The 112,530-nt window shown below is 40.1% G+C and overlaps 3 protein-coding genes, 1 long non-coding RNA gene and 1 pseudogene across 6 annotated transcripts in view; 4 read left to right on the top strand and 1 right to left on the bottom strand.

The window, feature by feature from the left end:
- Positions 1–6,036: 6,036 nt before the first annotated feature.
- On the bottom strand, positions 6,037–20,916 carry LOC137487187 (winged helix repair factor 1). The gene is made up of 6 exons (XM_087245323.1): positions 17,937–20,916; positions 14,941–15,086; positions 14,439–14,674; positions 9,388–9,485; positions 6,298–6,445; positions 6,037–6,208 (listed from the first exon to the last, which is right to left on the bottom strand). The coding sequence occupies exons 1-6, from the start codon at positions 18,022–18,024 to the stop codon at positions 6,157–6,159; spliced, it is 768 nt and encodes a 255-aa protein (XP_087101449.1). The 5' UTR covers positions 18,025–20,916; the 3' UTR covers positions 6,037–6,156.
- A 3,339-nt stretch (positions 20,917–24,255) lies between these two features.
- Positions 24,256–48,969, top strand: LOC101885631 (5-hydroxytryptamine receptor 3A-like; annotated as a pseudogene). The gene is made up of 10 exons (XR_015481368.1): positions 24,256–24,305; positions 24,393–24,455; positions 24,600–24,736; positions 26,865–26,909; positions 27,751–27,857; positions 30,441–30,610; positions 30,739–30,866; positions 38,529–38,739; positions 46,842–46,991; positions 47,096–48,969. The product of XR_015481368.1 is annotated as a 5-hydroxytryptamine receptor 3A-like (transcript).
- Positions 48,970–49,214: 245 nt separating this feature from the next.
- Positions 49,215–85,874, top strand: LOC101885757 (5-hydroxytryptamine receptor 3A). Of its 2 annotated transcripts, XR_015481365.1 has the most exons (11): positions 49,215–49,277; positions 49,515–49,577; positions 51,703–51,854; positions 51,942–51,986; positions 52,631–52,737; positions 57,366–57,405; positions 57,497–57,535; positions 57,657–57,775; positions 81,169–81,379; positions 82,192–82,362; positions 85,111–85,874. XR_015481365.1 is itself a non-coding variant. In XM_087245300.1 (10 exons), the coding sequence occupies exons 2-10, from the start codon at positions 49,523–49,525 to the stop codon at positions 85,407–85,409; spliced, it is 1,329 nt and encodes a 442-aa protein (XP_087101426.1). In that variant the 5' UTR covers positions 49,215–49,277; positions 49,515–49,522; the 3' UTR covers positions 85,410–85,874. The 2 variants fall into 2 exon arrangements, 1 of the variants encoding a protein (XP_087101426.1); XM_087245300.1 differs by having other exon boundaries at positions 57,366–57,535.
- On the top strand, positions 60,913–72,601 carry LOC141381320 (uncharacterized). The gene is made up of 2 exons (XR_015481405.2): positions 60,913–61,170; positions 64,989–72,601. It is a non-coding gene; the product is annotated as an uncharacterized LOC141381320 (long non-coding RNA).
- Positions 85,875–103,001: 17,127 nt separating the features above from the next.
- Positions 103,002–112,530, top strand: part of rnf213a (ring finger protein 213a) — a 194,609-nt gene continuing 185,080 nt past the window's right edge. The window contains exons 1-3 of the mRNA NM_001353835.3: positions 103,002–103,166; positions 108,946–109,049; positions 111,065–111,225. Coding sequence (NP_001340764.1) covers positions 108,947–109,049; positions 111,065–111,225 — 264 coding nt within the window. The 5' untranslated portion in view covers positions 103,002–103,166; position 108,946. The remainder of the gene's footprint in view (positions 103,167–108,945; positions 109,050–111,064; positions 111,226–112,530) is intronic.

The following is a 112,530-nucleotide window of genomic DNA, read 5'->3' as shown; positions in this document are numbered from 1 at the left end:
CAGAAGACAATCCTGACACGCAGTGAACGCGATTTAAGGCGTAAGACGCAAAACACAGACGCTCTTGATTCTGGAAGTAATTAATAATATAATAATACTGAAACAGTTAAGGCATTTTAGAATGACCAAAACAAGATTTCAGATGTTTTACAAAGTACTCAGCCTGCTGGTTTATCCATTAACAAATTTTTATCATCACATATTCTCTTATATCAAAATCACATGACCGTTTTTAATGCACATACTGGAATTTGTGTGATTTAAAAGTGTTTCCATCGTAGGTTATGTGCATGTTCTCTTATCGAATAAAAAGTTTATCCTACTCAGTTACGCACATGTTTTTGTATGCGCATTTTCAAAATTTATGCCACTTTGGCGTTTCTATCAACCGTTTTTTTATGCACATCTCCAAAATGAGCATAAATAGGTGGATGGAAATGTAGCCAATGACTGAAGCCACAAAAATTAGAGGGTCCATTAAATGGCACAACATATTTTCGATTTGCAGAAAATCCAATCTCTGATATGATACTGAGCCTGTATTTGTCACAACACTGTTACATGCAGTGAAACTGGACCCCTCTGACCCTATTACATGCAGTGAAACTGGACCCCTCCGAACATATTGCTACAATCGCTACGAAAAAAGCCAAAGCAAACACTAGCAGATTACTATGGTATAAATGCAGCACTACAACATACAAGAAAGATCAATTTAGAATATCACCAATTTTATAATGATTTGTTCAGCTGTAGTTGGAAATTTACGCTGAGCTTTTCTCCATTAAGGACTTATTATGGGATCTCTGCCGCCATCTTGTGGCAGAACGTCAACCATCAATTTCGTTACTCTGCTAATGGCGTGCTAAATCTCCGAAAACAAAACGTTTAAAAAAGGCATTTATATTTATCAATAAACTACATCCTCGCCTAAAAAGCCTCAAAAGAGTTTTGTTGTCCAACAGCTGCAATATTTGTCAAACATAAAACATTTCAGGGGAAGATGGGTCTGTCGAGAGGTAGCATAGAAAAATAGGAAAAAAGATACATTGGGGAAAAAAGACCCCCCCCCCAACTATCCTTAAAGTAGGGCAATATCAACACACTTTAGATTCCCATTGTTTCACATTTCTGTTGTGTGATTGGCTCTTTAATATATCAATATAGAGTAAAAAGTCCAGAGCTTATGAATGTTATTGAAAAATGTTATCGCAATTCGATATATTATCATTTATCGGCCCAGCCCTAGTGCCTTAGTGTCCCACCACTGACGATATACACCCATATCGCACCGCTACAAGGGTGATATTGTGTTTATACAACAGTTCGACGGCATAATCATGTGTATAAAGAAGAAAATCAAACACAGAGAGTCTAAAAACCCTTTTGTATGAGGAACTACTTTCTTCCGCCGTTCATTCACATCTGCAGCTGACGTCAGAACAGCAGAAACAGTTGCCACTTCACCAACTTCACTTTAGAGCTAGTCTTTCTCTAGTGTAATGTCTAAAGTCATGACAAAACAGCTGAACAGCATGAAATGCCATCAGTCTAGAGATTTCCTAGAATTTCTCTGTTGTAATTGGGAGATAATAATATTAATCCCTGAAAGAAGCCAAAGCAAACACTAGCAGATTACTATAGTATAAATACAGCACTACAACATACAAGAGAGATCAATTTAGAATATCGCTCACCAATTTTATAATGTTTTAATCCGCTGTAGTTTGCAGTTTACGCTAAGGACTTATTATGGGGTCTCTGTCGCCATTATGTGGCTGAACGTCAACCATCAATTTCTTTGCTCTGCTGATGGCCGCCAACGTGCTGAATCTTCGAAATTATAAACATAAAAAAAAGGCATTTATATTTATAAATAAACTACACCGTTGCGATCCAAACAACTACATCCTTGCCTAAAAAAAAACAACTTAAAAGTACATTATGTTGTCCAACAGCTGCAATATTTGTCAAACTGTAGAGTTTATTCCTCTGCTTGTCATGCGGGTGGAGTTATGCACAAGGATGAAGAGGCTGTGCGAGTGCTTATATTGCAGAATATCACACGGCTATCAGATTCGAGAACTAGACAAGACATATATATATATATATATATATATATATATATATATATATACACACACACACACACACACACACACACATACATACATATATATATATATATATATATATATATATATATATATATATATATATATATATATATATATATATAGCTTTTACCTATTGAAACGTAGGTTGGAAAAATGGGCTTAATTGTCATTTATATTGTCAAAACCAAAAATACGACATGATTCAAGGTTTGGTTTTAATTTTGTTTTCATAAAAATGTTCATATTTTCTGATTTCAGGTGTGCAACAAGGCCAGGACGTTCTTGTTTTGTTGGTTCAATAAGTCCTCAAATATTAGCATCCTCCTCTGATATATGCTCAAGAAAGGCTGTCTGAAATATACGAAAAAAAATTAAAAATATATATATAAACAGAAAGAAATGGCATTATATGAACACTACGATGCTCTTAGGGCATTTTTAATACTCCCTCTACAGCCATATATTTTTTAACACATTTGTAGAAACGTTTATTTCCTTTTTTAACACTTTTTATACTTGCTTATGTTACAAAAAGCACCAGACTACTGTCAGAACATACACTACAGGACTTAGTTCATGTGAAGTAGATCTTTTTTTCGGATGTGGTTCATTCTAATTATAGCTTACCGTATTTTAACTAGTATTTTATTCTTACTTTACTAAAAACATGGAACTGTCAAAGTAATTGGCAGCAAATCTGATTCAAACAGCACATCATGTGGAGCGTTTTCTGACCTTAAACACTTTGCAGACATACTTGAACTGTCCGGGGCACAAGTACAGGATGTGCTTTATATTGCTGGTCACCCAATGGAGCGATTTCAAATCTGCACACTAATAGCCGGATTGTAACCCTGTTTTTAGGGACGTTCATCATGTCACTTCTTTCACAGAGGAAATAAACTACAATAAATTTAGATCAAACTCTACGGTTTTGTTTTGTTTGTTATTGCTTGGGTATGAAGGTTTTAAAATGACAGAAACACACTGCAAAACCAAGTTATTGACAGTAGCTGTTTCCATCCACACTTTTACCAACAGATTTTAAGGTGTCCTTTAACATAAAGCCAGATGGAAATGTTTCACAAGAAATCTTAAAATGGACATTAAAGTGTATTAACTCAATAATAGCCCCTTTCACACATTTTTACCGGCAATTTTCCGGAAAGGTTGTATGTGTGAACAGGCCCTTTTTGAAAATACCGGTAAATTCGTTCTGGCTATTTTCCGGAAAGAGAAGTTGTAACATTACCGGTAATTTGCCGAAATGCTGCGCTGTGTGAATGCAGAAGGAAGATTGCCAGATAATGTGCGTGCACGTCTAGAACGTGCTGACGTGAGATGTCTGCTTTAGCCAATCAGAACAGTCAGACGCATTCACGTCCGCGCGGTTTATGACAATAAAAGCCTTTGAATATTTTTCCAGACACAATTAGCTGCTAGAAATTAGCCAGATAACGTTTATATGTTCATTTTAATGCCAACCGTGTAATTAATTATCGATAAGATGCTTATGATAAGCCGTTGTTTGTTTACCTTCAAGCTTTGCGTGTGCCCATTAAACAGGCCACGAGCGCCAACACACACACATATCATGAACATGACGACAGGCGAAAGTGTTTCTCTATATGTTTTCATCGAAGTTGTTCACAATACTGATCCATCCACAGAGTTTGTGATGTAGTCAAATGTTTACAAATACAAGCGCCGCCGTTTAGAGGTCATTTCTGGTTAATGATATCAGAATTTAAGTGTACCTGTATTTTGGAATGGATGTGTGAATGCTCTTTTCCGGAAAAATTCCGTAACGTCCTCGCCAGTGTGAACAGCGCTTTTTTTTATTTACCGGTAAAGTCGTTCCAGAAATTTTACATATAATTACCGGTATCACTGGGTGAAAGGGTCTATTGAGTTAAAACAAATATGCACAAATTATCTTATGAATGTTATTATATCAAAGAAATGACCGAATTTTGACTCAACAGATTGTGATTGGATAATTGGATTAACCAGTGGACCAGTCACATAGATTTAATTAAACCACTACAGAATCCAGTTTTCCATTTTTTTTATAGCTCGTGTATTTATTTATTTTTTGCACTGAAGTCAAACTGGTTTATTAGAGCTACAGTGGTTTCCATGTTAGTGCTGATAATGTCCACCAGTTTTCTGGGAAGAGATTTTCTTCTCCTGAAAGCATAGAATAGAAATAATCTGTTTCTTTGGATTTAAACATATTGACTGCACAAGGTTTCACACTTCCTAAAAGACATACGAAATTCAAGGCCTGGAAAGTACTTAGGCCGTACTCACACTAGGTACAGTTGCCTCGAACTGAGCCAAAGCACGCTTGTCCCCCCTCCCGTCTCCCCCGACGGCCCGCACTCACACCACAATCGGGCCTGGGCATGCTTACGTCATCGCTGCTGCGCTCTTCAGTGAGAAGCGCTCTCTCACTCAGCAGCACAGTGGAGTTTTCTCGTTATATTGTTTCAGTCGTTTGATATGCAGTCAAATATTTCGCCAAACAGTCCTTAAGGATGCGGTGACACACAGTCAGATATTTCGCCGAACAGATCCGCCACTTTTGGCGCTCATAAACAATCATAAAGCTCTCGTGCTGCAGGAATAAGGAGGTCTGCTGAGGCCGCACAGCTGTTATGCAGTGAGGGGTTTGCGTCTTTAATAAACTACGGCAGTTTGCTTTCACTGAACAGTAAGAATGATTAATAAATCCATATGAAACGGTCCCTTAAAAGTCACGTCTCGCTTTCAGTTTCGGGCGAACCGCGCTCAGGCCCACCTCCTCCAACCGGGCCAGGGCCGGCCAAGTGAACCGTGCTTGAGCCCGATTCAGCTCACTAATACTTCTCAAATGATCCAGGAAACGGGCCTGGGCACGGTACGGATGGCATAGTGTGAGTAGGCCCTTAAAAACAAGCACAGGTCCTTGAAAGTGCTTGAATTTTAAATGTATAGTGTTATTCAGCATTTGACATTTCATGTTTGTACTTTGCTGAATGAAAAAAACTGAAATTCTCAATTTAAAAATTTACACATACGTACACACGCACGCACACACACACTCGCTAGCCACTTTATTAGGTAGACCTGTTCAAGTGCTCATTGATGCGATTTTTCTAATCAGCCAATCACATGGCAGCAACTCAATGCATTTAGACATGGTTAAGACAATCTGTTGCAGTTTAAACTGAGCATCAGCATGGGGACGTAAGGTGCTTTAAGTGACTTTGAACGTGGCGTGGTTGTTGGTGCCAGATGGGCTGCTCTGAGTATTTCAGAAACTGCTGATCTACTGGGATTTTCATACACAACCGTCTCTAGGGTTTACAGAGAATGGTCCGAAAAGGAGAAAAATATCCAGTGAGTGGTTTTGTGTGCCTTGTTGATGTCAGAGGAGAATGGCCAGACTGGTTCCAACAGATAGAAAGGCAACAGTAACTCAAATAACCACTCGTTACAATAGAGGTTTGCAGATGAGCATCGGAATGCACAACACATCGAACATTAAGGCAGATGAGCTACAGCAGCAGAAGACCACACCAGGTGCCACTCTTGTCAGCTAAGAACAGGAAACTTGACGCTACAATTCACACAGACTCACCAAAATTGGACAATAGAAGATTGGAAAAACGTTGCCTGGTCTGATGACTCTCGATTTCTGCTGCAACATTTGGACGGTAGGGTCAGAATTTGGCGTCAACACCATGAAAGCATGGATCCATCACACATTCAAGTGTGTTTGATTAGAATGAGAGCTAAAAATCTGCAGGACACCAGCCCTCAAGGAACAAGTTTGGTGACCCCTGCTCTAGAGAAATAAAGATGAGTTGAATTGAAAGCATCACTAGTCTGAAACTCTTCACTAAAGACATTCCAGAGCTTTGAAAACACAAAGAGTGTTTGGCAAACTTTTATTACAGCATTGTGCACAGCTTCTTCTGTTTTACAAACAAAAATATAGCAATAAATACATCTACAATCCATTTTGTACAATAGGAAAATCATAAAAAAAGTGTTAGTTGTTTCCGTCCACGTATCGTAATACTGTCCCTGATGTGGTCTGTATACTGCAAACACACAAAAGATGATATTTTAGGCATCACACGCTGTCCACATAATTACAGCTCAAAGCTACATTACCATGTGGTTGTCTTACCATTCTACTAAGTCTGCTCCAATGATATCATGAACGTGATACTTCATCTGGAACTTAACCTGTGCAGTTGTGCGACGCTCCTCCAGCTCAGTCCTTAAGATTTCACTGTATTTGGATTTCTTCACCATGTTAAGTACAGCTTTACGCCCTGTTAGAAAAAGCAGCCTTATAGTTCAACACTAATCTGATTGAACTTTAGACGACACCTTGAAAAAAAAGCCTTATACAAAAGAAGAAATGGATTCTGAATTGGGATTAGATCCCGAAATCCAATCTTGTCTTAATATCTTTAATATGAGTTATTCAAAATTGTATCTAAAATTTCTTTTTTTTAAGTTTTTAATGATTCAAATGGCATGATCTGAAAGTAATTTTGTGCACTATATATACTCCAGAATCCTAAATTTAGCTTCAATTATCATGTAATAAGTCCATTTTCTTTTAACTGCATGGGTCTCAAACTCAATTCCTGGAGGGCTGCGGCTCTGCACAATTCTGCTCCAACCCTAATCAAACAGCTGATGCAACTAATCAAGGTGTTCGAGACTCTTTTGAACACCTCCACTGTTGCCAAATATTTTCAACGAAAAGGCGCTAAATTCTCCCTGAAAAATCGCTAAAGTCGTTAGATTACATAATACGTTAATTTGCATATTACTGACGTCATCACGTTCTACCATTTCTGTTTGTTTAACAGCCTTTGGTAAATAAAGGAGTATTTATATTTGCACTATGCTTTATGTAAGCATGTCAATTTAAGTAAATTTATTGCTGTTTGAATACTGTATATCAATATAGACGTTAGAGCTGCACAATTAATCGTTAAAAGATCGCGATCTCGATTCGACCCCCTAGACCCCCTTAATCCAGCATTTCTACGATTCTGCCAATCATATTTTCAAGTTCAGGAGAGAAGAAAAGGCGGCTGCGCGAGTCTTTTTATTGTTTCACACACGTTGCTCAGCGACATTAACACCTCCAAATGATGTTGAATGAGTCACATACTTTATTTATAAAATATAATTCACCTAAAAATGTAATTTTTGTCTTCATGTAATGATGTTTTCGCGATCTGGAAATCAAACATGACGTGAGCTGCTGACCATGAGCTGTTATCACAGAGAGGGCGCGCGCTCTCTACTTAATGATAGACGCATGCGCGTCTACTTTAGTGAACAGAACCTGCATGTTGCGACTAACAGGTAAGAAAGTTGTAAATAATATTCAGTTTGTGGCACAGAGTGATCTCTTGGGAGTGGCGCGCGAAGTATGAACAGCACTTAGCAGTCAAAATGAAACCGAAAGCGTGCACTTCATTAAAATTTCTTATATCGCATTTTAGAGTTATGATTACGACAAGCATTTGATATGTTTTTCTTTCATAGCGAACCCACAGTTGTGCATGAAAATAAATGTTTGCAATGTCAGTATAACTACTCCAGCCTATATAATGTTGAATATAATCTGATAATGGCAAATGTCTGATTTTACCAGTGAATAAAATTGTCTAATATGACAGATTGCAAGCATATATCTCAAACATAATAATTCAACATCAGAATTATTATAAGTAGAATAGAATTATTTATAGAAACCAGTAGACCTACACACAATATTATCGATGTTGTGCCATATGTTTGTTTTTACCCTACCTGTTTTTACATCTACAGAATCGTGAGAAAATCGTGATCTTTATTTTAAGCAAAAAAATCACGATTCTCATTTAGCCAGAATCGTGCAGCTCTAATAGACGTGTAGTGAATTTGCAGTAATCTCTCAGACGTAATAAACTCAGACAAGTTCTGAAACTCTCACTAAAATATCTGTGATTGTAAACAAGAAAAGAATAAACGGTCAAATTAAAGTGTTAAAATAAAGGAGAAGCATATCGGTTTGACTGTATAAGAGAAATAGGAGAGATCTGCTCTCGGGCTGCAGGTGGGAAAGAGACTGCTGTACGAGGACTGAGCCACCTGTCAGTGCTCTGAGGCGGGGGAGGGGCCGGCGGCATCACCCGCAGCTCGTTGAGAAGGTAGAGATGGTACAGTATGGACAACAAATGACAGCCTATAAAAAATCTCCAGTAACACACAAAAAAGTCACTAGATTTGTCGCTAGTCGCTTTTTTGAAAATTTGTTACTAGGGGGGTCTTAAAAGTCGCTAAATCTAGCGACAAAAATGCTAAGTTGGCAACACTGAACACCTCGATTATTTGGATCAGCTGTTTTATTAGGGTTGTTGTTGTTTTTTTTAATAATCTAGATTTGGAAATCTCAAAATGTGTTTATTTTGCCTTTAAAAATGGCACAAATGTTAGATGAGTTACTCGATCCTGGATAGCAAAACATGGGATTTTAAATTGCAGATTAAGGGTGCTTTCACACCTACACTTTTGTTTCGGAACGTGTCTCGTTTGCCCAGTTAGCGCGGTTCGATTGGCATATGTGAACAGGGCAATCGCGCTCTGTTCCGCACCAAAGTAATCACTCCGAGATCGCTTGAATGAGGTGGTCTCGGCTCGATTGAAACGAACCCTGGAGCGGTTCGATTCCAGTGAGAAAGCGATCCGATCCGAGCGCGGTTATATCACAGTGTTTTATGGATATGTAATAGGCTTATGGCTATATGAAGAGAGAATTATAGGTAGGGCGGGAAGTTTCGCGAGTCTCCGGATGCCCGCAATCGAGTGATGATCTCCCGGTAATCTCGCGTCTCCCTCCTGGTCCTCAAATAGGCATCGTCGCGCACCCTTCTCACCCCTCCCAACCGCGTCTTTCCTCAGACACGTCACTCGCGCGCACCCTGTCAATCACCACCAAACCTCTCCTGACAGCTGAGCGGGACGCTGCAAAATAAACCCTGACACTCTGACCAATGTAAGGAGAGTTTACTCACACGTGACTTGTTTTAGCTCTTTTGGTTCGATTAGAAACTTTACAGTGTGAAAGCGAACCGCTCCAAGAGCAAAGAGCAACAATGTAACAATTTTAATCTCTGTTTCGGAACAACTGAATCGATCCACAGGTGTGAAAGCACCCTAAAATGTAGTGATTAAAGGAAAACCACACACACACAAAAAAAAGACCTACCTTTAATGAAGTACTTAATGAATCTGCCAGAGTTTGGGATTGAGAGCCACCAGCTGCCTGCATCTCTCACAGTGAGGAGACCAGACTTCACCAGCTGCCTGAAGGCACAAAAACTTCTTCAAATAAAGCACCAGACACCATCAACATGCAAACACTTAGGGCTGTGCAATAAGACAATGTATATCATACAGATAAATTAAAACGTTTAGCATTTAATACTGTGCTCTAGTCCAGGGGTGTCCAACCCTGTTCCTGCAGAGCCACCTTCCTGCAGATTTCAGTTGCAATCAATATCAAACACACCTGCCTGTAATTATCACGTGGTGTTCAGGTCCTAATTAATCGGTTCAGGTGTGTTTGATATGGGTAGCAACTAGGGATGTAACGGTATTGTAAATACCGTCATACCGCAATATTAATTTTTTTCGATATTACCAAAGTCGCATGACTCGGTAAAACTATAGGTCTTCTGAGAAAATTTGCTTAGGCGAATGAAGCGAACGGGAGGTAGCGAAAACTACAATACCCATCAGCCCATGCTTGACCATCATCCCTTGCGGTCTGTTGTCGCTACAGATCCAGTAATGCGGAAATGGAGTGTGCTGCTAGAAGCGGGGATGAAAAGAGCTGGAAAATTCTAAGGCCCCGTTTACACTAATGCGTTTTAGTTTGAAAACGCATAAGTTTTGCTACGGTTACGCCAACCGTCCACACTACGCCGGAGTTCTCGAGCGCCGAAAACGGAGCGTTTCGAAATGTGTGGATAATGTCTCAGTGTGGATGATGGAAAACGAAGACATCTGAAAACGGAGGCGGGGCTGCAGACGTTCGCCTCTCTGATTGGGGCTTTTCCTGAATATTAAGTAGCCTAGCACGCACAGTTCAGTCCTGCATCTTCTCCGTGTAAGTTCAGACTTCGCAAGTTTGATCAAGGCTGCATCTCTTCTTCTCAGTTTGATATGGAAAAGCAGACTATACCGAGGACACGGGTAAATCTTCAAAGGGAACAGTGTACTTTATAACTTCATTCACATCACCCTGGCTACGTTGTTTCACTTTATCAACAATAAAATGTAAACATGATTTAAGGAACTGCCTATTTTCATTTTAATATTAGCAACTTAGACAGCAGACATGTTGAGGCGTCGTGCTGCATATATGAGCGTCATCTTCACTGTGTGGATATTTATAACAAAACGGAGCCGATTACAACTGCCTCCTTTCAATTCCAGTGAAAATACGAAACACAGCCTCTCTTTTGCTGAGTATCAGTTTTAATAATCGATAATGGCCATTTTAAAAGTATAAAATACAATAAGTTTATACATTATAGGAAATAAAGGCAAGCGATCAGTCAATATACAGAATGTACGTGGTTACATTAATCATTAACTTATCTTTGCGCTCAGCCAAAACACGTTACCTGAGAACAAGTAATAGATTCCAATGACCAAAGTCAGGGAATATGTCGTTAGATAAAGACAACAAGATAAATGAAATATCCCGTTTAATAAATATAGTGAGATTAGATCCAGCGGGAGATGCTTGATGAGAAGTCCGACTAGCAGAGCTCTCATCTGGGTAGATGGGCTGAGTGTGATTAAATGTTGAATGTGATGAGTTTTCAACAATACTAAATTGAAACTTTATTGTTTTTACATGGTTTAATAATTTTTGGTTATTAAAATTGAAGTTCCTGTTTCAAAGCTTACAGATAGATGGCTAATTTTTATGTCATTGACACTTTTGGCACTTTTTTGGAGTATTTTCATAAGTTTTGTTTTTTCCTGTAAATGATTCAATAAATACCGTACCGTGACATTCATACCGAGGTATTACCGTACCGTGAAAGTTCAGTTCCAATACTCAAGACCGCAAGTACGGAGGACGCGTGAAACTTCCCGGATGTGATCTTGATATCGAGGACGCACTGATGCGGACTTGAGCACCGAATTCGCTCTGGAAGTCCCAGAAGTCATTGCGACTGGAGGTGGGAAGCGCTGCATTTTATTTAGATTTATTTTTAAAGTTCAGAGATGTCACTTATTTACCTCAGGAGTTTCCGTAAAGGAAAAGGTGAAAGTAAACATGACCATGAACATCTTAATAAAGGAATAAACACATTAAGGGTGTTTGTTTGCTGAAATTCGTATTAAAATGTGTTTTATTTATATTGTGTGTTGTATATTTATAATGTTTTTATGCAAAGTATATATTTTGAAGAGGGGGGAAACAATAAATCATTGTACGAGTGCTGTAATGTTTAAATAATTTACTATTTAAAACGCGTGAAGGTCACGTGACCATCAGGAAGAACGCAGCATCCCATTTCTCAAAGGACGTGTTCTCTGCCCTCGCGGTCTCCTGAGTTCGTTCTTCCGACCACACCTGGCAAGACCGTCTCCACAAGAACACAAGTCCGTTCTTTGTGTTCTTGGAATTGAGAAACAGCCCCAGTCTCTAGTGTTATATCCTTTGGAAGAGTCCAATCTTACACTCCACCATGAAGATGCTAACATGAATACGAATAATAGTAAGACCACCTTGTTGATACTGTGTATAATAATAGCATTTAGCAATTTATTTAGCAATATTTTATGTTGGGCCTGTAATTATTAATTTTTAAAAAAACATTTTAGATTTCACTGGTATATATATTAGACTTTACATCAAACATCTGCCCCGAAGTTCTGAATAACCTGAGATAAATATGCACATATGAATGAGTAAATTTTTGAGTATATACTGTCAAATGTAACAATTGTCCTTTCCATGTGGTCAATATATAGAATATTAAAAGATACTATACAGTTGAAGTCAGAATGATTAGACCCCCCCCCCCTTCAATTTTTTCTTCTTTTTTAAATATTTCCCAAATGATGTTTAACAGAGCAAGAAAATTTTCACAGTATGTCTGATAATATTTTTTCTTATGGAAAAAAACGGATTTGTTTTATTTCGGCTAGAATAAAAGCAGTTTTTAATTTTTTAAAAAACATTTTAAGGTCAGTTATTAGCCCCTAAAGCTATATTTTTCCTGATAGTCTACAGAACAACCCATCGTTATACAATAACTTGCCTAATTACTCTAACCTGCCTAGTTAACCTTATTAACCTAGTTAAGCCTTTAAATGTCACTTTAAGCTGTATAGAAGTGTCTTAAAAAATATTTAGTCAAATATTACTTACTGTTATCATGGCAAAGATAAAATAAATCAGTTATTAGAAATGAGTTATTACAACTATTATGATTAGAAATGTGTTGAAAAAAATATTTTCTCCGTTAACAGAAATTGGGGAAAAAATAAACAGGGGTGCTAATAATTCAGGGGGCTAAAAATTCTGACTTCAACTGTATCTTAGTGATTAAGAAACAACGCTTTTTCCAATTTTCAAGGCTTAAATCATTTGTTCCATAGTGGGCTACGCTAAGCAGGACAACAAGAAACTATTAACTAATATTAATTCTTTTAATTTTGCAAATGTCTCATTAAAACACCTAAAGACGTGTAAAATGAATCTTGGGTTAAGATAATTCAATCATTCACCACTGGGGGCAATCTGAGTGAACTTGCATGGTTCATGTGGATTATATGGTATCCGCTTAAGTGTGACGTCAAGCGAAGTGGCTTAAAAGCACTATATGAAACTGTATGGAGACACTCAGCAAATGGTAATAATAAGCGTTTACAAATGCAGTGCAGTACTTTTGAAAATCACTATATATATATATGTATATATATATTAAGGGTGTCACGATCCTCCAAATCCTCGATTCGATTACATTTTCGATTCTAAAGTCACGATTCGATTCGATTATGAATAAATAATTAATTAATAACGAATTAATTATAAGTAGCCTACCGTTTAAACTACCTGACCTGCATGGTCTTTGTTTTACCCATAAACAAATCATACAGTAAATGAAAAAAGGCAAGATACACACATAATTACCACCTCTCAATCACTTTTTTCTGCAGGACTCGTGAAAAGGCAGTGATCTGTGTCGTTAGAATGGCGTCGATAAAAAAGGTGCACAACCAACAGGAACCAGCCAACAGTATCTGAGGTGTTCGCTAAAATGACTAAGTACTTGTGTGAAAGTAAAAGATGGAAGCAGTCTACTGACCCGCTGACTGCCTTGACTTGCTGTCTCGAGCGCATGACAATGTGTGTGCGTCTGTGTCTGTGTGTGAATGAGTGTGTGTGGTCACGTGATGTGCGTTTTCAGCGGTAGAGAGGAAGGAGGGCTGCTCAGAAACGCTACACGCCAGTGTGGATGTGGATCGTTGTCGTTCTAAAATGCCATTTAAAAACAAAGACAGTGTAAACAGGGCCTGAGTGTGTACTTTTCACGAGCGGATTTGCAACGGGTGCGGGGCGGAGGATCGCGATGCGCCCATCGTCTATCATCCCAACCATAATACGTACATAGCAGAGCTTGCAAACTGTGTTTTTTTCGTCGACAACACGAACGTTGTCAACATAACTCACTGGAAATCCAAAATACTTCCACACTGGCGACTTCATTGAAAGAGGAGAGGGTTTAAGCTCTGTCGACGGGTCTCCTGCTTCTGCAGTTCAACAAGCACTTCAACAAGCCTGTTTGTTTCCCGCTTGGCAAGCCAAGCTAACGTGACATGGGGGCGTGGCAGCATCGACGATTCTATTTTTTGATTCGATAATCAAAGTTAAGCATAAATTTCGATCGATTTCGATTAAAAATCGAAATCGTGACACCCTTACTATATATATATATATATATATATATATATATATATATATATATATATATGGACTTCAGTCGAATTATGGTACTCAAAAATCGCTGTTTACATGGTAGACTCTTAATCAGAGTATTGTCTTAATGATATTAAAATCTGAGTATTGGTGTCCATGTATTGCATGCATTCATTGCTTGAGTAAACGGCGCTTCAAAAACACTATTATTTTGTGATACATAACATCTTTATCAGGATATGAGAATACTTGTAAGTCATTAATAAGCTGTCATATTGGTCAGCCCCCCAAAAATGTGTCATTTCCCTTACGTGATCTCAGAGTCGGAGAAGAGGAACTCTTTCAGCATTTTGTCTTTGTTGAAACTTAAATCGGAGCAGCCGGGAATGAGCTTATCCAGAAACTTCTCAGCGGTTCCCAGGGTTTTTCTTCCAGCTTCCTCTTGAAGGACTTTGGCTCTGTAATCCTCAGCAAACACCAAAGCGAAGGCCTCCGAGTCGAAGCCCAGCTGGAACATCAGCAGCTCGCCGTTTTCACGCAAATCATTCTGAGCATATGGAGAAATCGACACAGTCAAGCTTTCCACAATTTGCTTAGATCAGGGTTCCCCAAACTTTGTGCTGGAAGGCCAGTATCCTGCAAAGTTTAGCTACAACCCCAATCAGACACACCTGGGCTAGCTAATCAAGCTCTGACTGGGCTTTCTGGAAACATCCGTGCAGGACTTCTGATGCAAGTTAGAGCTAAAATCTGCAGGACACCAGCACCCCTGGCTTAAATCAATATGTTTTATAGGTAACACTATGGTCTTACCACATGCTTGTCCACTGAGGTTTTGTCAGTGTGTAAACTGTACAGCTGGTGTTTCAGGACCACTGGAGGAAGTGTGTCGTTGAAAAGTTTGCGTGAAAACAGCGTCATCAAATACTGTATGCTTGAGCGAATATCAGTGGCTCCGTCTGAAGAATAAACATCAGACACAAGTGCATCGTTTCTCTTTTCTGGGGAAAAAAGTCTTATTTCTTTTCATTTGGGTAGATTAAAAAAACCTGCCAAGGTCAACAGTATTAAGGCTTTTCCCCCTATCAGCTTGTTAAGTGGTGACGTGTTTGTGACATATGTAATACTGTTTGCAGGTCCAAGCCGCCACTCATTTGAGTTGAGAAATTATTTGTTTATGATCACTTTTTATTTATATCACACATTAAAGTAAATTTAACAAATTTTAACAATTTATAAAAAAATTAATCACTTTCTGGCCATTGGATATTAGGCATGGACATATATACTGCGATCGTGATTATCGAGAGTATTAAATCGCTTTGTAAATGTTTATTATTACCATTTCATGAGTCTCCCCATACAGCTGAATAGAGCGTTTGGACCCGGAAGCCGATTCGCGTGACGTCACACTTAACAAGCGGATTGGCTACAAAACGAACTACTGTTGTCCAATGACATGCCTAATCAATAGAGTCGGAAGTCTTAACCAATTTTTTCCCATTTTGCATTTATCTCTTTACATTCTAACTAGAATTAGTGTTACTACTTGTGTTTAATGATTAGAATGTTTCAAATTATTTATTTTGTCAAAGGATCATGAACAAATGAACAAGCTCTGAAAGAAAAATTAAAACACCAGATTAGAAAAAGCAATAATAAAAAACAAAGTAATATATATATATATATATATATATATATATATATATATATATATATATATATATATATATATATAAATAATATTTGACTAGATATTTTTCAAGACACTTCTATACAGCTTACTTTGACATTTAAAGGCTTAATTGGGTCAATTAGGTTAACTAGGCAAGATATTGACCTTATTCTAAAATGCGGAAGTGCGCCTGTTTTCGCGATTGTCTTAGAACTTCCGATTCAGTCGCCTATGGGAGAAATGACTAGGAATAATAAACGGCAGAAAATGGCCAAACTACTTGCTCAACAAACAAATGTTTGCATGACTACACAGACCAAGTAGCATAATATAATAAGAAAATATTAAATTGCAACATCAAGCAGCGTAACGAGCAGTTGTTAACGTCAAAAAATGAATGAAAGTGAATGTGACCGGAAGTCGCGAGACAAAAAGATTCAAATGTCAGCGCCCGCTCAACAGCTGAGAATAAGGTGAATAGAGTAATTAGGCAAGTTATTGTATAATGATGGGCTGTTCTGTAGACTATCAGAAAAAAAATGCTGAAAGAGGCTAATAATTTTGACCTTAAAATAGGTTTTAAAAGATTAAAAAGTACATTATAGTTTTTTTTGGTGGCAACACCCAAAGCTCTAAATATATCAAAATTCATCTATTTAAAATAGCAAACTGCATGTAACATTTCAAGCACACCGGCTTACAATTATTTTTTAAACAATAATTGAAACTATTTTAAAGAATTTAACTATTATAATTTTTCAATTTAGAGCTTGTGTCTGCGCAAGCTTGCCTCATTGTCATCTAATTTGAAAACAAAATCGATTCTTAACTTTTGAGAATCGTTACACAAAGAATCACCATTTTTTTGTCCCACCAATTCATACAGTACATCGGGAAAGTATTCATAGTGCTTCACTTTCCACATTTTTCAAATGCTACAGCTTTATTCCGAAATGGGTTAAATTCATTTATTTCCTCAAAATTCTACACACATTACCCCATAATGACAATGTAATTTTCATTTTTTTTTTGATTCTTTGAAATTGTTGCAAATTTATTAAAATTAAAAAACCCTGAAAAATCACACGTTGTATTTAATACTGCGCCCCGCTCTTCACTTTGCACTTCACTTATTCTTTAAACATGGGTCTGTGAGTGGACGGTACAAGATTTCTTTCTGTGGGAGTGGGATGGGACAGGAGTGAAAATCCACTCCAGTGTCATCCTCTAGCCCAGGGATGTCAAACGTAATTCCAGGAGGGCCGCAGCCCTGCGCAGTTTAGTTCCAACCCTGCTCCGACACACTTACCTGTAGGTTTCAAACAAGCCTGAAGGACTCAATTAGTTTGATCGGGTGCGTTTAATTAGAGTTGGAACTAAACTGTGCAGGGCTGCGGCCCTCCAGGAATAAAGTTTGACATCCCTGCTCTAGCGCCCACCTGCCTCCATTAAGGCGATGTCATCACCTGGATACACAGTATCAACAAGGTGGTCTTACAGCCCACTAGGTCTGGGCCCAAGTCTCCTTGTAACGTTTGGTTTTGTATAGGCGATGCTATAAAATGTTTTGCAAATATAGAAAGTTTTTTTTATTATTAATTGCAAATATTTTAGTTTTTATTACTGCTTGATTTTATTTGCAAGTTTTTTTTTTTTGTTAGCAAATTTAATTTTTATTTCTCTAAACTTAATTTTCCCTTTGCAGTTCTTTATTTTTGTTAGATTTTTTCCCCCAGGAATTAATTTTCTCTTTGCGATTATTGGAGATTTGCATTGCTTTTTCTTTATTAATCAATAATTTACTTTTGTTTGCAAAACTTCCTTTTATTTTGCAAGTATATATGGCCCTTGATTGACTGCATAAACCATGTTTTTTTATGTTGTAAATCCATGGTTCATTTTTATACCAATAGAGAAACTCGTTTTTAACAAGGTGTATTAACTACATTATTTATTATTTGTCATAACATTGATATTTTGAGTTTATTTGATTAGTAAAGATATTTCAGTTTCAAGATTTAGTTTGATGTTAGTTGAAGCAAGATTATCACAAAAACATATTGAAAACAATGCATTAATTTATGTCCTTTCAGTCCCCAAATGTATGAGGATAAATGTGAATTACGAGTCTTACCGTGAGTCTCTCCCGTTAAACTGTCAGCTGCACATCTGCGTCTCTTCAAACAGAAAGTGTCCGCAATCAGAGCTCTTTTTCGGCTCATTTTGCTCTGATTTTAAACACTGCTGCTATTATTACAGAGTTCACTTATCCGTTTTCCTCATCTAGCCAATATATGATTTTTTTATAGTTATCAAAAATTCATTTTCTTCTGCTTTTGAGTTTGAAATGTTTGCTCACAAGTAATCAAAACACACCAGCAGTTTTCCAGGGGTTTCAGTACAGCGTAACCGCTATTACGTCATCCAGTGGGCGTGGCCTATATGTGAATTTGCATAGGTCACGGATCATGCGCAGATTGTGAAAACAGCCGTTTGATTCAAATACCTGTACGTATTCGCAGGGGTTTTGTGTCCAATGCCTTTTATATGCAGTACTTTAAAATAGCTGTCCTGATCAGGTGTTTCATGTGAAATCAGTGTATGTTATATTAAACAAATTAACTTAAGTTACCTCTCAGATTACATTAATACTGTTATAACTTAAGATACCTGTCCCGATCCCAGGGCTTTTGTGTCAAATACTTTATATATCATAAACAGTAACATCAGATACCTGTCCTGATCTCAGGGGTTTCATGTATGATCACTTTTATATTAGTTAACATCAGATACCTGTCCTGATCCCAGGGGTCTCATGTATGATCACTTTTATATACAGTAACATCAGATACCTGTCCTGATCTCAGGGGTCTCATGTATGATCACTTTTATATACAGTAACATCAGATACCTGTCCTGATCTCAGGGGTTTCATGTATGATCACTTTTATATACAGTAACATCAGATACCTGTCCTGATCCCAGGGGTCTCATGTATGATCACTTTTATATACAGTAACATCAGATACCTGTCCTGATCCCAGGTGTTTCATGTATGATCACTTTTATATTATATACATTAACATCAGATACCTGTCCTGATCCCAGGGGTTTCATGTATGATCACTTTTATATTATATACAGTAACATCAGATACCTGTCCTGATCCCAGGTGTTTCATGTATGATCACTTTTATATTATATACATTAACATCAGATACCTGTCCTGATCCCAGGGGTTTCATGTATGATCACTTTTATATACAGTAACATCAGATACCTGTCCTGATCCCAGGTGTTTCATGTATGATCACTTTTATATACATTAACATCAGATACCTGTCCTGATCCCAGGGGTTTCATGTATGATCACTTTTATATTATATACAGTAACATCAGATACCTGTCCTGATCCCAGGGGTTTCATGTATGATCACTTTTATATTATATACATTAACATCAGATACCTGTCCTGATCTCAGGGGTTTCATGTATGATCACTTTTATATTATATACAGTAACATCAGATACCTGTCCTGATCTCAGGGGTTTCATGTATGATCACTTTTATATACAGTAACATCAGATACCTGTCCTGATCCCAGGGGTTTCATGTATGATCACTTTTATATTATATACAGTAACATCAGATACCTGTCCTGATCCCAGGGGTTTCATGTATGATCACTTTTATATTATATACATTAACATCAGATACCTGTCCTGATCCCAGGGGTTTCATGCATGATCACTTTTATATTATATACATTAACATCAGATACCTGTCCTGATCCCAGGGGTTTCATGTATGATCACTTTTATATACAGTAACATCAGATACCTGTCCTGATCTCAGGGGTTTCATGTATGATCACTTTTATATACAGTAACATCAGATACCTGTCCTGATCCCAGGGGTTTCATGTATGATCACTTTTATATACAGTAACATCAGATACCTGTCCTGATCTCAGGGGTTTCATGTATGATCACTTTTATATACAGTAACATCAGATACCTGTCCTGATCTCAGGGGTTTCATGTATGATCACTTTTATATTAGTTAACATCAGATACCTGTCCTGATTCCAGGGGTTTCATGTATGATCACTTTTATATTATATACATTAACATCAGATACCTGTCCTGATCTCAGGTGTTTCATGTATGATCACTTTTATATTATATACAGTAACATCAGATACCTGTCCTGATCTCAGGTGTTTCATGTATGATCACTTTTATATACAGTAACATCAGATACCTGTCCTGATCTCAGGGGTTTCATGTATGATCACTTTTATATACAGTAACATCAGATACCTGTCCTGATCTCAGGGGTTTCATGTATGATCACTTTTATATTATATACAGTAACATCAGATACCTGTCCTGATCTCAGGGGTTTCATGTATGATCACTTTTATATTATATACAGTAACATCAGATACCTGTCCTGATCCCAGGGGTTTCATGCATGATCACTTTTATATACAGTAACATCAGATACCTGTCCTGATCTCAGGGGTTTCATGTATGATCACTTTTATATACAGTAACATCAGATACCTGTCCTGATCTCAGGGGTTTCATGTATGATCACTTTTATATTAGTTAACATCAGATACCTGTCCTGATCCCAGGTGTTTCATGTATGATCATTTTTATATTAGTTGACATCAGATACCTGTCCTGATCCCAGTTGTTTTGTGTATGATGACTTTAAATAAAAATAGAAAATAAATATGAGTTATGTTAATTAACTAAGATTGAGAAAGAAAAATTATCCACGGTTTATTACAGAAAAATGTGGTATTTATTTGTTTAAACATGACTGAATACCATATTTTAAACTACAAAAACACGGTTAATCTTACCACAACCATTATTACTTGGTTTACGTTACCATGGAAGTACAAAAGCCCAGAGACAGTAAAACGGAGTAAAACGAGGTCATCTGTTTTTGCTAATGAAATCTTTAAAATATAACATTATAAAAACAAAAACAAAAAATAACCTGTATGATTGTTTTTTTCCTTCGTTATCCACCGCGGTAGGTTCTTTATCCATAATCATCCGGTTTGAAATGACCGCGCTAAAAAAGAACATGTACTGCGCATGATCGGTGACCTCTCAGTATTGTTTTTTTCTTTAAGGGGGCGTTTCCCAAACGCCGACCAAGCCACGCCCATTTTACGTCGTGGTAATGAAACCCCTGGAATTTAGTGCATGCCTATGGCTGTTTCTCAATTCCAAGAACGCAGAGAATGGACTTGCGTTCTTGTAGAGTGCGGTCTTGCCAGGTGTCCTCGGAAGAACGAACTCAGGAGACCGCGAGGGCAGAGAACGCGTCCTTTGAGAAATGGGATGCTGCGTTCTTCCTGATGGTCACATGACCTTCACGCGTTTTAAATGGAAATTATTTAAAAATTACAGCCTTCATACAACGATTTATTGTTTCCCCCCTCTTCAAAATATATACTTAGCATAAAAGCATTATAAATATACTCTGCACAATATAAATAAAACAAATTTTAATACAAATTTCATCAAACAAACACAATTAATGTGTTTATTCCTTTATTAAGATGTTCATGTTAATGTTTACCCATACCGTTTCATTTAGGGAAACTCCTGAGGTAAATAAGTAATATCTCTGAACTTTAATAATAAATCTAAATAAAATGCTGCGCTTCCCACCTCCAGTCGCAATGACTTCTGGGACTTCCAGAGCGAGCTCGCTGTTGAAGTCTGCATCGGTGCGTCCTCGATATCAAGAACACATCCGGGAAGTTTCACGCGTCCTCCGTACTTGCGGTCTTGAGTATTGGAACTGAACTTAGGCAGCTGATGATGACGTTTCACGAGAACACGAGGACGCAAGACCGCTGAAGAACGCATATTGAGAAACAGCCAGTGTCTGACTGTGAGTCTTCTTCTTCTCTGGTGATTAGAGAGAGTGGTAAATCTTCTGCTGCCCTCTGCTGGCTGTGTTAAAACACGGTAAGAGAGAAAGAGAGCTAATTCCATCCAAGGAAAAATTAATACATTTTTTAACATAGAATTTGTCGATTATATTTCGTTGAAAGTTGTAATCTATATCTTTAAATACCAGTTAAAAAAGTTGGTAAGTTGTTTGCTGTCACAGAATGACATCTCGAAGCTCAGAGTTCAACTTTTACCTAAATGTAAGGATTTTTCTATAGGCTACCACTGTAATATCTTTATTTACAAATGATGTATAAATAAATAAATAAATAAGAGGTCTAAATGGTGGCCAAAAGAGCTTAACATGCTGCAATTTAAGAAAACACATGCGATTTCACGCGGCTGCCATTTTAATCAGTGAAATCGAGACGAAACCAGGAAGTATCGCCTGAGTCACAGAGGAATGTTGTGTACCTGGCTGTATATCTTATCAGTGAAGAGACAGAAATGTATAATGTCACCGCCTTCCGAGTCCGAGGTCCGTTCTGAATGAAAAGTAAAAATAAAAAGGGATATTGGACTTAAGGGAAGTTAAGGGAAATGACATTAGTTAGCTAACATTATTTTTCCCCCAAACACACGGTTTAGATGCCTTTTATCAAACTTAAGTTAATGAACTGATTCTTTCACTACATTAGAGTTGTCACTATACAAAATTTGGGTGCTGAAATTTAAAAACATCCATTTCTCGTTAACATTTAAGGCACTGTTGATGGCGTTCTTAAAAAGCGCTGATTTGCCATTGTGTTCACGTGCTCAACAGAAATGACTGTGATTGGCCGCGAAGGTCATCAGAATTCACTGAACTTCACCGATATTTACCGAGTGCAAACACGGACGAGCGATCCACTGATAAATACACTGATCTTCACAGCTTTAAAACGCTACAATGTTCTTCTATCTGTAAAGAGCGGTATACTGATTGCCTTCACAGCCAATCACAGTCATTTCTGTTGAGCATATATCGGCGTTTATGAACGCGCTCAACGGCGTTTAATTGTTAGCGGGAAATGGACGTTTTTAAAAGTTCAGTATCGGGACAACACTATTACAGACAGCACGAGGATGTGCTACAAAGGACTGTATTGTTTTATCGCTCACCAGGTTGCATTGGCTGAAGCAGAGAAGCGTCCCCACGGTGTTTACATGCTGTCATGATCTGAAGCCTCGGAGGACACTTAAGCATAAAGACATTAAAGAGATTGTAATGTTGTTTGATGCCTAATATGCTTTTAAATGTTAAAATAAACTGAACTGAAATATATTAAAGTTATGTTTACACATGAATTCACGGCAACAGCTGGAGGTTTGTAGTACACAGCATGTCGTTGCAATGTTTACAATGCTGATTATATACTTCCGGGGTTCTTTCCACCGCAGCCTCGCTTTCGTGTTTTAAAATGATCACAACACAAACTGAAGAAATGCGTATCTGTATTGTACATGGAGGTTCAATGCTAAAATTTGTCATAAAAAAAGAGGCGGCGGCATGATCCAGCACTGCTCCAGAGGCACCAGCAGCTGCACAGGTACGGACACAGGACCGTCCTGCTTTACAGGTGCAGAGAGGGTTTTATACCTTCCCTTTTGTAAATGTTTAAAATTAGAAATGCTTCTGCAAAAGACCAGTGACCTTCTTGCGCCACCCTGCTGAAAAATCCAGCTTAAACCAGCCTAGGCTGGTTGGCTGGTTTTAGCTGGTTGACCAGCCTGGTTTTAGAGGGGTTTTGGCCATTTCCAGGCTCGTTTCCTGCCATTTCCAGCCTGGTCTTAGCTGGTCAGGCTGAAAAATGACCATCTAAATCCAGCTAAAACCAGCTTGACCAGCCTGGTTTAAGCTGGACATAGCTGGTTTTGGCTGGACTCACAGTCTGGCTAGACTGGTCAAGCTGGTTTTAGCTGGTCATCTCCAGAAAACCAGCCTGGAAATGACCAAAACCCCTCTAAAACCAGGCTGGTCAACCAGCTAAAACCAGCCAACCAGCCTAGGCTGGTTTAAGCCGGATTTTTCTGTAGGGCACCATGCTGCCCCATGAATATTTAAGCATAAATAAATTGTGTGCTTTTGTTCCCCTGTGGGGACACCACAGTAAAATTTCGCATAGGGCAACTTTTTGGCCATCAAAAGTGTCATCACCATCAGAGTTTGTACAGCTGTCTTGAGGCAACTGTACGATGTTATCATATCAATATATAATAATTTGAATGTTCCGTACGTCCTTTATCATGCTATTTGGTTTGGTTGTGAGGCAAACGAACGCCTGAAGGTTGTTGACACTGGACTGGAAACTGCTTTTGTTCTTATTGTCTTGAAGCCCGTATGGAAGCTCATTAAAATCTCCAAAAGTAAATTAAATAATATGAACTGGATCTGTTTTGTTTGTAGTAATACCGTAAATATGACGTAAAATTCAAAGAGCTCACAGCATTTAAAAAGCCCACTGATTCTTGATCTTATTAACTACAAAGGTGACAGCTGAAATTCACTTTTTGTTTTTCGAGTTGACTAGTAAAGGTAAAGTTGTTGAATTTCTTTAATGTTTATGGAGATATGCTACTTTTACATGTATTTTAAGAACAGCTTTTGTGTGTGTATTTGTAGATACTGAAATGTTTCTTCAACACATGATCTCTTTGTTGCTCCTCATGCGTTCAAGTCCGATTGGTAAACTATTTCTCCAGCTTTACTGAATGTTCTCTAATGTAATTTTACGTAGTTATGTGGTGTTATGTAGTGTGTTAGAATGTTACCGTTCACATAATAGTAATTAAGATTACAATGTGTTTGTCATTTTTTCTGGTCAAACAGTGTTGACAGACCGGTGTGAAGGTAGCTATCGATGTCTGGCTAATGACTTACTTGCTAAGAATATGAAAATTGCACCGCAGGACACATGTTCTGTTCTAGTAACAGTTGCTTCAATGGAATATGAGACATTGTCTTTTGTAAGTACAATATATATATATATTTTTTGTCTCTCTTTGTCTTTGTAGTTAAAAATAACAAAACAAATCTTAAAGCTGCAATTAAGGAGAAAAGTCCTTTAAGCAATTAATAACTCTAAATAAATCTGCAAAGTGTGACCTAAAATTCTAACGTTTTTAGGCTGCAAATTTTAACATTATATTATATATTATTATATAATATAGTAGAAGTAGAGTGTAGTTCTATAAATGCAAATGGTGTAAAAAATTACTGTGTATTTTTGTTCCAGTTTGCCAAACAAAAAAGGTTTTACTTATCATTGTTATTATATTAAAGAGCCCATATTATACATTAAAAAGGGTCATATTTTGGTCTCCAACAACAGACTGATATGCATGCAAGGTCAAAAAACACTTTCAGTTTCTTATAATATGCATTTATTTTTACCTAATTATCCCAGCAACTCCCATAAGATTCGTACAGCGATTAATTTGTTCCCAAACCCCTCCTTAGTGCGAAGATTATCTGCGCCGATTGAAGCGATGGCAGCCTGTTGCGATTGGTAGACAGCGTTCATCGTGAGACAGAGTGAAATGGCTACCAAGGCTTATCAACAATATTGAAGTAGTCAGAGTGCATGGTGTATGTGTCAGCATACCTGCCAACACTCATGTTTTTACGGGGAGTCCTTCGTATTTCAGACCCATCTCCCGACACCCTCCCGTTTTGTTATTTATCCTGAAAAACTCTCGTAATTTCAACCACCACCCCGGTCCTCAGCATTTTGGTATTGTCTGTAAATTCCCTGGGTCGTCAGTATTGGTATAGGATCCGATTGCAGCGGCCGCCCGAAACACGATTCATAGTAGTTACTAACACCACAGTACACAGTACCCGGTTCTCAACAGTGTTATTCAGGAAACTCACCCCTAAACCTAACACCCCTGGTCTCCCAGATTTTCAGGGACAAATGTGTGGTAGGTATGTGTTTGAGCCCAATGCAGGAGTGCATTAAAGCAGTGCAGTTAAACACCAGCATACTGCTCTATTCTTAACCATGACAAACATTCAGTATTATTCCACACTTTTGCAAAAGCTGAACTATTTTGAACCTTGACCGCCGCACATGTGTATGAACAGCTGACGGGGGCCATAGCAACGACAAACGGCAGCGGAATGCGAGCTCACAAATGCATTTAAATCCATAAACAAAGCAGCACGTGTCACGTTTTCAACGTGGCTTTAGACAGGATATGGGAATATAAGAGTTACCAGATAAAGTACAAGCGGTTACAAGTAACAAAACACAAATAAATACATAATGTGCATGCTAAAACCTCAACCACTGACCCTCTCACAGTTTCATGTTTGGGTAGAGAAAATAACACAAACTTTCCCCTCACACTTCCAATAATATCCAGCTGAGCATAGCAGCTTCATGACTTGATTTAACCTGGGTCTGCTACAGTGTTTGTGGGTGGGGCTGCAGGTTTCAATTTTCCTGGTTTTGTGTGCGCAACAATTGGACGGGGCTTAAAGCTGCGGGCACACTAGAGTTTATGTGTGCGAAATTCTGTTGTACGGCGCTGCGAAAAGGGGCGGGATTAAACAAGCTTATTAGACATTTAAAAAAGCAAGCGATTTGCTCCATGTTTTAAATTTCTGTCCTGAGAGGTCATGTTATGATCCTCGATTGGTCTCACGGAGTCAAGTGATGCGATTTCGCAGGTCAGAGTTCACCAAGCTTGAACTTTGCACTGCAGCAACCTGCGAAATTTGACGCATGACCCCACGTTTTTGGTCTGACGCATTCACGTGCGTATGAATAAAAGTATATGGGAGGAAAAGCCCAGTGTGACCGCAGCTTCAGTTTCATATCGACGTCATGCCGAAACGGCTAAAAACTCGTTATCAAGATGATTCATTTGAAGCACTATGAGTGGACTCTTTTATAGATGAATCAATAGTTTTAAACACTGTGCACTTTCAGATTTAAGCCTTAGCTGGATATTTCACTTCACTTAGAGCTGTGTTACAAACTACATGGAAGGTCATTCTCAAAAACCAATAATAGGGGCTCTTTAATACGGATTTGACCTAAATCTTACCTCGAATCTTAATTCTTATTCCATTTGTCACTGTGTTAAGGATACAAAAGAACAGCAGATGAGTTGCCGTGTCAAGGTAAACATGGTGAGTAGATCAACTTTTTTTATTTGACTATTTTTGTGTTTGTTGGCTCAGCTTCAGCAATCCTGACCTTCTAAAGCAGGGGTGTTCAAAAGCACCTCCAAATCACATTCTGTTCAAAGTTTCTCTTTTTGCTTGCTTTTGCCATTGTTTTTTCGTTGGGTTTTGCCAAAGTAGAGTCATTAGCATATTCATACGGGGGAGGAGGCAGGGAGGGGTTTTGCGCTCGTGCATGTTGCGCTCAGTTTCACGTTCATTCGGATGTACAAAGAGATTATGCGTGGGATTCGGCGTACGCAGTGTTTCATACATCTGAATTTTTTACCGCGTACGCAATGTTTTAGTATGATTTCAACGCAAGTCTTCGTACATGAGGCCCCAGCCCTCCAGGGCCGAGTTTGGACAGCCCTGTTCTAAAGGCAGGCATACATGGTCACATTGGGAAAAGTGAAGTAGAAATCATTGATGCTGCTATGATCATGACTCATACCATGTGAGAGGAATTCACAAGCCAAGTAGGTTAATTCCTGTCGATTACTGTAAAGGGTATGTTTATGGTTGGTGAAGATGTTGACCTTGGTATAGGTAATGAAAGCAATGTTTCTCTGTCCAGGTTTTTGGCACAGTATTTAACCTGATTGTTTTGGATTTAGGGTTACAAAACCATGTCAAATGTCACTGCATCCAAATGATCTTCACATAAACCTGACATGTGCAGAGAAATTCGATATTCCAAATATCAGAATTCACAATGAATGATTTCCTAAATGAATGCTCAAAGGGATTGATTTTACAGCAGGAAGGATGTACTATTTATTTATAACAGTCTATTTACTGTCTATAGGGGTGGTCTGACTTCAGTCTAATGTGGACAAAAAAAACATCATATGCTGAAGCAATTATGTTACCAGCTGACAAAATCTGGACTCCTGGGCTAGCTTTGGATAATGCGTAAGTGAATTCAGAATTTTAGTAGGCTATTGTAGTTTTATTGTAGGCTATGAATGGGTAAAGTGGTCTAATGTGGTAAGATTATTTCTTCACCATAATGTTTTTTTTTTCTTTACTCTTGACCCTAGACAACACCTTGTTACCTTTTTAATTTAATTGGTGGGCTGTTCTTAATTTTTTCATTTCACATAACATTTAAGCAACCGAAAACATTTAACCACAATAAATTTGTGTTTTTGTATCTAGTCATTATTAAGAGTGAGCAAAATAATGTTTTTAGATTTGTGGAGGGAAAAATTCATCCCATTCTATAAAGTAAATGAACATTCAGACAACTCATAAGCCAATGCTTCCATTTGAATCAACATGGTTGCCTTGCTAATATGCCATTTCAGTAAAACATGGTATGATAATATTCGAGTCTTCATTTGCATGTTTTTAAATGACAAAAATTAAAATGGATGAATTCTCTAGAAATCTGCTTTGTCTGTTGTCATTAGTTATTATGTTATTCATAACTAGACTAAGTTTAAAGAGTTAGTTTAGTATTTCCTATTACTGGTGTTTTAAAAAAATGTATAGCACATGATAAACATATCAGAAGAAAATGACATTTTCTGCAAATCTGTAACAATAATGTTTACTATTTTTCAGTAAATGTGTAAGGACTTTTGTAGACTGAAATTAGTTCAAACATTTTAGTAACAAGTGAAGCTGCTGCTGCTATTTGTGGCTTCTGAGATTTTAAGAGACTAAGGGCACTATTTTGACGGTCCATGCGCAGAGCGCAAAACGCAGGGCGCAAACGCTTTCAGGGCGTGTCAGAACGCATTTTTGCTAATTTACGGACGGGATAATCCGCTTTGCGCTGCGGCGCATGGTCTAAAAGGGTTGAGTTTATTTTCTTAATGAGTTATGGGTGTGTTTTGAGAATAAACCAATTAGAGTCTCATCTCCCATTCCCTTTAAGACCCAGCTGCGTCGCGCCAAGAGCGCATTCGCTATTTACAGGACACAAAGTAAGTCTAAGTGGAAAAAATGAGCATTTCACAAGCAAACAGTTAACAGTTTTTAACAGAAAACTGTTTAACAGAGCATCTACTGCGTGAGAATGAGAGATAATGGAACTACTTTCACATTCACTCTTGGGAAACCTTTACGCACAGACATCAATTAGCCTATAAATAATTAATCTCGTTTTTTAAGCGCAAAGATTTGTTTTAAAACTATTTCTAAATTCAGTTCTAATTTCTAGCAAACAAATAAATGAACAATAATGACCAAGTGTGGTCAAAATACTGAGTTATTTCCAAATACACCTGCCATGCCCCATATGGTCTAAAACCTGACAGGTGGGCAAATCTAAGCTTTTTAAAAAAAAACAAATATAAATATGGGTATAATAAATAATACTGCTAATAATAATAACATTATACTAAAGCAAATTGTTATGAATGAACTGAAAAAGCCTCCCGAGATGAAGATGACAGAAAAGCAGTGATTTTTCATATTTATGTAGGCTAGAAAATAATATGTTTTGTAATATTTTAATCCTTTTTTAATCCATATTTATATTCTATATTTATTCTTATTATATCATATATATCCTTAATATTAAATTTTTTTCATATGTAAAGATATTTGCCTATTGCTCTCTTGTGCGTATTAAGCAGTGCGTAAGCGAGGCGCAACTCTGCGCCGGAGTTTAGACCGGGTTAGTTTTGGTGGTCTAATGAAAAATCTATTATAGTTTCTCAAAATAGCAACGCGCCAGCGGTCCGCCTCAGAACGCCTTCCTTTTTAGACCAGAACGCCTATGAGCGCACAAATGAGCGCTAATGCATTTGCTATTTAAACAGCGTAGCGCAACGCCTCAAAACTGACTCTTGCCCCAAGCTGAAACTAGCATAAGACTATTGCGCCGCATCTTGCGCCACACTGCGCCGGGTGTATGATAGGGCCCTAAGGGTGCTTTCACTCTAGCACTTCTGGTCCGCACCCGGGTTCGTTTGACGTCATAGTACGGTATGTTTAGCTAGTGTGAACGTGTTTTCTGAACTCAGGTGCGCACCCATGAATCATACCTGAGTCCGCCTGAAAGAGGTGGTCTGGGATACGGTTCATGCCAACTGGTTCACAAACTATCCTTTTGAAAACATTATTCGTGTTTGTGTGTCTGTGTGTGTGTCACGTTTCGTACCTTGGTGACACGCGCTTCCCCAGTTTCCTTTCACCATCCAAAAACATGCAACTTAGGTTAATTGACTAATCCAAATCGGCACCCTAGACATGCTCCTAGTAAGTAGTTATCTCTTAAGAGCAATCACTATCTGTTTATTAGCTACTACAACAGGGGAGTTCTCGAGATCTACCTGAGCTCCAACTCCCCTCTTACCCTGCAAATGCGAGGGAGCCCCGGGCTCGAGGTTCTTATGAGCTCAGGGCTCTCTCCCAGGACAGCACGCCATACAAGCTTTATAATCAATCATCAGCTAAGTGTGAACTCTTGAAACTCTAAAACTGCATTTGTAGTTCTGAGAGGGAATTAAAAGTTTAGCATATGCGCTCTCTTTCTGTAAACAGGATAGATGCAACCTCAAAGCCATACACTGATGATGTAGTTGTGACTTCTTTTGGAAGTGTATCCCATGCTGTTATTCTGCTCATAGCAGTGAGCTGTGATATCAAGCTTTTCACCTATCCCTTTGTGAGTGGGCAATGTCTTGTGGCCATCAATGGTTGGAAAAATGGTGGTAAGATGACATTTTAATGAATAATTTATATATTCTAAATCATTTGATCAGAGACGTTAACTCAAAAAGAAAGGTGTAGAGGCATGACATGACTAACTGCTCAACTTTTTTTCATGGGTTTGATTTAGATTGTGGGATTGTATTATTTTATCCCCGTACTGTAACTACATCGGGAGGAACTCTAAGTGGAGAGTGGATGACGGAGAATGTGGAAATAGCAAAAGAGGATGACATGGAAAACCGCAAATATCTTTTGGTAACTACTGATATTTCTGATTCTTATTTCGTATTTATTGTAAGCATGGCAAAGGTAAAATAAATAAGTTATTAGAAATGAGTTATTAAAACTATTATGTTTAAAAATGTGCTGAAAAACTCCTCTTCATTAAATAGAAATTAGGTGGGCTAGTAATTCAGGGGGGCTAATAATTCTGACTTCAACTGTATATGTACATTAGGTTTTTCTGTAATTGGCAGACTTCTAGTGTTCTAGTGTTATTCATTTGGCTAGAGAACAAAATGTTTAAAGTATTTTTTTTCTTAGTTCTACACTCTAGAGCAGTGGTTCTCAAAGTGGAGGGTGGGACCCCCTGGGGGGTCGCGGGAAAATGACAAGGGGTCGCCTGGTGATTTCTAAAATTCAAATAAATTTGCATAAACTATTTGAAGTAACATTTTATTCATAACCTACAGAAGATAGTTAATAGTTGCGTTAAAGAAACAAAAACATACAAACAAAAATCAGCCATCAGCTTTGAATTTTTATATTAAGATGTAATTAAATTAATAAATGACTAAAAAAAAAAACATTAAATGTTGCATTTATGTCTTCTCAATATGCTCATGTTTATATGGGGCTACAGTTGTGTCTGCATCGTTTATATATTTACAGTATAACCATTTTGAAAAATGGGGGTCGCGAGTCACTGACATTGTTATTTTGGGGATCGCTGGCTGAAAAGTTTGGGAACCCCTGCTCTAGAGCACAGGTGTCAAACTCAGTTCCAAAAGGGCCGCAGCTCTGCACAGTTTAGTTCCAATCCTAATTAAACACATCTGATCAAACTAATTGAGTCCTTCAGGCTTGTTTGAAACCTACAGGTAAGTGTGTTGGAGCAGAGTTGGAACTAAACTGTGCAGGGCTTCGGCCCTCCAGGAATTAAGTTTGACACCCCTGCTCTAGTGTGTAAAAAAAAATTTGTTTGAAGGGCAGTTTGTAAAATGTAAATAAATAATTTGTCAGGGTTCTGCCACTCTGGTCTTTGTAAATTCTTGTTTTGGTGGCAGAGCTCTGACACTACCCATGTCCGGTCCTGTTTCTGTCTCTGTGTGCGCGCGCGCCGTCGTGGGTGTACGCAGAGTGTGCGCGCTTCTGCTTGACGCGGCCGCGCGCGCGCTCTGCGTCCCTCAGACGCGTGCGCTCTTGTACTCGTGTTTGTGTTTTCGTCTGTCAGCAGCATGGTGTTTCATTCCCAGCGTCTCAGTCTTGTTGGTTTCGGTTTTGGTCGGCGCTGGGATGAAGCATGCATGCTGCATATGTGAGCGCATGGTGAGTGTTTTCATTCATCGTGTGCTCGTGTCTTGCGTCTTTTGTCAAAGCACATGGCTCGGTGTTTACATTGGTCACGTGCTTTTGTCGTGTGCTTCAGTGTTGTGTTATGTGAGCGCATGGCTTGTATTGTCTCTCTGTGTCATGCGCTCTCCCGTCTATTGTCTAGTCCCACCCTCCTTGTTAACCCATATTTAGTTAATTGTGTTCACCTGTGTTTCAATTTACTTTTTTGCTTTATAATCCCCCTCATGTTTTCAGTCCTTTGTCAGTTCGTCGTTGCTAGTTTCCTGTCTTGTCCTGCCAGTCCTGCCAGCCCTGTCAAGTTTGTTTTTGCCTTTGTATTCATGTTTTCCCCTTCGGGGTAGTTTTGTTTTGCCTTTTATTTTTATTTTATTATTAATAAATACCCATTGTTTCTTTGCACTTGAGTCCTCGCTCCTTTTCCCCTCACCAACCGTGACAGTACGAACTGACCATAACAGAGGACTCAGCAGAAATATGGGTATCTTCCTTTTCCCATCTCCCAGTTCACGTCCCTCTGCATGCCAGCAGAAGGAACGTTTGGGCAAACTCTTTGGTCTTCATCAAGGGGAATCTTCAGTCAAGGAGTTTGCCTACCAGTTTGTCTACGCAGCAGAGGGGCTTGAGTTTACCACCACAGCACTGAAGGAGGCTTTCAATGCTGGACTCAACAGCCCCCTTCAGGCCTGGGAGATGGGGATGCTGGGGATACTGTCATTCTGGCAGTTTGTGAGCTATTTGTACCACAGCCAGGGAGACGGTGGCCTGCCTCCCCTTGGCCCACCGCCAATCCCGCTCACAGACTGCCAAATCCCCAGTCCTCCGATGACCCACCAACGGAGGAGGAAGAACGGGCCCTCACCTGTCACCCACCTAGAGGTGACTGAACCCACTGCAGCCCATCCAGCAACCACCCTGGCGGCAGCAACATCCCTCGAGGTGCCCGAAACAGACACTGCAACACTTTCAGAGGTAGTGGAGTGCCCAGCAGTGTCTGAAGAGGTGGCCAGCTTCCCGCCACCAAAAATAAGGAAGCGTAGGAGGAGAAAGGGCTCCTCCACCATACTGGCTCCAGCCCCTGAGCGCCCTCCAGTGTCGGCTCCAGCCCCTGAGCGCCCTCCAGTGTCGGCTCCAGCCCCAGAGCGCCCTCCAGTGTCGGCTCCAGCCCCAGAGCGCCCTCCAGTGTCGGCTCCAGCCCCAGAGCGCCCTCCAGTGTCGGCTCCAGCCCCAGAGCGCCCTCCAGTGTCGGCTCCAGCCCCAGAGCGCAGCTCAGTGCCGGTCCCAGTCCGGCTCCTTGCCCTGCCGGCGCCATCCAGACGTCTTGTCCTGCCGGCTTCAGCCCGGCTCCTTGCCCTGCCGGCACCACCCAGACGTCTAGCCCTGCCGGCACCAGCCCGGCTCCTTGCCCTGCCGGCGCCACCCAGACGCCTTGCCCTGCCGGCGCCACCCAGACGCCTTGCCCTGCCGGCGCCACCCAGACGCCTTGCCCAGCCGGCCCCAGCACGGCTCCTTGCCCTGCCGGCGCCACCCAGACGCCTTGCCCTGCCGGCGCCACCCAGACGCCTTGCCCTGCCGGCGCCACCCAGACGCCTTGCCCTGCCGGCGCCACCCAGACGCCTTGCCCAGCCGGCCCCAGCCCGGCTCCTTGCCCTGCCGGCGCCACCCAGACGTCTTGCCCTGCCGGCGCCACCCAGACGTCTCGCCCTGCCGGCGCCACTCAGACGTCTCGCCCAGCCGGCCCCAGCCCGGCTCCTTGCTCTGCCGGCGCCACCCAGACGTCTCGCCCTGCCGGCGCCACCCAGACGTCTCGCCCTGCCGGCGCCACCCAGACGTCTCGCCCTGCCGGCGCCACCCAGACGTCTCGCCCAGCTAGCCCCAGCTCGGCGCCCTGCCCTGCCGGCCCCATCCAGACGTCTCGTCCTGCCGGTCCCAGCCCGACGCCTTGCCCTGCCGGCTCCCCTCTGGTCTCCAGCCCTGCCGGCTCCCCTCTGGTCTCCAGCCCTGCCGGCTCCCCTCTGGTCTCCAGCCCTGCCGGCTCCCCTCTGGTCTCCAGCCCTGCCGGCTCCCCTCTGGTCTCCAGCCCTGCCGGCTCCCCTCTGGTCTCCAGCCCAGCCGGCTCCCCACCGACCTCCTGCCTTGTCTCCCCTGATAGACTCTCCCTGGGTCGTCCCTCCTGCTCCTCCCTGGTGTTCCCTCCCTGCACCCTGGACGGACCCTCCGGCTCCACCTTGGCTCCCTGCCGGGGCCCCCGACCCACTGAATCCACCCTGGACTGTCCCTCCTGATCCTCCCTGGTCTTGCCCTCCCATCCCTCCCTTGTTTGTCTTGTTGGGTCTGGCTTGGCTTCCCTCCCTCCCTCCCTTCATGTCGTCTTGCCTGTTCACCCCCCTGTCTTGTGTCTGTTGATGTTGCCTGTTTTGTTTTCTTGTCTGTCTTGTACCTTGTTGGATGTTCCCTTTAGGGACGCCAGGTGGCGTCCCTTTTGGGGGGGGCTAGTGTCAGGGTTCTGCCACTCTGGTCTTTGTAAATTCTTGTTTTGGTGGCAGAGCTCTGACACTACCCATGTCCGGTCCTGTTTCTGTCTCTGTGTGCGCGCGCGCCGTCGTGGGTGTACGCAGAGTGTGCGCGCTTCTGCTTGACACGGCCGCGCGCGCGCTCTGCGTCCCTCAGACGCGTGCGCTCTTGTACTCGTGTTTGTGTTTTCGTCTGTCAGCAGCATGGTGTTTCATTCCCAGCGTCTCAGTCTTGTTGGTTTCGGTTTTGGTCGGCGCTGGGATGAAGCATGCATGCTGCATATGTGAGCGCATGGTGAGTGTTTTCATTCATCGTGTGCTCGTGTCTTGCGTCTTTTGTCAAAGCACATGGCTCGGTGTTTACATTGGTCACGTGCTTTTGTCGTGTGCTTCAGTGTTGTGTTATGTGAGCGCATGGCTTGTATTGTCTCTCTGTGTCATGCGCTCTCCCGTCTATTGTCTAGTCCCACCCTCCTTGTTAACCCATATTTAGTTAATTGTGTTCACCTGTGTTTCAATTTACTTTTTTGCTTTATAATCCCCCTCATGTTTTCAGTCCTTTGTCAGTTCGTCGTTGCTAGTTTCCTGTCTTGTCCTGCCAGTCCTGCCAGCCCTGTCAAGTTTGTTTTTGCCTTTGTATTCATGTTTTCCCCTTCGGGGTAGTTTTGTTTTGCCTTTTATTTTTATTTTATTATTAATAAATACCCATTGTTTCTTTGCACTTGAGTCCTCGCTCCTTTTCCCCTCACCAACCGTGACATAATTAGTAAAGTCTCTTGATGGCCTGTTTAGCAGAGTCCACCATGAAACAAACATGGTGCTTACAGCTCATTTTTAATGACATTATTGCTAATTGTATTTACAAGTTTTACTTTCCAATTTAAGGTTCAAAATATGTTTCACGAGTTTGTAGCATTTACATAGTTTTGACCACAAGATGTCCCTAGCATATAATGTTTCAAACCCTTAGAAAAAAAATTGCAAAGCAATTGCTTCAGTTTTGCTTCGAAGCTTTGAAAAGCTTCATTTTCCCCCATCACTATTGTGTGCATTTACCGTTGAAATCAGAAGTTTACATACACTCTAAAAAAAGGGACATAACCATTTTTTAAAAAATATCTGATATAAATCACACTAAACGTTTATTATTTTAGACCCGTTAGGATTACCTTATTGATTTACATTTGCTAAATGCCAGAATAATGAGAGAAAAGCATTTAGAGAATTTTTTTAATCAATTTCTAGACATTTTAAAGTTTACACACATTTCCTTGGTATTTTTTAGCTTTGCTTTTAAACTGTATAATTTTGGTCGAATGTTTTGGGTATCCTTCCACAAGCTTCACACAATAGTTTGAAGGAGTTTTGGCCCATTCCTCCTGACATAATTGGTGTAACTGAGTCAGATTTGTTGGCTGTCTTGCTCGCACAAGCTTTTTCAATTTTGCCCACACATTTTATAGGATTGAGAGCAGGGCTTTGTGATGGCCAGTACAAAACATTCACTCTGTTGTCCTTAAAGCACGTTTTTAGCTAATTTGGCAGTATGCTTAGTGTCATGGTCTGTTTGGATGACCCATTTGTGGTCAAGTTTTATTTCCTGGCTGATGTCTTGAGATGTTGCTTCAGTAATGATGTACTTTAATGTTCTTTCTTTATGATGCCATCTATGCTGTGAAGTGGACCAGTCCCTCCTGCAGCAAAACAGCCCCACAACATGATGCTGCCGCCCCCATACTTCACAGTTGGGATGGTGTTCCTAGGCTTGTAAGCTTTCCCCTTTGCCCTTCAAATGTAACACTGGTCATTATGGCCAAACAGTTCAATCTCAGTTCCATCTGACCACAGGACATATCTCCAAAAATTGGTCTTTTTTCCCAGTGTAATTTAGCAAATTGTAATCTGGCTTTTTTGTTGATTCTGGCTTGTTGATTTTCCCATGTTGTCACACAAGGAAGCAGTGTGTCTACAGTTGTGCCTCCAATTAACTCAAATGTTGTCAATTAGCCAATCAGAAACTTCCAAAACCTTGACTCCATCATCTGAGCTTTTTCAGAGGCAGAATAATCTTATTGTGTGTAAACTTGACTTTCAAGAAAAGTGATAACAATTTCTCAACAAATATCTCTCTCATTATTCTATTAAGCAGAACAGAAACACATTTGATAACCCTAACTTACGTAAAAGAGAACAAGTTTAGTCACATTAACATCTCACATTTTTAAATGGTTATGTGCTTTTTTTATACAGTGTATGTAAATTTCTGGTTTCAACTGTATGTGCAGTTGTGCTGTTCATTCAGTGATGACAATGGCTGGATTAAGTCATTCTCATGCAGATACTCAATTTCTTTCATAAGATCAGTGAAATCAGTTTTAATTAACTTATTTTGATCTTGTTTTATGATGATAGTGTGGTGTTGATTTTCACTCAAATTATATTATATATCAAGTAGTACTGCATATTGTTAGTGAGGGGCACAGTATATTTCAGTTGCTGCACAATAGCATGCACACATAGGCACAAATGCAATTGCTGTTTAAACAATGTGGCTCAGTCAGGACATGAAAATTAGACCTTGCGACACATTGCATTGGGGGAATGAAAAGACTCTTAGAGCTCTATTTTGACGGTCCATGCGCAGAGCGCAAAACGCAGGACGCAAACGCTTTCAGAGCGTGTCAGGACGCGTTTTTGCAAATTTAAGGAAGGAAATCTGCCTTGCGCCGCGGCGCATGGTCTAAAAGGGTTGAGTTTATTTTCTTAATGAGTTATAGGTGTGTTTTGAGAATAAACCAATTAGAGTCTCATCTCCCATTCCCTTTAAGAGCCAGCTGCGTCACGCCAAGAGCGCATTCGCTATTTACAGGACACAAAGTAAGTCTAAGTGGAAAAAAATGAGCATTTCACAAGCAAACAGTTAACAGTTTTTAACAGAAAACTGTTTAACAGAGCATCTACTGCGTGAGAATGAGAGATAATGGAACTACTTTCACATTCGCTCTTGGATAGGGAAACCTGTACGCACAGACATCAATTAGTCTATAAATAAATAATTTTGTTTGTTAAGCCTAAATATTCGTTTCAAAACTATTTCTAAATTCAGTTCTAATTTCCAGCAAACGAATAAATGAACAATATTAACAAAATGTGCTCAAAAACCTGAGTTATATCCTAAAACACATGCTGTGCCCCTTACAGGTGAACAAATCTAAGCTTGTTTTTAATAAAACAAATGTAAATATGGATATAATAAATAATACTGCTAATAATAATAACATTATACAAAAGCAAATTGTTATGAATGAACTGAAAAAGCCTCCCGAGATGAAGAAGACATAAAAGCAGTGATTTTTCATATTTATGTAGGCTAGAAAATAATATGTTTTGTAATATTTTAATCCTTTATATTTATATTCTATATCTATTCTTATTATATCCTATATATATCCTTAATATTTAATTTTTTTATATGTAAAGATATTTGCCTATTGCTCTCTTGTAATATTGGTTTGGTGGTTAAAAACAACTGCAACAAAGCTAAAAATTTCTGCCTTTGTATGCGTTCGATTACCTCTCACATGCACTGCACGTGTGAAGACCTGTCCGATCATCTCTTAGTATGTAAATCTACTGTTGACATCACGTTTGAGAGATTTCAGAGGGGGTAAATTGACTGGAGTTGAGGGCTCTAACAGCCTGTGGGATGAAGCTGTTGAGTAGTTAGGGGAGGTGTTTCAAATTCCCCACAGAGTATTGTTCATTTGTGTTTGATGAATGAACGCACTTAATTAAACTAAATGCTATTCTTTCTCCCATCATCTGTAAACAGGTCACTTTATCCATCAATCCTTTCAGTGCTGTTGTGACCCTGATTCTTCCCAGTGCACTAATAATGCTGGCTGACCTGGTGAGCTTTTCTCTGCCAATTCAAGGAGGAGAACGCAACAACCTTAAGGTCACCTTGATGTTGAGCTTGACAATGTTTATCCTCATCCTCAATGATCGTCTCCCCAGTGGTGGGGAATGTACCCCTCTTCTCCGTAAGTAAAAATGAAGAATACATGTCAGTAAGTCAGAGGCGGTAGTTGCAAAATACTTTGTCATTGCAAGCATGGATGTCTTGAAGTGTTGATGATTTTAGTCTTGATTGTCTCTCGCTGACATTGGGAATTTGCTGAAAAATGCACAACAAATGTCAGGTCCTGTTGGTGATTCAAATGAGCTAAAATGAGTTCTAACTGCAAAACACATTGGCAATGACCTAAAGCGACTTACAAGATACAGGGCAATAGGGAGGCTTGGGGAGTAAATGTAAATAAACAGTCTCAGAATGAATAAGCTGAAAACCAGCCTTGAAAATGTGTGATATTGGGTCATTTGCAAAGACTGTAGTAATTACTTATTACTTGCATGCATCTTTGAGCCACAGTTGTTGACAATTGTTTCAAGTGTAGTAACTAGGAAAGACTACCAAAACAAAAACACTCCTTAGAGAGAACAGTCATAGAAGACTTCAGTTCATATACAGAGGAAAAGGCAAAAAATAGAATGAAAAAGGTGTTCAAGAAACTAAAAGCCAACAAACTTAACTTTCTTCATTGAAAGAGTAGACCAATTACCAACCTACGTCATGCATGACTTTACACGGGTCCCTGGTTGCAAAAAAAAAAGATAGGCTGCAATGGGAAAGATGTCGTGTTGTGCAGTAGTGTAACGACGTGGAGATGACATTCACAACAGAAGGTAGGATCCACGTGCAGGTTTATTAGAATTGTCAAGCAAGCAGTGGTCAGTACCAGCATAAACAGATGTATGAGGGCAATCCAGAGTCTAAGTCAAAATAACAGGCAGATGGTCAGAGGCAGGCAGCAAATAGAATTAAATAAATAAACAAAGCAAGGATCAAAACACGGCAAAGGCAGACAAAGGAAACGCGTTGTAATGTCACTATCAGTAAACAAGACTCGGAAATGTGAATGAGTGTGTGTGCTGCTAAAATACTGTGTGAAATCAGTCTTGAAGCAAGATCAGCTGTAGGAGTCTAATCAGTGGAGACTTGGGGCAGGTGTGTGTGTGTGTGTGTGTGGCATGACTGAATATGTAGTCCATTTACTGGCAGATTTGTAGTTCCATGAGTGAGTGTTTACCAGCGACATCTGGTGGTTTGTTCACTGGTGAACATGACAGGTAGGATGCCGAATTCGAGTCCAAAAACAGAAAACTTAACTTTTACCATGCACCACACACTGCTTTAATACCGACTGCAGATGTCTTTGGCTAAATGGGAGCTGAATGAAGTTCAGCTATGCTGAATCATACACATCACTCGTTTTTGATTGCAGAAATGATTTCAGCAAAAACAGTTACTTATGGTTAATTAAACTGCGGACACTGAATGCTAAGAATGAAACGTGAAAGTTACGTTTTTTAAGGTAAATTTGGTTTTATATTCACACATTTATTCAGTGACAACTTGTGACACACTCCCTATATTGTTTACCATGGCACTTTGAATATTCGGTCTAAAATAACCTGCAAGTGTGACTTGAAAACAACATTAGCGCTGTTTATTTGACTGTGAACGATGTTGTATATTGATAGTCATTGGCTGCTGCATGATTTCGCTATTTAGAGTTTGCAAATAATATTTTTATGAAAATATATTATTAAGGAGAAAGTCTGAATGTGCGAATATAAAACCAACTTAACCTCTATGTGTAGGTTCACATACCCTGCCGTACAGGTGAAGTTCACTGTCAGAATGCAGTTGTTTTGCGTGTTGGTGTTTAATTACCCAGGCCTTGTATAATGTTAGCTCCGTCTTGTTTCCTTGTCTTTGGCTAGGCAGAATCTCTGTGTTTAGCTCTTGAATCTGATCATCATGGAGCAATATTTCTTGCACATGACCACAAAAAACAACATTGTTGGCATCCAAAGACTTGTAGGCCTTTAACTTCTCTCTTGTAAAATTACTCGGAGCCTCAATGACATTGTATATTTCGGGCTGGATGCTTGGTCACTTCGTCTTATCCAATATCCATTGGGAGGGTGCTATCGCAAATGGACCTGTCAGATGAAGGCCGATCACTTTAACGTTAATTTTGCAGAATTACTGTGCTTGTCACTGGTTGACGAGATGTTATAATATGCTGTAAGCATTATGTAAATAATATATATAATATGTAAGTAATACATTTTATTTTTCAGACAACAACAAACTTTGCGCTGCATTTGATGTCATTCCCTCGCTGTAAATGCTAGCGCTCCCGGTTGCTTTCTGCTACCTCCCTGCGTGCGCATCCTCAATGTTTACAAACATGGTAATTGGTCTATAGACAGTCTTCTCATAAGGGTGTAATAACAATGACACCCGACAGGGGGCGATACCGCTAAATGCAGAATCCTGGGCTGATACACCACAAGGAAGAGTGAGCGCCTCAGAGAAGGTGAGGGCTGGAAGATGGCTTGCTGGACTCTGGGAGGAGAAGCAGGTGAGCAGCAGGGCTATAACAAAATGGGAGCAGACCTGGTAGCAGAGAAGAGCAAAAATCAAGGACACAAAAACTGACTGGAAGTCAGACTCGACAGGACTCGCAAATCGTTGAGCACACATGAAAACAGAACAACAATCTGACACAGGACAATGATTAGAGAAGGAATACATAGAGAGAAATGATGAGAAACAGACAAGTGACATTAGCTTAATAGAGTAATAGAATGTAAACAGAGGATAGGCGGGGATGTAGAAAGTAAACAGAAGGCATGTAGCTAGTGATCAAAACAAAACATGCTAAGGAAAGACACATAGACAATATGAACAAAACAACAAAAATTAGCTCAGATGATCAAACCAAGGATGTGACAGTACCCCCCCCCCCCCTTTTTTTTTTTTTTTCGAGCGCCACTAGATGATCCAGAAGTGGGCTCACCTTGTCACCAATGGAAGTCATTGATCAGCCTCCTTTCTACGATATCATCTCCTCTCCTCCTGGCTATAGCCCTCCCAGTCCACTAGGTATTGAAAGCCATGACTCCTGTATCTGACATCCAGTAATCTCCTAACAGTTTAGACTATGGAGCCATCCTCTAGACAGAGGGGAGGGGTGAAGGGCTCGGAACAGAGGGAACAAGAGGTTAAATACACAGGTTTAACCCTAGATACATGACAAATTGGGTGTACCCGACCAAGCATAGAAGGAAGCTTGAGGCAAACCGCCAGAGGACTCAATACTTTAGTGATCCGGTGTGGGTCAATGAACCTGGGAGCATTCATAGTGGTGAGCCGGAGTCTGATGATGATCAACTGCTGCTTTGGTCAATCTACTAGCCCAAGCTGAGGCCTCCTTAGCTCTTCTTGCGCTGACACCGTTGGACAAAAGCCAAGGCAGACAGGACTGCAGCTTTGGGTTCCTGTGAGGGAAACAAGGGAGATTGTTGACATCAGGAGCTAGGGTTATGGGATGCCAGGCAGTGGATAGCACATTCCAAATCCTGGTTTGCCCGCTTAGACTGCCCATTGGTCTGAGGATGGAATCCCAACGACAGACTCATAGAGGCCCCGATCTGTCGGCAGAATTCCCTCCGGAACCGGGAGACACACTGGGGGCCCCTATCAGAAACCACATCAACAAGAAGACCGTGAATCCAGAATACGTGGTCCACCACCACCTGAGCAGTCTCCTTGGCTAAAAGGAGCTTGGAGAGGGAAATTAAATGGGCTGCTTTGGAGAAACAGTCCACCCCCTTAAGGCTGACATCCATTCACACACATACACTACAGACAATTTAGCCTACCCAATTCACTTGTACCACATGTCTTTGGACTGTGGGGGGAAACCGGAACATTCGGAGAAAACCCATGTCAACACGGGGAGAACATGCAAACTCCACACAGAAATGCCATCTGGCCCAGCTGAGGCTCAAATAAGCAACCTTCCTGCTGTGAGGTGATTGTGCTACTTATGCGCCACCGTGATGCCCTATTCAGATTTATATAAAACACAAATAAAAGAAAGGCATTAAAAATATATATATTTATAATTCTTTTGAGGCCATTACACAAACAGCCATACCTGTATGTAGGAAAAGTTGCCATTTTTATTTCCTCAATGATCAGGGTTCTAGCAATTTCAATGACATCATGGGGTATAAATCAAGTAAGCAATTAATTTTGATGTAACATTTATCAGACACTTTCGCAGATATTTGTGAGCTATATATGTTGCATGTTACTACCCTATGTGTTGTCTCTTAGAATATTTTTGCCTTGCGATATAAGTTTTATAATTTTTCATATTGTATGTTCTAAAAATGGGTTGGGCCAAACACTATAAAATGGCTCCTGCGTGTCGGCCATTTTAGGAAGTAGTTGTAGTTGTTGAATAGTTGTTGTTTTTGTATTCCCTAACACTCAGGATAACTGACTTTTTTGTAATGCAGGCTGAGTATTGTCATTTGAGTAGTGGCCCATCTGTTTATATGTCAATATTGACAAAGGTCAATATACACAACTAAATGAATGCAGATCTGCTGCGCAAACAACAGCTTTTCATCCAAGATAGGACCATAGAGAGGAATGTCAGCCAGAAATGTTTGGGAAAGTCAGCACAACTCTGACCCTTTATCATCTCACTGATGCCAAAACTGAGCTGACTGTGCTACAAATCCATCCAGAATCAACCTAAATGGGGTTGATGTCTGTGTGTATTTAACTGTGCATTTGGATGTCGAGCAGAGATAACAATTAGCATCCCAAAGTCTTTAGTTTTTATTTAAAGATTTATTTTTGGCTTTATTATTAGATAGGACAGTGTTGACACAGGAAGCGAAGTGGGAGAGAGAGACAGGGGGTAGGGAAATGTCATCGAGCTGGGATTCGAACTTGCGACGCTCTGATGTGCTATTGCACCATATGTCGGCACACTAACCACTAGGCTATTGCACCGACCCAAAGTCTTTAGTTTAAGTTACCCCCCATTAGGCATGGGACGATAACAAATGAAGACCTCAGAAGTCAATAGTTCTTTTAGCTTGGCAGGTTCACGGATCCAAAATATTTGAAATGTTTCTCAAAATAAAACATATTGTGTTATTTTTTTTTTACTTAGATAGTTACCCAGACAAAAGAATGTATTTTAGAGCGGTAATCACAATTACACAAATCAATACCGTGAAATTGTGATATTTTTTATCCAAGGTTATAATACCGTCAGAATCTTATACCGGCCCATGTTCGATTTTGGTAGCGACATCAGGTGACTAAAATTTAACGTTAATTTGCTGATGCTAGCTGACATCGAATACCGACGAACATCAGTAGACGTTTATCTTTGGTTGGTTTTATGTTGTGCACTCATGTTGGAGTTTGACCTCAAGCTGATGTTGGGTTCTGATGTCAACCTGGTTTTCATATACGAACAAAATTCAAAGTTAGGGTGCTTTCACACCTGCCCTATTTCAAGAGTTCACACTTAGCTGATGATTTATAAAAGCTTGTTTGGCATGCTGTCCCGGGAGAGAGCCCCGAGCTCAAGAGATCCTCGAGCCCGGGGCTTCCTCCCGTTGGCAGAGCGAGAGGGGAGCCTGAGCTCGGTGGATCTCAGAACTCCCCGTCTGCGGTAGCTAAGGGAACAGAGGGGTTAGATAAAGGCTTAATTGTTATACGTGTTGAATGCCTTTGGATGGTGGGAGGAAACCGGAGAACCCGGGGAAAACCCACGCGGACATGGGGAGAACATACAAAGTCCTCTGAGAAACGCCCACCGACCCTAAGGGACCAGGGCCGGCAGTGTTCTGCTGTGGGGCTCGCAGTGCTAACCACTGGGCCACCGTGCCGCCCAATCAGAGGTAAAGGAGGAGAATAGGGGAGGAGGGGGGTTTCTTCTAAACAAAGATAAAATGAGCTGGAGACTGTATTTATTTATAGTAGCTTAGGGCTCATATGATTGGAAGATAGTGATTAGCAATTAAGGGACCGGCCATGATAAATCATAAGCACGTGATCCTCTCGAAATTAGTTTATGAATAAACCTCACTTAGTTCGATTGATTCGCACTAGAGTTTTCCTTCTTGGTGCCGTTCGGTTGGGCAGGTGTGAATGCAGCAATCGTACTCGAGTGCGCACCAAAAGTGGACCAAAAAAGCGTACTGAGACCTGCTTGAAGAGGTGGTCTCGGTACGCTTTCAAATGAATCCTGGAGCGGTTCGTTTGTGGTGAGAACATGATCCAAAATAAAACAGACCCAACTGCAAAATGTACTGCACCTTTTGGACTAATCCAGCTGCCATAGGCTGATTCGCTGTGCATTATGGGATATGGAGGAAAAATATTTGTTGACAGCGCTTTACCAACAGAGAGAGAGAGAGAGAGAGAGAAACATTACCTGGTAGATCGTTGGTAATATTTCTGCAAGATGATCATGTGGCAGTTTAGCTAACTTAATTCACGCCTCCTTCTGAAGTGACGAGCGATGCATTAAAACATTGTTTTCCAGCCACGGCCGCACTTCATTTTTGAAATGTATAGTTTGTCTAAAGCAGGGATACAATTAGCCAGCGCAGTCGTCCCTCCATAGTCAAAAGTGACATTTTGTGTCTGCCAGATTTGTTTACTTGCGGGAGTTTGGTGGCATTTTCCTGCACGTGAATTCTGACCAATCAATTTGCAGTTTAGGAAATATATTCAACAACATTTGGCCAATGAGAGATGTGGATTTTGTCAAATGTCTGCATTTTGGTTCTTTTCAACTGGTTTGGACCAAAGCCAGCAGTGTGGTGTGAAAACGACCCAAAGACGGCAGAAAATGCAACAATGTATCCTTTATTGCCCTTGTTCCGGACCAAATGAACTGAACTACAGATGTGAAAACACCCCAAGTCTAAAATTGAAGCCCATTGACGGTTTTTTCAACATCTTGTAGATGTAAAAACATTGGTTTATGTGCATCTTGATATCTCTCAAACATTAGAAGTCCTATAGGAGTGCAAATCACATCTATATTTCATTGGTAGGGCCAAGACCATGAAACATTTTTCATTGAATTCACAATGTGTATGTATATTTGTCTTGTGAATATTGCCACTAAACCAATGTAAAAAAGCACCCTTAGGGGACATAATTTCGTTTTGCATTCATGCGTTTTGTGTAATGTTTCAAAGAGCTTTGAAAGTGGAAAATGAAACGTATCTGTGCTGTCTGGCCCGGTTTGGCACGGAATGGAACGGTTCTGCTTAAAGAATGATTCAGCACGATAGTGGAAAAGCTGCTATTGATGCACCCCTTGATGCTTCTTACATCCTTGTCGCAGCACCAGTGGCACCGACATACATATGCAGATTTGATCCGGTACATACCGGTTACAAAGGTACCGGTGCTATAATGGCACAGGGTTTCTGTACCCAACCCTAGAGGCCATACGTTTTGACAATAAATAAATATTTCTACAAAGAGTTTAATATCTTTTCATGAGTTCACAATTAGCTGATAATTAATTATAAAGCTCTTTTGGCATGCTGTCCTGGGAGACACCAAAAGCTCATAAGATCCTCGAGCCTGGGGCTCCCTCCCGTTTGCAAGGCGAGAGGGGAGTTTGAGCTCAGGTAGATCTCGAGAACTCCCCTGCTGTAGTAGCTAATGAACAGATAGTGATTGCTCTTAAGAGATAACTACTTACTAGGAGAATGTCTATGGTGCCCATTTGGATTAGTCAATTAACTTAAGGAGGAAACCGGGGAACACGGGAGAAACCCACGTGAGCACAGGGAGAACGTGTAAACTCCGCACAAAAACATCGACTGGCTTGCTAAGGACTAGAACCAGTGGCGTTCTTGCTTTGAGGCAACAGTGCTAACCACTGGCCCACAGTGCCACCCATCTCACAAGGAGGAGGAGTAGGGGTGGAAAGGGGGATTCTTCAAAATGAAGATGGCTGTCATATGGTACTTATAGTGGCTTAGAAATCGTCTGATTGGTAATTCATAAATTGAATAATGCGAGACCAGCCGCAAGCAATAATAAGCACGTGATCCACTCGAAATTAGTTTATAATTAAACTTCACTTAGAAAATGTATAATAATGTATACCTTTTTCATTCTAGAAGCAATGCTGCACAAGTTAATAATGTGTCTTGTTTTGCTCCAAAGATTATCACTTCTGCTTCTGTCTGGTTAACCTGGTGCTCAGCATGGTGACATCTTTAGTGCTGACACATCTGTTGACTAGTGACAGCTTCATGGCTTCTACATGTTTAAAGAGAATCAGAAGACAAAACGCCCAGCTGGATCAAAATGAAGGTAAGAGAATACTAAAAATTGCAAAAACACCAATTAAATATCGAAAAACACTCACCGCTTCAGACAGAATGTGGTTAAATGTACATTTATTTTATCTCCATTAGCAGATGCTGGCATGAAAAAACAGTCTAGTGGTTCAGCTAAGGCGTCGCTCCAAAAAATTGTGAACTTTCTGGAAAATGTGGAACAAAAAGAGCAAGTGGCAAACAGCAAGGAAGCGTTTGTGAACTACTTGGATAAATTCTGTTTTTGTTTTTTCTGTTTCTTGACATCCTTTACCTTGTCATTATTGCTATTGTCACAAGAACAAACTTGTGCAAAGCTCAAAAGATACATATCTGGGATTATGAGTCTTATTCCATAGTTGATGAGGGTGTATATTTTAACAATGACACAGAATTTGAAGGAGATTATTAATTTCCACCTCCAATGCTTTGATGCATGAAACAGAATTTGATATTGTTATAAGTGTGTGTGTGTGTGTGTGTGTGTGTGTGTGTATGTGTGTGTGTGTGTGTGTGTGTGTATATACACACACACACACACACCTAGCTTCTTGCCTCTCTGACTGCAGTCTAGCTCCTTGTCCTGCCAGCTTAACCAACTGTTTCTACCTGGTGTGTCCCTATTCCTCCCTGGACTGTCCTTCTGACTCCAGCCTGGCCCTCTGCTGAGGTTCCTGACCCACTCTGTTTCTCCAGCTCCTTCATGGTTCCCCATCTTGAATCTGTAAGCCTCTGATCCTTACCTGTTTTTGCCCTCCCTTCCCTGCCTTTTTTGTTTTGCTTGCTTTGGCTTGGCTTCCCTCCCTCCCGCTCTTCTTAATATACAGTTCACTTTCCAGTCTTGTGTTGTCTGATGTTGCCTGCCTTGTTTTGTCCAGTGGTCTATCATGTATCTTGTAAAGTGCTCCACGTAGGGATGCCAGGTGGCATCCCTTTAGGGGGGCTAGTGTCAGGACTCTGCCACCTCTGTCATGTTTATGACGTGACCCCCAATCCTCCCCCTCCTCTCTTCACTTTTATCCGTGTCACCCCATGCCCCATTCTTCACTTATGTCCATGAGATAAACCCCCTCCTCGCTCGCCCACTCTTGACTTTCGTCCACGTCCAATATCCTCCCCACTCGCTTTTCACTTTCGTGAGGGTGGCATGAACTCTGTGAAGGCGGCATGATCGTCATTTGCCTAGAATGCCAGTTCAGCTTGCTCCAGGCCCTGCTTTGTTGTGTCCCTACTCCTTCCTGGACTGTCCATCTGGCTCCAGCCTGGCCCTCTGCTGGGGTTCCTGGCCCCACTCTGGACTCTTCCTCCAGCTCCTCCCTGGTTCTCCACCTTTAATCTGTAAGCCTCTGATCCTTAACTGTTTTTGCCCTCCCTTCCCTGACTTTTTTGTTTTGCTTGATTTGGCTTGGCTTCCCTCCCTCCCTTCTTAATATACAGTTCACTTTCCAGTCTTGTGTGGTGTTGCCTGCCTTGTTTTGTCCAGTGGTCTGTCATGTATCTTGTTGGGTGTTCGCCTTAGGGATGCCAGGTGGCATCCCATTAAGGGGGGCTAGTTTCAGAACTGTACCACTTCTGTCATGTTTATTCTCGTTTAGGTGGCAGAGTCGAAGAACTGCTCTTGTCTTGTATTAAAAGTTTGTCTTGTTTCTTGTCTTGGTGTTCATATAATTTTCTGTGGCGTGCTGTTCAGGCTATAGATTTCTGTCAAGTTGATTTAATGTCCAATATCCTCCCCACCCGCTTTTCAGTTTCGTGAGGGTGGTATGCACATTGTGAAGGTGGTCATTTGCCTAAATCGCCAGTTCAGCTGGCTCCAGGCCCTGCTTTACCACAAGTAGTGCTGAAATCCTCTTTTTCAATATACGTTTATTCGCACTGTCATTTGAAATGTAAGGCTATTCTTGTATTATTATTTTGTTGTCTTCAATTCTCACAAATAATTAAAGGAAAGTGGATATGTTTGCTTATGCACAGTCATTGTTCATGTCTGGTCTTTGTGAAGCAGGCGTCCTCTTTGACTGCTAGTAATTAGGGCTCTTTTGTGATGTTTGACTAAAAAAATCTCATTATCTATGGTTCTAAAAACCTTACAAGCTTAGGAGGAATATGATCAAATTTAGTAGACATAGCGCAGCTTATTTTGTTTGTCTTGCGTAACTGCATTCATGTGGTTTTTAAAGAGCTGTGACTATTTAAAAGAGGTCAAGAGAAAAGGCACAAAGGCAGTTTGTGGAACCGCACCTGTGAATTTGGTGATTCTTTTCAGCATCTGCTAGCAAAGGTAAATGTTGTTCAGATTTATATACTTAAGATGGCATATACACATTTTAAATGGCTATATATATATATATATATATATATGCATACTTATTTACTTTTTCAATACACGTTTTAAGTCAATGTGACAAGTGACCCATGAGATCAATTTAATCTAACTTAAAAATTTAAGGCAAACAGTAATGTGATTACAGTATTATTACAATACATAATTGCTTCTTCTTCTTTTTTCTTTTTAAAGGAGCAGAGATGATTCTTCAATACTTGTCATTCTCATTGCTGCTCTTTTGTTTCTCTCCACTAGGTAAATAATTTCACCATCTTAAATATTGTACATGCACTCTTTACTGTAATTGAGCTGGCTTGTCATGGCTTGCAATGGCTGAGATTTAACATCTATCTATCTATCTATCTATCTATCTATCTATCTATCTATCTATCTATCTATCTATCTATCTATCTGTCTGTCTGTCTGTCTGTCTGTCTGTCTGTCTGTCTGTCTGTCTGTCTGTCTGTCTGTCTGTCTGTCTGTCTGTCTGTCTATCTATTATCTATCTATCAATTTACCTCTGTCTGTCTGTCTGTCCATCTATCCATCCATCCATCCATCCATCCATCCATCCATCCATCCATCCATCCATCCATCCATCTATCTATCATCTTTCCATCAATCTACCTCTATCTATCTATCTATCTATCTATCTATCTATCTATCTATCTATCTATCTATCTATCTATCTATCTATCTATCTATCTATCTATCTATCTATCTATCTATCTATCTATCTATCTATCTATCTATCTATCTTTCTATTGTTTTTGTCTGTCTGCCTGCCTGCCTATTCATCTATCCAATCTATCTAATCTATCTGTCTGTCTGTCTGTCCGTCCTTTTTTAAACTGTTTCAAACTGTCTATGTATTTGTCTGTCTGTCTATCCATTTTCAAATATTTTTGTCTGCCTGTCTGTCTATCTCTCCTTTTCTATCTATCTATCTATCTATCTATCTATCTATCTATCTATCTATCTATCTATCTATCTATCTATCTATCTATCTATCTATCTATCTATCTATCTATCTATCTATCTATCTATCTATCTATCTATCTATCTATCGTCTGTCTGTCTGTCTGTCTGTCTGTCTGTCTGTCTGTCTGTCTGTCTGTCTGTCTGTCTGTCTGTCTGTCTATCTATCTATCTATCTATCTATCTATCTATCTATCTATCTATTATCTATCCATCAATTTACTTGTCTGTCTGTCTGTCTGTCTGTCCATCCATCCATCCATCCATCCATCCATCTATCTATCATCTTTCCATCAATCTACCACTGTCTGTCTATCTATCTATCTATCTATCTATCTATCTATCTATCTATCTATCTATCTATCTATCTATCTATCTATCTATCTATCTATCTATCTATCTATTGTCTGTCTGTCTATCTATCTATTTATCTATCTATCTATCCATCCATCCATCCATCCATCCATCATCTTTCCATCAATCTACCACTGTCTGTCTGTCTATCTATCTATCTATCTATCTATCTATCTATCTATCTATCTATCTATCTATCTGTCTGTCTGTCTGTCTGTCTGTCTGTCTGTCTGTCTGTCTGTCTGTCTATCTATCTATCTATCGTCTGTCCGTCCGTCCGTCCATCCATCCATCCATCCATCCATCTATCTATCATCTTTCCACCAATCTACCTCTGTCTGTCTATCTATCTATCTATCTATCTATCTATCTATCTATCTATCTATCTATCTATCTATCTATCTATCTATCTGTCTGTCTGTCTGTCTGTCTGTCTGTCTGTCTGTCTGTCTGTCTGTCTGTCTGTCTGTCTGTCTGTCTGTCTGTCTATCTATCTATCTATCTATCTATCCTTTTTCAAACTGATTTAAACTAAATAGAATATTGCCAAGTCTTTGTCAAGCCAACATTAAAATTTGTCTTGACAAACTTTACTGTCTAGTTTAAATAATGTTATTATAATTCACATACAGATAAAAAAGTTATACTTACAAAGTTACATTTCTTTTTGTGGCTTGATTTGTTGTAGTAGTAGTAGTAGTAGTAGTAGTAGTTGTTGTTGTTGTTGAATGAATAAAAATAAACCTTTAGTAAAGATGCTTAAATTTTTATTCAGAAAAATGCTAAGCAAAAACCATATTATCAGCATGCAAAATTGTGATATTTAATTATTTAAAAAAAATAAACAGAATTAATGAAATAGAGAACGTCTTGTTACTTTGCCTGTGAGTCAGATTTGATCTCATCTGCCATTCTAAACATATGATCAAATTCATAAGCTGCAAAATCATAAGCTGTTCTTCCATTTTCAACTTTGCATGTTTGAAACATTTACTTGAAGCATATTCTCTGTCATTCATTTCTTTTATGTTTTTATTTGGTCCTGCAGTGTTGGCAAATGGTAACTCCACAGACACTTTCTGTGACCGGCGCTGTATGGCAAATGTTATGGTCAAAAAAGAGCTGTTCAGTGGACCACTGAACGATAACTGTACCATCTTAGTAAACATCACTTCCATACAATATGAAACTATGTCTTTTGTAAGTGTGACTTTTTGTCTTCTTTAACATCTGCTTTGTTTGAACAGCACTAATAGTAATACAACTCCAATGTATCTTATGTTTTAGAACACAAAGGAGATGCAAATGACCAGTCGTATCAAGGTAAACCTGGTGAGTAGTCAAGATTTAGATATGAATTAAGACACAAATATTCTTAAAGCTTCATCATAGGAACAGGAGTACAGTTATGCTAAATTTTATCCTGTATAATAACATTCTTCTGAATGTAATAATTATTGTATTATGAGTTATATAAAAGACGAACATCACAACTTAGCAACTTACAATTCAGAAAGAACCACCAGAATAATGGTGATCTGATTGCACAATTACAGAAAAAGCAATAGAAACACAATATTCATTCATTCATACGGCTTAGTCCCTTTATTTATCAGGGGTCACCACAGCGGAATGAACCGCCAACTAATCCAACATATGTTTCACACAGTGGGTGCTCTTTCAGCTGCAACCCATGTCTGGGCAACATCCACACACAGGTTCACACACACTCATACACTATGGACAATTTAGCCTACCCAATTCACCTGTACCACATGTCTTTGGACTGTGGGGGAAACCAGAGCACCCAGAGGAAACCCACTCGAAAATGGGGAGAAGATGCAAACTCCACACAGAAATGCTAACGGGTTCAGCTGGGGGTCGAATTAGCCACTTTCTGAAAGTGCTGAACAAAATTCATTACAATAATCTTCACACAATAAAAGTAAAGGCTGTTTCAATCTTCTCCTCCACAGGAATGGAAGGATCCTGATCTCGGATGGATGCAGGAGAAAGCTAGATATCCAACAATTATTTTGCCTGTTGATAAAATCTGGACTCCACGGCTAGTTTTGGACAATGCGTGAGTTGAGCTTATTTCTAAAGCTGATTTATGGCACATATATTCTACCCATATTAATGATAAGTTTGGAGAAAGAAAGTCAGTAGCTGAAATTGATCACTTACTGTTCTTCTGGTATTGTTAAAATAAAACGCTGAAAAACTTTTTGGGGGCATAAAGCATCAACAATTGTCCTTCCAGTTCATTCATTCATTTTCTTGTCGGCTTTGTCCCTTTATTTATCCGGGGTCGCCACAGCGGAATGAACCGCCAACTTATCCAGCAAGTTTTTACGCATCGGATGCCCTTCCAGCCGCAACCCATTTCTGGGAAACATCCACACACACATTCACACAAACACACTCATACACTGCGGACAATTTAGCCTGCCCAATTCACCTGTACCGCATGTCTTTGGACTGTGGGGGAAACCGGAGCACCCGGAGGAAACCCACGCGAACGCAGGGAGAACATGCAAACTCCACACAGAAACGCCAACTGAGCCAAGGCTCGAACCAGCAACCCAGCGACCTTCTTGCTGTGAGGCGACAGCACTACCTTCCTCCGCCACTGCTTCGCCCTGTCCTTCCAGTAACACTCGATAACATATTTCTTTTACAGTAGTTTGTATCTAGTCTTTATTAGCCTTGGCTAACATGTTAAAACTAAAACTATGACCACTAGTGGAATGTTTTTTATTTATTTTATTGGCTCAATCATTAGACATTTTGCAAATATTACCACTTGTTTGGGTATGCTTATAGAACATTTAAACATAATATTCCCAAAATGTTTGTAAGGGCCTACTCACACTATGCTATCCGTACTATGCCCAGGCTCGTTTCCCGGATCATTTGAGAAGTGTGAGTGCGCTGAATCGGGCTCAAGCACGGTTCACTTGGCCGGCCCTGGCCCGGTTGGAAGAGGTGTGCCTGAGCCCGGTTCACTTGGGAAACCCGAAACTGAAAGCGAGACGTGACTTTTAAGGAACTGTTTCATATGGATTTATTAATAATTCTTACTGTTCAGTGAACGCAAACTGCCGTAGTTTATTAGAGACGCAAACCCCTCACTGCACGACAGCTGCTCGCCTTCAGCAGACCTCCTCATTCCTGCAGCACAAGAGCTTTATGATTGATTATGAGCGCCAAAAGTGGCGGATCTGTTCGACGAAATATCTGACTGCGTGTCCCCGCATCCCTAAGGACTGTTTGGCGAAATATTTGATGGCATATCAAACGACTGAAACGATATAACTAGAGAAATCTCCACTGTGCTGCTGAGTGAGAGAGCGCTTCTCACTGAACAGCGCAGCAGCGATGACGTAAGCGTGCCGAAGCCCGTTTGTGGTGTGAGCGCGGGCCGTTGGGGGAGACGGGAGGGGGGACAAGCGTGCTTTGACCCGGTTCGACGCAACTGTACCTAGTGTGAGTACGGCCTAAGTGTTAAAATTGAATGTTGCAGTAAGGCTCGAATACACTTAAAAATTGGGATTGAAGAAAGAACTGGTGTGAACGTTTTTGGCAAGTAGACACTTAGTGGTCCTTGGTGATTTATAGGTAGAAGTATTTTCGGAGATGGCTATTAAGTCAAGTCAGGTAAAGTCATTTTTATTTCTATAGCATGTCTACAATGTAGATTGTGTTAAAGCAGCTTTACGTAGATGAAGAAAACATAATAAATCAGATTTTGAAACACTCCAGGATATCAGACAGGCAGAAGAGTTGTTGTTATACGCTGGTGTGATTAAAGATTAAAACTTGAATCAGTTTAGTTTCATACAATTGTAAAAGATTATCCACTAAAGGGCAGCTTCACTAACCCCAACCAAGCTAGATAGAAGCAACAGTGGCAAGAATTAAAACCACTAATTACCAAAAGTGGAAATTAAACTTTCTTGGGAGAAAGTAGGCTTGTGTCGTGGTCACACAACAGTTTGAGCATGCGAAATTCTGTTGCATGGCACTGTGAAAAGGGGTAAGATTAAAAAGATGATTAGATATTTAAAAAAAGTGAGTGATTGGTCCATGTTTTCAATTTCTGTACAGAGAGGTCATGTTTGGATCTTCAATTGGTCAGAGGCTTGAGAAGATGAGTGCCTGTTGTTGTATTAAGACTAGATAAAGGAATCTAAACACAGATTTGTATGTCACCGAGGAGGTCATGTTTTGATCTTCAATTGGTCTCACGGAATCACGTGATGTGATTTTGCAGGTCAGAGTTCATCAAGCTTGAACTTTCTAACAAAGCGAACTGTTAAACTTGTCACACAAGCTTGCGTTTCTGGTTTAATGCGTTCGGATGCATATGAATGGTAGTCTATGGGTCGAAAAGTGAAGAGTCAGTCTGGGGACCAGTTCTCCCATGCCAAACCTGAAGGTCCAGAGCTGCAGTCATGACATCAGAGGATCAAGAATGATGAGCAACTGTTGTTGGGAAGCGTGTTAAGACTAGATGAAGGAATCTATACACAGAATCGTATGCCACAGAGGACATTATGTTTTGATCTTCGATTGGTCTCATGGAATCACGTGATGCGATTTCGCAGGTCAAAGCTTAAACTTTCCAAGCGAACTGTGAAACTTGTCGCACAAGCTTGCGTTTCTGGGGCCTCATGTACGAAGACTTGCGTGGAAATCTTACTAAAACATTGCGTACGCACAAAGCTGTAAATGTGCGTACGCAGAAAAAAATTCAGATGTATGAAACACTGCGTACGCCGAATCTCACGCATATTCTTTTGTACATCTGAATGAACGTGAAACTGAGCGCAACATGCACGAGCGCAAAACCCCTCCCTGCCTCCTCCCCCGTATGAATATGCTAATGACTCTACTTTGGCAAAACCCAACGAAAAAAGCAACGGCAAAAGCAAGCAAGAAGAGAAACTTTGAACAGAATGTGAATTGGTGGTGCTCCTTTCGGAGGCAGACAGGAGAAAAGCGGTGTTATTTGCAAGTTTGTTCTCCGGAATTAACAACAAAAGAAAAAAAATAGAGTGGGAGAGTTTAGCTGATGCGGTTAACACAGTTGGGTCTGAACATCGCACTGAGTGCATTAAAAAAAGAAATAGTGTGGTTTATATCTGTAAAATGTTGCAGCACTCGCAACAGTCTCAGTGGCGCAGCTCGTAAGACGCATGTCATCATGTTTTGACACGTTCGAGCATGAACTCGGCTCGAATCCAGCGTCTGATTAACTCTTTCTTCTTTTTTCCCCCGCTACATATCAGATTTTGCCTTCTATTTATCACGAGAAAGACAAGTAGGAATCATCAATAAGTTTGTGCATCATATTTTATTTGCACATTTATTGAATGGAAATGTTTCTGATTCACGTATGCAAATTCATCTTCAGATAGTGCCTTTATAGCAATGTGCGTGCAGTAGATAGCTCAGATTACATTGGGAAAACAGGCGACCGCTGCAAATTGTGCTTTAATGTTTAGCTGCTCAACTGTATGGTATGGAAATCTTATTTACCTGCTAGATCGATGAACCCGTCTCATACAGCTGCCATTGCAAGGCTCAGTCACTTTGTAGAGAAGAATTTAACACAACTGCCTCTAGGAGTCACCAATGGAAATAAAACAGACACGCACAAAAAATGTGCGTACGCCTGCCAGAAAGCTGCCGTGAAGCTGCGCACATTCCCACGTTCAGTTCATTGTTAGTAAATCCAAACGTGAGCGATTCTGAGCGTGAAACCTGGCGTACGCAAAGTTTTTGTGCGTACGCAGCGTTGATACATGAGGCCCCTGGTCTGGTGCAATCGCATGCATATAAATGGAAGGCTATGGGTTGAAAAGTGAAGTGTCAATCTGGGGACCAGTTCTCATATGCCAAACTTAAAGGTCCAGAGCTGCAGTCTTGACATCAGAAGCTTGAGAATGATGAGGTCTGTTGTTGGGAAACGTGTTAGGAGTAGATAAAGGAATCTATACACATATTGATATGCCACCGAGGTCTTGTGCTCTTAACTAATCTATGTCCTCTCTGATTATGTGTGGATGTGTTAAAGTATGCCACCACCATACCTTTTATATGAACCTCTTGATAAGGAGAAACAGACGGACTAACATGAGCATAAATACCATTCAAATTGGCAGTGTCTTTTTGTGAAGTGTTCTTTGCTTTGGTTGTCTTGATTAATGCAGCCTAACAATGACTGGAGGTCCGCAACCCTGTTCTTGGTCATCTACCTTCTTGCAGAGTTCAGGTACAACTCCGATCAAACACAACTAAACCAATTAATTAGAACCTGAAGCAGCATTGATCATTTCAGACAGGCGTGTGTGATCAGGGTCGCAACTGAATTTTGCAGGAAGGTAGATCTTCAGGAAGAGGGTTGGTGACCACTGCTCTTTAGAAGTTTTTAGTCTAAATTTAAATTAGCAAAGTGTATCTGCCTCTGAAACTCGACTAGGAAGGATGTTTCAGATATGAAAAGGATCAACTGCCTACAAATGAATTTTGATAATCTGGGAAATGTTCATGCCATGCTGATTTCATCCTTTACAAGGATGAAAAGTAGGAAATATACATAAAAAATATATATATTTTTTATATTTAAAAACAATCTACAGAGTAATTGCTAAAAATTAGACTCTGTTTCTTAGTATCATAATTTCTCACAATATGTGCCCTCAGAATAGACACAACAGTGGAGCCCTACACGCATGATGTTCAGGTGAGCAGGGATGGCGTCGTGGACCATGCACTTATATTGTTCACGACGGTGAGCTGTGAAATCAACCTGTTCACCTATCCTTTTGTATCAGGATCCTGTCCTGTGGCCATCAATGGATGGACAGAGAAAGGTAAGACTGAAATACCCAAATTAATTGTAAAGCAGACTGAAGCTATTTGTTTTTAGACAGACATTATTATTACGTCATTTTCTTTAGGTCATTTTTTAATGTCCTTTTGTTTTTAATCCAGGTTGTTCACTCAAACTTGACATTTCTGATGATGTGACTTTGGTTGGCGGTGATCGAGGAGAGTGGAAGACTACAGGTGTGAAAAAAATAGTGGATCCATCGCACCGCGTTTATCTTGAAGTAACTCATCTATTCAATTTTAAACCTCTGATTGACATGATTGAGTTTAGAGAGCTTGTCAGTCCTAAAGCAGAGAAAAGCCTTACGCCCCATTCACACGGGGCTTCAGCGTCAACGCTTGACTGAAGGCGTGTCTGAAGTTGGGGCTGAAGCGATCGTCATAGAAGCATCAGCCAATGAAATTCAGTCAGCAATAGGCCACTGTCTGAGCTGGTGTATTTGCATACAGCGATCTGATTGGCTGACGCTTCCATCGGCGATTGAAAAGTTGAGCTAGTCCCAACTTCTGCAGCGTGCAAAGCTTCCAAAGCGGCGCCGACGGATCCACAATGCAGTTCGGCAACGCCCGACGTCACCCATTCAAAGTGAATGGGAAGCGTTGACTCTGACGCCCCGTGTGAATGGGGCGTTAGACTAACCAGATACAGAGACAACCAGAAGCTGATGGCTTTAACCCTCTGGGGTCGAAGACCGCGTATACGCGTTTTGACCTGTGGTGTCGTCAAACTGCTGAAATGAACTTAAATTACACTTTCAGTTTTGATCGTACAGATAAGATCAATACATCAATCGAATCTGTTATGTGTCTACTTTTTGTTGTGTACACTCACAACAACAACAACAAACCTGTGTGCTTTTGCAAAATAAGGAAAACAAACAGTGTAGGCCAGTGGTTCTCAAACTTTTTTCTATCGAGTACCACCTTAGAAAAACATTTTCTCTCCAAGTACCACCAAAATGAGCTGCATTGAAATACCGTAGCGTAGTTGGACCAGTAAAGCAGCTAAAACTCTGCACAGTTAAAAAACCTGGCAGATTACCTCAGAAATATAGCCTATATATAATATATAGCATATTATATACATCATTTTTAATAAATTTTGAATTATATGTAGCATGTATATGACATATTTCATTCCTCCGTGTACCACTAGAAGGAAGCCCGCGTACCACTAGTGGTACACGTACCACAGTTTGAGAACCACTGTTGTAGGCAATCTCTCTTTTCTCTCTCCGCGAACTGCTTTTAGAAGTGCATCTAAAAGATGCGCTGAAACTCTGTGAAAACAAAACGCACAAAGATGAGACATGTATCTCTAGAAAGCTTGATGGGTCTAGTTTTAAATGCAGCTATGCATTTAAACATTACTTGATGAAGTTATCAGTATGAAACCAACGATATGTCTAGTTTCTCAGTCTGATCTCATTAGTTTTAATGCGACCACGCCCACGAGGCATTGTTATTACAAGCTTCTGAAGATGCATGCAGACTGTGATTAAAAATGAAAGGAAACTCGGCAAATACTCATCAAAGATGATGATTTATGACATCTATATAAACCTTGATATGTCTACTTTTGTATTAACCAATTCAAGTTGTAAACAAATAATCTCTTTTTATGCAATACGTATAAAAGTAAGTACTGTAAAGTAAGTGATTCTCCTATATCGCCTCATTACAGCAACGTGATCCTGCCTCTCAGTGAGCACGCTGTTCATATGTAAATTTCCAGATTTGAAAACAATAGTGGTAAAGGACCAGTGGCAAAGTAGGTAAGAAGTGCTCCGAGTTTGCTCAGTAATGCGAGTAATGTTGGTCTGTGTCATGCCGACAAACGACGGTGAAGATGTAGCCTTCAACTTCACAAATATGTATTAAAACGCTACAAAACTGCACCAAGAAATAATCCTGCGTCTGTCAGTCTCCACTGATATCAAGAAGAAGGCCAGGGGTTACAGTGAAATACTGCCTTTTTTTTCCTGCGATCATCTGCAAGGCTACATTTCCTAAGTTTCCTTTGTAAGTTTATTCTTTAAATAATTTCTGTGAATACCGAATGATAGGATGATCACTTGCGCCAAAAGCTGTTGTGATGCACGCGACTGTTTAAAAGATTTCAATGATACTGAACCGATCTGAGGCGAGGCAGTGGCGCAGTAGGTTGTGCTGTTGCCTCACAGCAAGAAGGTCACTGGTTCGAACCTCGGCTCAGTTGGCGTTTCTGTGTGGAGTTTGCATGTTCTCCCTGCCTTTGCGTGGGTTTCCTCCGGTGCTTCGGTTTTTTCCCACAGTCCAAAGACATGCGGTACAGGTAAATTGGGTAGGCTAAATTGTCCGTAGTGTATGAGTGTGTGTGTGAATGTGTGTGTGGATGTTTCCCAGAGATGGGTTGCGGCTGAAAGGGCATCCGCTGCGTAAAAACTTGCTGGATAAGTTGGCGGTTCATTCCACTGTGGCGACCCCGGATTAATAAAAGGAATAAGGCGACAAGAAAATAAATGAATCAACCAATCTGGAACTGTTGTTTTTACCAGATCTTTCTAGTGACCCTAAGTAAAGCTTTAAGATGGGGTCAGTGTATTAATCAAAATCTTAAAATGACCTGAAACTGTTCATCCATGGTTTCACTGTCAGCAAGCAAACATTTAGAAATCTGACAAAAAAAGAAATTGCAAACATTATGTAGCGTACAGTCCACAGATTAAATTTCTTATTGATTTTATCACGGTCTGGCTTTGGTCAGAAGGTTTTACGACTCCTGGCTCCAAGAAGTCTGGATTTTCGTGACAGCTTAAGTTGTTCAGGGGAACTGGAAAGATAAGCAGGAAAGCTTCAAAGACATTCCTGCCCAAATACGCTCACACACGCACACACACACCCACGAGGCTGTTCCGACAGAAAGAAAATGAACTCATCAAATCCAGAACCAGCACAAAACCAATGTGTTATGTTTTGTAAACTTTGTATCTAATTTCTGACTTTTCTTACCTGTGTAACCTCTCTTATAACCTGTATGCATGTTCCATTTAGGCCTTTGTAAAGCATAAATATTGTAAGGATATGAAAAATTATGTCGATGTACTTTTAAAACCCCCATGTTTGGTACCGATGGGTTTCTGCTGACATTTTACAGCACATGATGCATAGAGAAAAATCATAACTAGCATTGCCTTATTCTTTAATCCCCTGTATTAAATGCCTGTCCGCATGCTTTGGGCGGACACTCAAATTTGCATACGAGGGACCTTGAGACAAAGAAAGGGTTCGCGCGCAAACTTTCCCCAGAAATCATTGGTCTTAATGCTGTACGGGTCGTCACGTGACCCGCAGGTATAACTCATTCTGCCCTCCCAAACATCTGGGCAGAAAGAGAACGTCCCAAAAAGGAACATCATTGACGGTGGTCCCTTTAAGGGCCACACGGCTCTTCACAGCCGCATGGACTTTCCCGCCACGTTTTCTTTATTTTCCGGCAAAGTAAATTCAGTTTAAAGTTTGCGATCGTGTTCGTCCGAACCGCATTACAAACTCCACGCATCAAAGGACATCAAGAGTAGTTTCATCACGACGGAAGAGAGACGCATAAGAGAGACCGCCAGACATGAAAGACCAGGTGATTTTAGTTATGCGATTAAGCTGTGCCCCTGTTATCAAAAAGGTGTTTTTTATAACCTTGGTGGTCCGTAATGGTGCGTGTGGAACTGAAAGTTTTGTCACTCTTTAATCTGAAATCTATATCCTCTAGCTTTACTATTTCTCTTTGCTGTTACACGTTCTTTAGACCCGATATCTCCACGTGGTTTACCTTTGTTTTGTGTTTAATGTATGTTTGTGCGTTTGTTTGTTCGTCACGTCTGACTAGTCAATAAATTCCATTATAATCAAATGAATTGTATTGTTTGCCTCACGAGAAAATGTCACTGAAATACAGATTCCCCTGCCTAGCTATTATAAGTTGTTTAAAACTTTTGAATGATTAATCTACTTCACAAGAAGTAGCAATTAAATTCCCTTTTTCTAAATGAATAGGTTACAGTGTCCGCTCGGAAGAGCGGCGGCTCTGCTTGTGTTCGTTTGGTCAAATTGACAATAAATTGATCCGGAATATTAATGATTAACAATAATTCGTTATTGTTGATAATTAATATTCATAATCTGGGAATCCGCTCGGTCGCGCGAGCATGATCATTTACAATCATGTGTTGGTTTGACCAAGCTGACTGAAGCTTAAGCCGGAATATTAATAATTAAGAATAAACCGTTATTGTTGATTATTAATATTCATAAAATGAGCTAATTTCATGCTACATATATTGGTGGAGAATGCAGGCAGAGTTTCAAACATTTTCTCTGAAACAAACTTTTCAATTCATGGTGATTTATTAAGCGCGATATAGAAAAAAGGACCGCGAGAAGCATTTCCTTTCCTTCAAAACTGGAAGGACGAAAAGCCTCCTTCAGCCATTCTGTTCACTAAACACAGCAGAGAGCTGCCCGTGTAGAGTGTAACAATTTAAACTGCAGTTCATATATATTTTAAATCGATTTTGCTGAGACGCACGTTCTGCAAATCATTTAAATATATTAGTGTGCCTGTCGGAGGAAAAGACACCTCTCTCAGCGCTTGTAAGACAGTTTGGAAACCCCAAACCTGTCCGTTTAAAAGGCCTTTATAGCTAGAAAACCTCTAGACTATTTCTCCCGTGGTTTCAAACTGTTAGATTAGCTGCCTAACGTTTAACCTCTTTGCTTCGCCGCCGTGCGAAATTAATTTCAGAACTGCTGGACGGTTCTAAATTAATGTATTTCGGGAGCTGCAAGCTTGCCTGTTAACCGCTTTCTGACGAAAGGAATTCTCAGAACCATAAGCGTGTTTTTAAATGGTACCAAAATCTGATATGGATGTGAATTCCCATATTTCAGTTATGTTCGTCCGGACCAAATCTGTGTACAAACGTGCACCGCCTCGAGAGACGTCTCGCATTTTATGTTTGTTTGTCTAATTGTAATGGTCGAATATTATTATCAATGTTACGGCAACATGATATATAATGACCGCTTGTGCGAATCTTAGTGGTTCGCGCTTTGCCTTCGTGAAGTCAGCCGCATACCAAGTTATGAATGAGAACTCCTCCCATTCATAAATCGGCTCTTCGAGCGCTCATTGGCTCCTCGTCCACGTAACTCGTGCGCGCGCACGCACGCATGCGTGAATGACGTAGTCACCACCCCAAAGCATAAGATCCGCCTTTCAGGAGGCAGAGTTGGCGACGCGGTTTACTTCACAGGGCAAAACCACTCGCTAGCTTCTAACGACTAGCATTAAGTAAACTAACCCTTCGCGTCTTAATATTACCAAACTGTTAGCACAAGGCTAACCGGATGCGAAGCGTAACAACTTGCTAGCGGCTAACGCCAGCTAATGCTTAAGCAAACCAACCCTTCACATTTTGTAACATTAACAAACTTTAGCACAAGGCTAACCGAATGTGAAGTGCAACTCTGAAACATCTCCCCCTGTCTCCTTCTGCTCTTCTCACATCAGTTCCGCCCACCATTGTGTCTCAAGTGGTCTGAAATGGTCAAACAGTTATCCAAACAATAGTTTAGTTACCTGAGTATAGATTATTGGTCTGTTTTTATTTCTTTTGGTATTATGAATTATTTTGTTACTTTCAATTTTTTTTATTAATTTTCTGCCTTCTGTCTTTTTCATTTTAATACCGTTGTCCAGTTTATTTTGTTATTACTTGATTTTTAATCAAGTTCCCAATAATCTATTCTACACTTAGGTCATGTTTAATTTTAATTTTGTTGGTTTTGCTATTTGGGGAATAGCCTTTAATCTCTCTATTATTATCATTAATAGGCATAATTTTTCTTCCCTTTGATATCATTCCATCTTTTCCTCATGCCTTATTCATTCCCTCACCTCTTAGGTTATAGGGAAAGTATAACTATATTAGGGCAAGTATTAGTCTGAAGCTAAATTCAGCTAAATTCATTCATTCCCACATCTGATCAAAACATGTTGGGCTAACCCATTAATGTTTGTAGATGCCCCTGAATACTAAGGCACTCTTTCTACTTTTCTAAGCCGTCCTGTACTGCTTTTACCTATAGGGGATTATTATGATTATTCTTTTAGATTCTTTCATGCCGATTTAATTTTCCTTTAGCCTCCCTCCATCACATGGTGATAACCTTCTCTATCCATCAGATACTACAGCATACTAAGATTCCTACTCCAACTGGCTCGCCCAGAATAGTAGATTCATAGTACTGCCCGTATCCGGACCGGAGTCCTCTGTGCTTGTGTGGTTAAGCGTACAGGTTATTCAGGTTGCAGATCAAAAGATTGGGTTCATCTGTCTGACATAACTGACCCCTGCTGAAGGATGCGTTAGATACCTTGGTGTTTTGTCTCTCCGGCTTGTGTGGATCACAGTGGCATCAGCAATCGTACTCCAAGAAGCACCATCCGTGTCAACTGGCATATGATCAATCTTGGTTAATTACCCTGTCATGATTCCACACACGTGCCCGCCTGAGTGAGATTGGCCACCTCATTCTACAGGCCTAGAGCGGCACCGGAATCATCAGGCAAAACCCAATTTTGAATCATGCCAGGCGGTCAGTGACTTTCTTGAGTGCTACGTATTGTGCTAAAAGCCTATGCTGTGTGAGTTCACAACCGAGTTACATTATAGGCAAGTGATCTGATAGCGACTGCAGTAGGAGTTGGGGAAAGTCTAGTCAGATAGCACGCTCTTGCGACCTTCATCTGATTGCCTTTCACTCATCCACCAAGTGTAAATAGCATGTAAAACCTAGTCTAAACCTAGCCCACTACAGGACTATAAAACAAACATTTTAGACATGCCCATAGGTTTTGCTATTCTCTCTCTCTCCCTCGTTTCTCATCCTTGTCTGTCTTTCAGTTTTATTTTTATTCATATTTACTGATATCCATATTAGTATTTTCTTTCATTTTACTTTCCCTGTACACTCGTTCATCCGAGCGAGGTGCCTTTTTGTCTAACTTATCGTTAGTATTGTTCATTTTTGTTCTTGGGTTACTGTTATTTTTATTTACTTAATTATTTTTAGTTACTTTGACCTGCTCAGAGACCACGCCATTGAGAACCACCAGGGTGATTTAAATAATTGATTGATAATTTGCACAGCCTGGCGCATGACTAAAAGCCTTGAGGCCAGTACGTAGATATCAACTGTTATCTAGCCACCCAAATTCGACATCTGAATTGTCCGGCCCCCAGTGGATCCTTAGAAGGACCAACGTCTAGCCGGCACATACCCCCTAGCTGACAACCCTGTCAGACTAATAATATAGCACAATGCTAACATCCACTCGATTTGGCCATGTGGGTCTCTCTCTCTCTCCCTTGTGATCTCTGTCTCACCCAACAGACCAGCATGTCAAGTGCGCCCAGCCCGCTTCTCACTGGGACCAACTGGAGGCCTGGTTAAGTGCTTAACCCACAACCTCCTGCCCAACGACGCCATGGAGCTGCAGCGGCCAAGCAGAGAACAGCTGGACGTCTGCATTAATCCGCTGAGGGCGAACGACCTAGCCCGGAGCCATGACAGCCAAGCCCAGACTCAACTCTCCAGGGCCCTGACACACCTCACCCTTGCACCGGCCAGGCCCATAGGAAAGGGTCTCAACCAGCTGGAGCATCGAGCCCAGGACGCCTGCAAGACGACGAGGGAAAAGGACGCCGAACTTCTGGAGCAAATGGACGGACTACACGCGCCCCGATGGAGCTACAAGCGGACAACGCACACAAGGAGCGACGAGAGGAGAAAGCCAAAGATGAACTGAGTGTAAAGCTACAAGCTGAAACACTATTGTAAAGAGCAGTACTAAAGACAGTGAAGCTCGGGTCAAAGCCTCTAAAGTCAACGGCTGAGGGCCCGAGCAAAAATTCCAACACGGAACCCAACAAAGAGACTTTTAAGCATGAACCTACCAGAGTTCACCCAGAACTGTCACATTTCTACAACCCATGTGACTATCCGAAAGGGGAAGTGCCGCAGTCAGCCCAAAGGCCAAGACTGGATAGACCAGCAGAGGGGGGTGAATCCAACTCATACCGCCCCGCCAGCCAGCATTCCAGCAACGCCCATCAGCAACACAGGGCCAGAACTCCCTCCAAAGGGATCCCCCACGACAGACACCATCTGTCAGCCAAAGACTTGAACCAGCTGGCCAGGGAAATGCCAACTTTCACCCCAAACCCTGCTGGAGGCGACGACACGCACTCCTAATTTTAAGACATTGACTTTTACACTTTTACACAGAGGCCAAGTGCAACTCTCTGTGACAAACTGTATCTGCTAAGAATTACTTCGAGCCGTGAGGCAAGAAGTTTCCTGAATCAACAGCGCCGTGCCATCAAAGCAGATTACGAGCCGATGCAAGAGCTCTTACTAGAGTGTTTTACCTGACCCCGTGTCAGAGTAAGGACTGATTGTCGCCATGGGTCTCAGAACAGCCAAGAGACCTCACAAGCATACTGCAGTCGACTACACCAACCCTACTTCGAGACAGGAAATGAGCCACGGACGGAGGAGGAGTTCACCTTCCAGATCCTCTCTCTCTCAAAAGCCTGCTTTCTGTGGTGAGTCCGCACACGGGCAATGCCCTGCCCCCACGCCCTGACCACCCAACAGCGGCAGAGTTTAGCTCATAAAATCTGTTCAAAACAAAGACTGCTTTGAAAGACTATCAAACACCTACGAGCTACCCTGTCTCAGAATCTCATCCTGAGCTGACTTTAAAAGGCACGTTACTGTTTCCCAGCCGCAAGACTTCCAAACAGTGAGTTAAAGCCTTTCTCCACCAGCAGAGGACAGCACCACCAGGAAGGCGCATGTCCCAACACCAGACAGGATGCTCAGAGACACACTGGGACAAACCACTCACCACAAGCAGCCCAAAAGGAGCCTAACAGCAACCAAAGAATGAACAACCTGCAGTAGCTAGGAGCTCAAGCAACCAGCATCCAGCTAGTTACACGCCAGAGAAAGCCAAAGGTGAAAACCTGACACCAAACAACGGCACAGTGGCGTCATGAGCAGCAGAACTGCTAAAAAGCTTGAAGGGGCCCTACAGGAAGTCAAGCCAGACTCCTTATGACTAGAGGGGGGTCCAAAACCATTTACCCCCCTGAACACCTGCTTTCTGCTCCATCCCCGCAGAGTACTGCGAGTCCAACACAAGCTAAAGACTGCAGCATCACGCTGCCCCCAAGAAGCAGCCAGTGCCACCATGCTTGAAACCTCAGGTACCAGGAAACACTGGTCTGGTTGTCTGTTTACCTCCCGAGCCACAGCTCACCAACCAGCCACACCTGCCTACAAACAACTGCTCAGGCCCCTGCACTTCAACTCTTGGGGAACCTGAACAAAATGGCGTGGCAACAACGCGCTACTTGGCTGTAACCGTGGAGATGAAAGAAAGATGAAAAATGCGCGTCAGCACGGGAGCAGACCTCACATTAATGTCCTCTCTCCTGTTTGAGTAACTCAAAGCAAGAGCTCAGAGACTAAAACGAACACTTAAATGCCAACCAGGCAGGCTGATGGTGCAAATCATACAGCAAAACTGAGGTTCAACTCGCATACATCGCTCCCATTCAAGTAAATACTGTCCCCATGACTGCAGTGCACCCCGTGTACCCGTCGCCAATGGGCACATACCTGCTGCTGAATGGTAAAGATCCGCTGGATATGTTTGAACCTCTTTCGAACTTTGAACCCCTTTAAAATCTGGGCCCAAGTGCGAGAACTCTCTCACAGCCGTCAGGTCAATCCCAACAGACTGTCAGGTCACCGAGGTCGCGGGAAACTGCTGGAATCCGCGAGAACCCGAACTCAACAACATAGACGGGGTCAAGGTCGCTACTCTGCAGCCTTCAAACCAGCTAGCAACCCCAACGCTTGCTGCCCCAGGCCTCAAAGGGCTTAATGTTGAATAACCGGACTGTGAATGACACTGTACTTGCAGTGTGAGCAGACAACCCAGCAGCCATCAGCCTCGCACCGTGCGACACTCCGCCTGAACACACCCCCAGACCTGTGTTTAACTAACAAGCATACACACTACTGTCCAAATGCTGAACTCTCACACATGACAAGTGCCAACAGCATTTGCACATTGAACTTGAATCGGAACGGCGGATGGTTGACCCATCCCGTCCTAACTCTCACGGCCCCGCCGCACAACGTTACATCAGAGCTAATAGCCCGATACATCTACAGGCATATATACAGACACCTTTAACGACTGGTGATAGGCACCCACACTTCTCACAGCCAACAACAATGGCTGTCACCCTCAAAAGCCCCACTCAGGCCAGACCATGCCAGAGGTCTGCTCCGTCATCAGCAAACAAGACTCTGTGGTGCCAGCCTATACAAACAGGTGCTCTATATGGCTCTCCATACGAAAGGCCGAACTCTAAACCATACATTGGGTTTTTCTTCCAACCAACAACAGAAGGCATAAAACTGGGCCTCAACCTGGAAGCCATACACTAAATTGAACTGTCCTCATGAACAGTATATGTCTTGTGTAATAGCTGCGTGGCAACTGACATAAAAATCCCCAAAGACTACCTACTGGGATGATTGGTCAGCTACGAGTTCCATGACTTTGAACTCTTGGGCCAATTAGTGGCCTCACCCTACATGCAACGACACCAGAGGGGAGCTTAGAAAACACAGACTATACTGTTCCATTCCAGCTCGCCACCCTCACGTCTGTCTTACCAGTAAACAAAGACCCGGTAGGCAGAAGTGAGCTCACAGAGGACTAACTCTTTGCCGTGTGCCCAGCCACTCGTCACCCAATCACTAACATGGATGAAGACAGGGCACTTTCCTCAACAGAACAGACATGCTGAGGCCACGCAGGATGATGTCAACCGACCAACGTCAGCACATCCTGTATAACTACCACGGTGCCCTCACTAAAGACTCTTTAGACTGCAAGTCCCACTGACCTTCACATGGAAATATCCAACTCCATGCTGGAAAAAGGACATCGGGCTACGCAACAAAACCTGCTCGGCACCCATCTGGCCCGTCCTCAAGCCCAGGGTCGAAGGGTGCCTGACCATAGAAAGCTAAATCAGCAAATGCCATTGTCACGAGGGCCAACGACACCACTGGAACAGGAAGTGCCCAGAATTCAAGGACCAACCATCTCCTCAAAGCTTGATGTGGTCCCTGCCTTCGGGACAATACCTGTGCATCCAAATGACCAGCATAAGCTAGCTTTCACCTTGAACAACAGACACTAAACGATCATGAGGTGCCCCGTCGGCTAGGCCAACTCACCAGCCGAAAGCAACACCCTCCTGAACAAAGCATATCCCGATGCTTATGTTAGAGGCAACCTCATCTACATTGATGACATCCTTAATGAAAGTACCACCGTGTCTGGCCACTCAAAGGAAATAGACCATGGCCTACAACATTTGACTTTGGCTAGCGCAAAAGACTACCGCCTAGCAAGGTCTCCGAACTGAGCAGCTCCCTAAGTGGGTGCAACTACTCCAGAGACACATTATTAAGAACTTTTCAAAGACTTCTAGACCCGTGACCACCCTGTTCAAAAAGGGCTGTCCTTCTGTTTGACGGAAGGTCAACAGCTGGCCACGACTGAATTGAGACAATGTCTGGGCATATGCAAGTAAGACACTCCTTGCGCCAGAAGGCAAATACTAAGACTGTGTAATAACATCTCTCTGCACGGTGGGTGCCATTTCAACAGCTATTCTCCAACTTCTTTGGAGCACAAAAACCATCATAGACACCTGCCACCAACCTGTCATGTTACTGAACAGTCAGCACATCCGGGATGGCATAACACTAACGCCAGTACGGCCATGCGGCCGATGGCCCCCTAGGGCCACTGTATTGACACTTGTTACACCTTAAGCCACAAATCCACGCTGGGTAACAGCATAGCTGTTTACCAAGACTGTACAACTGACAGACAATTTGCAACGCTGTAGAGGAGGAACCCCAGCTACCTCTGCCAACCTGTCATTCAAGTACTCCCAAGTACTGGGATGAGAATGCGTGCCAAGGTATGCCCACAACCTGTGTCGATGGATGCTCCCACAACCACCGCAGTATGCAGAAATGGCAGCCACCATCGTAACCCTTCAAAGCACAGCAGCCCATGACATCAGAGTGCACTTAGCTGCAGACTACAACTTGCTAGACTCTGTTTCACGTTCCACCTCCCAGGGGGGAAACAAAAGGCTTCAGAACTGCCCACCACAAGCCTGTGAAATGTCAACACTTTTTCTTCTTCCCAAGTAGGCGACCACAACACTGACAACCACATCATGGTCGTCTACAGAAGAAAATAAGAACAGTTCAAACTTTCAGGCACTGACAAGGACCTAAATGACTGGACCGATGCCCTTACCAAGAAGGTGCATCACACGGTGAACTATGGTCACCACCCAACCAAAACCCCGAGATCTGGCAGCTGTAACCGGCAGCCAACAACCCTGCCTAGCCTAGCTGCCACATCCAATCTCACCAGCCCGACAAATGTCGCAAACGACATTGCGACCACGTAGGCATCTGACTCCTCAAGTCAGACCAGTTTTATTTTTTACTTTTACTTTGTCTCTTGTTAGTTTTCCACCACTCACCCCACCTACCACCCGATCCTTCTGTCTGACCTCAGCTTCAACACAGATGTCACTCAACACCTCCTGCATCTTAAAAAACAGGTGCGTGTAAATCCTTTTTGGGTTGTCCCTGAAGACCCCACGACACCACAGTTCGTGCTGCCTCAGAGCCAGAGGGGGGTAATGCTAATGTACTGACCCTGCACACAGCAAAACATGCCCAGGGCGCTGATTCACCGAGCACCACAGCAACAGAGAAACCATCCTCTCATGATCAGACACCCAGATGGATCGGGCGGGACACTTCCATGGGCTCACAAGGAGCAACAATTTTTTTTTTTGTGTGTTTTTCTCTCCTTCGCTATCTCTTCCCTTGGAACACATATGCCAGTACACCAAATGGGTAGAGTGTCTCTCAGCACCGACGACACAGCCCAGACCATGGCATATCTTCTGATGATGTAAACAACTTGGACAGAGGCACCCACCCTGCACTACCAACACCACACAGGAAGGGCAAAGACTCCTGGTTGTATACGCTCAGCTGCATAGCAGCCAACCCTCAAACCTACGTATCACAACCAGAGTAACAAACACTGGGCCACAAGCCAGGAAAGGGGGTAGAGACCCTGCAACCGGTGTCACAGTGGAATGCCAAGCCAAGCACAGTCATCACAGACACCACCTACTCTCTCCCCTGTTCCCTCTCTCTCTCTCTCTCTCTCTCTCTCTCTTTCTCCCTTTTCTACACAGGATACAGCCACGATCCTGCACCTCAGTCTCACCAGAAGACCACTGCAACCTCACAACTATCCTTCTCTATCACTCATCTCTGGAAAACTGCGGAACAACTACCACTCCGTGCCTCCCGACAACAGGGAAGCACACATTAACAAGGGCCTCGCCATTCAATAAGATGCAAACACCAGTGGACAAGTGCACCCCTGACCTCCCCCTCAAAGCTTTCCTGCTTGAAACCAGGAAAGGGGGGGAAAGAGCATGAAGAAGCTAAGTCAAAACTGCTTGAGGCAAAGCCACGACTCGTCGACCCAGCAACGGAGGTCGAAGGAAACTCACCTCCAACCCACCCTGTACGTCAAGTTAGATTTCAACCAACAAGGTTTTCTCCGAACCTTCTTCGTTGCAAAGGGGGGATATATGTAGCGTACAGTCCACAGATTAAATTTCTTATTGATTTTATCACGGTCTGGCTTTGGTCAGAAGGTTTTACGACTCCTGGCTCCAAGAAGTCTGGATTTTCGTGACAGCTTAAGTTGTTCAGGGGAACTGGAAAGATAAGCAGGAAAGCTTCAAAGACATTCCTGCCCAAATACGCTCACACACGCACACACACACCCACGAGGCTGTTCCGACAGAAAGAAAATGAACTCATCAAATCCAGAACCAGCACAAAACCAATGTGTTATGTTTTGTAAACTTTGTATCTAATTTCTGACTTTTCTTACCTGTGTAACCTCTCTTATAACCTGTATGCATGTTCCATTTAGGCCTTTGTAAAGCATAAATATTGTAAGGATATGAAAAATTATGTCGATGTACTTTTAAAACCCCCATGTTTGGTACCGATGGGTTTCTGCTGACATTTTACAGCACATGATGCATAGAGAAAAATCATAACTAGCATTGCCTTATTCTTTAATCCCCTGTATTAAATGCCTGTCCGCATGCTTTGGGCGGACACTCAAATTTGCATACGAGGGACCTTGAGACAAAGAAAGGGTTCGCGCGCAAACTTTCCCCAGAAATCATTGGTCTTAATGCTGTACGGGTCGTCACGTGACCCGCAGGTATAACTCATTCTGCCCTCCCAAACATCTGGGCAGAAAGAGAACGTCCCAAAAAGGAACATCATTGACGGTGGTCCCTTTAAGGGCCACACGGCTCTTCACAGCCGCATGGACTTTCCCGCCACGTTTTCTTTATTTTCCGGCAAAGTAAATTCAGTTTAAAGTTTGCGATCGTGTTCGTCCGAACCGCATTACAAACTCCACGCATCAAAGGACATCAAGAGTAGTTTCATCACGACGGAAGAGAGACGCATAAGAGAGACCGCCAGACATGAAAGACCAGGTGATTTTAGTTATGCGATTAAGCTGTGCCCCTGTTATCAAAAAGGTGTTTTTTATAACCTTGGTGGTCCGTAATGGTGCGTGTGGAACTGAAAGTTTTGTCACTCTTTAATCTGAAATCTATATCCTCTAGCTTTACTATTTCTCTTTGCTGTTACACGTTCTTTAGACCCGATATCTCCACGTGGTTTACCTTTGTTTTGTGTTTAATGTATGTTTGTGCGTTTGTTTGTTCGTCACGTCTGACTAGTCAATAAATTCCATTATAATCAAATGAATTGTATTGTTTGCCTCACGAGAAAATGTCACTGAAATACAGATTCCCCTGCCTAGCTATTATAAGTTGTTTAAAACTTTTGAATGATTAATCTACTTCACAAGAAGTAGCAATTAAATTCCCTTTTTCTAAATGAATAGGTTACAGTGTCCGCTCGGAAGAGCGGCGGCTCTGCTTGTGTTCGTTTGGTCAAATTGACAATAAATTGATCCGGAATATTAATGATTAACAATAATTCGTTATTGTTGATAATTAATATTCATAATCTGGGAATCCGCTCGGTCGCGCGAGCATGATCATTTACAATCATGTGTTGGTTTGACCAAGCTGACTGAAGCTTAAGCCGGAATATTAATAATTAAGAATAAACCGTTATTGTTGATTATTAATATTCATAAAATGAGCTAATTTCATGCTACAATTAGAATAAATACAAAAATGAAAAACATCAAATAAATACAATTTTATTCTAAATAAAATATTGTAATTCACAGAAATTGAATTAAGTAATCAACCCTCAGTACTCTTTTTTACACTGCATGAATTAAATATATAAAGTGCCACTTCAGAGTTTGTGAAATTCTTGCAGATTTTGTGAAAATGTGAATGTGACGTAAAAGAGAACAAAAAACAACTGGATGCTAGTGCAAATATAAATGTCTATTGAAGACTACAGCTGTAGCTGCACATCCAGGGTGTCTCAATCCCATGCTGTTGTGGTGGTAACGGTTGAATACCGGTATGAAATACCGGTAAGCATACGAGTCCCAGATGACAAAGCAAAAAGACAGAGGAAAACAAACTGGAATGAAAAGCAGTGAACAAAACTAGGAGATCTGATGGAGCTGATACTAGACATAGCTCAATACCTGAAGTTTTTATTCAGTGCTATGGGACTAGAGCCATCTCTGGAAAAAAAAAAAAAACTCTGTGGCAAAAGTTAGCACTGCACTGTGCTCTAGGCTGAAATCTTTATTGCACGGCGCTTGGCGACTGGATCTGTCACTGGAAAACACACAGGGGCTGAAGTCAGCACTCTGATGCACCTACAGCTGAACATTGAGAGATCATGCAAACTCCACATAGAAATGCCAACTGAGCCAGCCAGGACTCAAACCAGCGATATTCTTGCTGTGAGGTGACAGTGCTAACCACTGAGCTACCAAGTTACCCCTGTGGAGTTAAACAAGTTGATTTAAACAAATCAAGGATAAACGGTTGGTGTTAGTGATATGACCTTGATAAACTGCACACTAGTGTTCTCATTTATGCATTTCTTTCTAGCAAAGAGACATCTTTCCTCAGTGGTTGGAGTGATCAATATATCAAAGAAAATACAAAATTGATCAGACAGTGCTACATCCCTAACAACAGTGGATGAAATGTTTAGACCCTTATGGCCTGTTTCCACTTGGTGGTATGGTATGGTACCGCTTTTATGATGGTTTCCATTGTCAAAAGGTGGCAACAAGCGAACTGTACCTTACCACTTTTGGGGTACCACTTGCAAAGGGTACCTAGCACAAGAAAAGGGTACCAAATGCAGACCTAGACGCGAAGCTGAACGCTAATATTTTACAGCAGCGGTGTCCAAACTCGGTCCTGGAGGGCCGGTGTCCTGCAGATTTTAGCTCCAACTTGCCTCAACACACCTGCAAGGATGTTTCTACACTGCAAAAAATGCTTTTCTTATTTAAATTTTTTGTCTTGTTTCAAGTCCAAATATCCAAAAATTATCTAATCAAGAAGCATTTTCTAGACAAGCAAAACATATTGTCTCGTTTCGAGAAATAATAAGCCAATATTAAGTGAGTTTTTCCTTAAAACAAGTAAAATGATCTGCCAATGGGGTAAGCAAAATAATCTTGTTTTTCCTTTTGACTTAATATTAATTTAATTTAATCAAGTAGAGCCGCAATCATTGACTAGAAGTGAGTTTTTGTTAAGTGATTGGATGTTTAAAAGTGCCAATTTAACTGTTTTAGTTACTGTCCCTACAGCAGACGAGTGATAATCTCCCGTAAATTGCGCGTCTCCCTCCCAGTCCTCAAATAAGGCCCCGTTTACACAAGTGCATTTCAGTTTTAAAACGGCGTTTTAGAATGAAAATGATCCGCATCCACACTACCGTTTCACCCAACGTTTCTGAACAACTGTCCGTCCACACCCAAACGCTGAAAACGCAGATCACGTGACCACGCACACACTCTCTCTGGGATACGCTGCAGCCTATCTACCCAGATGAGAGCTGTGCTAGTCGGAGTGTTCATCAAGGATCTCCCGCTGGATCTAATCTCACTATATTTATTAAACGTGATATTTCATTCATCTTGTTGTCTATATCTAACAACATATTCCCCAACTTTGGTCAATGGAATCTATTACTTGTTCTCAGGTACATGTTTTGGCTAAGCACAATGATAAGTTAATAATTAATGTAACCATGTAGCCTACATTCTGTATATTGACTGATCGCTTGCCTTTATTTCCTATAATTCGTATTTTCACTGAAATTGAAGGAGACAGTTGTAGGCTCCGTCTTGTTTTAAATATCCACACAGTGAAGATGACGCTCATATATACAGCACAACGCCTCAACATTTCTGCTGTCTGTTAAGTTGTTATCAAAATTCAGAAATAGGCAGTTCCTTAAATCATGTTTTCATTTTATTGTTCAGAAAGTGAAACAACATAGCCTCTCCGCTGTCGCCACTGCCTCGCATGGTTCAGGATTGGTAGAGCTACGCATCGATGAATTTGCTCTTCAGTGTTTGAACTCTCAGTAATGATTAAATCACACTGAACTGAGCTAAACTGAACTGAACTGAACTTAAACACTAAAACCTGAACCACACTGTTCCAGTTACTATGACCATTTATGTAAAGCTGCTTTGACACAATCTACATTGAAAAAGCGCTATACAAATAAAGCTGAATTGAATTGAATAGCCAGGGTGATGTGAATGAAGTTATAAAGTACACTGTTCCCTTTGAAGATTTACCCGTGTCCTCGGTAGTCTGTTTTCCCTATCAAACTGAGGAAGGGGAGACTGCAGCCTTGATCAAACTTGCGATGTCTGAACTTACAAGGAGAGGATGCAGGACTGAACTGTAATGTTAGGCTACTTAATATTGAGGAAAAGCCCCAATCAGATAGGCGAATGTCTGCAGCCCCGCCTCTGTTTTCAGATGTCTCCGTTTTCCCTCATCCACACTGAGACAGAGCAGCAGCATTTTAGGATGGAAACAGCCTCTTCAGCATTTCCAAAACGCTCCGTTTTTCGGCGCTCAAAAACTCTGGCATAGTATGGACGGATGGCATAACCGTAGCAAAACTTATGCATTTTCAAACTTAAACGCATTAGTGTAAACGGGGCCTTAGTCGCAGACCCTTCTCACCTCTCCCCACTGGATCCCTCATCGCTCTTCAGACAAGTCACGCGCACTCAACCAACCCCCACCCCCGCTTTTCAGATGTTCCATCTAGCATAACTCCCGCATCCTCCCGCAAATTGGGACACTCTCGCCGGGGAATGACTATTCTCAACTTGGGATGTCTTCTACAGTAGTCTCAGATCTACATTTCATCGGCACCAGATTTGAATGATTTGCTACACGACTTGTAAAAGCCTTAGACTTTCATATAAAAAACAGACATCAGCCTAGAAAAAGCTACAGGCACAGCTTGTTTTGTTCACATTTGACAAAGATGCTAATATCAAAAGCCCTTTTCACACAGTGATACCGGTAAATATATGGAAAATTTCCGGAATGACTTTACCGGTAAATTCAAAAAGAGCTGTTCACACAGGCGAGGACGTTACGGAATTTTTCCGGAAAAAAGCATTCACACATCCACTCCAAAATACCGGTAAATTCTGACATCATTAACCAGAAATGACCTCTAAACGGCTGCGCTTGTGTTTGTAAACATTTGACTACATCACAAACTCTGTGGATGGATCAGTATTGTGAACAACTCCGATGAAAACATATAGAGAAACACTTTCGCATGTCGAGATGTACAAGATATGTGTGTGTGCCCATGGGCTGTTTCATAGACACAACCAAAGCTTGAAGGTAAACAAACAACAGCTTATCATAAGCATCTTATCGATAATTAATTACATGGTTGGCATTAAGATGAATATCTAAACATTATCTGACTAACTTCTAGCAGCTAAATGTGTTTGGAAAAATATTCGAAGGCTTTTATTCTCATAAACCGCGCGGACGTAAATGCGTCTGACTGTTCTGATTGGCTAAAGCAGACGTCTCACGTCAGCACGTTCTAGACGTGCACGCGCTCTTTCCAGCAATCTTCCTTCTGCATTCACATTCCGGCAAATTACCAGTAATGTTACAACTTCTCTTTCCGGAAAATAGCCAGAACGAAATTGTCGGAAATTGCCGGTAATTTTCCGGAAAGGTGTGTATGTGTGAAAGGGGCTAAAGTGTGCACCCGACACATATCACTAAAAGCTAATGTATTCACCAGCTAAAGACAGCTCAAGGGCCTTGGCACTGTGGAAGAGGCCAGAGGGTGCTCACAGGTGGAGGGTCAGGTGGGTGCAGAGGTTGTTGTGGAGCTCACCACTTTTTAGCTGTTATCTAGAGCTGGAGCAATGGAGTGTGAGAGTTTATTTCCAAGCAAGTTCCTCCATTTTCTGTGAGAAACTCAAAGAGGGCTATGGAGATATGGATAGTGTGTCTGGTGATAAAGGCTGTGGCTCTGGTTTAATCGGCCGCTGAAATATGTTGACTTGGCTGCTTACCTGGAGATCATCCTTGAGTCTTGAAGCTGTTCTGATACGTCAAAGTCTATCTAATAGGAGCTCATTGTGCAGGGTATGAGCAGTGTCTATTGTGTCCATGAGCAGTGGTTTTTGTGACTGCATGGTTTTATTGATGTCTTTATGAAATGTGTCAGCTATATGTCCACTCAGGTGCTGACATGAAGTGCTGTGGTCATTCGGACACTCCTGGTTCATGTCTGTGTCATTTAAGTTGATTTCAGTCAAAGACTTTAGAATCAAAGAGCTTAGAATGACCAAGAGGCGACACTCTAGTGTAATTTGGGAAACAGCCACTAGAGGGCGTGACGGCCATTTTGAAATGTAAACTCCAATAGGACAACAGCGGATTATAAGTCTGTAAAATAAACTATTAAAAGTGCTGATGATTGTGATAATAAGTGTTGTATTGTCGTCTTTCAGGTTGTATCTCAGCTTTAATGCGCTTTTTAAATAGATAAATAAAAAACAAAGCAGTTGCTCGCCATCGCGACAGTAATGAGATCCAATGGACGGCCGATCACTTTTACTCTAAAATGGCGTAATCCAGGGCTGTTGCTGGGCGCTGCTGTTGCAATGGAACATTCTATTTAGTGTCGCCTCTTGGTCATTCGAAGCTCTTTGATAGAATACACAAGACATGTCACTCGTATACTTTTAAATAGGGAAAAGTGTAACTGTCAATATGGTGAATAAAGCCCCACCTTCTAGTGCAGGAGCCAATCAGCGATTGCTATATGGCGAATAAAGCCCGCCTTCTAGTACAGGAGCCAATCGGCGATCGATATAGAATGACAATTCTCCGGGGGAGGGGCTTGGACCAGACGTGAGTTTCTTCAGATTTTGTGTGATACGAACATTTAGAAACGAAACTAAACAGTTGTTGTTTAAATTTATTGGTCATTCGTAAGATGAAATGTAATCAAAAGCTTGGCAAGCAGTTTTGGAGAATTTGATGTTTCCCCATTCAGACAGAATGCCAGAGCATACTGCCTAAGAAACCTTTCAAAGATGGCTGCCAAGTAAATTGATTTGCCTTAAAGGGACTTGGTTAAGTTGCACATAGAGCAGACGGATGATGGAGGGTGAAGTACACTGTATATTGTTCCTTTTCACTTATGCACCAAGTTTGTTTGGATGGAGGCCATCTGATGTAAACAATAGTCTTTGATTCCAGAAGAGAATAAAGTTGTCAATTGAAGCCCTTTAATCTTAGAAAGTTTAACAATCTAAATTGTTAATATATGATTTTGATATAAGCAGTAACTTCAGACACAAAACTAGTATGAAATGTGCACAAAAAATAACATGTGCTTTTAATAATGAGGTACTTTTGATAGAGAAATTTAGTATTTAATAATTTTTTTTTTAAAGTATGTGTCTCAGAGTTTGACCTGTTGCTAAGTTGGAGTTTGGAGGTGAACTCAAATTCTTATAGCCTTAAACTCTCTAGTTGAGAGATTTGGGGGAGCAAGTATAACACATGGGGCTCTATTTTGACGGTCCATGCACAAATCGCAAAACTGAGGGCGCTTTCAGGGCGTGGCAGAATGCATTTTTGCTAATTTAAGGACGGTAAAATCCGCTTTGCGCCGTGGCACATGGTCTAAAAGGGTTGAGTTTATTTTCTTAATGAGTTATAGGTGTGTTTTGAGAATAAATCAATCAGAGTCTCACCTCCCATTAACAGTTAACAGTTTTTTTTAACAGAAAACAGTTAAACAGAACATCTACCGAGAATGAGAGATAAATGATCTACTTTCACTTTTGCTCTCATGGATAGGGAAACCTTTACGCACAGACATCAATTAGCCTATAAATAATTAATTTTGTGTGTTAAGCACAAATATTTGTTTCAAAACTATTTCTAAATTCAGTTCTAATTTCCAGAAAACGAAGAAATGAACAATAATAGCGAAGTGTGGTCAAAAAATTATATCCTAAAACACATGCTGTGCCCCATATGGTCTAAAACCTGCAGGTGGGCAAATCTAAGCTTGTTTTTAATGAAACAAACATAAATATGGATATAATAAATAATACTGCTAATAATAATAATAACATAATACATAAACAAATTGTTATGAATGAACTGAAAAAGCCTCCCGAGATGAAGAAGGCACAAAAGCAGTGGTTTTTCATATTTATGTAGGCTAGAAAATAATATGTTTTGTAATATTTTAATCCTTTATATTTATATCATATATATATATTGTTATTATAGCCTATATATATCCTTAATATTAATTTTTTTTATTATGTAAAGATATTTGCATATTGCTCTATATCTTCCTGTGTGTACTAAGCAGTGTGTAAGCGAGGCACAACTCTGCTGCGCTCGACTTTAGATCGGGTTTGTTTTGGTCTATTGAAAAATCTATTATAGTTTCTCAAAATAGCAACAAGCCAGCGGTCCGCCTCAGAACGCCTTCCTTTTTAGACTAGAACGCCTATGGGGACACATTTGAGCGCTAATGCATTTGCTATTTAAACAGCGTAGCGCAACGCCTCAAAACGACTCTTGTGCCAAGCTGAAACTAGCAAAAGACTATTGCGCCGCGCCTTGCGCCACACTGCGCCGGGTGTATGATAGGGCCCATGTCCTGCTTGTTTGGGCGAGGGGTGCTGCGTAATATATTTGTTAAATAATACAAATTGCTACAAATATTTTAATTGCCATTGTACACGATTCCTATTAAAGTTACTAAATAATAAATTTTTTGTTACTGTTTAGTAACTGAGGTATGGCTTGAGGAAGGAATGCACAGATCTATAATGACAACAATTAAAATACTTTAATGCTAATTTAAGACATAATAAACTGTATTAAAGACTACTCATGAGTGGCCAGCCGTGTTTGCCAAATATTTTGCCTTCATTCACTTTTGTCAGAGACCTTTCACACTTGTTCTGTTTCAAAACTATGAGACAGTTATAAAAGTAAGATTTGGTAACACTCATCCTTCTCTCTAAAACGCAATCTGAAGTTTATAGGGCTGTTTACAACTGGTCGCTTTATGTTTTCTCAAGTTGGATAGCTATATGATTTGGGAAAATGGTTCCATTTACATTTGGCCACACATAAATGTATCTACACCAGACTGATACGATTTTTTCATTTTTTTTTTTCTGTGCAGATACGTGCAAGACATCTTTCCAAACTCAATTTAAAAGAATTTACATTTATGTTTGTATAACCTACTCTCACAAAATCGGTCGATCTGTGCTTCTGAAAACACTGTTGGTTGGGTTTAGGGAAGGGGGAGGGGGGTCAGTCGATTGGTCAGTCAGTCAGTTGATGGCGACCTCTGGTGGATTTATGTCACAACAGCAGGCAAGAATGGCACTCGCGAGAGACATTAGAGATCTGAAAAAGCACATACAGCGGCTTCTGGTGGATTTGTGAAAACAAAAACTAAAAAAAAAAAAAAACGTAGCTCCTGGGATGTATTTGGTGCTTTCAGAAATGTATATAATGGTACATTTTCAGAATAAGCCTGGGTTGACATTAAGACCTGTCCAATGTCAACTGGAATGCTTTCCAGACCCCCTCCTAAAGTGGTTTGAGCGATCAGATTTATATCTGCCTTGAATTCATTTCCAGCCAATGTACACCTGCCCATTGATAAATCAGCTTCTGGTGAGATGCCAGTCTCAGAAAAAAGAGAGAATAATATTTTATCAATTGGATGAACTCATATTGAAGAGAGAATTTAAACTCACATTTGTTTATTAATTAGTGGCGTTGTTAATTGTCACTTGTTTGTACAGGTCTTTCTCTCTATCAACCCATTCGGTGCATTTGTGACCCTGATCCTGCCTAGTGTGCTAATAATGCTGACAGACCTGGGAAGCTTCTCTGTGCCATTTGAAGGAGGAGAACGCAACACTTTTAAGGTCACCTTGGTCCTGAGCTTCACCATGTTCCTCCTCATCCTCAACGATCACCTGCCGAATGGTGGCAACTGTAGTCCTGTCCTCTGTAAGTTAACCAACCAAGATAAATATAGAAAATCATTTTAAATCTGCTTCATTTTAAAATTAAATACTGCAAGTATTGACTTTGGTACCAATCTGTACTGAAATTACTGCACATTTGAAGTATTGGGTGCTAATTTAACATTGGGGAGTCTGTGTCATGTATATCAGTATAGTATAACTTTACATACCACCATAAACTTGAATTGCGGTTGTCAAAAGCACTTTGTTACTAATTGGTACTGAAATTTTAAAAGCGTCCATTAACATTTGAGCGCTGTGGAGTGCGTTCACATGCTAAACAGAAATAGTTGCGATTGGCTGTAAAGATCATCGTCTTACCAATCTTCAACGCTGTTCATCGAGTGCAAACACAGCTGGTTTGTTTATGCGCTGACATATGAGCAATCCGCTGATGGATCAACTGATCGGCGCGGCTTTGAAACTCTCCAGTGTTCATGTATCTGTGTCTGCACTTGGTGCAGCGGTAAAGTGTGGTAAACCAATGACCTTCATGGCCAAAGTCATATATATATTGAGCATGTGAAAACAATGGGCAATCAGCAGTGTTTAAAAACACACTCAACAGCACTTAAATGTTAGAGGGAAATGGATTTTTTCAAAATTTCAGCACTGATTAGTAGCAAAGTCAATATTTTTGACAACCCTACTACATGATTTTGTGTTGTGTAAAGTTATACTATACTGATCTACATGACACACATGTATATCAAAATTCGCTCCTTTAATAAACAAAATAACTAGTCCATGATCATTCACAATAATGTTTATTTTGTGTGTTTTTGTCTTGTGAAGATTATCACTTCACCTTCTGTCTGACGTGTCTGGTGTTGAGTATACTCATATCAATGGTGCTTACACGTCTATCTGTGGACGACAGCATTCTGATCTGTAGACGATCCGCCAAGGTTCATCCATCAGACCAGAACACCAAAACGCAATCCAACAATTTGGATCAGGAGAAAGGTAGGATGACTTTAAACACCTAGGGGAATAAGAGGTTTGCACACTTGGTGTCCTGCAGAGTCTAGCTCATACACATCTGAACCAGCTAATCAAGGTCTTACTAGGTTAAACTTGAATAACGGTGCCCTAACTTGGTCCTGGAGGGTTGGTGCCCTGCTGAGTTTATCACCAACTCCAGTCAGACACAAATGAAGCAGCTAATCGAGTTCTTACTATTCACACTAGAAGCTTTCAGCTTTCCACCTTAACAGAGAGTTGATTATCTGGTAGCTGTTGCAGGACCTGATGCACATGCTGAGTGTGTGCCTGTAAAGAGGATGAGAAAATAAGAATATCATCCAGAAACACAAAGAAAAACTTGTTTACCATCTCTCTCAGCACGTCGTTAATTAGGGCCTAGAAGACAGCTGGGGCATTGGTCTGACCAAAGGGTAGGACAGGATATTTAAAGTGCCCCATAGGGGTATTAAAGACTGTCTTCCACTCATCTCCCTCACAAATGCGTATCAAGTGATAAGAGTTATGGAGGTCTAACTTGGTGATAACTTGGTAAGGGGTACCTGTTCTTCATCTTGATGTCATTTAGCCCCCTTTAGTCAATACGGGGACATAGGGAGCCATCCTTCTTTACAAAGAAGAACCCTGCACCTGCAGGAGATGATGAGGGATGGATGCGACCAGTATTAAGTGATTCCCCAATATACCTGTCCATAGCCTCTCTTTCTGAAGGTGACGTGTCTGGGAGGAGGTCAATGGCACAGTCATTTGGTCAAAGAGGAGAGAGATACCCAGCCCGAGACCGGCTGAAGCCCAGACGAAGATCATGGTATTCAGCCAGGACCTTAGTTAAATTGGCTGTCTCCTCCTGCAACACGGAGCACAAAGAACCAGGAGACAAGGCAGAACCCAAACAAGATGCAAGACAAGACTGACTGTAGTCCAATTAGAATTCCCGGACCAATTAACGTGAGGATTTTGCTGTGCCAGCCAGGGATGCCTAAGGACAACAGGGGAACCAGGTGAATCACCAGGTACAGCTCAATGGCCTCACAGTGATTGCCAGACACAACATGACTTACACAGGGTGTGATGTGTGTAACAGTGGAGATGAGCTGACCAGCTTACGACTAGACAGAAATGGGAGAAGGGAGTGGAATGGCGGGAATACCCCACTGCTTGGCAGTGGCACAGTCTAGGAAATTGCCCTCAGCCCCTGAATCAAGCAAGGCAGAGATGGAGTGAGGGATCCTTCATGTTGGATGGTAATGGGCAACAAGGTGCGAGATCAAGGGGAATTCAGAAATTCAGAAAGGTACTTCATGGCAAAATGCCCTGGTTTACCGCAGTAGAGGCACAAGCAAGATGGTCTCTCTTTTCTTGAGGCATGAGGCACATAAGTACCATCTGCATGGGCGATTCACAGCGATCCAATCTGGCAATCAACAAGGGGTTAATACTAATTATGTACTAATGAGTTCAATGACGAGTGGGGTGAGACAGTGAAGCACATGGCAAGCTGTCAAAACGCCACGTGCACTGAGAAAACAAACACAAATGACCATGACAACAACATGCAGGTGACAGACCATACCAGAAACATTATAAGCAAAAGTGATGCTGCCATTTTGTTTAATCAACCCCACTGTGGCTGCAGGTAAATGACATACTTCACCTTTGATTATAAAGAATCAATATTTCTGGATGTTAATAAATAAAAAAAAAAGTTTCACACAGGCGATTACACAGATCTTTTTCTCTCCATATGCACCAGACACTTTCCTAAAAAAATAAATGAATAAAATAAACTGCCAAACTAACTTAGACTTGCCATAGCATTATATACGAGTGATGGGTCTTTCTTGAACGATTCCGTCATTTTGAATGAATCTTTAGTATGACTTGGGAAATACGAGTAATCTCATGGAGTTATTGGTTTATCCGTGCGTGCGCACATTTGCGCAGGTGGTATCGTTCATTTCAAGTCTTTTGAGTCATTCATCGCAGAAAGGCAGATGCTAGTCATATGCGTTTAGAGCCAATAAAAAGAATTGATCCATTCAACTCTCGAGTCCTCTATAGGGTTTGAGTCATTCGTTCCTCACGGGCCAATCATATGCATTTAAAACCGGATAAAGAATTTATCTGTTCAACTCTCCAGTCCTTTATCGGGTTTGAGTCATTCTGTCACGTGATGAACGAATGACTCAAGAGCCAGAAGACTTGAAAGGTGAACTAATTATCATGGCTCCTATGGACTATGTACATTGGTTAAGATTATAAGTGACTGTCAGTGTAACGTGAACGAACCACTGACATTTGAAGACATGAAGAGGTGAGCTGAGCAAAGAGACAACAATACCGTCATAGACAAAAGAGCAGGTAAACATTTAACTATTATTTTCTCCTTCTTATAGAATTCTTTTTTATGACTTATTTGTCGTGTGATCAACCTTATGGGCTAGTTGTAGATGTCTTTGGAAGCAATTTATAACATTTTTATCATATTTTGGCAACTCGAAATGACTCGAAAACTCGATGAACAAGACTCAAAGATCCGAGTCAGTAAAATGATCCGAACCTCCCATCACTATTATATACAGGTATAATATATTTCTGTTCTCTGGTGATTATAAGTGCATCTTTTATCCTCATTTGTAAGTCATTTTAAATAAACGTGTCTGTAAATGAGCAAATGCAATTGAAGCACTTTTAGATTAGTAAAAAGAACAATGTGGTCTGCTTCAACAGATACTGGTGTGACAACACCGAAGACTGGTGATGTGGCTTCAGAGATCGCAACCCTCCAGGAAACCGTCAACATCTTGGGGAGGATTGATGAAAGAGCAGATCATGTGGAGAAAAAACTGGCATTTGCCAACCGCGTAGACAAATTCGTCTTTGGTTTTTTTATAAGCATTTACATTCTTTATGCGATAACTGTAATCGCTATAACCCAAACTGATATTTGCAAGGTCAATAATCTGGACTTCTGGGATATGTCTAGCAATGCAGATAACAGCTTTGACTACTCCTACACAAATGCCTAGTCCTCTTCAACTGATTGATTGTGTGTGTTTCTGGTGGTGAATATAATCTGATGATATATCTCAAAATGATATGAATCTTGCAAATAGAATTACTGAGTTATTCTCATTTTTAAAGAAAATATATAAACCCCAACTACCATAATGTTTATTTCTCACTGCTCTGCGTATATTCTGCATGCGTTTGTAATTTTAATAATATCAACCAGCCCCATTTTCATAATTACGCAACCATAGTTTATAACCATAGTTTTGTTTAATAAATATTGCTAAAAAAATTTATGTCACAGGTTACTATAAGCGATGCTGTTTGTGGAGTTGTTTAATGATCCCACTGCTGAGATTTTGAGGGATTGAATGTGTTTTATTTCGGTTGATTTAATCTAGGGATTTGACTGTAGTAGTTTTGCATTTCTCTTCAGTGATTATTGTTTATAGCAAAGAAAAATAAACTTAATGAAAAGTCAATGTTGAGTGTCAACCTTTCTACCAGTGTTAAAATAAACATATTTAGAAGTTTGGTTTGGGTCGAAATTGAGCCCGTCTGGGGTCTCAGTGGATCTCTCAAACTGCCATCTCCCTGTATGTGTTTTTACTACTTTTGCTCCTGTTTCCTTAACAAATCTGAAGTCCATAATTTCAAAATTAAAACACACTTCTGGCCCTGGCGAAATTGTCCACCCACAATTTTATACTTCGCTCTTTGTACCTCTGAGCCCGGCCTTGTTCAGTGTTATAAACAAGTTCCTTACGACCGGTACTTTGCCGGCCAGTTTAAAGACTGTTACCGTCACACTTCTGTTCAAGAAGGCCTCACAAAACCCATCTGACTTAAAAAAGACCCATTTCCGCCTTACCCTTCATCTTAAAAAGTGTAGAAAAAATTGTACTTAATCAGTTACAAAGTTTTCTATCTCAGACTGGTATCGCTGAGCCTCTTCAATCGGCTCATAACACTGAATCCGCTCTATTAAGAGTTCTGAGTGACATCTAACTCCACACTGATGCTGGTAATCATGTGGCCTTAATTCTGCTGGATTGATCTGAAGCCTTCGATACCATTGGCCACTCTGTGTTATTATCTCGGCTAGAGTCCTGGGTTGGGCTGAGGGGCACAGTGCTGAAATGGGTTAAATCGGTGGTTCTCAAACTTTTTTCATCAAGTACCACCTCAGAAAAAAATTGTCACTCCATGTACCACCAAAATGAGCAGTATTGAAATACAGTAGTGTAGTAGGCCCAGTAAAGCAGCTACAACTCTGCACAGTAAAACAAACGTGGCAGATTACCTCAGTAATATAGGCTATATGTCACATATGGCACATTATATATAATTTTTGATACATTTTGAAATATATGTAGGTTGTACATGACATATTTCATTCCTCCGCGTACCACTAGAAGGAAGCCCGCGTACCACTAGTGGTACACGTACCACAGATTGAGAATGACTGGATTAAATCAAACATCTCCAACAGGAAGTTTTTTTTGTCAAAATTGATAACTTTTCCTCCTGTACGGCACTGTTGACGTGTGGTCTTCCCCAAGGCTCAATTTTATTACCTTCACTCTTCTCTCTCTACATGCTCCCATTAGGTTCTATTTTCAGGAAATATGTAGATGCACTTTCATCTTCATGCAGATGATACACAAATCTATCTGTCACTGGACGAATCATCTGTTGTGAACTCCCGGTTACTGTGCCTGGAGGAGGTAAAAGCATGGCTTTCTGAGAAGTTTTTATTTTTAAATGAGGGGAAAACAGAGGTTATTATATTTGGGCCCAGTGATTTGTCGGACTGTAAACGCCCCAGGTACGTAACCTGGGCGTAACATTAGATCAGAACTTAGGGGGGTCAAACGGTCTTGTTCTTAATTCTGTCAGTGTGGAAAACTGTGGTGATATCTTTTAATTAGGCGAATTTTTTTCTGCTTTTTTTGTTTAATCTGTTAAACCTTTTATGCTCTCTTATATTATGTGCCTACTGCTGTTATATTTTTATTTTTTCTGTAAAGCATATTGTGCGGCCCTGTGTCCCAACTGCTGTATACGTGCTATATAAATTAATTAAACTTGAACTAAGTTTCTGGGTACAAAATTTATGACTTGTTAAAGTAATTGCATCATGAGTTCATAATAGTCCAAAACGCATCAATAATATTTATAAATCAGTTTATTCTTCTTTCAGGTTAAAAGACTAATCAGTTTTTTTTTTCTATTTTTTTGCATTTCACTCTCACGTTCGTCTATTTCTAAAAGGATTTGAGAAGAACTTCAATAATCCCGTGCAAGTTACTATGATGAGGTCAGGTACATTACTTCAAATATAGCAGCAGGGATAGAAGTGAAACCGCTCACACTTTCCACACACTTTTAGAAAGCCTTGTAAGGAACAATAGGACATTCAGCAGATTCTGTTCTTCTTTTTGGCATGTGGCTGTTAGAGAAAGGTATAAACAAAGGTCAGCGCCAGCTCCAAATGGGCAGGTCAGCTCCAAGTGGGTGGGACTTGAGCTCCAAGTGGGCTGTTCAAACCTCCTGGGCCCGGTTTTTCAAAAGTAATCCACTAGGATTTTGGATAAGGGATTGGATCAAATCTTGAAAATGGGTTTTTCAAAAGAAAAAAACGGATTACGTAATCGGATTAGATCACGTAATCCAATCTTGGTTTTGATCCGGAACAAACCTTTAGTTTGGGTTTTTCAGACCTTTTTTGTAGGATCTGGATCACTTTGATCCAAAAAACCTGGATTAAACTGATCCCATCAGAAGGGTGGATTTAGCGTGGATTTCATGCCCAAAATGTAATGAAAACTTAAAAAATGTATTAAATAATACTATTTTTGGATCATGCAGTATCTTACGAGATATACTATTTATTCATAAGGTTTTAATTTTATTTGTTCATCTGTCAGGCTATAGTGAGTATAGGCTTTAACGTATTCAGCCTTTCAGTATAGGCCTACAGCAAAGTAGAACGAGTTTGGCCTTATAAAATAATCCCCCAAACAGCTGTCAAAACTGACTAAAAACAATCAATTTTATTATGTCACCAACTGATATATATATATTCATCTCAATGAAAAAGATTTTTCTTTTTAGAATATGTATTAGTGATGCATGCAATGATTACGGAATAACAAAAAAATGCAAAGAATGGCAATCACTGATTTTTGAAATCTCTTTCAACAATTGCAAAAAAGAGACTTAAAGGGCAAAAGCACAGCTTCGTCTGGCAGAGGAACAACTGACTCTGACCAAACTGCAGCAAACCAAGGCCAGACTTGAGATCCGCCTCCTAAAGGCTACACTCAGACAAGCTGCTCTCTCCACATCAGATGAGGAAGTCTGAACTCATTGTGGAGTTTTTGACATTAAGTCTTTTTCTTTTTTTTTTAATTTACATCTATATTTGAAACTTATAAATATCCTCAATGTACAGTGTTGTAGGTCTCAGATGAGTGGACTGCTGGAAGAGGATGGGGTGAGGTTTTTCTTGTTTTTATTATTTATTATTATTATTATTATTTTAATAATTATTAAATTTTCTTAGTTTTCATTTCAAATAAAATAAAGATATATTGACCCCACCCTGGCTATTCTACTCTTTACATATCTATAGTTTACATTGTGATGTCCTATCCTGTTTGAGCACTGGTTATCCAGATTTAGTGATCCTGAAAAGTTCCTATCCGGATCAGATTGATCCAATCCGATGTTGCTTTGAAAAACTGGCTCAAAAATAAGCTGGATTACGTGATCATGGATCACAAAAACAGGATTACTAAATCCGGATCAATTTTATCCGGATTAAACCTTTTGAAAAAACGGGCCCTGGAGTCTTTATTGATCTATTTAATGTCTTCTACATGACATGGAGTCCAGACTATTGTGTTTTACTAACATCTAACATGTTTTATTAACGTCTACACCTACACCAACCCTAAACCCAACCTCACTGTAACCTGTTGTGTTTTAATAACATCTACACCTACAACAAAGCTAAACCCAACCTCACAGTAACCTGTTGTGTTTTAATAACGTCTACAACTACACTACAGGTGTCAAACTCAATTCCTGGAGGGCCGCAGCTCTGCACAGTTTAGTTCCAACCCTAATTAAACACACCTGATCAAACTAATTGTGTCTTTCAGGCTGGTTTGAAACCTACAGGTAAGTGTGTTGGAGCAAGGTTGTAACTAAACTATGCAGGTCTGCAGCCCTCCAGGACCTGAGTTTGACACCCAAGGCCTACACCAACCTAAACCTAACCTCACAGTAATCTGTTGTGTTTTATTAATGTCTACACCTACAACAACCCTAAACCCAACCTCACAGTAATCTGTTGTGTTTTAGTTACGTCTACACCTTCCAAAACGCTAAACCCAACCCTGCTGAAAAAACAGCTTAAACCAGCCTAGGCTGGTTGGCTGGTTTAGCTGGTCAACCAGGCTGGTTTTAGAGAGGTTTTGGCCATTTCCAGGCTGGTTTCCAGCCATTTCCAGCCTGGTCTTAGCTGGTCAGGCTGGGAGATGACCAGCTAAAACCAGCTTGACCAGCCTAGCCAGGCTGGGAGCCCAGCCAAAACCAGCTATATCCAGCTTAAACCAGGCTGGTCAAGCTGGTTTTAGCTGGATTTAGCTGGTCATTTTCCAGCCTAACCAGCTAAGACCAGGCTGGAAATGGCTGGAAACCAGTCTGCAAATGGCCAAAACCCCTCTGAAACCAGGCTGGTCAACCAGCTAAAACCAACCAACCAGCCTAGGCTGGTTTAAGCTGGATTTTTCAGCAGGGAACCTCACAGAAATCTGTTGTTTTATTAATGGCTAAACCTACCACAACCCTAAACCCAACCTCAGAGTAATTTCTTGTGTTTTAGTAACGTCTACACCTACAACAACCCTAAACACAACCCTGCTGAAAAAAAAAACAGCTTAAACTAGCCTAGGCTGGTTGGCTGATTTAGCTTGTAGACCAGGCTGGTTTTAGAGGAGTTTTGGCCATTTCCAGGCTGGAAAATGACCAGCTAAATCCAGCTAAAACCAGCTTGACCAGCCTAGCCAGGCTGGGAGCCCAGCCAAAACCAGCTATGTCCAGCTTAAACCAGGCTGATCCAGCTGGTTTTAGCTGGATTTAGCTGGTCATTTTCCAGCCTGACCAGCTAAGACCAGGCTGGAAATGGCTGGAAACCAGCCTGGAGATGGCCAAAACCTCTCTAAAACCAGGCTGGTCAACCAGCTAAAACCAGCCAACCAGCTAAAACCAGCCAACCAGCCTAGGCTGGTTTAAGCTGGATTTTTCAGCAGGGAACCTCACAGTAATCTGTTGCTTTGTTAATGTATACACATACCACAACCCCAAACCCAGCCTCACAGTAACCAGTTGTGTTTTAGTAACGTCTACACCTACCACAACCCTAAATGCAACTTCACAGTAATCTGTTGTGTTTAATTTATTGTCTTCACCTACCACAACCCTAAACCCAACCTCTCAATAACCTGTTGTGTTTTAGTAATCCAGCCTACTTATAAATTCCTCCCACATTTAATGCAATACCTACTTGGGCTGTTTGTCAACAAGGTTGGTTTGAGCGGCAGTCGCCACAAGGGATCATTAAAAGTTTGTTGCCTCCTTCTTCTTAATGGTCAGGAGGCCATCAAAATGTCTTACAATAATTAACACAGCTCTCCACTGAGTATTGTTTATTTTAAAGGAAAGTATTGTGTGTAATCTGATGAGCCTCACTGTTGTTCTCCAAGCAGCTGTCCTAACAAGATTAAATGCATTGTTCTGTGGATGATTTACTCACTTTTGTTTTCTTTATGAAATTTCATCTACAGTAAAAGCAGCAGGATATTTCGTTTCTAGGGTAGCTTTTATTTACATTGAGCCAACAGAAGAAATGACAGACATTTCATTTAAATTCTTGAATTTTCTGAGCACCATTCCTGTACTATATGTATTAGTTTGGTGGCAGGCATCAGATGTAGAAATATTTAAATGCAAAATGTAGAAAGGTAGATCAATATTACACATGAAAAATTCAGGGTTCCACATAATTCATTAATGTTGACCCCAAACAAATCGATTGAGTTAACTTAACACTTTTAACAGATTTATGTGGATTAAGTTGTCCTAATGAAATCTCAAGAATAGTGCTGTTTCAGCTCATTTTATTAAGTAGTTTGAACAAGAAAAAAAAAAATTTTTTTTGAGACTATATGGATAACATTACACATTTAAGGTGTGGGTTTATTGATGGATGTCTGCCTGTCCAGGATCATTAATAAAGTTTAATGTTTAAGAGCCAAGATTCTTGTCACGGTCGGGTAAGGGGAAAAGGAGCGAGGACTCAATTGCAACAAATAAGGGTTTTATTAATATTAAAGTACAAATAAAACAAAAAGGCAAAACAAACTACCCCAAGGGGGGTAAAAACATAACTATAAGACAAACAGACAAACTTGGCTGGGCTGGCAAGACACGACTGGAACAGGAACACAGAGGGAGTATCGACGACGAACTGGCACAGGAATGAAAACATGAGAGGATTATAAAGCAAAAGTAAATTGACAAACAGGTGAACATGACAAACTAATAATGAGTTAACAAGGAGGGTGGGACTAGACAATAGACGGGAGAGCGCATGACACAGAGAGACAACACAAGCCATGCGCTCACATTAAACAGGACAAGAACATGCAGCCAGTGAGAGAACTCATTAACCGCATGTTCATGACAAGACAAGCACAACACTGAAACACACAACAAAAGCATGTGACCACAATGTAAACACATTGCCACGTGCTTTGACAACAGACGCAAGACACGAGCACACGGTGAATGAAAACACTCACCAGCGCCCACCAAAACCAAAACCAACTAGACTGAGACACAGGGAATGAAACACCACGCTGCAGACAGACGAAAACAAACACGAGTACAAGAGCGCACGCGCATCGGAGGGACGCAGAGCCCGCGTGGCCGCATCAAGCGGGAGCGCGCACGCTCTGCGCACACCCACGAAGGCGCACGCACACACGGAGACACACACAATGACAGAAACAAGTGCTCGACCCAAGGAAACTCAAGCCGAGCACAACAGGACTAGACATGACTTGTGTCCGGATTCTGCCACCAAAACAAGAATGTACAAGACCAGAGTGGCAGAACCCTGACATTTTTATGATGACCCTAGTGTCATCCCACTTCAGAATAAAACTGGAATTATATGTGTGTCATTGCTTTTTCTGTATGCCGAATGATTTGTTTCGTCAGGATACCCAGCCAGGTCAGAGGTCATGGAGACCTCTTGAGTGGACCTGGACTCTCGAAGAATCGGAAACAACTGTTTCCTGAGTTATTTGCCATTTTATGTGTTAAATCACTTAAAGTAAATTCCTTTGTATGTGAGCTGTCACTTTGGATGTAGATTGTATCGGTTTTTAACCAGTTTTAAGACTACAAAAGGGTACGCTCAGCCTTGGGTAAGGAACAGATTGTACTTTGTGTGTGTTTGTGTGTGTGTGTGTGTTCTATTCATTTGTAGATCATTTCACAGGTCCGGGGTCAGCTCTGAGCAGTGTAGTGGCTGTCTGACGTTTGTATGCTTAAGATATTGAGATCTCATTCAGAATTGTACACACACACATGCGCACATGGAAATTTTTTAAGTCTATCTGTGTTTAACCATCTGTTCCACAATGGACTGGCCCCTTATGGCTTCTCCAGCAGGTGGTGGGCCTGCAGGAGGATGGTCCCACATCACTCCTTTGGGCTAACCCGGCCGGGTTCTGTGGGCCACCAAGCGCTCGCGTACGAGCCCTAACCCCAGGCCTGGTTCCAGGGTGGGGCCCTGGCTGCGCCCTACTGGGTGAGCATGCACTGGGGCGGTTTGCTGCTGATTGTGACGCAGCTGGGATAAGAATCAGCACCTCCAAGTTCGAGGCAGGGTGCTCCACCGGAAAAAAGGTGGTTTGCCATCTCCAGGTTGGAGGAAAGTCCTTACCCCAGATGGAGAAGTTTAAGTATCTTGGGGTTTTGTTCACAAGTGAGGGAAGGATGGAACGTGAGATTGACAGGCGGATTGGTGCAGTGGCAGCAGTAATGCAATGGATGTAGCGGTCTGTTGTGGTCAAGAAGGAGCTGAGCTGAAAGGCAAAGCTTTCGATTTACCGGTCAATCTACGTTCCTACTCTCACCTATGGTCATGAGCTTTGGGTCATGGCCGAGAGGACAAGATCTCGGATACAAGCGGCCGAAATGGGTTTCCTTTGCAGGGTGGCACCCTTATGGATAAAGTGAGGAGGTCTGACACCTGGGAGAAGCTTGGAGTAAAGCGTAAAGCTGCTGCTCCTCCACATCGAAAGAAGTCAGCTGAGGTGGCTCGGGCATCTGTTACCTAGGAAGGTGTTCTAGACTTGTCCCAACTGAAGGAGGCCTCAGCGAAGACCCAGGACACGCTGGAGGGACTATGTCTCTCGGCTGCCCTGGGAACACCTCAGGATCCCCCCAAAAGAGCTGGAGGAAGTGTCTGGTGAGAGGGAAGTCTGGGGTTCTCTCCTAAGACTGCTGCCCCTGTGATCCGGCCCCGGAAAAGCAGTAGAAAATGAATGAATGAATAAATATCTTGTGTTTTAATCAATCAGGCTATTCATTTATTCCTTTTTTTTGGCTTAGTCCCTTTATTAATCTGGGGTCAACTTATCCAGCATATGTTTTAGGCAGCGGATGCCCTTCCAGCTGCAACCCATCACTGGGAAACATTCACACACACATTCACACACATACAATGTAGCCTACCCAATCCACCTATACCACTATGTTTTTGGACTTGTGGGGGAAACCAGAGCACTCGGAGGAATCTTCCCGCATTTGCATGTTCTCGCCAACACAGGGAGAACATGCAAACTCCACACAGAAACCCCAGCTGAGGCTCAAACCAGCGACCTTCTTGCTGCTACCCACTGCGCCACCATGCAGCCCCCAATCAGGTTAACAGGCCCATATGTATAGCATGACGCAGTTAATAATGTTATGTGAGAGTATATTTGCTGTTGTTTTGAAATTTTAAGAAGAGCAACCTACAAACTCTTTGTGAGTGCTGAAGCTGGCTTCTGCTAATGAAATAGCAAACTATCTTCAGTAAGCATCTTTTAATCAAAACTCTGACTACGGCTTTTCTTCATCTGACAGATCGGTCACTTTTGGGTTAAAATTGTTGGTCCCCCTACAAAATATCCAAACAGTTGCTCACTTGTTTAATAAAACAAATGAAAGCACAGCTTCTCTCTCCATGCTCAGATCCATGATGGAATTAGATTCACAAAACTGCCTGTTTCAGTATTCCTTCCCTTTCATTTTCTCTAGTCGTCCAATCCATGTGATTTCACATTAGGTTATTTTTAGCAATGCAACTAAAAGCTAGGGGCTTTTAAAACAAAAATCCTAGGGGCTATGACTACTGCTTCCTCATGATTGTGCACTGTTTCCATGGTTTCTACCATGGAAACCATCATCAGAAGGTTAACCAATATCATGGCTTTAACAGGACACCAAATGTTCTTATTATTTTTTATTTAAAATAATTATTATTTAGCCTTAATACCAGTAATTTTAGATTTTTTTTGTCCCCACAAAGAAAAACACCTGCAATACTGAATAAGATATTTAAAAATACAAAATATAATTATGTGTTTTCCTGTAGTTTTCTTTAATATCATAAAATAAACAAAAAAATAAATAAATAAATAAAAATAATAAAAAAAGGAAGCTACAGTATGTGTGTTATATAGTCTTATGGAGAAAAACATAACAAGCGTGTTGTGTAAACATCTCGGCTGCTGCAATATATTGCTGTGATTGCTCCTTAGATTATCCATACAGGTAAAGTTGGTTTTATATTAGGAAATTCAGACATTCTCCTTAATAACATAAGTTCAGAAAAGTATTCTTTGCAAATTCTAAATAGTGAAATCATATTAGCAGCCAATAACTATCAAAGTACAACACTGTTTACAGTGAATTAGATAAGTGTAGAGGACTGGGACTAAAAATCAGCGCTGGCATTGTAGCCACACCAGCCCACATTACCACACTGACACAGCCCCACCCAAGGACACGCATATTCACTACTTAAATGTGTGTACAGATGGTAAAATTATATAAGCAGTACCATATTTAAGAGATATTTAAACATTTAATGTATGTGACAGAAACAAAAACAACCCATTTATATATGCAATCATGTCATTCATTTTCTTTTCGGCTTAGTCACTTTATTAATCTGGGAATCGCCAACTTATCCTGCATATGTTTTATACAGTGGATGCCCTCAAAGCTGCAACCCATTACTGGGTTACCCAATTCCCAATTGGCCTACCCAATTCACCTATAGCATGTGTTTGGACTTGTGAAGGAAACCCACACGAACATTCAAACTCCACACAGAAACACCAACTGTCCCAGAGGAGGCTCAAACCAGCAACTTTCTTGCTGTGAGGCGACAGCACTACCTACTGCGCCACTGCACTGCCCCCTTTCGAGACTAGTTCAGTTCTTTTTATGTAATTGGCAATGTCTGACTTGACTGCCTTTCCCTTTTTATGGTCCATCTCTGATAATAAGCTTGTGTTGCACTTACTGTTTGTTTGACATTCTTGCCAAATTTTGATTATGTCAAACCTCAGATTGGACAACCCATCTCGAAACCAGCCGGTTGTTGCTGATTGGGCCAATGCTTAACATTTACTATTATTCTTACTATTATCAACATCATCATCATAATATTCACATCTCGCACAAGATAAAAGCTGCCTACATTTAAAAAACAATATATATGAAAAAATAAAATAAATAAATAAATAAATAGCTGACTGGCCCACATTTAAAAAATGGTCCGGCCCTTCTGGCATTTGCCAGAATTGCCAGATGGCCAGTCCGCCCCTGGTGTAGAGTGTTAATGTTGTTTAGAAGTCTACTTGCATGCTAATTCCAATCGAATATTCAAAGTAACATGGTAAACAATATAGAGACTGCTAAATGACAGAATGTGCGAATATAAAACCAACTGTACCTCTAAAGATTATCCAAAGTACAAAGTGTGCAAGACGTTATTCATAATTGTCCTGATCTCCACATGAGTTTTTTTCTCTAATGATCTCCTCCACATGAACCAGCCTGAAACCAATCCGACTCAGGACTTTTAATAATGTTCAGCCAATTTAGATCATTCACCTTGATTGCACCTCCACACCACATCCAAGAATAAGTCCTGACTTAAATTCAAATGAGAATCCGTGGAGGGAGCTAAAGATCAGATGACGGCAAATGGCAAAGAACCTCCAACCTGAAAAAGTTGGAGCTCATCGGCAAAGACGAAAGTGTTTTTTTAATAAATAAATAAATATACATATATATATATATATATATATATATATATATATATATATATATATATATATATATATATATATATATATATACAGGGTTCAACGCTAAGGATTTTTTATACTGGTCCGATCGGGCCAGTGGTTCAGATTTTTACTTGCCCTACCAAATTTTTACTGGCCCCACCAAAAAAAAAAGGGAAGTTAATAGCTATTTTTTGCCACATATTTTAAATAATCTAGAATTTCAATACTTAAAAACATGTTAATAAAAGTGTTTTCCAAACAAAAGAGCAGGGTAAAATGTGGAGGTATTTTATTGTGGTTCGAAATTATTTAACAAAAGGTGGCTGACTTGTCAAACTGATGGCAAACCGTGCAAAACATCACTTTTTTTCATTTTTTTTATCAGTATTTTTTTTATTTATTTGTTTGTCGCATTGTTCACATGTAAATGTCTGCTTCCAAGACGTTAGAAACAGACATTTTGTTTTAGCCTTATAATTTGATGTTGCTGCCATGTTGCTGTTTCTTCGCTGTACTGGCTTTTACCAGGTTACGGAAAAAAGTAGCATGCTCAAAACATCAAATCAGACAAGAGGAACCAAAAAGCAATATGGTGTTAACGACATCACAGAGAAGGCAGTATTTGAAGACTAAACTTAAAATGCACGCAATTGATATATAGTCGCAGACCAATTAAATGTTGCAGTGGCAGCACTGTCCCAATCGGGCCAGTAATTATCCTGTCTACTGTCCCAAGCGTCTCTCACGCTGGCCCTGGGCCACCGGGCAGTCCTTATTGTTGAGCCCTGATATATATATATATATATATATATATATATATATATAACTTTAACATTTATGGTATACCCTCACTTTACCAATGCCACAGACCCCTCAAGCATACAAGATGTCTTTCAGCTCACCATGAGCTCTGTAACAGATGGCACAGACAGCATAGTGTCAGGGCCTTTAAACAAACACAAAAACAAATGAAACTGATGAACACATGATGTTTATATAGTATATAAACATCATGTATAAATTATTATATATAAATATATATCATAATATACAGTATATTATAATAATATTTTTTTATTATGAAAAAATACAACAAAACAAATACATTGAGCACATTAAAATGAATGAATATGGTGGTATTTAAAGCGGGAACACGGGAAAGGTAAGAAATATAATAATAGAAGTACTAAATAATAAGATTGAGAATTGTATAGATTGATTTAATCTTTTAAATTTGGGTTGGGGGTGTATTTTCACATTTTATTTGGATATAAAAGAGTAGAGGGTCACATTTTACAATAAGGTTTATTAGTTAATATTAATTAATGCATTTACAAACATGAACAAGCAATGAACAATTCATTTACTACAGTATTTAGTCATGTTAGTAAGTGTTAGTTAATGAAAATACAGTAGTTCATTGTTAGCTCGTTAACTCATGGTGCATTGACTAATGTTAACAAGCATGGACTTGAATGTTAATAATGCATTAGTAAATGTTCAGTTATGAATAATAAATGCTGTACATGTGTTGTTCATGATTAGTTCATGTTAGTAAATGCATTAACTAATGAACCTTATTCTTAACCTTATAAGTGTTTATATTTTGTATTGTACTTATTGTAAAGTGTTACCGAGTGGAGATTACAGACAGGAAAGCATGGGGAGCAAAGCGATTGGGGAAGGTTTTGCGAAAGACCTTAAGCCGGGAATAGCACAAAATATAAAGCTATTTGATTTGATTCATACTAATTTAGGTGACTATAAGGCTAAGTTTATTATTAAAGCACTTTTTAGGAAAAGTACAGGCAAGTACAGGCAAGAGTTCAATAAAAAGAAAATAATAATAATAAAACATTATGAAATATAATATAATGGAATAAAAGTAGTGAGTAAAATAAAATGAGATGAAAAAACAGATGAAATAATGTTAAATGTCACATTATAAATCAAATCAATCAAATCAAATCAGGCCTTTATTTGTCACATACACTTTCGTATAGTGAAATGGAACCTCCCCGACCAAACACAAACATCACAATTTTGGGGGAGACAGGTCACAGGAGGTAGCATTCAGAAACAAAGTAAGATACATCTGGACAGTTAGGCACAAAAAAAAAAAAAAAAAACCCTCAGCTTGCCCTTGATTAGGACAAAGGGAGAAATGGAGAAAAACAGCCCTATCTTAGCATAAGCACATCAGCAGGACACAACATTGACATGGGGGAAGAACAATGGAAGAACAATCTGACGAGTGTGGGTATCCAGCTGGTCCAGCAGCCATAAATGGCGCAAGTCACAGCCCCGCCCACGCCTCTCTTGGGTGAAAGCACACGAAGGCGTTTGGATGGGGATCGGTGGTGAGTGTTTATCTGTAGATATGTTTGTCTATGTGTGTGTGAGCCCGCAGAGTCCAGCAGGTGTCCTTGGGAGGGTTTCAGGAATTTCAGAGCCTCAGCATATCTCGCTATCCCCCAGCCCCGGGGAACCAGATTTGTTTGCTTCCAGCCAAGGCCGACTGGCAGGAGTAAGAAGAGAGCCGAAAAGAAAAAAAAAATATTTCAATTTTAGATCAATACCTGCCAATTTCACAGATATTTAATGTCCATCACTCGTCTCCCGATCTGGCTAAAATTTGTTGCAGAGCCGCTAATTTCACCCAAGTGTGCCGCAAGCCTGCGTTTAAGTGAAGGTCTCGGCCATTAGATCGCCCCCTGGGGGCTGGCTGCAGTACAAGTCATAAAGCCCGCCTCCTCCGTGTTAATGAAGGAGACTTGAGCCCAAATAAAAAAAATGATTACACTTGCAATAAAATGTCCCGAAAGATGGTTCTGGTCGATTAAGGCACTGGTTATTGTGCTGAAATAGGTGCAGATCTTTGTAAACATTCATTTTTGATCATTTTTGTAAACAGTTTGTTTTTAGCAGTAATTTAATGCTGGGCGTGTCATCGTGATTGACAGCTGTGATTGACAGTTTCTCAAAGCAGCGCGTCTGAGCTTCGGCAGGAGACTGAAGTGTTATTATTCGATTTCCGTGTTATTTTACCATGATAAAATGAGTTCAGCAGTAAACTATAGTTTCTGACATACATGATCCTGGTGGAAACTGTTTATTCGCTAAGGTCAGGGCTTTTTTCGGGCTTTATTAGTTTGCTGATACACGTACGCCTAGCCACCCAGATAGCAAAATACACTCGAGCCAGTTTCAGCTAGATTCTCGCCTGACGGAGACTTACCCCTCAGAGCTCAGACTGACTACCTCTGCTGGACCTACTCTGGATGCCTTGACTCACTGCCCGATTCTAGCCCGAGTCAATCGAGCCAGATGCGGCAGCCGAGCGAGCCGGCGCTGCCGCATGCGAGCCGGAATCAGCCTGCGACGCCGCAAGTATGTTATGCGCTGCGGCCCGGAGCTGCCGCGATTGAATATATAAAACCCTCATATTTGTTAACGTTATTACATCCATTTGTGTTGATATGACAGCAAACGCATACTGAGAAGTTCGGGGGGCGTGGTTGATTTTACATAAAGCGTTTGGTTGGAAGCTCGACTCCACTCATTTTCGCGGCTCCTCCTCTGGCTCCATCAGACAGTCCTTCTGCGCATGTCAAGGCTCCAATTTCAGCAGTCTTTTGCGACAGTTTGTGCCCGTCAAGCAGGCGTTTTGCCCTCAAGGCGTTCAATGGGAAAAGGGGCTGTCGCGTCGTCCATATTTTTTACAGTCATTGATTTCACTTCGATGGTTTCCAATTTGCGGTCAAGGACCCTTGTCTGATTCGCGACCCTACCCATCAGTGATTCAATCAAGCCGGCCAGCCTGGTGGGGTTTTGAGCTGCGCTGACCGCTTTTATCAGTTTCCGATATCCCAGGGCCCCGCATAAGTTCCCCGGAACCCAGCGATCTCGTTGAGAAGATAGTGTCAATTGCATTCAGAGACCAGTTGATCATATCCATAATTCCTTTTCGTTTGGATAGCAGGACACTGAGAGCCTCAGAGATAGAATAAGACGAGACAAGCGGTGTTAGCAGGGAGAGATATGGGACGGAGCAGGAGGAAGAGTGACCGCCTTCGCCGAGAGCTAAAGAGAGCACTTATACACTTATAAGTATAAGTGTAAAACACTTATTAAACAATTTTAAAGTGTTCATAAAGGGCCTTTCTAACAGAAGCATACTAAACTAAAGTTTAGGGCCTGTCACTCCAAATGAATAGTCCCCCTCCCCCCTTCTCTTGAGCTTTATTTGAACTTATAAAATGAAAAATGAAACTAGACTTCAGTAAAAGTAAAACTTACCGTGAAACCATAAAACCATAAACCACAAAGAAACCAGCTCTAGGGACAACTGGGTATGTGGCAACACTCAATCAGGAGGGAGTAGATCTTGCAAAAGTTTATTAATGTAATAAGCCAGACAAGCTCAAGGCAAGATCATAAGTGTGAAAATATTAATATTTCATTGCAATAATTTTCGGTTTAAAATAATCGTTATAAGCTTATTTAGTTGATTTGTAACATTTTACAAATTAGAAAATATGACAATGTTTATATGAACTAATATATATATATATATATTTACAGTTGAAACCAAAATGTGACTAAACTTGTTCTCTTTTAGGTAAGTTAGGGTTATCAAATGTGTTTCTGTTCTGCTTTATAGCAGAATAATGAGAGAGGTATTTGTTGAGAAATTGTTATAACTTTTCTTGAAAGTCAAGTTTACATACATTAAGATTATTCTGCCTCTGAAAAAGCTCAGATGATGGTGTCAAGGTTTTGGAAGTTTCTGATTGGCTAATTGACAACATTTGAGTTAATTGGAGGCACAACTGTAGAATAGTATTTAAGGAAAACCTCAAACACACTGCTTCCTTGTGTGACAACATAGGAAAATCAACAAGCCAGAATCAACAACAAAAAAAGCCAGATAACAACTTGCTAAATTACACTGGGAAAAAGAATAATTTTTGGAGACATGTCCTGTGGTCTGATGGAACTGAGATTGAACTGTTTGGCCATAATGACCAGTGTTACATTTGGAGGGCAAAGGGGAAAGCTTACAAGCCTAGGAACACCATCCCAACTGTGAAGTATGGGGGCGGCAGCATCATGTTGTGTGGCTGTTTTGCTGCAGGAGGGACTGGTCCACTTCACAGCATAGATGGCATCATGAAGAAAGAACATTATGTAGAAACACTGAAGCAACATCTCGAGACATCAGCCAGGAAATTAAAACTTGGCCACAAATGGGTCTTCCAAACAGACCATGACCCCAAGCATACTGCCAAATTAGTTATAATGTGCTTTAAGGAAAACAAAGTGAATGTTTTGTAGTGGCCATCACTAAGCCCTGCTCTCAATCCTATAGCAAATGTGTGGACAGAGTTGAAAAAGCTTGTGCAAGCAAGACAGCTAACAAATCTGACTCAGTTACACCAATTCTGTCAGGAGGAATGGGCCAAAACTCCAACAGACTATTGTGAGAAGCTTGTGAAAGGAGACCCAAAACATTTGACCAAAATTATACAGTTTCAAAAGCAAAGCTAAAAAAAAAAATACCAAGGAAATGTGTGTAAACTTTTGACTGTCTAGAAATTTAAAAATCTCATTATTCTGGCATTTAGCAAATGTAAATCATTTAGGTAATCCTAACGTCCTAATTCTAACGTTTAGTATGATTTACCATCAGACATAAAAAAAAGGTAATGTTCCTTTTTATAAAGTGTATGTAAACTTCTGGTTTCATATATATATATATAGCAATACACAAATATCTTTACATATGAAAAATAAATTAAATATTAAATATATATATATATATATATATATATATATATATATATATATATATATATATATATATATATATATATATATATATAGTTGAAGTCAGAATTATTAGCCACCCTTTGAATTATTATTATTATTTTATTTTTTTTATATTTTCCAATTGATGTTTAACAGAGTAAGGACATTTTCACACACATATATATATATATATATATATATATATATATATATATATATATATATATATATATATATATATATATATATTTATTTATTTATTTATTTATTTATTTTTTTTCTTTCTTTTTTATTGCCAGCTTGCAATGTGTTGTCTGCTTTTGGTTTTGGATGTAAGTACATTTTATAACCATCACGCCCATTTCTCACGAATCGAAAGTTCTGAGATGCAAGTGCCCGGGCTCTTCTTCAGCAAGGTTAGCTTTCTTGCATGAGAAGCAGAGACGCGGTCAGATCTGCTCAGAGTAGCTGTGTCAAATACACGATGATGGTCCGGTGACATGCATGCTCTGTGACAACGCACACCTGCTTTAGGTAAGACAAAACCCTGACACTCGGCTTGCTGGTAGTCTGTGTCTGTTTAGCTTTAGCATGTCACATGAGGTTAGATTGGCAGTTCGTCTGGATTAACATCACACAGCTCATACTTTAACATCAGACAAACCGTTTCGACAGCTAAAATAACACCCGAGCAGACTGTTTATTATGTACGTCAACTTTCCAGAGCACAACTAGTGTTTAGCTTCCTTATTAACATAATAGCTGTTGCGTTATCGAGTTTGCGGCTGTTTGCGCAGTTTATGTGATAAAATACTAACGTTAGCATAACATGCGGTATTGGAGTTTAAACGTCGATGAAGTGTCAAAACTGTCATTTACTGTGTAAATTGGGGGAAAAGTTGGTCGTGAAATACTCTATAGGTTCGCTAATACACCCTATATCCGGACGATAATATCTTAAAGAGGTGTCTTTTCGTAAGTAGAGCCTGTAATATACTTTTACCTACATATCCACTTTCGCTGATGACTAAACAATTCTTATTATTGTACTTTCATTTTGTTTTCATTTGGGGTTGGTGGTTTCTTGCTTATTATTTGGGCAACAGCGGCCTCTGTTGGGTATTTTGCTGCAGATATCCTGTACGTCTGAAGCCGGAAGTTGCAGCAATTATTATTAAGTAAAATATATTATTCTTTTATTATTATTAATATTAATGTATTCACGTGGATTTATGTCTGATTGATATACTCTAATAGCAAATAACGATGGACGCATGAAACGCATTAAATAAAATGTGCTTATTATTGACTAATTTCATGATATTTTTAAAATTCTATTATTATTTGTTTGTTTAAGTTTCAAAATACTATATTAGGGTATATTGGATGTAATATTGGGGGTTTATTTACAGAAACTTAGATTAGGCCTACTGCAACTCTATAATCTGGGTTGTGTTAAATAAAATGTATGTTTGCCATTGACTGACTAATATCATATTTATTTAATATTCCATGGTTGTTTTTGGTTCGCTAAAGAAGTTTTAAAATATATATGATAATTTTATTGGGGTATATTGGATATAATATTGGGGGTTTATTTACAAAGATTTAGATAGGTCTACTGCAACTCAGTTATGTGATCTGGGTTGTGTTAAATAAAATGTATGTTTTCCATTGACTGACTAAAATCATATTTTATAATATTCTGTGGTTGTTTTTGGTTTGTTTAGGAAGTTTTTAAATATATACGATAATTATATTGGGGTATATTGGATGCAAGTCATATTGGGGGCTTTATTTACAGAAATTCCGGCCTACTGCAACTGTTTTGTGTTTAATAATCTCATGCATTTTCTACAAGAGCATGCAGTATTTCATAATTTAGAGATTTTTTTTTAAGCAGTAATCCTAATTGACTTTATAACACCGGTTTTATTTATGTGTGCTTTTTCAAAGTGAATTTTGTAGTAGGTCATTTCCAGTCATTCAATGTTTGCCAATTTAAGTATCTTTCACAAAAAAGATAATTAATATTCTTGTGATATCACACAACACACTTTGCATGCCAATTTGCACATAACAGCTGCACATATAACGTTGTATATAGTAATATACCTGTACATACACTTGTCTATTTGTATATTTGCACTCACTACTTTTATATTTAAAATATATTTATTATTATTTGTTTTTTGTCCAGTGTCTGTAATTCTGTTGCACTGTAGAAGCTCTGTCACCAAAAACAAATTCCTTGTATGTGTGAACATACCTGGCAATAAAGCTCTTTCTGATTCTGATTCTGACACAAGGGTAGTAAATAGCATTAAAGCAACAGTTTTTATACTTTAGCTTTTTTATTTTTGTGCGTTTTAAAGTGAATTTTGTAGTAAGTCATTTCAGTCGTTCAATGTTTGCCAATATGAGTATCTTTCACAAGAAAAAGATAAAAAAAAAAAAATTCTCACTCGAGGTAAATAACAATAAATCAACAGTTTTAATACTTTAGCAGTAGTCCTATCTGAAATTGTGATTAATATTTATTTTTGATTCATTTAACAAAACAAATAGTTGTTATTTAAACCGTACCCAGTGTGATTCTACAGATGCCAACGTATAGTTAAACTGCTACTCTGTTTTTATTACTATGACCTTTTATGTGAAGCTGCTTTGACACAATCTACATTGTAAAAGCGCTAAACAAATAAAGCTGAATTGAATTGAAAGTATAGTTGAGAAAATAAGTAGGCCTCTTCAGCACATTAACTGTGTATTTTTTTGCATTGTTATTCAATGAAATCAGACCTTGGTATTTACTCAATAACTGGAAGTGAAATAACACTGATAAGATTTATTTTATAAGCAAACTGAACTTGTATCAGTTTCATGGAGGAAAAGCCTTTGTTTGCGATGACCGCTTTAAGACACTTCCTGTATTATGCTAATCGCTAACAGTGCTCAGGCAGGATTGTGGCCCACTCTTCTTTGAGTGTTGAATGTTGCAGGATGGCCTTTTTGTAAATCTTGATTTTCATTTCCTTTCATAAATGATGTATTGGTTTAAAGTTTTGGTTGATTGACTGGGCCATTCCAACAAAGCTTATTTTCTTCCTCTTGCTGGAAACATTTGAGAGTCTCTTTTGCCTCATGTTTTGGAATGATGTAATACTGGAATGTCCAATATATCGTTTTCTTTTTCCTGGTGGATAGCAGCAGATTTTGAATTTGGCTCCATTTATCTTTTTTTTTTTCTATGTTATTAAATCTAATGGTTCAATAAGAATTAAAACCGTTCCATAACTTGATGCTTCCACCTCCAAGCTTCACTGTTAATTTAGGGTCAAGGCCATTTCTTGCCTGGAGCTTCTGCATGGCTGGTTGATTGTGGATTGAATGTTCCTAACATGTAGATAATGTACCCAGTGTTGCTTACTGGAACATTTAGGAGTTATGAAATCAATCAGTAACCAATGGCTTGGGCTTGACAGAATCTGCAGATATTTTTTGCTATTTCTGCAGAGAATTTTGTAAAAAATTCTGCAGAATGATTTAGGGAGTATTGTAGCTAAAGAACTTATTATATAAAATAAAAACCTTTTTAACTTTTATTTTATGTTTATAATGCAAATCCAATTAGAACCACTTATTTGGTAAACAAAGCAAGTTTCTCATATAATATATCTACTACAAGACTTAAAATATCACTTAACAAACTTTATTGTAATTAAATCATATGAACATTTTCATATTAGTCAATACTATTACTGAAATTAATTAAAAAACTTAATTCATCTAAATTCACACACATTTACACAAGTAAATAAGTTTAAATAAGTAAACCCTATGATGGGCTAAAAATCTGCTGATTTCTGCGCGTGCAGATTCCGTGTGGGCCTACCAATGCCTTTTTTTGCAGCATAGCAATCTTGCTGTGAATGTCTTCAGAGAGCCTTTTTCCTCTATTCATTATGAGATGTTTGTGTGTTCCATTTTATTAAATATAACTTTTATTAAGCATTGTAAAATTATGGGCCCTATCATACACCTGGCGCAAGGCGCGACGCATTTGTTGCTTGCTAGTTTCAGCTTGGCACAAGAGTTGTTTTGACGTTTTGTGCCACGCTGTTTAAACAGCAAATGCATTTGCGCTCATATGTGCGTTCTGGTCTAAAAAGGGAGGCGTGTTGAGGTGTATTGCTAGCGCGTTGCTATTTTGAGAAACTAAAATAGATATTTCAATAGACCAAAACTAACCCGGTCTAAACTCCAGCGCAGAGTTGTGCCTCGCTTACACACTGCTTAATACACACATGATGTAGAGCAATACACAAATATCTTTACATATGAAAAATAAATTAAATATTAAAGATATATATATATATATATATATATATATATATATATATATATATATATATATATATATATATAGGATATAATAAGGATATACATAGGATATAAATATAAAGGATTAAAATATGACAAAACATATTATTTTCTAGCCTACATAAATATAAAAACTACTGCCTTCATGTCTTCTTCATCTCGAGAGGCTTTTTCAGTTCATTGATAACAATTTGCTTTTGTATAATGTTATTATTATTTGCAGTATTATTTATTATATCCATATTTATATTTGTTTTATTAAAAACAAGCTTAGATTTGCCCACCTGTCAGGTTTTAGACCATATGGGGCACAGCATGTGTATTTGGATATAACTCAGTTTTTTTCAACACACTTCAATATTATTGTTCATTTATTCGTTTGCTGAAAATTAGAACTGAATTTAGAAATAGTTTTGAAACAAATATTTGCGCTTAACAAACAAAATTAATTATTTATGGGCTAATTGATGTCTGTGCGTACAAGGTTTCCCTATCCACAGGAGCAAAAGTGAAAGTAGATCATTTATCTCTCATTCTTGCGCTGCAGATGCTCTGTTTAACTGTTTTCTTGCTCGTGAAATGCTCAGTTTTTCCACTTCCACTTACTTTACGTCATGTAAATAGCATGATGCGGATTTTGTTTGTTAATTATATTGCAAGAAATATCTTTGCAGTTTACTCCTTTAACTCTTTTTAAGTGCAGAGTAGAAACCATGTCTGAACTAGAAAATTAAAATCCATAACTTCTGTTTCAACATCAGGTTCTTCTAAACTGTCTGGTATTTCCTAAGAGGGCTTAGGGAGATTGTTTACCATTGATTATCATTAGGAGCAATTGTAAAAATCAATTCCTCCAATCAAAAACCAGCTAGAACGCTGACACCTAATCTGCACATGTGCAGTAGAATTTTTTCTCTTTCTGTGAAAAAGAGCAGGATCATTTCACATTTTGAGGTTTGAAAGTTCAATTTTGATAGTAATTATTTCTTCTTCTGTCTAAAGTTTAGATAACTGCAAACTTCTAATTACGTAAAGTAACATGCTTGTGCTATGATTTGAACAGCTATCTTGTATAATAATTATTTTCATGGCTACGGTTGACTCTAAGTCAAAGCAAAGAGCTTAGAATGACCAAGAGGCGACACTCAATAGAACGTTTCATTGCAACAGCAGCGCCCAGCAACAGCCCTGGATTCCACCATTTTGGAGTGAAAGCGGTCGGCTGTCCTTTGGATCTTATTGCTGTTGTGATGGCAAGCAGCTGCTTTTTGTTTTTTATTTATTTATTTAAAAAGCTCATTAAAGCTGTGATACAACCTTAAGACGAAAATACAACACTTACTATCACATTCATCAGCACTTTTAATAGTTTTTTTTTTGCAGACTTATAATATGCTGTTGTTCTAATGGAGTTTTCATTCCAAAATGGCCACCGCACCATCTAGTGGCTGTTTCCTGAATCGCACTAGAGTGTAGCCTCTTGGTGATTCTATGCTCTTTGGTCGAAGTAAACTTTGAGTTGAAATATTGTTCTGTTACAGAATGTACACATTTCACTTAATAAACAACAACAACATTTTAAAAGGGTTTATTAAAAGAGTTTGTGGAGTTTGCATTTATCAAAGATTGACCTTTAACACACACTCTGTACTAAATTGATGTACAATACATTCATTCATTTTCTTCCGCTTACTGTAGGTGACCATAAAGTCATTGTAGCTGACTCATTGCATTTATTCACAGCATGTGATTTTCACTCTGTATTTACAGACTCCCCTCCCATTGTTAATTTTTAATTTTAAGAAAACTGAAATCGAAAGCAATTCCTTTTTGCTTTTGCTTTTGAAAGCAGTTCCTGGAACTCATGTGACTGTATGTTTTCTTGTCATGTTATGGAGGAGTTACTTCATACTTGTGCTCTTCCCCATAGAATGAAGTGTCCTAAGTGCAGTCACGAGGCTTTGGAAAAGGCCCCAAAGTTCTGCAGTGAGTGTGGACATAAACTGCAATCTCAATCTTACGAGACAACACAAGGTACTGTAGAGTCTTTAGATTCATTATGTCTTCTTACACATAGAAATTCTTACTTTGTTGTCTGCTCTTTCATTGGTTTGCATAAATGCTTTGGCATGCTTTTATTGATGTTCACTTTTGAATTCATTTTATTTCTGTTGACGTTTAATTGGATAATAAAAGGAGGTAAAACTGTACTTTATTATTTCCGTTTAACATTCTTTAGTTGGACTTTTGACCCCCTGACTTTTTATTATGTGAATTTTTTTACCTCACTGTTTGTCATTTTTCTCTGGCTGTTCAGTATTCAGCATAGTAGTTACATGTATTGTAAAAAAAAATAATAAGTAAAGAAATAGGAAATGTAATCAGGTGGTATTGATTAACTTTTGATGGTAATAATAATGGTCTATTAATCTTAATTAATTAAGTATTGATTAATCTGACTTCATGTAGCAAAATTTTTGGTCACACTTTACAATAAGGTTCATTAGTTAATGTTAATTAATGCATTTACTAACATGAACAAACAATAAACAATACGTTTTCTACAGTATTTATTCATGTTAGTAAGTGTTAGTTAATGAAAATACAGTTGTTCATTGTTAGTTCATGTTAACTCAAGGTGCATTAACTAATGTTAACAAGCATGGACTTAAATGTTAATAATGCATTAGTAAATGTTTAATTATGATTAATAAATGCTGTACATGTGTTGTTCATGATTAGTTCATGTTAGTAAATGCATTAACTAATGAACCTTATTCTTAACCTTATAAGTGTTACTGAATTTTCTTAGTAGCCCTGTGATCCCACAGGCAACAATTCTGCTGCACAGTTTTATATGTAATAAATGATTCTAAAAGATTTTAGTCATATTTTGGTAACACTTCAGTATTTCTGCATGATCTATTCTAAATCTCTAATTGTACTATTATTCTCTTAATTCTTAACTATTACTAAGCAATCAATTATTAGTATGAGGCAAAAGTCATGGTTTATTAATAGTGAGAATTGTACCTTAAAGTAAAGTTTGCTCTAAGTTTAATGATGTGATCCCTTCTTGGATGCATCTTTAATGTTTATGACATGAAAAAATAAGAATTGGAGGTGGCTTTTTTAATTGTTTATTTTGACATTTGTAGCCTATTTTGTGGTGGTAACCCTTAATTTAATATCCTTTTGTTATGTTGGTGGCTGTTTTAGCCCCATTGACTTTTATTATAATTATACATTGTGATTACAAAGCCATTACAGGATATAATCATGCATTCTTGATTGTTGGTGGTTTTCCCGCAAGTTAAAGTGTGCATGCATGAATGTACTTACTGTGTCTACAATGTGCTGAGAGCTGAGATTTCGATTTTCTTAATTTAGTTTTCTCATTTTGATTTTTTTAGTGTGCTAAGGTCTCTTACACTCAAGCACAGACACTATACTGCATATAAAAGCAAGAAACTACACTTTTTTTTACTGCGACTGATGAGCAACAGTAAAAAATAATAATTTTACCCTATTCCCAACAGGGAAACCACCAACAATGGTTTGCAATCAAACAAGTCAACATCTATCAACATAACGAAAGGTTAATACATTTATTGTATCGTTGAGGTTTTGCAAAATTTTTCCCGTTTTTCCAAAATAAGATTTGTCACCAAAAAGCATTTTATTTGCTGAAACAGAGACAGTTGTGTTTAAATTAAGACTCAAAATCAACAGCACACAAGGAATGTCATAATAACTGAGTGTTGTAGCATCACAGTTACTGTAAATAAAATGTTTTGTACTAATATTATCCTTTTGAGAAGGGTTTAAATTCTAGATGAGATCAGTGAATCAGGCCACTTTATGATTGTCTTACTCTGCATGTTGACATAGTCTGGAATTGATTTCTTGAATCCTATTGGCAGAGTATATCAAAGATTTAAAAATAAATCCATATTTTGACCAAAAAAGGTCAGAGCTTAACAAGAGGTCATTACAGCTTTTAAGGAAGGGGCTGTGACAGTTTGATCTGTGTTTTTCTGTGTTGTCAGGCACTCCACATGACAAGTCTCAAACACCCTCCATTGTTCCTCAAATCACAAATGCAGAAATGGATGAGACTGGATCTGAATCAAAATCACTGGAAATCCAGAATGCCAACGTATCTCCAAAAAGACCGAATGAAAATACCAGCCCTAATCCAAAGAAGAAGGTACATCAGTTTTAACAATTGAAAAGCTTAAATGAATATAAAAGTATAAAATATCTTTAAATGGACCCTTTTTGTGAAAGTTGTAAAACAAGTCTCTAATGTCCCTAGAGTGTGAATGTAAAGTTTCAGCACAAAGTAACACACAAATATTTTTTTATAACTCTTTGAAACTGCTCCTTTCAGGCTTTGATCCTAATTGTGCCATTTTGGTGACTGTCGCTTTAAATTCAAATGAGATTGTGCTCTTTTCAAAAGAGGGTGGAGCTACACATGCTTGCGTGTCAGTATAGCAGCAGATTCAAAAACAGAGTAGGGTCTGAGGTGTAACCTGTAGTATGTTAGAGGCGTAACTTGTTAGGGTTATGGACCCTCATGTCAAAACTGTGTTGTCAGCAAAATGGCGCTGTACATCATTTATTAATGTCTGCACCTACTCCACAGCTAAACCCTAATCATCACAGTTATTAACGTCTATACCTACCACAACCCTAAACCCATCTATCATTGTTATTAACGTGTACGCCTACCCAAAACCTAAACCCAACCATCACAGTTATTAACGCCTACACCAACCCTTAAGCCAACCATCACAGTTATTAACGCCTACACCTACCCCAACCCTTAACCCAACCATCATAGTTTTTAATGTCAACATCTACCCTAACCCTTAACCCAACCATCATCATTATTAACGACTACTCCTTCTCCAAACCTAAACCCAACCATCATAAAGTCTACACCTACCCCAACCCTTAACCCAACCATCATAGTTTTAAAGTCTACACCTACCCCAACCCTTATCACAACCATCAAAGCTATTAGCGTCTACACCTTCCCCAACCATAAACCCAAGTATCACAGTTATTAATGTCTACACCTACCATAACCCTACATCCAACCATCATAGTTAATAACGTCTACATCTACCCCAACCCTTAACCCAACCATCATAGTTTTTAGTGTCTACACCTACCTCAACCCTTATCGATCTATCACAGTTAAGGTGTGCACCTTCCCCAACACTAAACCCAACCATCATCGTTATTAATGACTACTCCTTCTCCAAACCTAAACTCAACCATCATAGTTTTTAATGTCCACACCCACTCCAACTCTTAACCCAATGATCAAAGCTATTAACGTCTACACCTTCCCCAACCACAAACCCAACCATCACAGTTATTAATGTCTACACCTACACCTATCCCAACCATCATAGTTTTAAATGTTTACACCTACCCCAACCCTTAACCAAACCATCACAGTTATTAACGACTACTCCTTCTCCAAACCTAAACCCAACCA

The sequence above is a fragment of the Danio rerio genome, chromosome 3 (assembly GCF_052040795.2).
Source record: "Danio rerio strain M-AB ecotype USA chromosome 3, GRCz13ab, whole genome shotgun sequence".
NCBI classification, from domain to species: domain Eukaryota; kingdom Metazoa; phylum Chordata; class Actinopteri; order Cypriniformes; family Danionidae; genus Danio; species Danio rerio.
This window is presented reverse-complemented; position numbering and strand designations above follow the sequence as displayed.

Excerpts from the sequence above, each read along its gene's own strand:
- LOC137487187 (XM_087245323.1), bottom strand. The coding sequence starts at position 18,024 with ATGAGCCGAAAAAGAGCTCTGATTGCGGACACTTTCTGTTTGAAGAGA. Across the intron at positions 15,087-17,936 it reads TTTAACGGGAGAGACTCACG|ACGGAGCCACTGATATTCGC; the intron begins GTAAGACTCGTA and ends TTTATTCTTCAG. Across the intron at positions 14,675-14,940 it reads CCTCAGTGGACAAGCATGTG|AATGATTTGCGTGAAAACGG; the intron begins GTAAGACCATAG and ends CCATATGCTCAG.
- LOC101885757 (XM_087245300.1), top strand. The coding sequence starts at position 49,523 with ATGATTCTTCAATACTTGTCATTCTCATTGCTGCTCTTTTGTTTCTCT. Across the intron at positions 52,738-57,365 it reads CGGCTAGTTTTGGACAATGC|AATAGACACAACAGTGGAGC; the intron begins GTGAGTTGAGCT and ends ATGTGCCCTCAG. Across the intron at positions 82,363-85,110 it reads CAATTTGGATCAGGAGAAAG|ATACTGGTGTGACAACACCG; the intron begins GTAGGATGACTT and ends CTGCTTCAACAG.